Source organism: Diospyros lotus, chromosome 8, assembly GCF_014633365.1.
Source record: "Diospyros lotus cultivar Yz01 chromosome 8, ASM1463336v1, whole genome shotgun sequence".
Lineage (NCBI taxonomy): Eukaryota > Viridiplantae > Streptophyta > Magnoliopsida > Ericales > Ebenaceae > Diospyros > Diospyros lotus.
Window position 1 is genome coordinate 28,763,474 of NC_068345.1, and position 138,401 is coordinate 28,901,874.

At 38.0% G+C, this 138,401-nt stretch overlaps 4 protein-coding genes across 5 annotated transcripts; 1 reads left to right on the plus strand and 3 right to left on the minus strand.

Annotated features, from left to right (window-relative positions):
* Window positions 1-16,940: 16,940 nt before the first annotated feature.
* LOC127807704 (uncharacterized) lies at window positions 16,941-92,970 on the plus strand. Of its 2 annotated transcripts, XM_052345744.1 has the most exons (11): window positions 16,941-17,354; window positions 34,466-34,610; window positions 35,386-35,478; window positions 56,965-57,067; window positions 57,233-57,404; window positions 79,225-79,396; window positions 80,305-80,433; window positions 88,857-88,901; window positions 89,034-89,117; window positions 89,222-89,325; window positions 92,686-92,970. In XM_052345744.1, exons 1-11 carry the CDS (start codon window positions 17,152-17,154, stop codon window positions 92,687-92,689), a joined length of 1,254 nt encoding a protein of 417 aa, XP_052201704.1. In that variant the 5' UTR covers window positions 16,941-17,151; the 3' UTR covers window positions 92,690-92,970. The 2 variants fall into 2 exon arrangements, with proteins under 2 accessions (XP_052201704.1, XP_052201703.1); XM_052345743.1 differs by lacking the exons at window positions 88,857-88,901; window positions 89,034-89,117; window positions 89,222-89,325; window positions 92,686-92,970 and adding an exon at window positions 80,543-82,980.
* Window positions 92,971-97,392: 4,422 nt separating this feature from the next.
* Window positions 97,393-99,103, minus strand: LOC127808083 (EPIDERMAL PATTERNING FACTOR-like protein 5). Its single transcript, XM_052346442.1, has 4 exons — window positions 98,796-99,103; window positions 97,933-98,043; window positions 97,814-97,854; window positions 97,393-97,716 (listed from the first exon to the last, which is right to left on the minus strand). The coding sequence occupies exons 1-4, from the start codon at window positions 98,824-98,826 to the stop codon at window positions 97,522-97,524; spliced, it is 378 nt and encodes a 125-aa protein (XP_052202402.1). The 5' UTR covers window positions 98,827-99,103; the 3' UTR covers window positions 97,393-97,521.
* Window positions 99,104-99,250: 147 nt separating this feature from the next.
* LOC127808082 (putative lipase ROG1) lies at window positions 99,251-108,402 on the minus strand. The gene is made up of 10 exons (XM_052346441.1): window positions 107,943-108,402; window positions 106,172-106,239; window positions 104,159-104,229; window positions 103,668-103,937; window positions 102,125-102,285; window positions 101,978-102,033; window positions 101,712-101,764; window positions 101,513-101,642; window positions 99,846-99,943; window positions 99,251-99,581 (listed from the first exon to the last, which is right to left on the minus strand). Exons 1-10 carry the CDS (start codon window positions 108,242-108,244, stop codon window positions 99,510-99,512), a joined length of 1,281 nt encoding a protein of 426 aa, XP_052202401.1. The 5' UTR covers window positions 108,245-108,402; the 3' UTR covers window positions 99,251-99,509.
* A 17,684-nt stretch (window positions 108,403-126,086) lies between these two features.
* Window positions 126,087-133,024, minus strand: LOC127807229 (ergosterol biosynthetic protein 28). The gene is made up of 3 exons (XM_052344908.1): window positions 132,858-133,024; window positions 130,443-130,649; window positions 126,087-126,526 (listed from the first exon to the last, which is right to left on the minus strand). The coding sequence occupies exons 1-3, from the start codon at window positions 132,970-132,972 to the stop codon at window positions 126,459-126,461; spliced, it is 390 nt and encodes a 129-aa protein (XP_052200868.1). The 5' UTR covers window positions 132,973-133,024; the 3' UTR covers window positions 126,087-126,458.
* Between the last annotated feature and the right edge of the window lie 5,377 nt (window positions 133,025-138,401).

Here is a 138,401-nt window from a genome sequence, read left to right on the forward strand (position 1 = left end):
AAAACCACTAAGGCCACCTCCAAGGGCACCGTTGCAAATGTATGAGCATAAGCCACAAGTAGTGGAGTAGGAGCACTAACTGCAGAAGGAGGTTGTGGATGTGGATCTTTTACTTAGGGAGTAAGAGCATTAACAAAGACAGAAAAAGAACCTTGCACGCCTTCATTTCTACATGTTTGCTTTTTTTCAATCTTGGATGATGTTTTCATAATTAGTATGTGTATTGGAGATATGACCCTTCGATTTAGGGGTGTCTTCCAATTTATGTGCTTGTGATCCTTTTGTACATATGTTCTAATGCTCTTTTAATGGCACATTAGATGTTGGCAAGGTTATTGATTATGAATATGATGTTTGTACATATATTTGGTTTGTATACACTATTAGAATATCCCAAGAATCCTCCTATCTTAAACAATGTACAATTAGGAATATTTAGGTTCTAAATTTCCTTGATTAAGTTGATTGCAAACTCTATGGAGTTTCAAAGTTTAGTGATATGATTAGATCTCCTCAGTGTATATACATAATGCATGTACAATTAACATAATCAATATAGAGAAATTACCTTCGTCAGTTGGTATCAAAGCCCAATTCCTAAGGTGTCTGTTCAGCCTTCTTCATCACTTTGTTTTGCCTTTCCGGCTTTCATTGCTAACCATTCTACCCTCAGAGTAGGAGCCTCTTAGGGTTTATGTCTCTTATAAGTTGATTTATCAAGACTGAAGCGACAACGACAAAGTCATCACCCGCGTTGATCATCATACCCTCATATGCTGTAGAGTTTCTTGGCACTCATCGTGGGACTTTTTGTCGGCTCCAATCGTCACTACCACATTCTTAGGCTTGGTCCGCGTAAAGTGATAGAATTGAAAAACAATGAATGGCATTATAACCCAAGAGGGGGGTGAATTGTGTGATTGAGAAATTAAAATAAAATAAAATTAGGAGGCCTTTAAAAATGATTCATAAAAAGTGAAATGAAAACGTAAACAATAAAAATAAATGCAAGATATTCTAACAATATATAGTGATTTGGTTAGACCAAGCCTAATATACCACATTGTCTCCTCACTAAGGATTTGAAAATATCTACTAAAGCCTCCTACCTCACCTAATAGGGCCTCTAGCATAAACCGCAAGGAATTTACAACCTCCTACTATGAAACTAGGCCCTCTAATTTTAAAAGTTAGAAAGTACAAGAATGATACAATTGGAAAGAATTTAAGAGATAAATCTCTCAATTACAAATATCTCTCAACAAAAATATAAAGGCTTCAATAAATTGAAACAAATAAAGTTTAAAGCCTTTTTTGAGAGAAAAAATGAAAGCTCAAACACTATGAATACAAATGTAAGTTCAAATGAATTTATTCTTCTTCATTAGTTATCTCAAGTGCTTCCTTGAATGGTATTTATAAGTATACCAAGAGTTTCAAAAGAAACTAGTCGTTTATAGCCTTTGGACCTGCAAAACTAGCTGTTAGACACAAAAATTGTCCACAACTTTTAAGAACCGGTCAACAACAAACTCCCGAGAGCAAGCATTGAACCGGTTGATTGGCTTGAAAATTCGATCGATAGCAAGGCTAAAATCGGTCAATCGATCCGCATGGACGATCGATAGATTAGCCTCTACTATTGATAAAAATTATCTAAAAATACAAGGCTTTAAAACCATTTTTGATACAAAATTTTTACACAAATTCTTTTAACACATGAACTTTGATTTTTCAAATGCCATTAAGGAATTTGAGAACAAATTTTTTTACATTGAATTGCATGATGAAATTGATTTTCATTTTTGTGCTTATAAAACTTATAGAATGATTTCAGAGCACCTAGTTAAGAACCATTTGCAAAATATTTTCATCATCAAAACACATTTATTTTTTCTCATCAAAACCATATTAAAGGCAAAATATCAATTTCCTCTTTTTTAATGATGACAAAACTTATAATGAGATACTAAAAAATCTCTCACTTTTTGTCATAAATCAAAATGATATGTTTGAAATAATTTTACCACTAGACAAAGTGAGATTTGGGCAAAACAATATTGGGGTAAGAATACTTTGGGATAAGATAAAACTTTATAACCTCCCCCCTAATAACAAAAAAAAAAAAAAAAAACCAATTATGATTGAAATTTTGGATAGAAATGTTCAACAAAATCATAAGGCAAACTCAAAATTCTAAATCATCAAAACTCATAAACATAAAGAGTTTAGGGAATATACCACCAATGATGAAATTTGAAAGCTTTTTACTCGTGGTTGGTAAAATGAAGGGTGATCTTCTTCCCTCTTTTCTTAATGCTTGATTCATCTATAGAGATTTGGCTTTGAGTTTCATTTGGATGCCAAGCATACCTGCAAGAATACATCCACAAGATTTTGGTGCCTAAACCTTTTTTGGGTCACCATAGTTTGTATTGAAAGTTTCATTCGGAACCCATATTTGTTTATATCTTGTGGGATTGTTTCTTATAAAACATTTGTTTAAAGAATTCCACATTAACCACAATAATGATAAATGATTTTAAAATGTGAGGCAAATTTTTTTTTTTTTTTTTTCACAAAGCCACCTTGCCCTTTTCTTTTTTTATAAAAGTTTTATCCAAGTTACCGGTTGATGCCCGGTGTTATTGTTGTAACATCCAGAGTCAAATCCTACCGATCAACCTCCCTATGGCATTATGTCTGACCATTCATCCTCAGGCATCAGCAGTTCCACAAACCCAATCCTAACTAACGACACTATTACCATACACCTTCAAGAGAGTTACAAAATCTCCAATCCTCTTATAGATTGAAAGGGAAGAACTACCTGAAGTGGTCACAACTAGTTTGCACATTCCTTAAAGGGAAGGGAACTCAGCCATTTCCTTGATACGGGACTAAAATCCAATTACCCTAAGTTTGTAGCATGGTACGAACAAGACTCGATGGTTAATGCATGGTTTTAGAATGCAATGGAATTGGAAATCAATGATCCATGTATGTTTCTATCCAGGGTGAAGAAGATTTGGGAAACCATACAATAGACATACTTCAAGAAGAACGACTTGTTGGTCCCTTGACACACAATAGCCACTCAAGAGGGGGAGGTGAACTGAGTGATAAAAAACTTATTAAACCGAATTATTCCATTTTTTAAACTCTTGAGCTTTTCTTATACAAAAAAAAAAAAAAATACTTGTTATAATATATGTTGTTTAGGAGTGATAGCAATATAAATATACAAACAACTATAATATTAACACAAGATATATAGTGGTTCGGTGTCTCCAACACCTACGTCCACTCTCTCAAGGTCAACCCGACACTTGAGGTTCCATTATAACTACACCTAGGTTTTCCAACAAGTTCACCTAAGAAACATTTACACAACACCGAGGTTTTTCCCTTAACTCACTCCGGGAACTAATACAACAATACACCTAGATTACTTGGGCTCTAGGAGGCCACTCACAATCCACAATTAAAGTGGTTACAATGCCATCCTAAGTTCAACAATCTTGGACAAATATGGATATAAGTACAATGAAAAATATACAAGGCAAATGAACAAATGATACAAGAATTACTAACAAGAATAAAACTTCTTCTTCTTTGCCTTGGGCTCCAAATTGATTTATCTTTGTAGCTTGAGCCTTGGATTGCTTTGAAATGGATGCTTGAGAGCTTGGGTGTGCTTTAGAATGATAGATCTTGATAGTGCATTACCTTTCTCTAAAAAACTCTTCTTGATATATATATATATATATATTTGAATTTTCAATGGATCTGTAACAGCAAGAAAAATCCGAGCGTTGAACTCGAGGAGTCGATTTTCCTGAAACATGAGTCGGCTTCCATTTTAAGTGGGAGTCGAATCTAGTTATACAAGAGTCGACTTCTCCACTCCTAGAGTCGACTCTTTGAAATACATCAATGCTATTAGGTCGACTTTGCATAACTTGCTCTCGATTGGGTTGACTCTAAGTTTGCAAGAGTCGACTTTAGCTTAAGGGGAGTTGACTCCATTGAGCCAAGAGTTGACTTCTGAGGCGAATTTTACAGAAAATAAATTTTATACATATAACAATTGTTTGAAGATATAATCCATATCATGTTTATATTACAAGATATTTACAAGTAAATGTTCATATTTTCTTTAATTTATATTTTATTTTCTATTTACTTTAATACATAAATATAAATAAGAAAATACCCCTATTTGGATTCAATAAAATATCTAAAAAATCAAAATCCATAATAATAAGAAAATAGAATTTTAGTTTTAGTATAAATTTGGGATTTAGCAATTTTACCACCTCCAAAATACATACCTTATATTTCTTTAAAAATTCATTAAAAATCATTTTAACAATAGTGAATATTAGCTATCAAAATATCGGGATCTAGTTTTTCAAAATAAAAATATTTTCTTATATATCTCCTTATAATGCGTTAATCTTCCAGAATTAGAGAAATAGCATTTCTTGATTCATTTTGATACACAAAGTACTATAATACTTAAAATATGTTTTCCACCATATGACACATAAAAAATCCATTTGGGGATTTAAATATATCAAAAATAGTTTTACTAAAATTATATTTTGTTAAACATCAAAATACACAATAGGTTGATTAGAGCAATTTGGCTCAACACGACTCAACCCATATCTACGAAATTAAGGTCAAACTAATGCCTACCAAACAAGGCAACCTTTTTGTCACCAAGTATACAAATATGTTAAATAACCTATGGCAAGAGATGGATCATTATCAAACCCTTCCAATGAAAGACTAAGATGATGATGCTACTTTGCAACAGTTAATAGAAAAGGATCGCATCTATGATTTCTTAGCTGGGCTTCATCCTGAATATGATCAAGTTTGGGTTCAGATTTTTGGCAATAAAGAACTACCATCACTGAATAAGACTATTACCATTGTCTGATCAAAGGAGAGTCGAAAGCATGTGATGTTTAAAGACTAAGTGATAGAAGAATCAGTGTTAACCATACGAGACTACAAGGATAACTCTACAACCAAGCAAACTGATTCACTACCAGTGAGTAAAAAACTCGATTCCAAGCATAATAAGAGGCATAATATTGTGTGCAACTACTGTAAGAAGAACGAGCATGTTAAGGATTAGTGCTATAAGCTTCATGGCAGACCCTAAGAAGGTGATTGCGGATGTGGTAGGCAACAAAAGAGGTAGGTAAATATGTCCCAATCAATAGAGCTATCTTAATCAAAGGAGGAGTTAGGTTCTTTAGAATCCTCTAGCATAATAGGACTCGATAAACATGATAATAAAAAAGAGAAGGCATTTCTTGATACTATAGGTACATCCTCCGCCAACCACAGTGTCTGCTTGTTTTCACAATGAAGTATGTCTTTTGCCTTTCGTGGTTATAATGTTTCAAATTACAGTCAACCTTCTTCATGGATTATTGACTCCAGAGTGATCGATTATATGACCTTTTCCTCAAGTTCTTTCTCCACTTATACTCTATGTTCCAGCTCCCAAAACATTATTATAGCTGATAGATCTTCCATCAACATGGCAGGGATAGGTGACATTCATCTTAGTCCTTCATTCACCTTAAAAAATACATTGCATGTTCCAAAACTCACCACCAATCTCATCTTCGTTCACCACCTGTTTTATGACTCAAATTGCAGCCTAACCATTCTTCCCCATTATTGTGTTTTTCAAGACCGAAATTTGGGGAGGATGATTGGGTGTGCTAAAGAAAGCAACGGGCTCTACTATCTATAAAAGGTAAATACAATTGATATGTTTAATAAGTTTCCCTACTCTACTTCTTTGTTGTCCAATAGTTCCACTCTAAGTTAACTCTGGCTACAACATCATCGTTTAGGTCACCCTTCATTTAAGGTTCTTTAGGTATTGTTTTCTTCTTTGTTTAAAAATGTTGATGTCAGCACACTACATTATGATACTTTTGATCTTTCCAAGCACAAACATGTGCATTTTCCTCTTATTAATAAAGATCTTCCAAGCCTTTCTTTTTAATTCATACAAATATTTGGGTACCTCTCATGTGCACAATATTTCTGGAGCTATTTGGTTTATCACCTTTATTGACAATTGCACACATGTAACTTGGGTTTATCTTTTAAAGAAAAAATTTAACGTGAGTGTTATTTTTTCTATCTTTCACAATATGATTCAAAATCAGTGTTGGGTTAAAATAAAAAAGTTAAGGTCAAATAATGTGCGAGATTACTTTAATCAAACATTATCTTCCTATTTCTACATCGAATGCATCATCAATGAATCTTTGTACGTCGATACCACTTAACACAATGGCGTGATAAAATGAAAAAATGGCCATATGTTGTTTATTACACAAGCCCTAATGTTTCAAAACAAACTCCCAAACTATCTATGGGGGGAAACTGTTCTTATTTCTGCTCATTTGATCAACAACACACCCTCTCATAAGTTTTTACAGTCCTTGGCAAATGTTCTAGTAGTTCTATCCCCATTTCACTGCTTCTACTCTCTTGCCCACTCAAGTTTTTGGTTGCGTTGTGTTTGTCCATTTTCACTCCCATAATCGTGGCAAGCTTGACCCCCGAGCTCTCAAATGCATCTTTATTTGGTATTCTTTTACTCAAAAAGGTTATAAGTGCTACCGCCTCTCATCTTGGGATAACTTTGTCTCGATTGATGTTGCCTTTGTTGAACATTAGCAGTTTTTTGACAATCGTGGTCTTTAGGGGGAGCCTCCACCTTCGAATGACTATGATTGGATTAATTTCTTGTCCCTACCCAGTTTTGTTCCCCAACAACTTGAATCACCAGTCTCTCTCATTGAACCATGGACCGAGTTCGGGCTTGATTCGTCATCACCAACACTCTTAGGACCTGGACAAAGGCCACCATTGAGCCAATCTATTCAAGAACAAAAAGTATCATGGCTTCGCCAAGGCACACTCAACTGTCCGAACCAAATCTTGGCCTTGGGGTAAACACAGAGGTTAGTACTTCTCCTCATCCTATTATTGATTCTAACCATGGTATGCCACTCTCAGAGCCACTTAGTACTAAGGATGATCTAGATTTTCCCATTGCTTTTAGAAAAGACAGTTGGAAATGTACAAGCCTTAGTCTTGAAGCTTACACGGAAGCTGATTATGCAAACTCCATTGTTGATAAGAGATCAATATCCAATTACTGCACTTTTGTTGGGGGAAATTTGGTCACATGGAGGAGCAAGAAACAACTAGTAGTAGCTAGATTAAGCACGGAGGCTGAGTTCAAATCCACAACACTAGGCATTTGTGAACTTTTTTGGCTCAAGGTAATCCTAGAAGATCTTAGAATTAAGTGGTAAGGTCTTATGAAATTCTATTGTGATAAAAAGTTAGCCGTTAGCATTGCTCATCACCGTTGTTGTTAAACTCATGAATCAACTCATGTGAATTTATGAGTTTATGAGTCAGGAAACTTTAAACGAGTCAACTCACTTATAAACTCGAATTTTCATAAAATTGAAGTTGACTCGTGATTCAATACTATAAATTCCGTAAAATCGATCGTAAACTTGGTAAATAGAGTCGTAAACTCGAATTTTCATATAAAAAATGAACATCCGAATTGTGTTCCTTTGAGCTTACTTGAACTTCTAATATTGGAAGTTTTTAACTAGAAGATGATATTGATTTAAAAGATGCAACTGATGATGATGGTGGTGGTGGAGATGGTCATGAATATTTAAATATTTTCGTTAATTATTTATTTTAGTTTGTATTTTGTTCTTGTAATGTAGATTTTTAACGTGTGTTATTTTTATTTATATTAGGTTATGACTAACTTATGAGAATTTACATTATATATAAACTAATATTTGGAATTTTGATTATGGATGGATCATAGATGAATGATGACAAATGAACTTAATATTTAAAAATTTCATACTATTTAGTATTTTTAAAATTAATAGATAAAATTATTTTAAAAATATGTACATATTTGTATTTCATTCATAAGGAATAAGGTTGTAAATTATAATAATCATGTTATTAAGTAATATTAATTCATTTTTTATAAAACTATGTTATTCTGAACATATATTTATATACATTAAATAGTATTTTTAATTGTTTCTATATTCTTATGATTTTATAATCCAAGTTTACGATCCGATTTTATGGTCTCTTATTCGATCCCCTATAAAATCTTGAATTTATGAATCTTATTCACAACCCTATTCAACACGATCAGATTAAACATGTGGAAGTAGATCAACACTTTATAAAATAAAAGATTGATAGTAGATTAATTTGCACACCGTATGTCCTATTTAAAGATGAACTTGTTTATGTTCTCACTAAAGAGCTATCCGATCATACATTTCATAAGATTGTTTGCAAACTCAAAATGGTAAACCTATATTCCCCAACTTGAGGGGGAGTGTCAGAATATCCCAATAATCCTCCTATCTTAGGTAATGTACAATTAGGAATATTTAGCTTCTAAATTTCCTTGATTATGTGGATTGCAAATTCTTAGGAGTTTCCAAGTTTAGTGATATGACTAGATCTTCTTTGTGTATATATACAATGCATGTACAGTTAACCTAATCAATATAGAGAAATTACCTTCTTCATATACATAATTATTAGTCTAGGTGTATCTAGCAAACTTAGTCTATTTAATTAGTAGGCGGTGTATCTAGCAAACTTTAGTAGGCGGTGTATCTAGCAAACTTAGTCTATTTAGTAGGCTAGAGCAACCTTGATAATAGGACTAGTAAAGTTTTGTAGGAACTTGCTATTGGAGTTCTTTAACATACTCTATTTAGTAGTCCAACCTAACTTGCTATTGAGACTAACAAGTTTCTTCAAAACTCGATATTCTCGATAACAAGTCTTTCTTGCCCAACTCTAAATTGGCTCCCTTTCCCATTGTTAAAAAAAAATAAAAAATGACATGACATGTTTATAATGTTATGTTACAATGTTTAGCATAACTAGTTTTTTTTAAAATAATTTTAAAAATAATAATGTTTTTTAATAAATTTGTCAAGAGACAAGTCCCCTAAATAATACATATATACGTGTGTGTGTGTGTGTATGTTTATATTCTCATAATAAATTAATGGAATTAGAGTGGCTAAAAGACCAAAGTAACTTTGTATTAAGAATGGTATAAAAATGGGGTCAAGAACTCTATTATCTCTATTTGCAATGAGAGGAAAAGACTATACAATGAAGGAATACTGAAAAATCTTATGCTACTTCAAAACATATTGAAGCATCGACTTTTTCAAAACGTAAAGGTTTATTTGAATTTAAACTCTTGGCATGAAAATGCTACGTTCCTCTTTTTATGTTGAATTACATAAATGCATGAAAGTATTTTGAGAAATTTAAAAAATATTATATTTTTTAAAAAAATTAAGAAAATACTACAATTTCCAAATTGTTATTGTTGGGATACGACAATTAACATTTGCTTGTTTGAGGGAAACTTAGCAAATAGTTGGCAGAATCAGAGACGCCTGTAGTGTTGAACATGAACCCTCAAGACCAATTCTAGTGACATAAAATGATTTGATCTTGTAATTCTTTAAATATTAACAAAATGACAAGTTTATATTTTTATTTAAATTAAACATGCATCCATTAGTATAATAAGAAGTGGATGAAATCCTTAAGTGTTGATGATATAAGTAATGGTTAATCCATGGTTTGTTATGCTATAAGCAAGTTCATAGCCATAGAATTCCTAACTTGGATAATAACAACTCGCAAAGGCTAGCATATCGTCTTCCTTCTTGTTTAGTATGGATACTGAATGTGAAGATTTGTGAGTCTCATGCCATTCTATATAATATATGGAAGAAAGATGAGTAAGTGCTCATCACAGGAATGAGTTCAGTGAATGAGACTGTTAACCTTGAATCACATGGGTTTTTACTCATGGGTCAATGATTTAATATTAACTCTATATGTGCAACTAGTCTTAGACCTAAGATGATGTAGATACCTGTGCATTGGTGGATTAAAAAATCAATGATAGTATTTAGTTGTTCTAATCATTAACGATTATACGTTTCTATGTGTCTAATCCAATGGTGTATGAGGTATGTGTGAATCAAATATAGAATCTATCACCTTGAACTTTGAGAGGAGGATATCTTATGCGATCTGATAATCACTTTACAATAAATCATTGGTCGATGTATTATGACAATGGAATGTGTGTTCCATAAGTTGTGTTATATTAGTCAAGAATGATTTTGGATTGGGTCATATGACGAGATTAAGAGATTTAACCTGATATTCATAATCTCATATCTTATCCGGATATAGACGATGGAGAGATCGTATTGCATGGAATCGTAGTAAAAAGTTTACTATACCCGCTTCACATTTAATTGAATAATCATGATATATTGCTATATGTCAGTCATGATTTACGAGAATTAATAATAGATTATTTTCGTTGTCAATTTAATTGTGAATTCAAAAAGTCGCACCCAATAAGAAATCACTGTTAAGATAAGAATGATAAATTAGTAATTTTACAAATTACTAATATTGATGCATTTATTTTATAAGGATAAATAAGAATAATTAAATAATTTTATTGTGAATAAATTATTAATATTATTCATAATTGGATTGGGCTTAATGCTAGCACATTAAGGCTAACCCAAAAGTGCCATATGGTTTCATAATGAATTACTATAAATAAGACCATAAATCCTAAATCAAGAAATCATAAAGAAAATTTTCAAAAAAAAAAAATCTTTTTCTACTCTCGAGATGATCTTGGATTAAAAGGTGATTTCGGGTGGACTAATTCGGTATCTTACACGTGGAGGATTTTATGGCGCGTGACTTTGTAGTGAAACTAGATTTTTTCAAAAATGTATTCTTCCATTGCTTTCCTTATTTTTATAAATCGTGAAAATATTAAAAAAATGATATCTGAAAAATAATTTTATTCCGTTGTGCATGATCAAATCTATTTCTAACATGTATATCCTTCCATGTTGGATTCACCATCACTAGGAGGAGAGGAAGCCATCCAAGGTGGACTTGAATCGCTGGTTAGGAGAGTCGGGATGCCTTGGAGAGAGCTCAATCCGCTATTTGGGAGAGCTATCAAGGAATTGGAAGAATTAGGAATATTGTGATGATTTGGGAGATTTTCCATTCCGGAAATAGATCTACATGGCAGAAAACAGTTAAGAGACATGCAAGGATCTCTCTCGTGCAAGCCTTCTGATGCTTAAGTAAGATGAGGTCGAGTTCACAATATAGTGCATGATGCAACAATTAACAACATTTAACTATACAAATGTTGTGTGGGAGAAATGGAGAGAAAACGAGGTGTATAATGGTTTAGAGAGATGCTTGCTACCGTTTGTTTGCTTGTTGTTTCCTTCTTGTCCCCCAAAACTAAGGAGTCGATGGCTATTTATAGACATCAAATGTGACGGGGACACTTGACATGCACGTGTAAGGATGGGGTGCTCATTTGGATAGAAGCACGATGCTTCTTCCATCGCATGCAGTGTTATCCTATGATTAGGCTCAAATAAGGGCCTTTAAGAGAAACCCCCTCGTAAGAAAGGTCCCTATGAGAAATGAGGGCTTGGAATAGGCGGGTTGCATTGTTGTGGAACACCATAAGGTAGAGCTGGAGGGAGACGTCTCTTTAAATTCCTCCCAGGAGCTTGACTCGACTAGGGGGAAACCTAGACATATAGGTTCGGGAAGCTGGTCCTGAACAAATGACGACTCCTCAGGGGGATTCACTCTTCCCCTTGGGAAACCTTCCTGCAACAATGGCTCATTCAGAGATTGCCAACTAATTGGCTTCTTCGAGAGGACTCTCCCTTAAAGGCTATGCTACAACACAAACTAATTAACAAACAACTACATTTCTTCTACTATGGCAATCCATGGTATACAAGAAGTTAGTGCAACAATTGTGATAACAGAAACTCGCAATTGTGGAGAGTAAATATTAGTAGAGTGCATATGACCATCTAATGCAAGGCTACCTTGCAAAAAGTGCAAGGCTATGATGAATTTGTTAAGCTCAATCCTTATGGAAGTAGTTTCGCAAGTGAAATTTTACAAAAACAACCTTGTGTTGCTTTGTGGAACTTACCTTGTAGGAGCAAGTTTTGTCAATTTAAAATTGTTGCGTTGATCGCACTTTTAGTGCGGATTTCCATGATGGAAGAAGAGTAGTAGTTTGTTAATTAGTTTGAAAATTATAATATTTTGTCGAGCCTATTCAATTGTAGAAAATTTTCTAACTTCAATTTTCTATTGAATGATTGAATCTTCTACTAGAAAATATAAAACTTAATTTTCTAATATTTCAACTTTACATTATGAATTAAAAAGCATTGTTTTTGATATTTTCTATTTTTTTAAAAAAATGAATGCTATACCTTTTTGAAATAAAAAAAATGTTAAGATGTGTTAAGTTGTAAAATTATAGTTGAAAACTATAAAACAATTTCGAAAACTAAAAGGGACCATAATACTTTTAAAAATTTATCTTCTAGAATATTTGTTTCAATGAATGAAAGAATGGATTTTGCATTACATGAAACCATAGTTATGTGTCATTTTGGAGTCTTTGGGATTGTTGGTCAATTAGTTCAATATTGAACAAGAAGACTCATAGAGTGGTCCAAAGATTTTGAGATATGGTGAACATGGAGGGAGATTTGGTTTCACTCTTCCCTTAGACATGTTATTATTTCATTATCAAATATTCATTTATCATTAGAATCATGTTATAAATGTAATTACTTGAATATGAGCCCAAATTATTTTAGTATTTTGGGTATTAATGTCATATGAGTGAAATTTTGAGATAATAACTGAAATGGGATGCTTAAAGTATGGCAAATGTATATGTACATGTGATTTTTTTTTTCCAATTAATTAAGGAAAATAAAAGGAGAAGGGACTAGATGGGCATTTGCATATTTTCACGAGGGAAAAATGGGTGATATAAAAAGATGCCTTAGAGAGAAAGCTAAGCTCATTCTCTTATCTCTCTCGTTTCTCTCTTTTTCCTCATTCACTCCCAATCTCTTTTTCTTGTACTTGAAGCTTCAAGAAAGGAATCGGTGGCCAGATCTAAAGGGCTTTTGGTGGAAACTTGAAGGCTAAAGTTTGTGGTTATTTTTCTTCCCCAAACTCAATCGTGGGAATCAAGTCAAATTCCCCTATCTCTTCTTTAAATGGCAAGTTTCCTCTTAGGAATCTTGTTGCTGGAAACTTGGGTCTTTTCCTTTCATTGAAATCATTGAAAAGCCTACTTTTGGGTGAAAGTTAGAAAACCCTTCATTTTGGAAGGGGGTTTTTGAGAAATCTGGTCGTTTGCGTCTCGTGTCATTTTCTTTGAAATTCTGCGTAATCGTGTGTAACATCTAGATGGGGCTTTGTTTCACCCCATGTTTTGAAAATGAATGATGCATTTATTGATAGGGTGTAGAAGCATTCATAAGTTTGGTGTAAATGGCATGCATTTTGGGTTTGTTCCGCAGCTCTCGGCTGCAACCTGTCGACAGCCCTTGAGAGGTTGTCAACTATTTTCAAAAATCGATGAACAGGTCTCCCGCAATGGCTATCGACCGGTAGATACAAAGAGGGTGTCTTCTAGGCGTTCGACCGGTTGGCTGAGGCTATCAATCGGTCTTCCCCGTAACCTACTGACCTATTGACTGTTCCAATTTGCCTATTGACTGGTTGTCTCCCCTGTTGCTTGATTTCCTTATTGAGGTTCATGACTTTCCCCGAATTAATATGGGAACTCCTAGAGAAACCCTCTGATATGTCAAACCTTGAAATGTAATTTTAAGAGAGTGGGAAAATGAGAGGGTTCCCAAATAATTGTGCATTTATTTGGTATATTTTTGTATGCTATAGGGGCTATTTATTACATATAAGTATGTTAAGGAGAGATGTTTCATGAGATGACCGAGGAATAGGAAAATGGCATAAATCAAGGTAATGCATGTTCTACACCTGGGTATATGTGTGTGTTCACTTTAACTCTAAAAAGGGCAGTGTGTCCAAGGGATGGTAGAGCTTATCCCAACATGCCAGTGGGCTTATGCTCGACCATGATTATTATGCCGGTGGGTTTATAACCGATTGTGGTTATTATGCATGTGACTTATGCTGATCGTGGGAGCTTTGGCTCATAATGCTGCCTAGTAGGGACTAGGGCGTAAGTGGATAACAATCCATAGTCGCTAATGGTAAAAATTTATTAATGCATGGCATAAGGGCATGGTGTGTATGATCTAGTACATGGAGAGATTTCCTTACTTTTACATATGTTGATATCCGTTGTGTTCCTTTTTTGCGGAGGGGATATTCTCTTACTCTTGTCAATGATTTATCATGCCTCGTTATTGTATGCCTTCACTTGTTGTTTACACTTGCTAAGCTTTGTAACTCATGTTGTTTTCTTGTATCATTCTAGATGCAGCCAAGGGGAAAGCTAAGAAGGGTGGTGAGTTTAGTCGTGCTTGAAATGGGTTAGATGTGTGTATAGAGTCACTCCAAGCCTAAGATCCTTGGGAGTTGTTTTGAGAGTGAAAGGCTGAAAGTTATTTCTGTTGTGTTTTATTTTGCCATTCTCACTATTTTGTTATGTATGGGCTAACATGCCCAGGTAAAAGAATGATGTAATGTTGCATGGCGATGTATATTTCTTTTGAAATCTTGTAGATGATGTGGAGATTTTGTGGTTAATGTTTGGATTTTGTTTCTGTACCTTTTCCATGGCGACTCTCTCACGAACCTCCTATGCTAGTGGGAGTTCCGGGAGGCGAGCCGCTATAATAAAAATATTTTTAAACCCTTGATAAACTTCACAACTCAGTATTGTACATTAATTCGACAAATTGTTGATGAAATAGGTAGGTTATGTTATAGACAAGGTGAAAATGGAAGCTTGAATAAATCTGTTTTTTTAAATAGACAAGTAGGTTATTTTATAGACAATTAGGTTTTTTGTTATTTTAAGTTGAAAGAAGACAGTTTAAATATTCGTTTGATGTATTATATATTTGTTTATCATTGTAAATGATGGTGTGGAATGAAGTAGTTTAGCATATGTTGCATTTTTGGAAGATACATGGATTGACATTGATTGTGAAGTAATTGTATATTTGTTTATTATCAATGGGTTTTCTTATTTAATTTAGGTTAAAATAACTCGTTTGTGGTTTTATTTTTGATTCAGAATCCTTTTGACATCTGTTTGTTAGCAAAAAACTAGATTTATATGCCAAAAAATAAAATGACTCAATACCTCAATTGATCTTAAACAATTTACATGATTTTATTATCATAAATTAATTAAAAAAAATAAAACTTACTCTTTAAAGGAGGAAACTTGTGCTAATTAAAGGTTTGAGAGGGAAAACTAGAAAAAAAGGAAAAATTTGTTAGTATATCGGTGATGTTCAAACTTGAAAAAGTCATCTTAGGGTTTGGAAATAATAAATCGTAAGTAAAGCGAGGAAAAAAGCTTAAAAATGTAATATCCCTAAAATTTGGATTTTTAAAATTTTGAAAAAATTATTGAGAAAAGATAAAATTAAAGTAAATTATTAATTTGTCTTATATAAAATTGAGTCATGTAGTTATTTTAAGGAAAATTAAGTTTTTCAATTGGGCACTGTAACAAACAACCCATTAAATTTAAATTTGTTTTTTTGGTCCAAATCGTGAAGGCCCAATAGGCTCATGACTCAGCATATATAAGCTCATAGGAAGTCATTCTGTCTCTCATTTGAAGCCTTAGCAAATTATCTCTTTCTCAACTTTCTTTTCGTTCTCTCTTATATGCTTTTATTGTTTACACCGTCTTCAACTTATTTTCGGTGATCTCCTGTTAGATCTACCGGAGAATTTGGCCTTGGACTTTGGCAAAATTTTGGGTGTTCAATTCATTAATCTTAGTTGTGGATTTGGGCATTTATTTTCGAGGGTTTTCACCCTTGAACTAGGTACAATTTTCTCATTCTTAAATTTTTTTTAGTTGGTTTAATTTTTTCCTCCTTGTTAAATTGATTTCTTTTGATTGCTCTTCCCACCCTTTCGATTTCTTTTTTGCCCATGTCAATCCCTACTCTTGTTTGCCCCTTTCTTGAATATTTTGTTTGCATTTATTGAAACCCTAGTTTTCCTTAACGTCAATAGGGTTCACTCGTTTCATTTCTTAGTGATCTTCAAACTATTCCATTAATTTTCAAAATTTTGGGAATTGTAACAAAAAACATGATTTGATTTCCTTGTTTTGTGTTCAAAAAATTAACACATGTTCAAGAGTTGAAAAATACAAATGCTTGTGTTGAGTTATTTCCATCTACTTTGAACAAAGATGGAAAGCCTTATTTTTGTTTTGGACTTAAATATTGTGACTAACAATCACCTTATTACAAATTTCATGCTTTCATCTCTCTCTAAACACACTATCAAATATGGGTTTGACAACCCTAAATTTGGGATCAACAACTCTAAATTTAGAGTTTGATACTCTTTGTCCCAAATCTAGGACTTCGCATTCCAAATTTAGGGCTATCTCTCACTTTTTTGTGTATATATATGTGCATACAAATATTATTGACGGATAAAAGTTGTATTTTGTGATTTATATTTTGTGTTTTTTGAAATTTAATCTTATTGATTTTTGTTGGATTTATTCTTTTATGATTTTTGTAAATTTTTGTAGGTAAGAATAGTTTAAGAAAAATATTGAATTTAATTAGATTAGATTTTTACAAAAATATTTGAACATAAATATTGAATTTTTGTTTTATTTATTTAATTTTTTGACAATACACAACAAAATCAACATTTAAAATTCCGCGCGAGCCCGACCAGGACGAGTTCCCGGCGATGCCGAGCCCACTCTCTAATCTCTGATCTCTGATTTCCATATCGGGCTCTCTCTTTCTGTCACTGGTTTTCAAATCGGCCTGCAGGGTCGCTGATAACCCTCTCTGTCACTCTGTTCGAAATCCTAGAAAATGATCATATTTCCTCTGAATGATGCAGTCTCATACACACCAATTCACGCAAGCCGTGTAGATTATTGGGTGGTTTTGAGGCATTTCCATGGCCGGACGTTTGCGAGGCCGAGCACTGTATTTGCTTTCTCAAGTCAGCAACCATGGCGATTTGGCGGTGAAGCTCTCTTCGTTGAAGCAGGCCAAGGACATAATGGTCGCTGCCTGCCCTTCTCTCGCTCCCGAACTCTTCCCCTGTCTGGCCGAACTTCAGCATTCCCCTGAACCCCTAGTTCGGAAATCTCTCATCCAGTGAGTTCCCGTGGTTCCCAAATTTCTTACGTGCAATTCCCTTTCTGTTGTTTGCGCACTCATGTTTGTTTGTTTGCAAATTTGATCTCTTCATGCCTAAGATATTATGGTTTATTATTATTATTTTTTGATTCACCTGGGGTGTCCGAGCTGTAGAAAAGATGAATAGAATGGAGACCTGTAAACGATCAGAATTAAAACATCCGAGGCGTGATGACACTGTCCTTAAGGATATTTTCCTATAGTAGGGTATCCCCCAGGATTCAACGGGTTCGTCCTCTTGGGGAGGGATACAGAAACAACAAATAAATATTAAACCCAACAAAGAGAAGATAGAAATAACAGGGAGGAGAAGCTTAGTTTGTTCACTCCAGAATAGGGAATACAAGAAGGTATTTATAGGCAGATATCAGGTCTTCCAACAACTAGTTTTTGATTAAATGAGAGAATAATAAAGGCCTTTGTAACTGGTAGCTGTTGGAGGAAAATAAATATAGGAGTTGTTAGTGTTTAAAGATAAAAAAACTGATAGCTGTTAGGCCTTAATAAATATTCTAGCTATTGGAGAAATTTAATTTCAAGAGTTAAAACCTTTGAAATACTCTCATATATACAACAATCCCCCACATATTTCAAAAGATTGAAGTTAAGAAAGGTTTTTGCTGGGTTACAAATATACAAGTGTAAATGCCTCAAATCTGGTGTCTTTTGGACTATGAACCAGATTTTAGAAAGAATGAGATTTAACTTGTAAGACCAGTGGTGAAGTTTTATAACTTCTATGAACCAAGAATTCTTATTGAAAGTAAGGTGTCTCACCAATCACATTACACCCCCACAATTTCTTGTTGTTTACGTAGTTTTACGCTAATAGGCCATGCGTGCGCCTGGTTATTCATGAGTGCTCTAGAGATCTTGCAAATTATCTCATAGGAGCGGCCTCACTCCATACTCATATAGGTGATTCCATCAAATGTTCACTGCAATCTGAACACTATCCATAAGGAATATGAAATTCACTAAGAGCTTTTAGCTCATCCTCTCTATTATTGTAGATTAGCACTATTCTCACATCATAGGAAATGACTTATCTTGTAGTGCTACAGAATCACAAATGACTTCGTTATTACCCATATGAACCTAATTCATGGGATTGACAATCACATAGGTTGGGTTACCATCATTTTGATTTCTCAACCGGCATTAGTCCCATTCCCCTCGATGTTTCAGATACCATCTTTCTACCAAGTCGTTTAGTTAGAGGATCTACCAAATTCATCTCTGACTTCACATAATCAATTGATATAATTCCATCCTTTAGTAGCTACTTTATCACATCATGTCTTAGTCGAATGTGTCGATTTTTGTCATTGAAAGATTTGTTCTTTGCAATGGCTATTGTCGCTTGGCAATCACAATGCATGGGTATTGAGGGTGATGGTTTAATACCCAAAGGAATTTTTGTTAAAAAATTCCTCAGCCAATCAGCCTCATTTCCTGTTGATTCCAAAGCTATAAATTCTGACTCCATGGTGGATCTAGCTATTATATTTTGCTTGGCTGATTTCCAAGACACCACACCACCACCAAGAGTGAAGATATAGCCACTAGTGGATCTAGTCTCGTTTGAATCTAAAATCCAATTGGCATCACTGCATCCTTCCAATACAGCGGGATATCCACTATACATAATACCATAATTCATGGTACCTCTCAAATATTTCATTAGTTGGACTATTGCCGCCCAATGCTCATGATTGGGATTGTGAGTATATCTACTCAACCTACACACAACATATGCTATGTCAGGTCGAGAGAAGTTCATCAAATGCATCAGACTCCCAATAATCTAAGCATACTCAAGCTGAGCAATAGCTTCGCCTCGATTTTTCTTTAATTGAGTGTTAGCATCATAAGGAGTACTCACTGGTGTCACATCAAAATGACCAAACTTCTTGAGAAGTTTCTCAACATAATGTTCTTGAGTTAACATTATACCATTGTCTCTCCTTATGATTTTAACACCTAATATCACACTGGCTTCACCCATGTCTTTCATATCAAATTTAGAAGCTAAGAGATGTTTAGTACCATGCATCACATCCATGCTAGTACCAAAAACAAGCATATCATCCACATATAAACTAATGATCACATACTCATTGTCAAAAAATTTAGTATAAACACATTTATCAACACTAATTGAAGAGAAACCATTACTTAAAATAACTTGATCAAATTTCTCATGCCCTGTTTAGGTGCTTGCTTTAGACCATATAAGAACTTTTTCAGTTTACATACCTTATTTTCTTGTCTAGGAGCTATATAGCCTTCAAGTTGCACCATGTATATCTCTTCTTCTAGATCACCATTTAGAAAAGCGGTTTTAACATCCATTTGATGTATAAAAAGTTTATGTATAGAAGCCAAAGCGATTAAAACACGAATTGAAGAAATTCTAGCTACAGGTGCAAAAGTATCAAAATAATCAATATTTTGTTTTTGAGTAAATCCTTTTGCAACCAATCTTGCTTTATATTTATCTATAGAACCATCAGAGAAATATTTTCTTTTAAAAATCCATTTGCAACCAATAGGTTTTGCTCCCGGAGGCAAATCAGCAACCTCCTAGGTTTGATTTTGTAAAAGTGAATCAATTTCATTTTTAATGGCTTCTTTCTAAAGTAAAGAATCAGAAGAAGAGATAGCTTCGGAGTAAGTCAGAGGATCCTTATCTACAAGATAAGTATAGAAATCATCTCCAAAGGAAGATTCTTCCTTTGTCTTTTACTCCTTCTCAATTCCTCAACATGAGTTTTTTCCACTCTATTATCATCAGTTGTGATATTATCAACTGGGGCATGACTAATCTTTTCAGATAATGGATAAATGTGTTCGAAGAATTCTGCATTCTTTGTCTCAATAATAGTGTTGCAATCAAGCACATCACTCTTTAGAAGTGTTGGGAGCAGCAGGAACAATGGTTGTATCAATAGTATTGGCATTAGGAGTAGCAGCAACAACGGAAGTTGAGTCACCATCCATTGATATTATCCTTAAGATTGTAGAAAAGATGAATAGAATGGAGACTTGTAAGCGAACATAATTAAAACACCCGAGGCATGATGACACTGTCCTTAAGGATATTTCCCTATAGTAGGGTATCCCCCAGGATTCAACGGGTTCGTCCTCTTGGGGAGGGATACATAAACAACAAATAAGGTCTTGTAACAGCTTATTACAGTTATAGTAGTTTGTTGGCAACTACTGTAATTATAATAATTGTAGTTGAAATAACTTTAACTACTACTTTCTGATATCTCCTAATTTTTTTGATTGCGATAGGTTTCTCCTTGCATCATGCAATTCAGACAAATAGATGTGGTAGAATTCCTAGAGAGGTTTGAGTATCGTTTTGGCCTTGTTTATGTTTAGTGGGAGATACTGGAGAATAACTAGGGTTATTTTTTTTCACACTGATGATTCAAGTTCTTGGTTTTGGTGGTGTGAGAATAGAGAATTGGCTGAATGCTTGAGGGCAAGAGCCTCAGGTTAATCTATTTTTAATAATGTGGAACATATTTACAACTAAAAATTAGGCTTAAAATACAACCTATACATCAGCCTATAAATCAAATTATCAAATAAGTTAATTAGGTAGGTCAACTATACAATAATTACAATATTCAACACTTGCCTTCAAGCTGGAGCATGCATGTCATATGCACCCAACTTGTTACATATGTAAGTTATCTAAGGTCCATGGAGGGATTTAGCGAAGCTATCAGCTAGTTGGTCATTAGAGTTCACAAAGCCAATAGCAATATCTTTTGAAAGAACCTTTTCTCTGACAAAGTGACAATCTAGTTCTATATGTGTGGTCTTTTCATGAAAAATTGGATTAGAGGCAATGTGAAGAGCCTGATTATCACATATCAACTTCATTTGCCTTATGTCTCCAAATTTCAGTTCTGAGAGCAATTGCTTAAACAATATGAGTTCACAAGTTGCTACAACTATAGCTCGATATTCAGCCTCTGCACTAAACCTAGCAACCATATTTTGTTTTTTATTTTTTCATGATACTAAGTTGCCTTCAACAAGGATACAATACCAGAAGTGGAGCGCAATGTCTATCCAATTGTGATCTTGCCTAATCAGCATCTAAGTAACCAATAACCTGAGTGTGCTCTTTATCTTCATATAGTAAACCCTTACTTTGTGCACTTTTGATGTATCTCATGTGTGAGACAACATTCCAATGACTATCACAAGGGAATCCAAAAATTGACTAACAACACTCACAACAAAGGAAATGTCAAGTCGGGTTATTGTGAAATAATTTAATTTCCCAACAAGTCTACAATATCTACTCGGGTTTGCAAAAGGCTCCCCTGTCTTGGTAGGATTTTTTGATATTTGGGTCCATTGAAATTTTAGTAGACTTAGCATGCATCATGCCTGTCTCTTCTAGTATGCTTAAGGCATACTTTCTTTATGAAATGGCAATACCAACACCTTGATTGGGCCACCTCAATGCCCAAAAAATACTTCAGTTTACCCAAGTCTTTGGTTTGAAAGTGATGAACAAGGTGTTGTTTTAGCTTTGGGATGCCCTTTTGGTTACTACCCGTAATAACGATATCATTGTCACGTTCCCAAGGGCAATAGAGGGGGCAATGATGTAATTGAGCTACAATTGTTTGTTAGGAGATATTTTTAATTCTATTAATAGCACATTGGTGTTGTTTCTAGAATTTACTCCACTTAGACAGCCTATAAATAGGCTAGAAGTATGTAGAGAATGAATATAATGAATGATATATTGAATTCAGACTTCTCTCATTTCATTATTCTTTCTCGATCTCCCATGTTTTCCCTATTTTCTCTCTGTTTTTGCTCAGTCTCTCTCTCTCTCTCGAATTCTTCTCAATTCCCTTTCTAAACCCTAGCCCAACCCTAGGTTGTGACATTTGGTATTAGAGTCGATCGATTCTTGACTGTGAGCAAAGAAATTTTCTGTTAACATTTAGGCGATTTCCGACGTTGTTACTTTCTGACGTAGTGAATTTCGAGTTGACTCGAAACTGAGCAAGTAATTCTTAGGAAGTAGAGCCAAGTTACTTTTGGTGGTGATTCTAGCGACCAACAGAACCAATTGAAGAAGAATTCGGACCTGGTGATTGGTCTTGGTGGCGAAGCAGGTAATTATGAGTAGTTGCGTCAACCCAATTTTGAAGACATTAGAAACTTATCGTAAAGGTGAGGCAGAAGTAATTGCGAAGCGGAAGTGATTTCAGATGTTGCACAACAGGTTTTTGAAGAGAGAGGAATTGTGGATCAGAAGCGCTTGTTTCAAAAGTTGTGCAACAGGTTTTTAGGTGATCGGAGCTTAACACCACTATGATTGGATAGCTCCACTGATTGGACCTGGTAAACTGCTGTAGTTACTTGATCGAGGCGCAACTGGTGAATTGAGTGATGGTGGAAGGAACGAGGATGAAACAATTGGAAACTCGGTTGGATGCGTTGGAGGTTGTCTTTCGATAGCACCAGGAGCAATTGGAGGAGAGGTTGGAGATGATGGAACTTAGCCTCTGTCAGACTCAATAGGAGGTGAGTTAAGGCAGAGCTGAAATGATGGTAGTGAAGAGGAATCTGAGAGAAGACTTCTCTAATCTCCAAGAAGAATTCTTTGGTTTTGGGTAGTAGCTAAGCATCGTTAAGTCTGTTCTCCAGAATTCCTGACGCGAGCCTGTTGGCGGACTTCCCACCAAGGTCCACCTCGGCTATGATTTTGACGGGGTTAAGAATTCGACAGCATGTTCCCAATCCTCTGGAGACAGAGGAACAATCGAAATTTGTACCAAAAAATTCCATTAGGGGAGCACATGTGAATTAGTATCACACCTTAATGCCGAGGCTAGACATTCTGGTATTCCAAGGAGACAAACCAAGATGGTGGATATGGAGATGTGAACGATTCTTTTACCAATATAGAGTGGCGGAAGGGTAGAAGGTGCATTTTGCAGCCGTGACATAGCGGATGTTTGGTTCCAAGGGTGGAGTAGGAGGAGGATGGAATTGAGTTGGGTGAAGTTTGTGGAAGATTTCTGTATGCAATTCGGGGAAAGAACTAGGATGGACGTCATTAAAGAATTTAATAAGCTAAGGCATGAAGGTTCGATAGATGAATATCAAACTAAGTTTGAGGAGCTGAAATCATTATTAATCATATCTTATCTGACCCTGAATGAAGCATATTTTGTGTGTAGTTTTGTTAGTGGGTTGAATGACGAATTAAGACCGATTGTTAAGATGATGCAACCTGTAATAGTGTAGCAGGCAGCTAAGAAGGTGAGAATGTAGGAGCTTGCATTAGAAGCTATTTTCAAAAAGCACGGAACTCTAATAGAAAGTTATCCTCCGAGCAGTCAGGAGGTGGGAGAAAATGTCTGGACTACAGCCTCAAGTATAACTCAAGGAAAATATTATCCTAGGGTTTACACTAACCTTATTGTAGCCAAACCTCCTATTATGGAGCCAAGGAGAAGGCTTGGATTATGCTTTAAATGCTGGGATAAATTCTGCCCGGGCAACCAATGCAAAAGACAATTGTTGAATATGGAAGACTTAGAGGAAGACAGTCTCACAATGGACGAAGAGGTGGTCCACAGACTCCGGGGCAGAGCCACAAAAGACACAAAGCAGATCATCCCTTTGTAGAATCCATTTCCTACCCAAGTTGCCCTTTGTGTTAATTTCCCCCCAAATGACTAGCCACACAAACAACTCCACTTTTGGAGGAGCTAAACTGCCCCAAACATGAGCTGCCATAGAATTAATTGGGGGAACATTGGATCTAAACATTAATGAGCAAAGTCTCTCATTAAATGAGTGCGATGAAAAAGAACCAGCCCCTTCAAATGACCAAAATACCCAATCCCCCATTCCACTTACTAAATGAACTTGGAAAATAACCCCCAGTAGCTTAGCTTGGATAGACTCTTCTTTTCCAAGAAGCGGCCTTCTCTGGTTAAGGCACCAAAACCATTTGTTATTCACCCAAAACCCCAAATTTGCCGCCCTCTTCTCTTTATCCAGAGACACCATGTAAAGCTGTGGGAACAAGCTCGAAAGAGAAGAGATACCCACCCAAATGTCTTCCCAAAACTGAGTCAAGTCACCCTTACCCAGGAAGATTTTTACCCCTTCCATGGCCATTGACCGAGCCTCATTACTACTGGTAAAAGAGCTAACAATACCCCTCCACCAAGAACTAAAACTCCTCTTAACCTCCACATCATGGATTCTAGAAAAGGTGCCATTATACCTTGCCCCAATTACTTTACACCAAAGCTGACCCCCCCACTAATCATCCTCCATAGCCATTTAAAGAGCAAGGCTTTGTTTTTGGCTAACAAGGACCCCACCCCCAACCCACCCAGCTTCTTAGGAAACTCAACCAATTTCCATCTAGCAAGAGACATTTTTGCCACCCCCTCAATTTCGGACCATAAAACTTTCTCTGTAGTTTAGCAATCTGTTTAGCCACCCTGACAGGAATTTTGAAAAGTGACATGTAATATATTAGCAAATGGTTAATAACCGATTTTATCAGTGATAACTGGCCAGCCATGGATAGAATCCCTGCCTTCCAGGAAGCAAGTCGACTCTTAACCCTATCCACTACCACCTTCCAAGCGGCAACTCTCCTTGGATTAATTCCCAACTGGAAACCTAAATAGGGAATTGGGAAAGAAACAAATTTGCACCTCAACAGAGTAGCAACCTCCAACAACCATTCTTGATTAACATTAGCCGCAGAGAGGCTAGACTTTTTAAAACTAATATGCAAGACGGACATGAGCTCAAAACATCTCAGAATCTGCTTGAGAGTACATATACATCCTAACTCAGCTGGGTAGAAAATCAACGCATCATCAGCAAACTGGAGAAGAGGGATTCGCATAGGAGGGGACCCCACCAAGACACCCGTACACAAATCCAGATCCAAGGCCTGAGAGAATAACTATTACAACCCTTGGGTAGAACTCACCCTTAAAAGTGTTAAGGGGAGGGTGCCTAAGAGGTTATAAACCCCACACCAAGAATCTAAATTTCCAATGTGGGACAAGTCCCATACCTTATAGTGGACCATAACATACCACCACGCTCCGCAGCTCGACGCCCACAACGGCAAGTTGTGCACTAGCCACTGCTAGTCCCGGGTGAACATTGCAATGTCGGCGTCACCTCCGTTGCTGCTCGCTTACATTAGGAGCCATGGGGCCGACTCTAATACCATTGTTACAACCCTCGGGTAGAACTCACCCTTAAAAGCTAGCTGTTAAGGGGAGGGTGCCCAAGAGGTTATAAACCCCACCCCAGGAGCCTGAACTTCCAATGTGCGACAAGTCCTATACCCTGCAATGGACCATAACAGGACATTCCTCCCTTGTCTTTGCCCATCCTTGATACCAATCATCCCCAACATTGTTGAGGTAGGCAGCAGCCATGGCCACCTTTTGGTGCTTAGGAATTCCAAACCACTCAAAGGCCCTCACATCTTCTAATCCACCATCAAGGTGTACTTCCATCAAACATGGGGATATCCAATTTTGGCATTGGTATCCCCGGGTGGTCAAGGCCTCCATTCCCTCCTTGCCTTCGGCCAATCACATTCTCCCCCATTTCCCCCGGTTCCTCACCAACCTCAGAGGTTCCCAGTCTCCTATGACTCATCCCATGGTTGGGAAGAATCGGATCCATCCCCTCTCTAGGAGGAAAATCTGGGGAGAGGCTTACCGGTTGTTGCCACGCAAACATAACCATGAATCCTTGTAGTTGCTCTCGAATTTGCGCTCCTACTTCTTCTCGGATCTAATTGATCGCTGCATCCAGTTTGCGGTCAATGGAGATGATCACCTCGTGATTATGATTTGATCGTAATTCTAGCTCCAAGTCTGAGATCGTGGACTCAAATTGGTGCAATTGCACCTCCATATTCTTTATCCTCGTGCCGTCTGCCATCATCGGATCTTCTTGCAGCTTGATTGGCCTGGATCGCTCTAATACCAAATTGTCAGGGTGCAAGCCTGACAGAGAGGAACTCTTGGGTTTCTCCGAGAATTCAAATAGGGTGTGGAAATTGTTGGCAGGCTGAGCTGATGAGGTCGAGCTGATGGAAGGGCGAGTTGCCAAGTTGATGAGGCCGAGTTGCCTAGCTGAGAAGGCTGAGCTATCGAGCTAATGGCCGAGTTGCCGAGCTATTAAGCTCTTTATCATCTGATTTATTCTCTGTGATTTATCTTACTGTTATATCTTATCTTTCTCTTTTATTAGATTTGTTTGTATTTAAGGTTGTTGTAATCTAGTCCTAAAAAGTAGGAATCTAATCTCTAAAATTTAGGAGAATTCTTAGGATCCACTGTGTATATATTTGTGGCTTTCTCAAGGAAATAATATACGAATGATTATTCTTTCAAAAGGAGATTTCTTCATGGTATCAGAGCAGAAATTATTTACTCCTATTATCAAACCCTATGCAGCTAGTTGCTGCAGCAGCCAGCCACCTCTTAATCTTCTTTCTTCCTTCTACCCGATAGTACCAGAATTCTTCTACAATGGCTAGTAGCAGCAATAAGTCTACCCAGATTATTCCCGCACCAAGCAACAATGCTGTAACCATGGATAATAACAGCATGATCGCTATTACGGGACACAAGCTCAGCGGTTAGAATTATCTCCAATGGTCACAATCAGTGTTGATGTTCATATGCGGCAAGGGCAAAGACGACTACTTAACAGGAGTCATAGCCAAACCAGGAGAAGAGGAACCATGATACAGAGGTTGGAAGACAGAAAATAACATGGTGATGTCTTGGCTCATCAATTCTATGATGAGTGAAATAGGTGAGAATTTCCTTCTTTATGATACCGCACAAGAAATTTGGGAGGCTGCTAAGGAAACCTATTCCCATATCGAAAATACTTTGGAGTTATTCGACATAGAAAGCGTGCTTGATGACCTAAGTCAAGGTGATTCCCATGTCACACAATACTTTAATTCCTTAAACAAGTATTGGCTTCAATTGGATAAGTATGATACTATCCAATGGAAGTGTACAGAGGATTCAGCAAAATACAAGAGTATTGTGGAAAAGAAGAGGCTGTACAAATTTCTCATCGGTTTGAATAAAAATCTAGATGTTGTACGTGGGAGAATTCTTGGAACAAAGCCCTTGCCAAGTCTTAGAGAGGCCTTTGCTGAAGTCCGAAGGGAAGAGAGCTGGATGAAGATTATGCTCAAGTCTACAAGTCCAACCTTGGAGCAATCAACTCTAATCACCCGCAGAAGCCATCAAACTGCCTTCAAACAAAAGAAGGGCAGACCTTCGTGTGATCACTGCCACAAGACAGGACACACTAAGGATACTTGTTGGGAAATTCATGGTAAGCCACTTGATTGGAAGCTAGCCCATGAAAGGAAGAGTAGAGGTGCTTTAGCTTCCACGGAGGAAACCACAACAACCTCATCACCTAATCTGTTCAGCAAGGAACAGATGGAATGGCTTCAAACTATGTTAGAAAAGACCCAATTTTCTCAGCCCTCTAACTTGGCGTCCGGTTCCATAGCCCTTAAAGGTAAATCATCTCATGTTTTAACTGCCAAAAGTGAGTTTTCTGCTATATGGATTGTTGATTCGGGGGCTTCTGATCACATGACTGGAGAATCTAATATACTAACTAATTTTCAACCCTGCAAGCAAGATTGGGTGGTAAGGATTGCTGATGGTTCACTATCAAAGGTAGCTGGAATTGGAATGGTGGCAGTTTCAGATGATTTAACCCTAAAATCAGTTCTCTTGGTGCCAAATTTAGACTGCAACTTAATATCAGTGAGCAAGTTATCTACTGATGGTAATTGTGTAGTTAAATTCTCACAAAATTTGTGTGAATTTTAGGACCGGAGTTCGGGGAGGACGATTGGCAGTGCTGAAGCATGTTCGGGCCTCTACATCCTTAAAAAGACTTCTTCTAGCAGTAAAGTTGTTCAATCCAACAACTGTTCTTCTCTTAAACCCACTGTTTATTTATCTAATTTTCATTCCAATAATGGTGCTATCATGTTATGGCACTATAGATTAGGTCATCCTAATTTTGTTTATCTTCAGAAATTGTTTCCCTCATTGTTCAAGAATAAAGATTCCCATTTGTTACAATGTGAAATCTGTCAATTCTCTAAACATATACGAAACACTTATCCCAGCCAAGTTTATACTCCATCTTCGCCTTTCTCCTTAATTCATAGCGATGTGTGGGGGCCTTCTAGGGTTAGAAACATTACTGGGGCTCATTGGTTTATATCATTTATGGATGATCATACTCGCTTAACGTGAGTATTTCTATGAAAGAAAAATCTAAAGCTGGTTCTATCTTTCAAACTTTTCATTCAATGGTGCAAAGACAATTCAATGCCAAAATTCAGATCTTGAGAACAGATAATGGCAAAGAATACTTCAATTCTATCCTTGGTCATTATCTTTCCCAACAAGGCATAGTACACCAAAGCACTTGTGTTGATACCCCCCAACAAAATGGGGTTGCAGAACGAAAGAACCGACACTTATTGGAAGTTGCGAGATCCCTATTGTTCTCTACTAATGTTCCTTCTCATTTTTGGGGTGATGCTATTCTAACGGCCACCTATCTAATCAATAGAATGCCCTCACGCATCCTAAAGCATCAAACCCCTTGTCAACTTCTTCTTACTTCCTTTCCTCACACACGGATCCTTTCACATCTTCCCCTCAAAATTTTCGGTTGTTGTGCATTTGTTCATGTGCATAATCATATGAGAAGCATGCTTGAGCCTCGGTCTCTCAAATGCATATTTCTGGGCTACTCTCCTCATTAAAAAGGGTATAAATGCTACTCTCCTGAACTTCAAAAATTCTTCACCTCCATGGATGTCACATTTATTGAAAATCAGCCCTATTATCACAAAACTGATATTCGGGGGGAGAACACTCAAGATACTTCCTTAGAATATCAGTTTTGGGATTCTATTGACTGCCAAGAACCTGCGGAGACCGAAGAACCTTAATCTAACACCTCTACCAGCCATTCTCCTTCTGCTACCAAGGAATTTCCTGCCTCTACTGTCACTGAACTGCAGGTTTACTCTAGAAGATAGTCCAAATCTAAGGAGAATGAGGCTCCAACATGCCCCGGGACTGTTCAAGAGGCTGAGTCGAAATCACTGGTAGAAAGAGGTAGAAATACAGCTGGTAAGGATACTATTATTGTTTCTATTGATGATGAGGATTTACATTGGCCTATTGCCTTGAGGAAGGGTGTGAGAGCATGCACCAAACATCCTCTACAAAATTATCTCATACAAGGGTCTCTCACCAAAATTCAGTGTGTTTGTTTCAAATGTAGACAAAGTGCAAGTTCCTAACAATATCCAAGAGGCTCTTCAGCACCCTAGATGGAAGGAGGCTGTTCTTGAGGAAATCAAGGCCTTGGAAAAGAATGAAACGTGGGATATCACTGATTTGCCTCTTGGGAAAAACCCTGTGGGCTGCAAGTGGGTTTTCACGGTAAAATATAGGGAGGATGGAGAGATTGACAGATTCAAGGCTTGGTTAGTGGCAAAAGGCTTCACCCAAGCTTATGGTATTGACTACCAAGAAACATTTGCTCCTGTGGCAAAGTTGAATACCATCAGAGTTCTGTTGTCCCTAGCAACAAATTTGGATTGGCCTCTACATCAGTAAGATGTGAAGAATGCTTTCTTAAATAGAGATCTAGAAGAGGAAGTTTACATGGAGAGTCCCCATGGATTTGAGACTAAACTTACAAAGAACAAAGTTTGCAAGCTAAGGAGATCACTCTATGGACTTAAACAATCCCTAAGAGCCTGGTTTGAGAGGTTTACAAGGGCAGTCAAGAAGCATGGATTTAATCAGTGCCAAGCTGACCACACTTTATTCATCAAACAGTCCTTGGAAGGTAAATTGACTATTCTCATTGTATACGTGGATGATATTATTGTTATAGGGGATGACATTATTGAAATCAAAAGCCTTAAAGAAGTACTTGCAAGAGAATTTGAGATCAAAGACCTAGGGAATTTAAGATACTTCTTAGGCATGGAGGTTGCAAGGTCCAAAGAGGGAATTTCAGTCACACAAAGGAAGTATATCCTGGATCTCCTTAAGGAAACAAGAATGTTGGGTTGTAAACTAGCTAAAACTCCTATGGAATCTAAAGCAAAATTGGACATTGGCAAAGAAAATAATCCAGTTGACAAAGGAAGGTATCAAAGGTTAGTAGGAAAGCTTGTATATCTATCACATACCAGGCTGGATATTGGATTCTCTATTAGTGTTGTAAGTCAATTCATGAATGATCCCAAAGAGGAGCACTTGGAAGCAGTTTACCGCATCCTAAGGTACTTAAAATCAACTCCAGGCAAGGGGTTAATGTTAAGAAAAACAGCAAATTGAGGAATCACAGTCTATACAGATGTTGATTGGGCTGGTTCAATTCTTGATAGAAGGTCAACTTCAGGGTATTGTTCATTTGTATGGGGAAATCTAGTGACCTGGCCCAGCAAGAAGCAATCGGTTGTATCTAGAAGTAGTGTAGAGGCCGAGATTAGAGTAATGGCTCATGGATTTTGTGAAGGAATATGGCTGAAAAGACTACTCTAAGAGCTGAAAATAGATACAACAGAACCAGTACAGGTGTTGTGTGACAACCAATCTGCCATCAGCATTGCTAAAAAATCCGGTTCATCATGACTGGACTAAACATATGGAGATTAACAGACACTTTATCAAAGAAAAACTGGAAGAGGGAGAATTCAAGCTGATCTACACTCCTACTAGTAACCAAGTGGCTGACATTCTCACTAAAGCTCTATCTAGAATAATATTCGATGAATTGAGTTGCAAGCTTGGCTTGAATAACATATTTAGCCCAGTTTGAGGGAGAGTGTGGAAATTGTTGGAAGGCTGAGCTGCCGAGCTGATGAGGCCGAGCTGATGGAAGGCCGAGTTGTTGAGCTAATGAGGCCGAGCTGATGGAAGGCCAAGCTGATGGGGCCGAGCTGATGGAAGGCCGAGCTGTCGAGCTAATGGCCTAGTTGTCGAGCTACTAAGCTCTTTATCATCTGATTGATTTATCTTGCTGTTATATCTTATCTTTCTCTTTTATTAGATTTGTTTGTATTTAAGATTGTTGTAATCTAGTCCTAAAAAGTAGGAATCTAATATCCAAAATTTAGGAGAATTCTTAGGATCCACTGTGTATATATTTGTGGCTTTCTCAAAGGAATAATATACGAAGGATTATTCTTTCAAAAGGAGATTTCTTCATAGGGAAAAGGGAATTGACACACAGAGAGAGATATAATTTAGAGGAAAGGATAGAAGACTTAGAGAGAGAAAATTTTCGAATGGAATCAGTTCATTCATGCCTTCATCAAGTGAGATCAGCCTTTTTATACTGATCTCCCTACAATTCAAATGAAAAAAAAGAGCTTCCCGCTCATAGTGCCTCCTGCCACTATATCTACTGCTAACATGTGCGGTTAGTTACTCCTTATTCTATCAATTCTCGAATTACAAACAAGAAAAAATTAAAAGTATTAACAGTAGCTCGTGACAATTAAGGCTTAGGATTAGCCTATAAATATTCTTGTTCTAAGTTTAGAGTGCAGCTTTTAAATAATATCAGATTTCTTTTTCTAAATTTGGTTTTGCCCTCAGTTTCAACGTGAAACTGGTTAACATTGCTTCCTATGTTGCGTCACATAAGCATTGAAACACTTTACATGTTCGGATTACCTTGCATGTAATTTTACTTAGCTAAGGAGCTCACACATTTTAAAATATGTGCCAGATTGACAGGTGGGCAGATTGGTTGAAGGTTGAGTTTTGCAAGTAATCTGAAGCTTGCACCCTGATAAAATTATGTAGAATTTCAATATTAGCGTTATGGTATTTTGTGAACTTATTATAAAAATGGGTTCCATCTTGTATTAAATTTTGATGTGTAAACTAAAAATTTGAGGCTACCTTACATGCTTGTAGGTTTGTGTACCCTGTAAAGCTTTTGAGAATGGATATGACTAGTTGACTTGCGATTGCATGTTATGTGAATTTTGGTAAGATTATTTCATATAGCTATGTCAATGCTAGAAATGTCAAGCAATAGTGAATTATTGCTTCTGTAAGTAAGTTGCAGCCAAAAGCAGTAAACAGGCAGAAAAAAAAATCGGTTGTTAAGGACAAGACAATTAGTTGCAGGAACCAAGTTTTAAGTGTAATCTAGCCTGCTTTGGTCGACTGAGAGGAAATAATGCAAGTCGCTTGAATGCCCTGCAACATGGGAAAATAAATAATTCCAAGCCAAGTAAAGAACCAGTAATCGAATATGACATGCTAGGATGATGTATAAGGCTTGGAAATAAAATAGAAAAGAAATACCTAGCACGAGTTGGTCCCTTGTGAGAGGGTCACAGGATTGAATCCAGGAGATGGGCTTGACTAACCTTTTGTTTGGAAGCGTGATTTATGAAAGGAAAAGAAAAAGAAATGAAAGGGATTGATTTTATTGCGTTTACATACGTAGAAGTAATTTAATATATTTTCAGTTTTTCTTTCTGTTGAAAAATACTGAATCCAAAAATAGCCTAAATTCATGACGGTTTTTCGTACTGTTTTCATTTTCTTCATCGTCTTTATTATTATTATTATTTTTGGTGCAATCTTTAGATGCCATGTTATTGCATGGTTCAATTTACTTGGTTATTTGTTTGCATTACTAGGCACCTACGGTATATACATCAGTAATAGTACCTTCAAATCTAACTTGTCTTTCTTAGTAAAGTAGAAAAGAGGTGACAGATGTCAGAAGCTACAGCATTTTTCTCCTACACAGTTTATTATGGGTTCTAAATTCTAGTTATGTGGTCACATATTAACACGATCATTTTGTCCGTGTAAAGCCACCTCAAAATCATCACCACACCCATATTTTACACATATCTAATATGCAAAGCACGAATTGAAATACTTGTCTGAAAGGCCATATGGTGTGCCCAATAGTTTATGTTTCATAGGATGCCCACTCATTGTGCACATTAAAATGCATGCCATTGCCATACATGCTATATTGCATGTCCAATAGGCATGAGTTTATTGAAGTTAAGAATGCGCGTTTCTTTTAATGTTTTATTAAATGAGTCTTAGATGTTGATTGTTGTCTTTGATTGGTAATTTTGTATTGGACCATGATGTAATTTCATTTTGAACTTTTATATTTTTAATGTTTATGGTTATTTAAATTTGTGAATTGCACAGTTCCTTACAAGTTGAATTAGCATGGCATTTTGTTGTACTAATTTATGAATTGAACAGTGCCTTCCGCGTTGAAATTTAACGTTGTATTTTTTGTGCTTTGTTGTTATTGACTCTATATGCATCAATGTAGGCAATTAAAACATAAGAGAATATAATTTGTTACTAATCATTTTTTTAAGATCCACATATCTGTCTTTGTGTACATGCTCATGGTCCTATCTGTATGCCCACTTGTGCTTCTTAATTTAGCACCCTCTCTTCCCTCATTCTATTTTTTGATAATTCTTATTGTATAAAATTCCTCAAAAGGTGTTGATATAGCTGTATTTACTTAGTTCATATATTTATTTATTGGAGAAAAGATCAACTTGGCCCCCCTAAACTTTCTGTTTTGGCCAGTTTAGACCCTAAACTTTTTTTGGGGTCAAATTCAACCTTGATCACTTTAAATGGTTTAATTTAGGGGTGAATTTGAGCCAGAAAACTAGAGTTTCAAGGGTTGAGTGAAGTAAAAACTAGCATTTTAGGGGCATAATGAACCTTTTGAAAAGTTCAATGGTGAATTTGACCCAACAAAAGTTCAGGGGCTAAACTGACCAAAATCGAAAAGTTGAGGAGCCAATTGGCCTTTTTTCCTTATTTTATCTGCTTGAAGTCTCTTAGTCAATCTTCTCATTGTTTAGAATTAATATTTGATTGTGCCTCCCAAATGTTATTCTATTTGGTTGCTAGGGTCGTAGAAGAGATGAGACACTCTTTGATATTTGTGCGAGTCTTATTGGCATTGTTAAAAGATAAAGATTCTGCTGTTGCAAAACAATCCATTTTCAGTGGCACCAACTTCTTTTGCAGCATTGTTGAGGAGTTATCACTACAGGTTACTCTCTCTTCCTATCCCTTGCTTCCTCTGTATATATTTTTTTCCCAGTTTTTTGAATTAACATGTATTTATTCAGATTTCTATTTAATTCTTTGTGAATGGTCCTGAAAGTGTTTTTGTTTATTTGTTTTGGGAGTTGGGGTGAGTGTGAAGGGATGGTATTAGGACACCCTAAATGCAGGCCATGAGCAATCTTTTTCTGCTTTCTTTACTTTAGGTGTATGACAGTCCAAATTATAGGCCAATAGATACGTTTATTGTTGACAGGGAAAGCAGGCATGGGAAAACTAACAGAAAAGAGAAGAACCTGAATCAAGAAAAATTTCCCATCAATGGCTGTGTGTCATTCTCCTACCTTTTAGGCAAAAATAAAACACTTTAACAACTGCGACCCTATGTGAACATAAGTCATTTAGAGTGTTGAGTGCATGTTTTGCAATTTTATTCGGCAGTTGGAAAAAATTTTCCTACCCTATTCCTACCTTCTCCCATCACTCTGCATAAAGCAGTAGCTGTATTTCATCTAGTTCTTAGTTCCATTTTATTCTTCTGCCTCTTTTTGATTAGAACTGTGAGAAGAACTGGGCTTTTCTCTTGAACATTAATACGAGATTCCTTGTTGTGGTCGTGTAATGAGTCACTGGTTGAATCTCTATTAATCACTCTTGATTTGGTTTCCTTTGATTCTATCTTTCACTTGGTCAAAATCATGAGTTTGTAATTTCTTTGATAACATCCAAAATCTTTTCACTGTTACTACTGGAAATTGCAGTTCCATCAGCATGGTATTGTTGAGAGGTGGCTTGAAGAGCTGTGGACATGGATGATTAAGTTCAAGGATGCTGTCTATGGCATTCTGTGGGAGGTAACTATTGCTATGCTTGTTTATTTAAATGCTAGTAATAACATGTCTGAATGGTGATAGCTGCAATCAGTTGAGGAAGTTAACTTTCTATTGATTTTGGTGGTCAGTTCTCAATTTGTGTGTGATCTATTTTCTTAATAATATTTCTAAATGATGATAACTCTATCAATTTGGGAAGTTAACTTTCTATTTGATTTGGCAATCCATTTCTTAATACTTAGGAGTCTACTTTCAATCCCCATGATATAGGAGTTTTGAGCCCTTAGCGTTGGTTACTCACTGGTTATCTTGTTGAATAAGCTTCATATTTAAAGCAATTATAAAATTGATGTTTGCCATGTTTGAAGAAGAGGTATAGGAAAGGGTATTGAACTTTTGCTATGCAAGGTTTGGCATTAGTTATTCTTTTAGAAGCAAGGAGTGTGAATTAAAAGATGTAAAATAGGGTTAAAAAAAAAAGAGGCACCCCTGGGGCAAGAGGTTCACTGCTTTTTGAGGGTTTGAAGAGGTTTATCGCATGCAGCCTTGGTTGCAAAGAGGCGGTTGCCATGCTTAAAAGGAAGAAGCTGGCAAAAACCTTTTAAGTTCTACACCTTATGCCTTGGATTGCTTCGCATCAATGCATCACAAATTCTTCTATTACATGCACTTGTGAAAAAGAAAACCATACTTCTATTTCCATTGACCCATATAATCCATATGAAAGAGCTTAATGCAAATCAAATCATGCCTTTTGCCTCCTTTTTTCTTACTCTGGCTCTTGCTGCAATAGATCTATGGAATATTGAATCCTTCCCAACTTGATCCATGACCAAAGATAACTCTAACATAACCTAACAATTAGTGACATATCATATAATCCATATTCCTTTGCACACCCAACATTGGTTTAACTTGGCCATCTTTTAACCAAGTTATTAATTTCACACGACCTCAGATGGAGTCAATTAGGTAATTCTTGGAGAATTATTGAGAAAAGAATGGAATTTGGGAAAAGAATTGATAGATCGAGAAAGAAGGAGATGGGAGAGAGATATAACAGAGAGATGTAATAAAGAGTGAAAGAATTCAAGAGGGAAAACATAGAGTTCTGTTATTCCAAAAGCTGCCTACTACTATTACACCCGCCTTCTTAAAGGCACTCTTCTAACTGTTCTGTAACTCCCTAACAACATTCAGCTAACCCTTATAACTCCCTAACGGTATACAACAACTCACCCCCTGTTAGTTATAGTAGTTATAACCCAATTGTCCCTTATACCCCTAGGTTTGTGACAATTCTCCCCTCCTTGAGAGAGTTCTTATCCCCAAGAACTTGCAGTTGTTGTCCCTATTTTTCATCCAATTCCAACCTTCACAATCTGATTTCTTCTTTGCCTTTTCTTTTACTTGCTTTGGCCTCTTTTTTCGTCTTTTTCTTGGCTTTATTTGATTAATGAAAGAGGAAACAACATCTCTTTGTTCAGCAAGTATTTCAAGCTCTCTTGAAGTACCTCCCTTATTTTCCTCTGCTAAAATCAGCACCAACTCCTTTGAATCTTTAGCGGCTAAGGAATATCCAACAATATCATTTGCTATGATTTCCTTGGTAGTGCTTAAAAGATCAACAAAATCTTTTGCCCCATGTTGACATTTTTCAATTGCTTTTTCCTCCTTCTCTTTGGCTCTATTTTGTAGATCCTTGAAAATTAGCTTTGTATTGTCATTAGGTATTGGAGGAGTAACCCTTTTTTCAAGAGAAACAGACTTGAAGTCTTCAAAATCTAGAGTTGTTGTGATCATATCCTTTCTCGAGTTCAGAACATCTTTTGCTTCCTAATCTTCCTTAGAGATCTCATCAATTGTAGTATTTTTTACTTTATGAATTTCCTGATCTATTGCGAGAAATTCATCAACTTCTTGCTGCAAACTGGGTAGTCGCAGAAATACCTTCGTTCTGCTGGTTGCTCTTAAGATAACTTTTAGGTGGCAACCCATGCTTTTTGTAAATGGCTTCTAGCGCCCACTCTTGCATCCTAGCCCTCTCAGCTAGTTGTTGTAACGTGGCAAGACACATCATTTTCACCATAGGCCTCAACGCATCGTTAAGGCCATTAATGAATCTCAATACAAAATAGGACTTGATCAAGGTTGGATGGGAATTGGGTACAAGTGCTTTTATTTTCTCAAACCTGATTAGGTACTCCATAACCAAGCCCTCTTGTTTTACCTTGTTGAGCTCCCTTTTGTAGCTCTCATCTTCAACCTAACCATTCTTAGAAAACATCATCAAAGATTCATCAAATTTCCTTGATAGGCCTTCCAACTTCCCATTAATTCCATCCAACCTTTCGATGATTCTGTCTGCTGAGGTCTTACACTTACTAATCAATGCCAAAGTCGACTCATAATTCTGGCTAGCCTCCACTCGAATTTGCAGATCGAAAACTGTAGCAATCTTCTACTGCAGTTGTGCTTCGAATCGTTTCATGCCTATTCTGTCCTAGGTATTCACAATTCTTGTATCCATATTCTCAGTTCAAATCCTTGCAAATTCTCCTCTGTAACAGCTTCTTGATCAACTTCTGAGCATCCCCTTAGAAACTGGAATTGGTTCTTGTAATCCACAGCCTCAAGTTCTGTCTACGTCTTTTGATAATTGATTGCCTATATAGTAAATCTCACAATGTGACACCTTCTAAAACAGTAAAGAAGAGGTTTGTACAATTTGGGAAATAAAAGAAGAATTTGAAGAACAAGAACCGAAACTAGGGTCGGAATAGAAAGAAAGGGGAATAATTGGAAAATCAGCACAGAAAGGAAGGGATAAAATTAAGAAATCAGCGCTTTTTGTTGCAATCTTGGAATCCGTCGAGATCCAACTGAAATTAACAGCGATTAGGAGGAGTTGAAAGCCCAAAACTGCTTCATCAACCTGCTATGACCTAATTGATCCTGGGTTGATCTTGATTAGACGAATCGAGAGTTACGCTCCGCCTTGAAGTCCCTTAAGAATTGATTGAAGGCACTCACCTGGTCTGCTTCTTATGGCTCGGTCCTTCCAACATTGCTTGCTTTGTCTCGGATCAAACAATCGCTCCTCCAATATTGCTCGAGATCGAAGTCTTGATCACGATGATTCAATGATCACCCCCCAGCTGACGCCTTCTTCTCACCCAATCATTGTCCAATGGTTGGAGGCTCACTAACTCTGATGAAATTTTTTCGGAATCATCGAAATTCGCCGCTTCTTGAATTACCTTCTGTGACTTGTTCAATTTTGCCCCACCCGTCGATCAATGTCTTCCTCCTAATCAGATCTCAAGTTATAATCGTTAGGATCTGCACTCTCAGCTTCAATTAGGATCGCCTCTTGATCAACTTCTAAAGATAGCCTGACTTGTTTTGATGGGTCTACTGTTGGATTTTGTCGCCAAAATCATCGGGATCACCACTAGAATTAGTTGGATCCACAACCAAGAACCGTCGGCTCTGATATCAAATTGACACGACCTTAGATAGAGGGTCGGTCAATTAGGTAATTCTTGGGGAATTGCCTGCTAAGATATTTGATCATCTACACTCCCCCTCAAGCTAGGGTGAAGATATTGTTCATCCCAAGCTTGGAACTTGGGTTGTTGAAGCATTTTCGAGGTAATGCTTTAGTTAGGATGTCTGCAATCTGAGAATTTGTTGGGGTGTAGGCAAGTTTAATGACATTCCCTTCAATTTTCTCCTTAATGAAGTGACGATCAATTTTCACATGTTTAGTCCTGTTATGGTGTACAGGGTTCTTGGCAATACCGATGATAGATTGGTTGTCACAGAAGAGTTTCATAGGGCCTTCGATCTCGACTTTGAGTTCTTCCAGTAATCTTTTTATCCAAATCCCCTCGCAAATACCACGAGCTATTGCGCTGAATTATGCTTTTGCACTACTCCTGGAGACCATTAATTATTTCTTGCTCCTCTAAGTAACAAGGTTGCCCCACATGTAGGCGAAGTACCCAGATGTAGACCTTCGATCTGTGATTGAACCCACCCAATCTACGTCACTATAGATTTCTGCCCCTCGGTTGGAACCTTTCTTGAAGAAGAGACATTTTCCTGGTGTTAGCTTCAGGTATCTCAAGATTTTGTAAATTGTTAGATATGAGCCCTAAAGACCAATTGTAGTGACACAAAGGGACTCAATCTTGTAATTCTTTAAATAATATTTAAATGGAAAGTTTATTTTTTATTTAAATTGCAATATGATTTAAATTAAAACATATATCCTTGGTATAATAAGGAGTGAATACCATTCTTAAGTGTTAAGAATATGAGTTTCGGATAATCCACAATTCGTTATACTATAAACATGTTCTTGGCCGCAGAGTTCCTAACCTAGATAACAGTAACTCACAAAGGCCAGCACATCGTCTTCCTCCTTGTTTAGTATGAGATACTGAAAGATAAGGTTGGTGAGTCTCGTGTCATTTTGTATGAGATATAGAAGGAAGATGAGTGGGTGCTTGTTATATGAACGAGTTCATTGAACGGGACTGTTAATATTGAATCACATGGGTTATATGTCACGGGTAAATGATTCAATGTTAGCTGCGGATGTGCAACTAGTCCTTAGGCCTGAGATGACATGGATATCTATGTATTGGTGGATTATGATATCAACGATATTACATGGTTGTTCTAATTATGAATAATCGTACGTATCTATATGCCTAGTTCAGTGATACATGAGGTATGTGTGTATCAGACATGAAATTTATCACCTCGAGATTTATGAGGAGGATATTCTATGCGATCTGATAATCTCTTGATAATAAATCCTTGGCCGAGATAATATGATGATGGAATGCGTGTTCTATAAGGTTGTGTTATATTAGTTAAGATTGATTTTGAATTTGGTCATATGATGAGATTAAGAGATTTGACCTACTATCCATGATCTCGTACTTTGTTGGGATATAGGATGATAGAAAGACCGTATTGCATGGTATCGTAGTAAAAGGTTCACAATATCTGCTTCACATTAAATTGGGTAATCGTGACGTATTGCTAGATGTCATTCGTGATTTATGAGAATTAATAATTGATTATTCTCGTTGCCAATTTAATTGTGAACCTAAAAAGTCCCACCCAAAAGAAATTACTTTCAAAGAGAAGAAGGATAAATTAGTAATTTTGGAATTACTAATAATAGTGCATTTATTTATTGGATAAATAAAAATAATTAAATGATTATATTGTGAATATAATGATTTAATTATTAATTGGATTGAGCTTTTTGTTAGCACATTAAACTTGGCCCAATAGCCCTATTTGGATTGGGCTTGGCCCAATAGCATTAGTTGGATTGGGCTTGTGAAGCCTAGCCTGTTAAAACATTAGGGTTTTCAATGGTGCTTTATAAATAGCTCCATATACTCATGAAACATTACTTCTCACCTTCTTGGAACACTTGAGAGTTGAGAGAACTCTTGGAGAAGTGTGTGTGAATCCAAAGTGAGTTAGAAATTTTGAGAAATTTTTTTACTTCTTCTCTTGATTCTCTTGGATCTAAGTGATTTTGGGTGGACCGACTTAACATCCTACACTTGGAGAATTATACGGCGGGGAACCTAACGGTGAAATCGGATTTCGTTAGGAGGTATACTTCTGTTTAGTTTTCGTTTTTATAAGCCATAATTTCTGAAAACGTAATACCTACAAAATTAAATTTTATTCTGCTGCGCATATGATGAAATCTATATAAACCAACATAAACTACCTCCATATGTTCTTCCCTTGGATCACTCATTAATTGGCTCACAACATTGATTAGAAAATCGATATCTGGTCGGGTGTGAGATAGATATATAAGTCTTCCGACTAATCTTTGATACTGGCCCTTATCAACTAGAGCACCTTTCTCTTCCCTTCTAAGTTTGGTGGTAGCTTCCATTGGAGTATCAACAGGTTTACACCCAAGCATCCCGCATTCCTTTAATAGATCTAAGACATATTTTCTTTGAGACAGAGATATTCCATTGCTAGATCTAGCCACCTCTATTCCTGGGAAGTATCGGAGATTTCCTAAATCTTTGATCTCAAACTCTTTGGTAAGGGTTTTTTTTAGGTCACCCATTTCTTCTATGAAATCACCTGTAACAATAATATCATCAACTTATACAATCAAGATGGACATTTTACCTTCTGAATACCTTTTCACGAATAGAGTGTGGTCGGCTGAAGCGAGAGCTTCAATGTAGTAATGAAGAAAGAAAATAGAAGAAATTGAGAGAAGGAACACAAGAGGAAGTGAGAGAAGCGTTCCTGAAAAATAATGCCTTTCCTGATAATAGGAACAAGAATTAGTTGAGTATTTATATTCAGCTAATTCTTGTTAACAAACAACTTGCAAGTTACAACAATATGAGCAACTGGATTACAACAAACTAACTGAAAACAACAGTAACTAAATAGTAGCCTAACCGTAGCAAACAAGTAGTTACAACAACTGTAAAATAAACAAAAATTATTTCTCTTCTACATTCCCCCTCAAAGCAAACTCTGTGGAGGGAGAAATCTTGTGCTGTAACTTGTCTGGAGTAGAGCAAAACCTGAAGATATAGGAGACAACTTAAGACTAAGCTTATGACATAGGAAAATAAATCTGTCACTAGGTAAACCCTTAGTGAAGATATCAACAACTTGATAAAGTGTAGGAACATATCTGATTTCAACTTCACCATTCTCAACTTTCTCACGAAGAAAGTGAATATCAATTTCAATATGTTTAGTACAAGAATGAAAAACGGGATTCTCAGTTATACTCTTTGTTACCAGATTATCACTCCATATAATAGGAACTTTGGGACATGGATAGCGTAGTTAAAAAAACAAAGACTTCAGCCAAAAAATTTCAGTGACACCCTGTGCAAGAGCTCTATGCTCAGCTTCTCCAACAGTTCTAGGAACCATAGACTGCTTTCTTGAACTCCAAATTAACAAATTTTTAGCAAGAAAAACACATAAACCACTTGTAGACTTACTCGTAACCTTACAACCAGCATGATCTGCATTCGTATAGAAAGTAAGAGACAGATCATTAGGAGAAGGAGTGAACAATAAACCTAGTCCAACTGTACCCTTTAGATACTGAAGTAACCTCTTGTAAGCCAGCTAATGTTGCTGTTTTGGTGAGTGTGAAGCTTAGGAAGAAAACCCTAGCTTTTAATATGTATCTACCACTTAATTAATTCATAGACTATACACCTATATATATACAAAATACAATGGGCTATGGGCCATGGGCTCTAACATAAGATTAACCTTAGACTATATAAATATTACCATATAACTCAACACTCTCCCTCAAGTTGGAGCATATATATCATATGCACCAAGCTTGCTACAAATATACTCAATTCGACCTGAGAGATTTAGTGAAGACATCTGCTAACTGGTCATTGGAATTGACAAAATCTGTGGTAATACAACCAGATAAAATCTTCTCTCGGATGAAGTGACAATCTATCTCGATATGTTTGGTCCTCTCATAAAAGATTGGATTGGAAGCAATATGTAATGTAGCTTGATTGTCGCAAATTAATCTCATATGTGATATCTCCCCAAACTTGAGCTCCTGAAGCGATTGTTTTAACTAGATAAATTCACACGTTGCCAAGGCCATAGTGTAATACCCGGGAAATCCTTAAGGGTATAAATGGTATTTGGTGAAGGGTATAACTAGAATTTTCTAAAGAAAGAGGTTGTAGGGTACACTATCGCAGTATTAGGCGACTGAATCGACCGGAGGGAGTACCCCGGATCCTAGATGATTAAGGAAAATGTTATTGACGAGTGTCTTGAGACAGGATTTATGACACTTAAAGCAATCGGAACAGAGACAATTTCTCGCTACGATTAATGTTTGCCTGGAAAATTGAATGATCATAAGGGATGTAATACTCGAGATTTTTAGATTCAGATACTTGAGAAAATAGGATATTTCAAGGGATTGTGGATGTTGGGAGACAAAATATCAATTTCTGAGCCAGGGGCAAAATCATAACTTTTGAGGTTCGGGTAAAAGTGTAATTTACCTAAAAATTAGGAGTATTAGCATAATTAACCCTTTCTCTAGGGACTAAAATGCAATTAAAAATTGGTCCGGGGACCATGTTGAAAAGTTCATAAGTGCAATTACCTAAAAAGTTCGAGCCAAAGTGTAGTTCTTGAAACATTTTTCCTAGGGGCAGTTGGGAGATTCAGGAAAAGTCTCATAATGACTTTAGAGATAAAGATGAAGTCTCATGATAACGTTAGAGATAAGATGAAACCTCATGATGACGTTAGAGATAAGATAAAGGCTCATGATGACTTTGGAGATAAGATAAAGCCTCATAATGACTTTAGAGATAAGATATGATTTGATTTGGATAAAGATTTGATTTGAATAAGATTTAATTTGGATAAAGATTTGATTTGAATAAGATTTGATTCGGATAACAATGATTGCATAAAATCTTAGAAGATTTGGAATGATTATAGAATATCTTAGAAGATTTGGAATGATTGCAGAAAATCTTAAAAGATTTTGGAATGATTGGAAAAGATTTTGGAAGATTTGAAATGATTGTAGAATATGTATTTCTTGGTGGCTAAGTTTCCAAACCCTATAAATAGGGGGTTCATGGCTAAGGGTTTCTCATTCGAAATTGTGATAAACTCGTGCTAGACAAGAGTGCTTCGGGTTTAGTGGATAGAGGGCAGCGCGTGAGGCGTGTAAGGAGGTGGTTTGGTCAAAAGACTTGAGGAGTTGCACGAAAATTGAGGTTGAGCACAAGATTCAAGGTGTTCTAAGTTTCGTTCGAGGTGAGTGTTCTACCAAAAAACTTGGTTTTGACTTGTGAGTAGTTCTCCCCCAAACTTGTTTACTGTGAGTATTCTACCTGGAAACTTGGTTTTAAGTTGTGAGTTGTTCACTACCAAAACTTGATTTATTGTGGGTACTTCTACCCTAAAAACTTGGTATTGGTGTTACCTAAATGTGTTATGGTTTTATGTACAACGGTTTTGTTGCATGCAAACGGTAACTGGTGACGGTTGGTTTGTGAGGGAGGTTCGTCCCTAAATGTTTTGAACTTGTGCATTGCATTTTATAAAATGTTGTTTATATGATGCATTGAATTGTGAAATGTGGCATTGTCTTGCGTTTTGTGTGTTTGTATGTAATGTCAGCCTAAGATGTTGTCTGATAGTGTAACCATAATTCTCTAAGGGCGTGACGAAATAATAGGGGTATCTTGTGCTGATGTGCATGCCGGGAGAGCCGCCTTGGTTTCCGTACTGGGCCGTTTGGTTAGGGAAGTTGCATTAGGATGACTAGGTGGTCCATATTGTGTTGTTCATGTGGGATGTTAGCCTAGGATGTTGTCTGGATAGTGTAGCTATAATTCTCTAAGGGTGTGACGGAATAATAGGGATATCTTGTGCTGGTGAGTATGCTGGGATAGCTGCCTTGGTTTCCGTGCTAGGCCGTTTGGTCAGGGAAGTTACACTAGAATGACTAGGTGGTCCACGTGAAATTTTGGAGTTGGGATTGTGTGGTGGTTCCTGGATGCTTAGAGTGGGGGCGTAATCTCCGACGTAAATGTGATGAGCCGAGTTCCTGCGTTGATGTGACTAGGGGTGTTCATGGTGCAGTTTGGGCGGTTTAGGCTATTTTTAATACGCCAAATCGCACATGCGGTTTGGCATCAAACCAAACCGACGGTTTGGTTTGGTCAGCGAAAACTGCACCAGACCGCACCTCAATTTGTGGTGCGGTTTGGTGCGGTTTTCGCAGTTTGATGCACTATTGATCAAAAGCAAAGCAACACACATATATACCAGTTTCTACGATTTGAGAAATAGGAAACCATAATTACAGGAAACCCTAATATGCCAGCAACCAAACCCATAGAATAGTCCTATAAGCCTGAAACTCAAAACCCAATAGAGTAGTAAAGGAGAGAACTTACAGTGGTAGTGAGCGAGAGCGAGAGTGAGGCAAGGGTAGCCCGCACAATAGCGACCGCCGGCCATTGAGCTGCCCGAACCAAAGCCGAGAGCGAGAAAGAGGAAGAGGGAACGCTGCAATGACCCGACCACAAGCAGAGAGCGAGAGTGAGAGCAAGATGCAACGAGTCAACGACCACTGGCTACAGCGTTGTGGATGGCGACGGTGGGGGCAGTGGAGCTCGCGGCAGTGGGAGGCAATTACAGTGATCGAAGAGGCTGTGGGAGGCTGGGAGTAGAGAGCGAGAGAGAGAGAGAAATAAGAAATAGGGGTGTCATTTGTGGGTAGAGAGAGTGCGAGAGAGAATGGCGGGGACGGAGACGGAAAGGCTGTGGGAGCAAAGAATGTGAGAGAGAGAGAGACAGAGGGGCGTCCTTGTGCTGTAGGGCAGAGAGAGAGGGGTGGGGTTGCGTGAGAGTCTCTGAGTGGGGTGGGGTTATGTGAGAGCCTGAGTTTGAAAATTTTGTGTCTGACAATTCAAAAACAAAATGAGTGTTAATGGCATTGGCAACCGTGCGCGCGCAGTAAGCTTTAATGCAAAGGACAATGCATTGTTAATTTAATAATAATTAATATAATTATAATTTTTATTAAATCTCAACTGTCGGGCGGTTCGGTTTCAAACCAAACCGCCAAGGGCCCAAACCACATAAACCGCGGTTTGGGCATGCTACAAACCGTTTTAAACCATTTTGACAAAATAACCGACCGGTTTGGTGCGGTCTAGTCCGGTTCGGGCGGTTTCTGCGGTATGCCGGTTTTTTTGCACACCCTTAGATGTGACCCTCATGGGTCGGGAGTTGGTAACGATTGTTCCTGAGATGTTGGAGAGATGCGTTGACTTGCCCCTCTTAAGCTAGAATCGCGTTATGTCGATGTGTCGGTATGGTGGCATTGTTTTTAGAGAGATTACTCTTTTCCCATAGTAGGGTTAAACGCTTGGGATTCTCTTGAGCTAGGGTTTACCGGGTGTATTGGTTTATTTCATGTCTTGCATTCATTCATGAAAAATGTGTTTTTGAACTCTCATTTAGATGATTCATCATCTAATATGGACTTTGTCCCTGGAATATTCAAACGTTCCAGGTGAAAGCAACAGTGCGAAGGGAAAGGGAATTATTGAGGAGTGACGGCGATTAATGGATAGTTTACTTTATGTCATTTTCAATTATGTTGTTAATTTTGATGATGTCATGTAAGCGTTGGTTCGACTTTATATTATGAATAAAGTGGGTTCGATTATGATTTATTGAGGTTTTGATCTAGCTTCCGCATTTGAGATGATGTACCTGTCTTAGTTTATTGATGGTTCATAATAGATATAATGAGAAGGTGTAACGGGATATTCGGGGAATGGTTTTGTGTTGAGTTTCCGTTGATTGGAAAAAAATATCCCTGGAATCTTACGTTACTTAACACTCCGGAGAAATGGGGTGTTACACATAGCACGATATTCTACTTCTGCACTTGACATAGCAACAACCTCCTGCTTCTTACTTTTCCAAGATACTAGGTTTCCTCCAACCAGAACACGATATCCTGAAGTAGATCGTCTATCAAAGGGAGAACCTGCCCAATCAGCATTAGAATATTCGACTACTTGAGTATGACCTCTGTTCTCATACAATAATCCTCTACCTGGAGCTCCCTTAATATACCTGAGAATCCGGACTACCGCATCCCAGTGGCTATCGCAAGGAGACTGTAAAAATTGACTGATAACATTGACTGAGAAAGAAATGTCTGGGCGAGTGATGGTGAGATAATTAAGTTTTCCGACTAACCTGTGGTATCTCCCAAGATCAGCAAGAAGCTCCCCCTATCCTGGTAAGAGCTTTACATTAGGGTCTATAGGAGAATCTACAAGTTTACAATCAAGCATCCCAGTTTCTTCCAGAATGTTTAACACATACTTTCGTTGAGAGATAACAACACCAGAACTGGACTAAGCAACTTCTATGCCAAGAAAGTATTTAAGTAACCCCAAGTCCTTAGTTTGAAAATGATGAAAGAGATGTTTCTTCAATTGAACAATACCATCCCGATCATTATTTGTAATAACAATATCATCCACATAGACAATCAAGTATATACACCTCCCCTGTGATGTATGTTTATAAAAAATCTGAATGATTAGACTCACTACGAGTCATACCAAAGTCTTGAATGACAGCACTGAAGCGACCAAACCAATCTCAAGGAGACTGCTTCAACCCATATAGTGAGTGATGGAGTTTACAAACCAGCCCAGACTCCCCCTGAGCAACAAACCCAGGAGGTTGCTCCATAAAAATCTCCTCTTGAAGCTCACCATGTAAGGAGGCATTCTTAATGTCCAACTGATATAACGACCAGTGGCGCATAGCTACTATAGAGAGAAACAAACGCATAGAGGACATCTTAGCAACAAGGGAAAAAGTGTTACCATAGTCAAGACCATAAACCTGAGTATACCCCTTGGTAACCAAACGGGCATTAAGGCGATCAACCTACCCATCAGGACCCACCTTGACAGTATAGATCCACCGACAACCGACAAGAGATTTCCCTGGGGGTAAAGGAACCAAATCCCAAGTACCATTGGAATGCAAAGCAGTCATCTGATCCACCATTGCTTGTCGTCACCCCGGATTAGAAAGTGCCTCACTAACAATCTTAAGTACTGAAACAGAGGATAAGGAAGACACAAAAGCACACAAAGGAGACGAGAGACGGTGATAGCTAAGAAAATTATAAATGGGGTGAGGATTGCAAGAAGAATGGGTACCTTTCCGAAGGGCAATAGGAAGCAGATCCTCAGAAGGCAAGACCGTAGCAGATGGAGAGACTGGAACAGGATGTGAGATAGCAGGAGTCATTGAAGTAGTAGGAGACACGGGAGAAGGCGTAGGAACAACATCTCCACCGGGAGGAGACCGAGGCTGATGACGCCGATGATAAACCTACAATGGGGTAGAAGAAGGAACAGGGAGAATAGGAGCAGGAGGACTCATGGGAAAAGGGATTGCCTCAGAAATAGGTTGACACTCGGAATGAGGCGAAGAGTAGAAAGGAGATGACTCAAAGAAGGTAACATTCGCCAAAAGAAAATAGTAGCGAGTGTCAGGAGAATAACACTGATAACCCTTCTGAAGGCGAGAGTAACCAAGAAACATGCACTTGATGGACCAAGTAGACAATTTATCTGGACTGGGAGACAGGTTATGGACAAAGCAGGTGCAACCAAAGACATGGGGAAGAAGAATATATAATGGTTGATCAGGAAATAAGAGAGAGTGAGGAATTTGGTGTTGAAGAAATGAGGAGGGCATCTCGTTAATGAGATAGAAAGCAGCAAGGACAACTTCAACCCAAAAGCGAAAGGGGACATGATGATGTAGAAGAGTGCGAGCAGTTTCAATCAAATGTCTATTTTTACGCTCAGCAACTCCATTCTGTTATGGTGTATATGCACAAGACGACTGATGCAGGATCCCTTGAGAAGACATAAAGGTAGTAAAGGGAATAGAAAAATACTTAGGGGCATTGTCATTGCGCAATACTTGGACAGAGGTATGAAATTGCGTTTTGATTTCAGCACAAAAGGATTCAAAAATTGAGAATAACTCAGAACAATTTTTTATTAAATATAACCATGTGTAATGAGAATAATCGTCGATAAATGTTACAAAATATTGAAAACCCAAAACAGACACGACACGACTAAGACCCCAGACATCAGAATGAAGTAAAACAAATGGGGACACAACCCGATTATTGACACGCTTTGGAAAAGAAGTGCGAAACTGTTTTCCAAGTTGACAAGATTCACAATGAAAAGACGACAAATTAGACAAACTGGGGACCATCTTTTGAAACTTAGCCAAACTAGGATGTCCCAAACGATTGTGGAGAAGTGCAGGAGACTCAGTTACCGAGCAAGCAACAGGAGATGAAGGAAGGTTAAAATGATAAAGACCCTATGACTCACATCCGATGTTAATCATCTGTCTCATACCGCGATCCTGGATAGTAACAGAATGATTATCAAAGGTGATAAAACAATTTAAGGCACGCGTAAGTTTACTAACAGAGACAAGATTAAAGGGACAATGAAGAAGATAAAGGACATAATCTAAAGGCAGAGAAGGTAAGGGTTTGGCAGTGCCAACAACTTTAGCAACCACTTTCGACCCATTGGTTAATGTTACAGAAGGTAAAGAAATAGAATTAGTAAAATGAGAGAACAAATGGGGATTACCAGAGATATGGTTAGAAGCACCTGAGTCCAGGACCCATGGTCTTAAAGAGGATGACTGAGCGAGACAGGCAGTGGAATCACCAGAGTGGGTGACAGAAGCAGTTGTGGATGAGGATTGCTGGGACATCTTATACTTGAGATACTCATCATAGTCAGCCCCAGTGAGAAGGACAGATTGCGGTGGATGACCATCAAAGGGCTTAGATCGAGAACCCTTAGCATGAGTAACATTAACACGAGGAGGGCGGCCATGCAACTTATAACACTATTCCTTAGTATGCCCCCACTTGTGATAGTAGTTATACTTGGGGCGTTTGCCCCGATTACCACTATCTCCTCCCTATTTGCCAGTACTTTGAACTAGTGAAGCCATAACTGAATGATCACTTGCAGAAGAGAGAGGTACTGTAGGAACAAATGAAACCTGAAGAAGACGAGAATACACTTCATCCATAATAGGTACAGTAGGACTAGTAAGAATCTGATCACGAACAGGAGCAAGCTCTGGACCAATGGCAGCAAGAGTATACACCATGAAGAACTTTTCCCGTTGAGCTAGATCTTTTGCAACAGTCTTACTTGTAATATCCTAATATTTTGAGAATAATAATAATTAATTTTTTTGTATTTAAAATATTTTTTGACATCCATTAGAGATTATAATTGAAAAAAACTAATGGGCTTAGAAATAGTGGGCTAAGTTGAAAAATGAAAGGCTAGGTAAATGGGCTAAAAGTTAGTGGGCTAAGTTAAAAAAAGGAAAGGTTAAGTAAATGGGCTCAGAGTTAGTGAGCTAAGTAGAAAAAAAGGAAAGGCTAAGCAAATGGGCTTAAAGTTAGTAGGCTAAGAAAGTGGGCTTAAAATTAATGAACTAAATGAAAGAATAATCTATTCAAAAGAAGATTTAGTGGAAAATAATTAAGGTGACAAAATAATTAAAGATGATGGGTGAAATAATTGAGAAATATGGGAGATAAAGTAGGTGTGGACAAATAATTAAAGATAATAGGTGGAATAATTGAGAAATGTGGGAGACAAAGTAGGGTGTGGACAAATAATTAAAGATTATGAGTGAGATTTAGTAAAAAATAATTAAGAAATGTGACAAAATAATTAAAGATGATGGGTGAAATAATTGAGAAATGTGGGAGACAAAGTAAGGTGTGGACAAATAATCAAAGATAATGGGTGAAATAATTGAGAAATGTGGGAGACAAAATAGGGTGTGGATAAATAATTAAAGATTATGAGTGAGATTTAGTGGAAAATAATTAAGAAATGTGACAAAATAATTAAAGATAGTGGGTCATTACAATTATGCTAAACTTAACTCAACCTTCTATAAATAGAAAAAACTTGAAAAGTTTGAGGACTTAGATTAGAAAGAGAAAGGTTGTAAGAAAGAAAGATTTGAGAGTGAGAGAGAGATTTGAAAAAGAGAAAGAAAAAAATATATAGAGAAAAATATCAAAAAAATCCTAGAAAAATCCTATATTGGTATTTATTATGGATTTTTGAGGCAATAGATGCTTGAAAATCAAAGAGAGAATGAGAAATAAATAGAACATGGATTCTGAAAATTATGAGGAAATTTTTGGAATCTAGGAATATTGTTTTAGGAATTATTGTGAAGAGAAATTGAGAAAATTTTATGAGTAAGTATTTATTTCATAATCTTGAGGAAATAATAGGAGGAAATGGGAGAAATTAGGAAAATTAGAAATATGATTTTCTTAAGTAATTATGATGCCCAGGGTACGTCAAGGTTCATAATTGAGTACGATTGGAAGTCCGACGCAAATTTTGAGACAAAATTACGCTAGGGGCAAAATTATCTTTTTGCAAGGTAAGTGGTACTATTCAACCGGATTTAATTTATGAAAATGACTTGTAAGTGGTTCCACCAAAACCTGATTTTATGTAAATATTTTCATCATGTTGTCATGTCTTGATGTGAACATGTCATGTGGATTGCATTTACATGTATTGATGACAAAGTATGCATATGAGCATGATGGGATTCACGGTCATACGTTGCATGAGTTTGGGATTAGGTACTGGCACCGTTGCTTTTGCCAAGGGTGCACCCATACACCCCGGTCTGGCAGGGAGACTATAAAAATGACAGGTAATCTTAAAGTGCAGTCGACTCAAACATGAGAGTTATGATGTTATGTGCATTGCATTCATATATATGCATTATGATGTACTCTTACTTAGATGATTTATCATCTAATGTGGGCCTTTCCCCTGGAACATTCAAACGTTCCAAATGAGGTTTGCAGCGAAGACATAGAAGTGGATGAATTGTAAAGACGCAAGGCATTATGAAGTTAATTTCTGCATTTAGTCCCTGTATAAGGACCCGATCATGTATCAGTCGTACTATGTTATGCTTTAAGTCATGATATGTTATGTTTTCAAGTTATGTTGGAAAAAAAAACTTATGTTATGTTTTATGTTATGTTGAAGGATTTAAGTACTATTGTCAAATAATCTTGTGTTACTAATTTTGTTGAGACGATCATGTAATATTATTAATGTTTGATCTATGTTGAGGTTCGATTCTTGCTTTCGTTATTGATGATTACCTAGCCTAGCATATACAAAGTAAGTAAGCTAATAATAGGTAGGTAGTAGGGAAAATTTGAAATTATATCATAATGAGTTATTTAAAAAAAATATATATATATAGTCAAAATTTCCTAAGTTATAACATGCCCGTGGAAGTGGGGTGTTACATTACCAGCAAGTAACAAGGAGTTAAATTCAGCTTTAATAGAGGCTATCCAACCAAGAAAATCAGGAAGAGTTAGACCTTGTTGTCGTAAACTGAGCATATTAGACACCATTAAATACAAACGTTGAATGCCATTAGTGTAGCCTTGGCCTGAGCCCACAATTCACAGCACGTGGTGTAGTTAGTATAGATCGGATGAAGAAAAGGATCAATTGATTTCCACAGGAGACTGCACAACAGAGCATCAGCTCTCTGCCACTTAGTTTTATCTGTGGTCACATTCTCGTCCTTGGTAGTTAGATGATCCTGTAAACCTTGACCCATACACCATAGTTTAATTGCCTTGGACCAAGAGATATAATTGGAACTGCCCATCAACTTCTCAGTAGCAATGGCTGGAGAGGGAGATAGAATAGCAGAGAATGTGCCAGATTTACTGGCCATGTTGGACAAAAGGGAGCCCTACAAGATCAACAAATCTGAAACAAAAGGGGTTAAATAAGCCAAAAAGAAAGGCTGGATGATCCAACACAGAGAATGAAGCGTGGAGGTGTGTTGGAGCGACGACAGACGGCGGATGGTGACAAAACCACCGGGACTGGGATGGACTGAAGGAGGCGAGTCCAATGGTGAAGACGACGTTGCGATCGGAGCACTAGAGAGAGAGATCAGAGAAAAAACGTCTCCGTGAATAGTGACAAAGAGGCGGCATGTGGCGACGGCAACGGCGATGGGCCTCCAGGGGTCGACAGATTGGAGGCCAACGAACACAACGGTGGTGGCTGTGTGCGTGATGAAACAGGTAGGTTCTGTTATAGACAAGGTGAAAATGGAAGCTTGAATAAATCTATTTTTTTAAATAGACAGATAGGTTCTTTTATAGATAAGTAGGTTCTTTGTTATTTTAGGTTGAAAAAAGACAGTTTAAATATTTGTTTGATGTATTATATATTTGTTTATCATTGTAAATGATGGTGTGGAATGAAGTAGTGTATCATGCAAAAATGTTGTATTTTTGGAAGATACATGGATTGACATTGATTGTGAAGTAATTGTATATTTGTTTATTATCAATGGGTTTTCTTATTTAATTTAGGCTAAAATAACTCCTTTGTAGTTTTATTTTTGATTCAGAATCCTTTTGACATCTGTCTTTTAGAAAAAAAACTAGATTTATATGCCAAAAAATAAAATGATTCAATACCTCAATTGATCTTAAACAATTTACATTATTCTATTGTCATAAATTAATTAAAAATAAAAATAAAACTTACTCTTTAATGTGTATATACCACTTACTTGTCGGTGATGTGGGTGGCAGCGGCGGCGGCGGCTAGGGTTTGTATGGTGGTTGCTCGGGTTTGTATTTTGGCTCTGATACCATGTGAAGGTTAGGAAGAAAACCCTAGCTTTTAATATGTATATACCACTTAATTAATTCATAGACTATACACCTATATATATATACAAAATACAATGGGCCATGGGCTCTAACATAAGATTAACCCTTGACTATATAAATATTACCATATAACTCAATAGTGAGGATCAAAATTGGCTTAGTTTGTTCACCATAATGGCAATATCAGGTTTGGTATATGTGAGATATTGTAGAGAACTAATGATAGTTCTATAGAGAGAAGGATAAGAAAATAACTCCCCATCCTTTTTTAAGGAAACCTCCAAATTGATTGATGTAGAATAGGGCTTATAGTCTTGCATAGTAGCCTTTTTCAATAAATCTATTGTATTTTTGGACTGAGTAAGATAGAAACAAGTGCTGTCTCTATAGGCTTCAAAATCCAGAAAATAATTCACTGATTCTAGAGTTTTGAGAGCAAAATGGGTGTCCAAATTTCGAATAAATGATTGAAGAACTTTAGGATCAGAACCAGTGACAAGAATATCTACCACATAAACAAGGAGGAATTGAACATAATGAGTAGACTTCTTAATAAAGAGAGAAGCATTAGAAATTGCTCACACAAATCCCCAACCTTGTAATGCAGTTCTAAGTTTTGTATACCATGCCCTAGGAGCTTGCTTAAGACCATGCTAAGATTTCTTCAATTGACAAACATGAGAAGGAAAGTGAGAACTAACAAAACCTTCAAGTTGAGACATGAACATTGTTTCAGTTAAATCACCATTAAGGAAGTCACTATTCACATCAACTTGTTGAATATCCCAATCAAACGTGATAGCCAAAGAAAATAGAACCCGAATAGTAGGTGCCTTAACAATTGGACTGAAAGTGGAGTAAATTAGAGTGATCATTCACTAAAACCCATGACTAGGAGCCAACGACAAAGTGGAGCAAATTGGCTATAAAGTGGCATGAACTATGTCAAATCCACAAAGTTCTACCACAATCCAGCATCTCACTTAGTCTTATACCATGAAACTTTATACGCAAGCAGATCTAGGGGAGAAGCCTATGGATGTAAATGAGCCTATTGTGATTGAATAGGCTTGTAAATAGATATACTCTTTGTGCACTTTCTGCAATGATTTTAGCAGCCTTAGTCCTATTACAAGGAGATAATTAGGGGTTCCAAATGCTGTAAGTCATGTGCATAGTAGCACATCCCCCCTCCCCCTTTCTTGCCCCACGCACTAAGTTGCTTGACCTCCATTTTTGTCAAAGATCATAATAGCAAGTCTGTTGGAAAATCTGTCAAGTCTAGCCCCTATCCCATTTACCTTCTTTGTTTTCTTCCTCTTCAAAGTCACGGGGGCAAGCTGACTTGAATTTAACAATACATCTTATTTATAGGTGACAATGAATGGCTCATCCTTGCTATTCATATCTTTTAACTGTATTCATTGGTCTCTCTTTTATCTCTATCTTTATTTGAAGTTCACACACCAAGGGAGAAAGACTAGACAACCAACTAGCGCTACTTGTTTTTTTTATATACTATAATGGAATATCCCTAGACCACACGCATACAACTCGTGCATACAAGTCTATTGCTCCACCTTTCAGTTGTTATGTACATGTAATGTTACTAGCTTTTTACATGTAAACCTCATCTAGGTCCTTGAAGCTTTAGTGAACTAATTTACATGTTATCTTAACTTAATGAGTGGTTTCTACTGCATTTTGTAGATTCTATCTCAAATGAAGTTGTCGTCAACCTCAATTTGTTTAATAATCTCAAGCAAGATTGGGTTGCAATTCAGGAACAACTGATTATCACACATTAGCTCAATAGATTGTTGAACTCCAAGCTATATAGAAGTAATATGGTAATTAGGAATAAGTAAAAAGTGAATGTATAAATATAGAATTGAATTAGTAAAACATGCATGCGATTGTAACAAATCCAATAATGTAGAAAATTCACCTCTGTGCCAAAAAAAGTAAAGAAAACAACTGCAACAACAACAACAACAACAACAATAGAGTGTGGCCATAGTTTTTGAACCTGTTGCATAGGGAGGAAAATGAACTTGATGGATGGGGAAGAAAACTTTGTTGTTAATGGGACTCTATTTTGTAAATGCAGTGGAAGATGAGAGGCCAGAACAAGCAAGGTGACCATAGTATCTTTATTGAGTATATATGCGAATGTGGCTATGAACAAGTGATTGAGGGAATTCAATATGAAGGGGAAAAATATCTTTTGATTGTTACTAAAACATGGGATCTAAAACTGGGATTGTTTTTTCCCAGGGGTGGGTGACACTCTAGTAGTTGTGTCTCACATTGTCTAGTCTAGATTACTTACCCATTGTACAAAACTGGAATCCATGCCACTCTTAGTCCTGCTTGGCCTTGTTGAGGCAAGCAAATGTGGCCTTAGCTCCATAAGTAGTTTGATAAAGTTGAGGTGTGAACTTAATATCCAATTTTGATCTTTCAGGAGAGGTGGCAAGCTAGAATTCATGTAGCTAACCTCGCATATTGGAATTAAGGCTTAATGTGTTGTTGTTGTTGATGATGATGTTTCAGAAGAGGAGAGGACAAGATGGACATACTAAGTGGACTAAGGATTTACTATTTTATAGTTATGAAAAAGACTTGCCATTTATTTTCTTCAGTGTTGGAAATGTTTTTCAAGGACAACTCCATACAAATATTGTACATGATGAGGGGATGTTCATTTCTTGTGTTCTCAGGAACTGCTCTAGCATGTTATAGATTGCACTATGTTGTTTGTTCTTACATGCTTAATTCTTTGGATCATGTAAGTGCATGATAGTCCTATTTGGATCTGGTAATGTTTTGTTGTATGGTATTTGAAGTTAAATTGTTCAGCATCAAGTAATTTGTTGAGTCTTTCTGTATTCTCCCCCCCCACCCCCCACCCCCAACACACACACAAATTTAAATGCTACCCTACTTTCTGCATGTGTTTAAAGAAAGTGCTGACATTCTAGTTGAGGAGAAAAAGTTAAATACATATTGTAGACAAACTTGATGTTGAGATTTGAACTTTATGACCAAGGGAACTTTACTTTGACTTGATTTTGTAGGCTGCTTCTGCTACTACAAAGCTTTTGGCTTTGAAATTCTTGGAGACATGTGTTTTACTTTTTACACCTGACTGTAATGAATCTGAGAAACAAACTCCAAAAGGTAGGTATTTAACCAGTGAATGGCCTTGGTCTTTGTATGCAGATCTCATATTTCATATGTTATGTTCCATTTAGCTCGTTCATTTCAATTATTCTCTCCCCTTACATATTTATGATTGTTGCGCACATTTTTGTGTTTTTTCCTGACTATTATTTCTGAATGTAGCTATAACAAGAAGTGGCCGGGCTTTCAGAGTTTCATGTCTGTATGATGGCCACCCTGTGCTTAATCTAGTTGCACTTGCATCAGAAGCAAATAAATCCCTTGCCATCCTACTAGACTTGTTGCGATCAGTTGACAGTTTAACTGGGTTATTGACAATATCTATTATTAATTGGTGAGCTTTCACTGACTCGTCTGTCAATTTGTCTATTCACATTTCTCTGTGTCTGTACAAAGTGAACATGCACTTGTTCATTTTAGTTTTAGTAGCTTTATTTTGTAAACAACTTACGTGGTATACTATTTTTTTTTTTTTTATCTCCTTTCTTTTTAGTAAATACCATGAATCCGCTATGGGTGTGTGCTTGAAGAGGAGGAAGCTTTTGATTGGAACTAGAAGTTGTTTAATATTTGTAAAAAATATGTAGTTATTTAGTTTTGAATATTCTATTTGAGTGTATAGTTTGTTATAATTTTATTCCTAGGATATTTCTTTTTCCACTACCTTGTTCAACAGTTTCTAAGTCATAGTCGACTTCTATGGAGCGGTTACATCTATGCTTTGTAAATTTCGAAGGGAGGGATGTTGATTTTCTGTCAAAATCTACATGGTATCAAAGCAGTCCTAACATTGATCTGTTCATTCCAAATTTGTGATTGATAACTTCCATTTGTTCTTCTGAATTCTTTACCTTATTCCATTTCTATTCCACCAAACATTTGAATCCTGTTTCTCTCGTGTCTTCATTTGCAATGGCTTCCACAATCGAAGTCTCTTCTTCCTCTCAAATGCCCTCAGTTCCGACCCTAATAGGAGGATTTGATTCCTCTACTCTTCTTATTGTCGGACATAAACTGAATGGCCACAATTATCTGCAGTGGTCTCGTTCAGTCATGATGTTCATTTGTGGCCGAGGAAAGGATGATTATCTCACTGGTGCTGCCCCTAAACCGAAGACTGATGATCTAATGTACAAGGTGTGGAAGATAGAGAACAATATGGTCATGTCATGGCTTATCAACTCCATGAAGAATGAAGTCGGTGAAAACTTTATTCTCTACGAGACGACATAAGAAATTTGGACAACTGCCAAGGAGACATATTCCGACATGGAAGATGCAACAGAAGCCTTCAAAATTGAAGGAATTCTCCATGATTTCTATCAAGGGGAGCTCATTGTTACCTACTATTTTAGTCGACTGACAAGATATTGGCAACAACTTGATATGATATGTATGAGACAACAACATGGGAATGTCAAATTGATACTGGAAAATACAAGAAGATTGTTGAGAAGAAATGAATTTATAAGTTTTTGTTGGGTCTCAACAAGAATTTAGATGAAGTGCAGGGGCGGATTTTGGCCATCAAACCTCTACCAAATCTGCATGACGTTGCCTTAGAAGTGTGACATGAAAAAAGTAGAAAGAAGGTGATGATGGGCACTGCAAATCAACCACTAACTACTGAAGTTTTTGCCATGCTTTCTCAGGGAACAAATGCTCACTGCACCAAGAAAGGCTGACCCTGGTGCGATTATTGCAAAAAGACAGGGCACACCCAAGATACTTGCTGAAATATCCATGGCAAACCCGCTGATTGGAAATCAAGAACTAAGAAAGAAAGTCATGGACATCACACTACAACAAAGGAGAATTCTATTGCAGTCCCGAATGGGCAATTCAACAAAGAACAATTGGAAATTATTCAACAGTTAATTTCCTAGGCTTAACATACATCAATCACTCCAACCACTGCCCATTCAACAACAACTACAGTAGCCCGAAAAGGTAATTTTCTGATTGCACTTAAGGCTAAAAAGGTGGACAAAAATGGTATTTGGATAGTTGATTCTGGAGCTTCTGATCATATGGCTAGTGATATATCTCTAATCCGAGATTTCCAACCTTGTTCTAAAAATTACATTGTGTGTATTGCTGATGGTTCCATATCAAAAGTGTCTGGTACAGGTTTTATTATCCTTTCTAAGAACCTCACACTTGAATCAATTTTATTGGTTCCAAAGTTGGATTATAATCTACCATCAATTAGTCAGCTTGCTCGAGAAAAGAATTGTGTTGCTAAATTTTCCCATATCATTGTGTTTCTTAGGATTTGAATTCGGGACAAATGATTGGCAGTGCTGAGTTGCATTTAGTACTCTATAATATGTTCAACATGACCGAGTCTTCTAGAAGACAAACTTAGAAGACAGTTGATTGGGAATGTTCTTTTTCAACTCTTAGGTCTAGTAATGATGGTGAAATTATGTTATGGAACTATCGTTTGGGTCATCCTAGTCTTTTGTATCTCAAAGAACTCTTTTCATCCTTATTTAATAAAAATTCAATTGATGTTACCTGTGAAGTCTGTCAATTATCTAAGCTTGTTTGTAATTCTCATCCACGTCAAACTTATTAAGAATCTCATCCTTCTTTATTAATTCACAGTGATGTTTGGGGATCTTCTAAAATTAAAAGTATACACTCGTCTCTCATGGGTATTTCTCATGAAAGAAAAATCCAAGGTAAGTCAACTATTCAAAACCTTTCACATCATGGTTCAAACTCAATTCAATGCCAAAATTCAAATTCTCCATACTGATAATGCCAAATATTTTTTTAATTCTATTCTTGGGGCACATTTAGTTCAAGAAGGTATAGTCCATCAAAGTTCTTGCCCTAATACCCCTTAACAAAATGGGATTGCTGAAAGGAAAAACAGGCTTTTGTTAAATGTTACTCGAGCTCTTATGATATCCTCTCATGTTACTAAAATTTTTTTGGGGGATGCTATTCTTATTGTTATATATCTTATTAATCGAATGCCTTCTCAGGTTCTCAAATTTCAGACTCCATGTTAAGTCTTTCTCAAGGCATATCCTACCAGTCGTCTCATCTCATCTATACCTCTTAAAGTGTTTGGTTGTACTTCTTTTGTCCATATTGCTCATCAAAATCGAGATAAATTTGATCCTAGAGCCATTAAATGTATCTTCCTCGGTTATACTCCAAATCAGAAGAGAAATAGGTGTTATTCTCCTCTCACAAAGAAATTCTATCATTTTATGGATGCTACTTTCTTAGAAAAACAACCTTATTATTCCAAAACTAACATTTAGGGGGAGAGTGAGAATTTAAAATAATTTTGGTTTTGGGATTTTGTATCATCTCCTATGACTATCCTTCCTTCTACTCCTAGTCCAAAGTCTTGTGTCATTGAAAATCAGTCAAATTTCAGCCTAGTCCAAAGTCTCATGTCACTAAAAATCAGTCAAATTTTCCGTTACAGTAGTTAGAACCTTTGAGTATTCCTTCAACTGTTAACAACAAAGATTTAATTGTTTATGTCACAACCTGGATGTAGGCAGACATCCAGGTCATTAGTGTAGCAGATTATTACCTAATTTTAGTCTTATTTTCTATTACTAATTTCAGGTTTATTTGCTATAATTTATTTTTCTTTTTGTATTTATAATTTATCATGAATAGTAACTTACAGTTATATACAGTAACTGGAAATTACATCAACTTCCATTCCCACTACTTTATTCCTGTAAGAGTGGGCTATATTAGCCACTCGTGAGATGCATTGGAATTCATTGGAAAATTAGAAAGTTAAGTTTCTCTCTTCTCCCTTCATTTCTCTCCCTCCTTCATGTGGAAAAGAGAGAAAACTAATATTGAATAAGATAGAAAAGAGAGAAAACCCTTTTTTAGGAGTAGAACTCTCTATTAGGTCTAGCCTATTTCTATTGAAATTTATAGTAAGCTGTACATTAATCAAGGCTAAAATTGAGGCCTAAATGATAGCTAATTATATCTAATCACATGCTAATTGACTGCTAATTACATGTTAATTGACAGCTAATCCAACAGTGGCAAATCTTCCTTCCTTGATTTATGGCAAATCTTCCTCCCTTGATTTATGGTAAATCATCTTGATTTTTTTGCCTTGATTCACTGTCTTGATTCACAACACTCCCTCTCAAGTTGGTGAATAGACATCGTCTATTCTCAACTTGACTATAATCTTATGGAAGACAGGACTAGGGAGTCCCTTGGTTAGAACATTATCTAGTTGGGATTCACTTGGTATATAGGGAGTACAAATAAGCCCTCTATCCAGTTTTTCTTTAATAAAATGTCGGTCAACCTCAATATGTTTTGTTCGGTCATGCTATACAGGATTATGTGCAATGTTGATAAGAAACTTATTATTACAATAAAGTTTCATAGGGCTATTCCACTTGAGTCTCAAGTCTTCAACAATAATTTTCAACCATAGCAACTCACATATACCTTGTGCCATTGCGATTATGCACTTGGCCTAGCTACAACAATCTGCTTTTTACTCCTCCAAGTAACCAGATTTCCTCCCAAGAAAGTGCAATACCCTGTGGTAGACTTCCTATCAACCATTGAACTTGCATAGTCTGCATCAGTATATGCCTCTAGGGTAAGTTTATCCCATTTTTTGAACAAAATTCCCTTTCCTATGGTTCATTTGAGGTAGTGTAGAATTCTGCAGACTACTTATAGGTGAAGCTTCTTGGGTTTGTGCATAAACTGACTTACTATGTTCATTGCATAGGCTATGTTCGGCCTTGTGTGAAATATATAAATTAACTTGCCAACTAATCTTTGATAGGCTTCTTTGTCGATATTCTTGTCTCCCTCTGCTTCTCCCAGTTTGCGATTAGGGTCAATCGGGATGCTGGCTGGTTTGCAAGCTATTTTCCCTATGTCCCTTAAAAGGTCAGGAACATACTTGTGTTGAGATATGAATATCCCATGCTTGGATTGTGCCACTTCAATATATTTTAAATTCCCCAGTTCCTTGATCTCAAACTCCTTAGCCAAACATTTGCCCAAGTTTTGCCTCTCCTTTTCATCATTTCCTGTCACTATAATGTTATCAACATAAACAATAAGAACTATGACAAAACCTGAACCTGAGTGTTTTATGAATAGAGTGCGGTCCCCTTGGCTCGGTTTATAACCCATGGCCTGCATTACTTTGAAAAATCTCTCGAATCAAGCTCTATGTGACTATTTTAGGCCATATAATGCCTTCTTGAGTCTACAAACCTTAGTCTTAGGTTTGTTTTTGTTGAATCCTGAGGGTATGTCCATATAAATTTCCTCCTCAAGGTCTCTGTGCAGGAAAGCATTCTTCACATCAAATTGTAACAAAAGGCCAATCAAAGTTAATTGCTAGGGATAAGAGAATTCTCACCGTGTTCATTTTGGCTACCGAGGCAAAGGTTTCTTGGTAGTCTATTCCATATGTTTGGGTATAACCTTTAGCTACCTACCTACCCTTGTATCTTTCAAGTGTCCCATCTATTTTATACTTGATTGTGAAGACCCATTTGCACCCAACAAGTTTCTTCCCTTTTGGTAAATCCATAATCTCCCATATATTATTCCTCTTAAGAGCCTGCATTTCAACATTCATGGCATTCCTCCAATTTTCACAATTTAAAGCCTCTGATAATGTGGTAGGGATGGATGTTGTGTGTATGTTTGTAAGAAAGATTCTATGAGTTGGAGAACATCTTTTAAAGGATACAAAATGAGAGAGTGGATATAAGGGATGTTTTGTGCACTCTCAAATTCCTTTCCTTAGTGCTATTAGAAAGTCAATATTAGCCATTGAATCAGCATTAGAAGAGATGTTACCTCATTTCCAGACATTGGAACTGATGATAGGTGCAACCTTGGTTCAAGTTTTGAATTATTTCTTCTTGAGTAAATTTGGAGAAATCGTTTGTCAATGGTGGTCTCCTCCCCAGCAATTTGGAGAATAGGTTGGATGGAGGATTTAGGTTCATGAGCTTGTGAGGTAGAGTCAAATGTAGGTTCGGACAGTAGGTCAAGGGAAAGGGTTAAATGCAGGTTGTTCAAGTAGAGGTTTAGGAACTGGAGTTGGCTGCAGAAAGTTAGGAAGGAGCAGCTCATCCTTATCTTCCACACTTGAGGTCTCCCTTTAAAGAAAAGGGTGAGTAAAATAGGGTTCAATTTCAACAAAGGTAACGTCCGAAGAAACCAAAATTTTTTTAGTCGAAGGATGATATCATTTGTACCATTTTTGTGTAGAAGAGTAGCCCACAAAGACACACTTAAGAGTTCTAGGATCCAACTTCCCCCGATGAGGGCTGTGAACATGAACAAATGAAATACACCCGAATACCTTAGGACTAAGCTGATTTGTGGTAGGAAGAGCATGATAGAAGTGGGATAAGATTGCCATTGGAATTTGAAAATGTAACACTCGAGAGGGTAATCGGTTTATGACATGAGTGGCTGTGAGGACAGCTTCTCCCTAAAATTGTTTAGGCACATTTTTGTGAAACAACAATGCCATAGTAGTATCTAGGAGATGGCTGTTTTTTCATTCTACAATCCCATTCTATTGAGGGATAGAAACACACGAGAATTCATGAATAACTCCCCGTTAAAGGAGATAGTGGGAAAGGGTTTGGTTGAAATAATCCCTTGCATTGTCTAACCGAAACTGTTTGATTTGTGCCCCAAATTGATTGTGGATCATAGAAAAGAAATTGGGAAGAATATCACTCACATTAGATTTAGATTTAGGAAGAAAGATCCATGTAACCCTTGTGTAATCATTAATGAACGAAACAAACCAGCGTGCCCCTAAAACTTTTGGAATGGTTGATGGACCCCATATATCACTATGAATCAATTCAACAGGAGTAAGACATTTATAGTAAGCTATACAATAATCAAGACTAAAAATAAGGCCTAAATTAAGGCTGAAATTGAGGCCTAAATAGCTAATTACATCGAATCACATGCTAATTGACAACTAATCCAACAGTGGCAAATCTTCCTTCCTTAATTTATGGCAAATCTTATTATTGTCAATCTTCTTGATGTATCATTCCTTGATTTGTGGCAAATCTTCCTTCCTTGATTTATGGTAAATCTTCTTGATTTTTCTGCTTTTGTTCACTGCCTTGATTCACAACACTTTCTCTCTATTTTCTCCCTCTCTTTCAATTCTTTCATCAAAGAAATTGCAATCAGGCTGGGTTCTTGACAACTTGGTATCAAAGCCACCAGGTTCTCGGCTAGTTCGACAAGCCTTAGCAGTGACTTCGACCTAGTAATGACTGATTTCGGGAGTAGATCAAGGCAGTTACCGGCTTTAGGAAGAAGAATTGATGCAGTTATTGATTCACTAGAGGTAGTTATGTTGACCATCAGAGTTAACAAGAAGAAATTGATCGTGGAAATGGTAGAGGGAACTCGCTTGAAGCAGGTGGAAGTGAAGTTGGAGACCATGGAGTTAGGTTTGCGGCGGACCCAAGAAGAATTGAGCCATTGCCGAGAGGATAACATGGCCACCAACACTGCCACCAGGGAAGCAGTGCAAAATTGCTTAAGGAGGGGTTTCGGTGGAATCCTCAAGTAGAGGCAGCCTTTATTCAACTAAATCAGGTTATGAATTGTTGGCTCTACCTGATTTTAGAAACCTTTTGTGTTAGAGATAGATGCTTGTGATAGGGGAGTAGGTGTAGTCTTAATGCAGGAAGGTAAGCTACTAACTTTCATTAGCCAGGCTCTTGCACCAAAACATTTGGGCCTAAGTGTGGATGTTAAGGAACAGATTGTTGTCCTAGTGGCTGTGAAAAAATGGTAGCACTATCTAGAGGGCAGTCAATTCATCATTAAAACTGACCATGAGAGTTTAAAGTTCCTCATGCAACAAAAACTACGCACACAACTACAAAGAAAAGGTATGTCTAAACTCCTAGGCCTTGACTATGTGATTCAATACCGCTAAAGCAAAGAGAATGTGGCAGCCGATGCTTTGTCCAGGCAGGTGGAGAGTGGGGACTATAATGCTATTACTTCAGTAGTGCCAGATTGTGTGAGAGAAATTACTGACAGCTATGAAGTTGTAGGATGGACTCAAGACCTCCTGACCCAATTATCAGTCAGCCTGAGTAGTAAACCTGGGTACACCCTAGCTAATGGTATCATTAGGTTTAATGGAAAAATGGTTATTGGTGACGATGAGCAGCTTAAAAGAGAGATTTTGCGGACTCTAAACAGCTCACCGTTGGGGGAACATTCAAGTATAAGGGCTACCTACCATAAGGTTAGGCAACTATTCTATTGGACTAATCTTAAGAGAACTGTTATTGAATATGTGACGGCCTACGAAATATGTCAGCATTGCAAGCATGAACAGGCCTACTACAACCACTAGACATCCCCAATCAGGCTTGGACTGGAATTTCCATGGACTTCATTGAGGGGTTGCCTAAATCGGAGAGAAAAGATGTGATTTTAGTGGTAGTGGACATGCTATCAAAGTTTGCTCATTTTTTGAGCCTTTCTCACCCATTCACTGCACAAGAAGTGGCAAAGGTATCTCTAGATGCGGTTGTCTAGCTACATGGGGTGCCACAATCTATTGTTTCTGATAAAGACAAAGTGTTTACAAGTGAATTTTGGTAGGAACTTTTTAGGAGTTTGGGGACAGGGCTACACATGTCAACAGCTTATCATCCTGAAACAGATGGATAAACTGAAAGAGTCAACCAATGTGTAGAAGTCTATTTGAGATGTATTTGTTTCCTAAAGCCAAAGAGCTGGCATAAGTGGTTATCCCTTGTCCAATGGTGGTACAATTCTAGTAACCACACCTCAATTAAGATATCCCCCTTTAAGGCTCTTTTTGGTTTTAAACCCCCACTGTTACCGACCATTGTGGGACCTACTCCAACAATTTCAATGGTGAACCAATACTAGCAACAGAGGCAAGAAATGTTGGGATTGCTTAAAGAGGAATTGGCTAAGGCCCCAAATAGAATGAAACAATACGCAAATCTTAAAAGAAGTGATGAAGAATTCCTGGTGGGGGATTTGGTCTATCTTAAGGTCAATAGCACCTAGCAGAAGTCTTCTTATTCTTCTCCTATCTCCAAATTTAGTCCTAAATATTATGGACCTATTCCATCATAGTGAAGGTGGGTCTTGTTGCTTACAAACTACAGCTACCCGACCACATTACCATACACTTGGTATTTCATGTTTCCTTACTCAAGAAAACAATTGGCTTTTGGGATGTTCCTAACACATAATTCCCACCTATACTTGATGACTACTCGACAGAGGTGGAGCCCTTGGCCATCTTGGGCACAAATGGGTGATTTATAAGGATGCTATACCCCTTACCCAAGTGCTGGTTTGTTGGTCACATCTGCATCCAGATCATACTACTTGGGAGTACTTACCAGACTTGCTAACCTAGTTCCCTTGAGCTACTCACTTGCTTTAATTCTTGAGGACAAGAAAGGTTTTAAGGCGGTGAGAATGTCATGACCTGGATGTAGGTAGACATCCAGGCCATTGGTGCAGCAGATTATTACCTAATTTTAGTCTTATTTTCTATTATTAATTTTAGTCTTATTTTCTGTAATTTATTTTTCTTTCTGTATTTATAATTTAGCATGAACAGTAACATACAATTATGTACAATAACTAGCAGTTACCATCCATTTCCTTTCCCACTACTTTATTCTTGTAAGAGTGGGCTATATTAGCCACTCGTGAGATGCATTGGGATTCTTTGGAAAATCAGAGAGTTTAGTTTCTTTCTTCTCCCCTCATTTCCTCCCTATTTTCTCTCTATTTTCTCCTTCTCTTTCAATTCTTTCATCAAAGAAGTTACAGTCAGGCTAGATTCCTAACAATCTATTCTAGAAGGAAGAAAAATCAAGGACATGTAGAATAACAAGTGCAACTCACTACTAAGCATGAAGCTAAACCAAATTCAATTCCAAAAGAGACACAAAAAGGTAACACTATTTCTAATTCAAAAGAGGTGAATTTAGATGATCTTGATCTACCAATTGCCCAAATAAAAGGTGTACGGTCTTACACGAAATATCCCATATGAAATTTCCTATCTTACAAGAGGTTGTCCCCAAAATACCATGTTTTTACTACTAAAACTCACAGATATTCAAGTTCCTAATAATATACAAGAAGCTCTCTAGATACCTAAATGGAAACAAGTTGTAAATGATGAAATTAGAGAACTTGAAGAGAATGGAACTTGGGATGTAGTTTTACCTCCTGAAAAGAATCTAGTTGGATGCAAATGGATTTTTACCATTAAGCACAAAGCAGATGGAAGTGTTGGAAGGTTCAAAGCTCGATTTGTTGCTAAAGGTTTTACACAAGCTTATGGTATTGACTATCAAGAGACTTCTGCTCCTGTTGCTAAATTAAATACAATTTGAGTACTTTTATCTCTTGCAGTAAATTATGACTGGAAATTATATCAATTTGATATCAAGAATACTTTTCTCAATGGAGATTTAGAAGATGAGGTATACATGGAGATACTGGCAGGTCTTAAGGATTAAACAAATTCAAACAAAGTCTATAAGTTAAAGAAATCTCTTTATGGTCTCAAACAGTCTCGTAGATCTTGGTTTGGCAGATTTACTAAGCAGTAAAGAAGTTTGATTATTCACAATGTCAATATGATCATGCTTTGTTTTTAAACAATTCTCCTAGTGGAAGAATATTCATTATTGTTGTGTATGTGGATGATATAATCCTAACAAGAGATCATGAAGAGGAGATTAGCGAAGTCAAGAGGTTTCTAGCAAATGAATTTGAAGTCAGAGACTTGGGAAATCTGAAATATTTTCTTGGGATGGAAATTGCAAGATTCAAGACAAGTATTGTAGTTTCTCAATGTAAGTATGTTCTTGATCTACTTAAGGAAAATGGAATGCTTGGATGCAAACCTTCAAATACTCTAATGGAGATTACAACTAAAGATAGAGAGGAAAGGAAAAATGCTCCTATTAACAAAGGAAGATGTCAAAGACTAGTTGGTAACTTATTTATCTATCACATACAAGGCTTGATATTGGTTTGGCAGTAAGTGTAGCCAGTCAATTTATGAACAATCCCATTGAAGAGCATATGAACTGATTATATCACATTTTGAGATACCTAAAGAAAACTTTTAGGGGAGGTCTATACTTTAAGAAGAGGAATATTGAGGTATTCACTGATGTAGATTGGGTTGGTTCTATTACTGATCGCAAGTTAACTTCTGGATATTGTACTTATGTATGGGGAAACTTAGTAACTTGACGCAACAATAAGCAAACAGTTGTGGCTCGAAGAAGTGCAGAAGCTGAATTTAGAGCAATGGCTCATGGAATATGCAGAGGAATGTGGTTAAAGCAATTGCTCCTTGAACTTAAAATTGTATCAAGTGATCAAATTAACATATTGTGTGATAATCAAGCTGCTATGAGCATAGCTAAAAATCCAGTTCATCATGATCGAACTAAACATGTGGAGATAGATAGACACTTCATAAAAGAAAAAGTTGAAGATGGTACTATCAATATTTCCTACATACCTATTTCTCTTTAAATTGCAGACATTCTAACCAAGGTTTTACCGAAGATCAAGTTTGAGGATATGAGATCCAAGCTGGGTTTACTTCACATTTACAACCCATCTTGAGGGGGAGTGTAGAAAATATGTAGTTATTCAGTTTTGAATATTCTATTTGAGTGTATAGTTTGTTATAATTTTATTCTTAGGATATCTCTTTTCCCACTGCCTTGTTTGGTAGTTTCTAAGTCATAACCAACCTCTATAGAGCGGTTACATCTGTACCATATATATTGATTTGTAAATTTTGAATGGAGGGATGTTGATTTTTTGTCTAAATCTACAATATTAATTTTCTTAGAGTACTAGATGATGGTGGAATTGTGGATCTTTATGCAAATTGAAGTAATGTGTTAGAATTATTAGTATAATTAGATATATTGCATATTATTGTTAGTGTTTTTATTTATTTATTTGTTATAACTATGAGTAATTAGGCTAAGTCCATAGGTTAAGCCTGTAGGTTAATATACCCGTTGTGCCTATTATAAATAACACACTAAGAGACTAATCTCTTAGGTTTTTCTCTCATAATTGTTTTCTCACATAATGTTTCAAGAATGGAGTAAGAAACCAATTGGAAATGTAATTCAAGCCAGTTGCCAAAATGACAATGCACGAATATCTTAAGCATGCCTAGGCATGAGGGGCACAGTGGCCCATCTCTTCTTGCCTCTACACATCTGAGGTGAGTCGCCATCCATGAGGTGCCTGCCTAGGCATTGAAGCATGCACGTCTTGTGCCTCATAATATTAAAACTTACTAACTAGAGAAAAAAATAAAACAAATTTCAAAACTTGAAAGGAATAAATCCAAGAAAAAAACCTCAAAAGACTAAAACAAAGTTATACCAAACCCTAAATTTTAAAGCAACTATTGTATCAAACTCTAATAACATTTAATCCCCATCCTGGAAAGATTAAAATAGATTATTTCAAACTGTAATAACATTGAAGCAAATACATGTCTAACCTTAAAAAATTGAAACAAAACCCCCATTCTGAAAAGATAAAGAGCAAATTCGCTATGTTTTGCAAATTGCATTTCATTTTACTTGCTCATCATTTCATGTTTTTGTCTAATTGTGTTGAAACTTGAATTTGAAATAATGTTTCATTTTGATGTTTTAGTCTTATAGTAGTTTGTGGAAATAATATTAGTTGTTATAGTAGTTGAAATAATATTGTTGTTATTTGTTATTTGTGATTTTATGAGTTTGCATTACCTCTTTATAGGTATATATTAAAAGCAATGGTGGGTAAGTATTTTATACACATTTTGGATAAATGGGAGCCTTGTTCACTAGGTGTGAGCTTGTGGCTGTTCTTGTGCTTGGACTCCAAGCACACTTTATATGTATGACTAGCCTACCTTTTATTTAATTTTTCACAATTACTTGTAAGGTTATTCTGTTTTTAGGAAATGGTATTGGTTTGTGATAGAGGTAGCCAAAAAATTCAGTATCTTACTCATTGTAGGTTTCCAAGAATATATACAAACTGATCTTCCATAATTGGAAGTTTCCTAAATTGGATCGGCCGATTGCCACCACCATCAGGTTCGTCGCCCCTAGATCGGCCAACCGCCGAAGACTCGTCGCTGCTGAACCACCCACGCGCCCCTGCACGCTGCCGTTGATTGCTGCCTCCGTCTCCACGCTCCGGTGAGTGACAACGCGTTCTCCGACCACTTTTTTCCGGCTTCTCTAGATCTTATCGCTGGCGATTCCTCAAGCCACTTCTAGTGTCGAAACCCTTGCCATGTCTGATTTCAATGACGCTGTTTCTGCCGGTGCTATTCTCGCTTCGGCACTTGTTGCCCCTACCGCCTCTCAATCCTTTACTGTCTCCAATCTTGGGACAACCAATATTACTAATGTCAAGTTGGTAGGGTCAGCCAATTATCTCTCATGGGCAACCTCTGTCAAAATGTGGTTCAAAGGGCAAGGCCAAGCATATCATCTTACCACAAAGGTTAAAAGTGTGCTAGAAGCGAATTGGGCTAGATGGGAACAAGTTGATGCCTAGTTATGTAGCCTCCTATGGCAGTCTATTGATTCTTCCATCATGCAGCTCTTTCGCCCCTTTGAAACTTGTGTTGATGTGTGGAAGGAAGCTGAAGAGTGTTATACAAACGACATCCAACGTTTGTACACTGTGGTTTCTAATATCAAGAATCTCAAGCAGGAGTCGTCCATAGAACCTTATCTGGGGCAGGTTCAAGCTCTCATGCGAGAATTTGATGCTCTTCTTCCTCTCACTACGACCCGCACCGAACAGATTGCTTAACGAGAGAAGTTTTTTATGGTTATTGCTCTCTCCGGTCTGAAACCAGAGTTTAACGCCATCAGGCATCAAATCTTGACCAGCTCCGCTAGCCCTACCATAAGGACTTTTTCAAAAGGTTGTTGAATATGACAGGTGCACATGGTATGTCTTCTTCTTCTCATGTTGTTCCTCTAGCCGAATCTTCAGCTCTTGTGTCTCAGGCTTCAACCATAGGAGGAAATAGAGGACGCAATAATAATCGCTCACGTCCATAATGTACCTTTTGTAAGAAACTGGGTCATCTTGAGGACAAATGCTGGGAGAAACATGATCGGCCAGCTGCTCCACCTATATCATCTACCAGTACAGCTCATGTATTTCCGAGCGATCCTAGTCTTGCTCAATCTCCATCAGGTTCGCAATTGGTACCTATGTCTGTAGTTGAGTATGATACCTTTTTGAAGTTTCAGGCTACCCAGCCGTCTCATCCTGGTAATCCTGTTGCTTATGTTGCTCAAGGCTCATCCATTAATCCTTGGATTATAGATTCTAGCGCCACTAACTATATGTGTGGTAATGAACTTCTTTTCTCCTCACTTACCTATTCTGATACCTTACCTACTGTTACCCTGGCTGATGGCACCAAAACTGCAGTTAAAGGAATCGGTCAAATCACACCCACCTCGTCTTTCTCATTAAATTATGTTTTATATGTTCCTGATAGTCCTTTTAATTTGATTTCAGTTAGCCAATTTACCAAAACCCTTAACTGTTTTGTTATCTTTACTCCTACCTCTGTTTGTGTTCAGGACCAGGGTACGGGGCGGATGATTGGCGTAGGGCGTGAGTCACAGGGTTATTATCATCTTGCTGTGCCTAGTTTATTGGTAGCTTGCACCAGCCGCTTCCCCAGATCTTCTCCATTATCGTCTCGGTCATCCCAATCTCTCCAAATTGAAGAAATTAGTTCCTAGTTTGTCGTCATTATCCATGTTTAATTGTGAGTTGTGTCAACGTAGTAAACATGCTCGTCATTCTTTTTCTCGTCGGGTCAATAATAGAGCTGAGGCTCCCTTTTCCCTTGTGCACTCTGATGTATGGGGGCCCAGTCTCATCAATTCTACTCTTGGTTTTTCATATTTCATTACTTTCATTGATGACTTTTCCCGTTGCACTCGGTTGATTCTTATAAAGAGTCGGTCCAAGTTATTTTCTATTTTTCAGACATTTACGATTGAAATAAAAACACAGTTTGGAGTTTCTATATGTGCCTTCCGTAGTGATAATGCCCCCTGAGTATTTTTCTTCTCCATTTACTACCTTGATAATTGTTAATGGCATCCTGCATCAATCTTCTTGTCCTTACACACCTCAACAAAATGGGGTTGCTGAGCGTAAGAATTGCCATCTTATTGAGATTGCATGGACGCTCCTTATACATGCCAATCTTCCTACCAATTTTTGGGGCGATGCTGTTCTAACTGCATGTTATGTAATCAATCACATGCCATCTTTAGCGTTACAGGAGCAAATTCCTCATTCCCTTTTGTTCCCTACACAACCACTTTATTTTGTTCCTCTTCGTGTTTTTGGATGTATTTGTTTTGTGCATTCTTTTTCACCTGGACAGGATAAGCTTGCTGCAAAGTGTTACTCTCCTGAACTGCATCGCTATTTTTTGTTTGCTGATGTCACATTCTTTGAACATCAGTCTTTTTTTTCGGTTGCTTAGCCTGATTCACAGAGTCTTCACCAGGTTTTGTCTGTTCCTTTTTCTTTTCTTCCGCTATCCTTCTCGGGTCTGTCTATCTTCTCTGTGGCGCCTACCCTATCGTTTTCTGGTCCACCTACCATGACTCCTCCACTTCTTACATATCACCGTCATCCTCATCCTGCTACCGGCCCCAACATTCCTCCAGCCAAGACTCTCCTGACTCACTCTCTCCGTTTATGGTCCCTCCTGCCCCAGATCCTGAGCTTGACAATCTCCCTATTGCTCTTTGCAAAGGTACACAATATACTTGTAATCCCCATCCTATTTATAACTTTTTATACTATGAACGTTTGTCTCCTTCTTATAGTGCCTTTGTTTCGAGCCTTTCCTATGTTTTTATCCCTAAAACCACAGGTGAAGCTCTGTCCCATCCTGGTTGGCGCCAGGCTATGTTAGATGAGATTGATGCCTTACATTCAAATGGTACCTGGGATTTGGTGTCTTTACCACCAGGAAAGACTCCCGTTGGTTGCCGTTGGGTATTCACTCCCAAAGTGGGTCCTGATGGCCAGGTGGAACATCTTAAGGCCCGCTTGGTTGCCAAAAACTTAACACAGATCTATGGGCTGGATTACAGCGATACTTTCTCTCCTATTGCGAAAATGGCCTCTGTTCGCCTCTTTCTCTCTCTGGCTGCTACGCGTCATTGGCCACTTTATCAGCTTGATATTAAAAATGCCTTTCTTCATGGTGATTTGCAAGAAGAGGTATATATGGAGCAACCACTTGATTTTGTTGCTCAGGGGGAGTCCAATGTAGTCTGCAAACTCAAGAAGTCTCTCTATTGTCTGAAACAATCTCCACGGGCGTGGTTTGACAGGTTTATCACTGTGGTTCAAGCCTTTGGTCTCACTCGAAGTGAGGCTAATCATTCGTTTTTCTATCGCCATTCTTCTTCCTTATGTATCTACCTTGTTGTTTATGTAGATGACATTGTTATCACAATGAGTGATCAGGTTGAAATACAGAAGCTGAAGGGACATCTACATCAACACTTTCAGACCAAAGACCTAGGCCGACTTCGGTATTTCTTGGGTATTGAAGTTGCTCAATTAGGATATGGTATCTCAATTTCTCGGAGGACGTATGCACTTGACATCTTAGAAGAAACTGGTATGGTGAATTGAAAACCAGTTGACACCCCAATGGACCTGAACGTCCGACTCTTGCCAGGACAAGGAGAACTTTATTCAGACCCTGGAAGGTATAAGAGACTAGTAGATAAGTTAAACTATCTCACAGTCACTCGTCTTGACATTGCTTTTGCTGTGAGTGTAGTTAGCCAGTTCCTTAGTTCTCCATGTGATTCTCACTGGGATGTTGTTATCCGGATTCTGAGATATATCAAAAGAGCACCAGGTAAAGGGTTACTTTATGAGGGTAAGGGACACATAGATATTTGTTGTTATGCAGATGCAGATTGAGCATGATCTCCTTCTGATTGTCGGTCAACTTCTGGGTATTGTGTTCTTGTGGGAGGAAATCTGGTTTCTTGGAAAAGTAAGAAACATAATGTAGTAGCTAGATCTAGTGCAGAGGCAAAGTATATGGCTAATGCAACTTGTTAGCTCATTTGGCTTAAACAACTTCTGCAGGAACTCAAGTTTTGTGAAGTGTCTCCTATGAAGATTATTTGTGATAATCATGCTACCTTACACATTGTTTCTAATCCAGTGTTCCATGAGCAGATTAAGTATATTGAAATCGACTGTCACTTTGTTAGAGAAAAGTTGGTTGAAGGTGTTATTGTTACAAAGTTTATTAACTCTAATGATCAACTTGCAGATGTCTTCACCAAATTTTTAAAGGGTCCTCGAGTGGAATATATTTGTAACAAGTTTGGTGCTTATGATATCTATGCTCCAACTTGAGGGGGAGTGTTAGAATTATTAGTATATATTATAGTTATTATATGTGTGTTTTATTTTTGTAATTAGATTAAGCCCATAGATTTAAGGCCCATTATACTTATTATAAATAACAAGCTAAGAGAGGCTAGTCTCTTAAGTTTTTTCTCATAATTATTTTCTCACAGGGAATATTCACACATATACAGTTAGGATAGAAAGGGAACACCAACACTTGGTGGTTCATGCAAAGGTTTTAGTCAGTTTTCAACACCTTTTCAAAAACAACATAAAATTGGCAACGGAAGAAAACAAGATCACCTTGTAAGACCCGGTATCTAACAACCACATACAATAAAAACGAAACCATCCTTAGGGTGTTTAAAGATTATACCTCACTAGAAGATTTCATTGTGGATGTAGATGCTGAAATGCATTTGAGGCAGCTCCTATCCTCACCAAGGGCTATTGAAGGCAGCTCCCGAACAGTCACGTACTGCTCCAAATGCAATAATTGGATGACCAGTTTGCCCCTCGCTTGCACAAGGGCCCTAATAAGTCCACGCTCTAAACAATAGAAGAATCTTGCAAGAAACTTATGTGATAGCCGAGATGTGGTTGTAATTTGGGTTTAGAGGAAACAAGAGTCCAAATCCAAACAGTCTCACTATTGGAATGGATTGCTGCAATAGCAAATACAAGAAGAAGCAATGGGGAGCAAGAGGAGAGGAGGGTATTTGTTTCTAGAATATGAAGGATGCTAATAGCCGAGAGAGTAATAGCAAAAAGGGCAACCAAAAATCTTAAACCCTCTTCTTCACTTCCACTTAAATACTCAAACCCTAAACCCTCACACATCAGCGCAAATCAGACAAAACCAATTAGGAGAGAAAGAGAGGGGAAAAGGGGGAGAAAGGGAGAGGCATGCCATCTGCATGCCGTCCTTCCCTTTGTTCTCTCCAAGCATGCTGCTGGCCACATGCACTTGTCCCTGCCCTTTTGGTTGTCCTCCCTTTGGTGGCTTACCATGGAGCTTCCAACACTTATCTATGGTATGCCTGGGCTTCTTACAATAGTTACACCAAGGGAGTCTTTGTTGATTGTTTTTGAGAAATCTGATGCCTTCCTTTCTTCTGTAGGCTGTTTGTCCAAATTAGATCCCTTTACAGTGACCATTGCTGAACTATCTGTAGGAGAGATGTCAAGCATCACTCCCCTCTGTCCTCCTTCTGCACAAACAATTGAGATTGCCTCAATGAGAGAAGGCAAATCCTCCTTCCCAAGGATCTGAACTCTCACTGCATCAAATTTTAAATTGAGATCAACAAGAAAATCATAAATTCTTTCTTTTTCAACAAACTATTTGTGTATGGCTGCATCTTCACTGCATTTCATCTGAATGCACTAATAATGATCCAACTCTTGCCACAAAGTTTGCAAGAGATTGGCATACTTGGTAATTGACCGAGATCCTTGTTTAGTGGCTGCCACTTTGGTCCTAATCCCATAGATTTGAGCAGCATCATGGACCTTCGAATATGTGAGATTCACAACATCCCAAATCTCCTTAGCAGTGCTTAGGAACATAGCGGTGTCACTAATCTCGGGCAACATAGAATTCCAAAGCCAAGACATGACTAATGAATCCTCTTCATCCCAGGCAGCATACACGGGATCCTCTTTCTTAGGTCTGGTTCCAAGTAAGCGACTCAACTTCCCTTTTCCCTTCATGAACGTCTGGATCAACTAGGACCACTTTAGGTAGTTCTTCCCATTCAGTCTGTAGGCTATCTAAATGTTCTGCATCTCGCCACTTGAGGCTGTGCTATTGCTTCCAGCAAAAACTACTTCTGTTGTACCACTGGTTTCTTGGAGTCTGTTTTGGGAGCTATGTAAGTCGATTGGATAACAATGTAGGCTGCCATCAACGAAAGCCACAAAAAACAGTGGTTGACCCCACCCCAGAAATATGAACCTAGGGCTCTGATACCATGTCAAAGGTAGCCAAAAAATCCAACATCTTACTCATTGTAGGTTTACAAGAATATATACAAACTAATCTTCCATAATTGGAATTTTCCTAAATTGGATTTAGGGAATATTCACAAATATACAGTCAAGATAGGATCTCATAGAAGAAAGATTTAGGATGAAAAGTATAGAAACATGGATCATGTATGTCAATCTCCAAATATGTATAGGAATCTCGGTATCTTCTAACAGTTTGCTATTGCAATCTGTAACCAAAATTGATTTTTGGAATATTATGGGAAGATCTGCTTTTATATCCTTTTTGTTCCAATAATTTGCAGTTGGTAAATGATTATAGACATGTTACCTTCTTAAGATTAAAGGGGCTTGCTTTCTGTGATCTGCTCCATATTCAACGGGATTGGGTTGCTTCTTTCTTACATATTATTGGAAGCAGTAATATCCCATTTGTATAAAAGTTTCTCTACACATGCTAATTTTGAAATCTAAAGCAGCTGTATTGCATGGGAGGTTTTCTCAACTGAGAGATGTCATAGTGCGAAGAAGGGCAATGGACTTTGTATTGCTAATTTGATGTGCTTTTCATGTAATATTTACTTGCATAATGAATTTACGTCACTGATGATAAAGATCGTAACTAGAATTTCGGAATGGTTAAGGTCTTTTTTTATAGTAGATGCTCTTTCATGTTTGTGCATTTTAGAGACAAGTGTTATTACTTCTAAGAGATTTTCTGATATAATTGGCCATTTATTGGCAATGCTTTTTGAAAGTTGGGTAAGATATACATGGAGCAGTTGAAAGAGGTACTATTTTAATGCCATATTGTTGGGGGAGACACTATAGGAGGATGCCTACTGAGCGGTGATTCAGCAGTGAAACAACCCTGCCACAAGATACTGTTGAGTTGTAATTGCAGAGTTGCAGAGCCTTGTTTGTATCCTTGTTGCTTGAGTTATGTGTCATTTCTTTCAAGGTGGTGTTTCATGTGTCTTTAATATTGCTCATAATGCACATGAGGTTGTAGCTTTGGTTAAATGGCATATGAAGCAGCTGTAAAAGTCTTCAATGTGGATAGATTTTGCTTTTATGCTATTGACTTCATATTGTTTGCTTCACTAAGGCTATGTTTGGGAGTTTTTGAAGGGAAGGGAAGGAAGGGTTTATAAAAGAAAGGACAGGGAAGGGGGGGAAAGAGGGGGAGTTACCTTTCCCTTGTTTGGATGTTTATTGAGGAAAAGGAAGGGAACTCCATTCCCTGTGTTTGGGAGTTAAAAAAAATGAAATCAAAGGGAAAGGTTTTAGTGACAAAATGCAAGCATTCCTCACTTACCTCTGATTTGAGGGGTACGAGATTTTGGAGAAAGGAGGGGGATTGGGTCCCCTTCGATCCCCTTACCTGCTGATTTTTTTTTTTCTTTTATGTTTCTTCCAAACAAAGGAATTCTTTCCCCTTCCCTTCAATTCAAACATAGCCTCTTGATACCCTCCCTTTCCTCTCCATCCCTTCAATTTGAACATAGCCTAAGTTTTACATTCTTGTGCATCCTCCTTGAATGAAATACAAAAATTGTCGTCAAGGATCCATCACTTGTTACAATGTTTTTTGACTGAAAAAGCCTTGCCCAGCAGTGTATTTCTTGCAATGTTGGATATTGATCCTTCACTGTTACAACTTTAATTCCAAAGCATTATCCGTGCAGTATCTTTCTGCATTTTTTTTTTTTTTGATGCACCAAAATTCCAATCTTGAATGAAATTCAAAGATGCTGGGTATTCATTTATCACTTGTTAGAACTAAAATTCAAAAGTGTTAACCCAACAGTATATTTTCCTTTTTCTTTTTTTCATACAAAAAACAAAAGATTCTTTTGGTTGATGCACTGAAAGTTTACTCAAATTTATTTTCCAAACAGTATCCATATTAAGAAGTCTACTATCTAGTGACAGACTAAGTACTTTACTTTGATTTAATGCATTTTCATAATTTATACACTATTATTTTTTTTTTTCTTTAGCTCAAGAAAACCACATATAGGATCATAAATAAGAGGGAGGGAGGGATGGTTGTGTGGTAAAACTGTGACTTGAGTAGCTGAAGTCTATTGTTCCTTTACTAGAGTTCACCAACAAAATTTGTTACTCATTATTTTTTCATAAATGTTGCAGCTGTTTATATTATTTAATGCAGTTCAGATTTTATTCTTTTTATATTTCAGGATAGGTCATTACTTTGGTGTGAGGTCTGATGTGGATATCTAGTTGACTGGGTCTCTTTGACGTCCCAATCTCTAAATCTGTTAGTTAGAATTGTTGAAATTAAACTTTCTGCGCTGTAGTTATTATAAGAGTTCATTGCCAATTCATTGCCAAAATTTCCCAGCTGTTTGAAAGCCATTCAGTTTATAGCCTGTGCTTTTTGCAGTTTGTGGACAGTGGGTTGCTTTGTCATGGTCTTGTTTGAAAGCCATTCAGTTTATAGCCTGTGCTTTTTGTCAGTTTGTGGACAGTGGGTTGCTTTACATGTATATGATGGAGTTTTGCTGCCATGGTGCTCCTATATTTATGCCATCTTGCTTGTACTGTCTCACTTTTCCCTATATTTTGTACATCATCTAACAAGCTTGTACATATTTATTTTACAGTCTAGCAACCATTGCAAGGAAGAGACCCCTCCACTATAATTCCATTCTTTCTGCATTGCTTAACTTTGAACCAAACTTGGAGACAGCGAAATGTCATATGGCCAGTGTTCTTTATTCTCTAAGAACTGCTTTTCTGGGGTTCCTTAGGTGCACTTATCCTGCCGTATTGGAGGTAAATTTTTTGCTTTCATCGCATTCCCCAAATTAGAGTAGTCCTCTGCTCTAGTTATTTTTGGCTGGTTGTCTTTCAACATTTATCTTGATTCCGTTTACTTCTAAATGAAGTGAACTGGTGTTCAGTGTCCATTTGTGGGATTTTCTATTGCTTTATTCATGACGGTTAGCGAATAGACTTCTACTTAGTAGGTCAGTGAGATCCAGATTGAAGGAGGATCTTTTCTTTCATGCTTGGACTTAATCACCATTCCTCAATTCTTCCTGGGCTGCTGCCAAATTTGAATTGACTGGTGAATCTCCATGTTGTTCAATTTTATCAAATTTTCTAGCTTCTCATAATTAGACAAACTATTCTTGAGCATTCATTTGGAAAGTTCCTATGATGTTTTTCTCTTCAACATACCTATTTCATTCGACCCTCTTGCTCTCTTGCATGCTGAAAGTGGACTGTTTATTGGAAAAGCAATTCTATTATTTTTATTGTTAGTCTGAAGTTTACTTCTAGTTATCCTTTTAGTTTTGGTATTTATTTTTAAATAATACTATTTGTTTTACAACAACAATCACAAGCTTTATTCTCACTAGGTAGGTTGGCTACATAAATTCTAGCATTCCAACCATTTAAGGGTCTGCTACCAAGGTGTTTAATACAATCTTGTTTCATTCCAACCACTTGCCTCACATGTGGTCTTTTTGGTCTTCTTCTTACATGTTCGGTAGGGCAATACACACATTTGACAATATGTGATGGGCTCCCAACCTATCTAGATTGAAGAAAGGAATTTAAGATACTCCCATCATTAGTAGGACTCTGCCTACCTGGGCCTCTCATCTTTATGGACTTTAGTGTCTTGTTATGCCTGGAACTCTTGGCTGACAAAGTAATTTATTTTTCATGAATAGTCAAGAGGCAGATTACTTGGGGCATTACAAGGAATGAATGCTGGAGATGTAGCTGATCAAGTTATCCGTCAAGTTGATAAAATGAAGAAAAAGAGTGATCGGGCTTCACGTGATGCCCAGTTGATTAGGGTAATATCTTGCCTTATTTTTCATTCTTTTGCTGTATTGTCATTGCTTTGGCCCAATGAATTGCTGGTTTCACTTGCTAATTTTAATGTCTGCATGTCTGGATAATCAGGCATCAAGTCAGCTACCTGTTGCAGGTGATGCCATAAGAAAAAGGGCCTTGCCTCTGGAAAATGAAGAGCCAAACAGAGGTCTTGATATGGATGCCAAAAGAATTTGTCACGGTTCTAAGGTTTCTCTTCTGAATAGTGGTTTAACTCCCGCAGAACAAATGCTTGCCGTGATTGCTGCTTTAATCGCAGTAGGTAACAGAGGGGCTAAATCAATTGAAATATTAATCTCTGAAATCCAACCTGATCTGTTGGCTGAGATGGTCATAACTACTACTCAACACCTGCCTAAAGACTCTCCACCATTAGGGAGACTTTATGACCAGCCGGTAACTTGTCAAAGTGCAACAGGGTCGAACAAACGAAGGGAATCGAGACTGGCCGATCGGTCTCGCTGATGATCAAGACTTTGGGTTGGATTCTTGCGACATCTACTAAGTTGCAACGGCCAAACGAAGAAGAACCAAGACATGACGATTAGTCTCAGTGGTGATTAAGGGCAGCTTTCGACAGAAATTCAAGCAACTTTGGTCCGTCGTTGGAAGGCAAAGCAGAGAATCAGACACTGTTGGAAGTGCAAGACGAAGTAGCATCGACCACTAGATGGTGATTAGGTGAGAAGTAGGCGCGGGCTGGGGGCGATCGTGGGGTCACGGTGATCGCGAATTCAGAGGCAAGTTGTCCTTGGCTATTGACTTGGATCTGGATGATTTAGGAAGGTGGTTACTGAAGCAGAATTCTTGGCGATTCTTGGGTGATTCTCCTAGGCGGCTGTTGTGGGGTGATTTTTGGACAGAATTCCAGTGAATTTAGAAGCTGATAGTAGGTGAACTTGAAGGTCGAACTAACTTGATCGGGATTAGGAGGTATCAGTGTTGCCCAACGGATTAGGCTTACGGAACTTGAAAAGCAGTTGGGGGTGGATTTTTGAAGGCGAATCCTGGTGGGTGATTCTTGGATGTGAATTCTAGCGATCCCTTGCGGTAATTCCGATCCGGCTTCATCAAGGTTGATCATAACGGAGTAGAGATTTTAGGCGATTTTGGCGCATGCAAGAGTTCGATGATTTCAATTGGTCTCGGCTGTACGGTTCTTGGAAATTGCTCAAGGCGATAGACAAATTTCCAGGCGATAGACAGATTGCTGTTTCAGAGGTGAATTTGCAAGGATTTGAACTGAGAAGATGGATACAGGAATTGCAAATACTTGGGATAGTATTGACAGCAAATTGAATGGTTTATCGAGTATGTTTGATGAATTTTTTATTAAGTCTACCGAGAAGAATCAAGTTGGAGACAAGAGTTACAACGAAGAGTTCAACAAGTTGAAACATGAGGACTCGGTTATGGAGTATTTGGTCAAGTTTGAGAAATTGAAAGCACAGATGCTCCATTCCGATCCAATCTTGAATGAGTCTTATTTCGTATCAAGATTCACTAATGGTCTTAATAATATGTTGAGGCTTATGGTGATTATGTTCCGTCCTACTACGGTGGAACAAACGGCAGAGAAGGTGAGGCTGCAAGAATTGGCACTGGAAACCATTTGTAGAAAGCATGAGCTACCACTTAAAAGTTTTCTTAAGAGCAACCAGTAGAACAAAGGTATTTCTATAGCTACCCCTAGTTTACAGCAAGAAGTTGATGAATTTCCTACAATGGATCAGGAAATTCAGAAGTACAAGATAATCCTATTGAGGAGATCTCTTGAGATCTCTATGGAAGATGAGGAAGTAGAAGATGCTGTGAATTTGAGAAAGGATATGATCATAACAACTCTGGATTTAGAAGACTTTAAGTTTGTTTCTCTTGAAAAAAAAGGCACCCTTCCAATACCTAATGGCAATACAAAGTTAAATTTTGAGAATCTACTGAATAGAGACAAAGAGGAGGAGGAAAAAGGATAAAAATGTCAACGGGTGGAAAAAGATTTTGTTGACCTTTTAGGCACTACCAAGGAAATCAGAACAAATGATAGGGTTGGAGATTTCTTAGCCACTGAAAAGGTAGAGGAGTTGGTGCTGATTTTATTAGAGGAAAACGAAAGCAATACTTCAAAAGAGCTTGAAATTCCTGCTGAACAACGAAATGTTGTTTCCTCTCTCATTCATTAGATAAAACCAAGAAGGAGAAAGAAAAAGAGGCCAAGGCTGGTAAGAGAAAATAACAAGAAAAGGTGAAGAAGAATTCAGATTGTGAAGGCGAGAATTGGATGAAGAATTGGGTCAGCAGCTTCAAGGAGGCGGGAAATGTCATGACCCCAAGGGCATTAGTTGTAATTGTTCTTGTTTGTATTTTCCTTAGTGTGTAGTTACTTGAGTTGTTAGTTGGTTAGTTTGTTGATAACTGAATTGGGTGTAAACAACCTATAAAGAGGTTGTAGGTTAGAGAATAAAGGCTATCAATTGATTGAATAAAACATTCTGTCTCCCTCTGTACATCTAAAACCTTTCCTTCCCTTCTCCATTTCTCCTTCTTTCTGTTCTGTTTTCTCCCTCCAATTCTGTTCTTTCTTCTTCAATTTCCTATTCAATCCCTAGGAAACCCCATGGTCATGACAGTTCCCTCAGATGGTGCCTGAATTTCTTCATATTCCAGACCTACACAACATCTTCTTCATTAAGGTACTTGTTCTACTTGAAATCCTTATCCCATTTACACTTGTTTGAGCAATCATCGTTTATCTTCTATTCAGTCTGTTTTTGCTCCTGCACTTTATTCTATTTCCATCCCTAAAACACATGTCGAGGCTCTTTCTCGTCTTGCTTGGTCCCTCCCTGGATTTTTACTCTTAAAGTTGGTCCTAATGTCTTAAAAGCTTAATTAGTTTCCAAGGGTTATACACAGATCTTTGGTCTAGATTATAATGATACATTCTCTCCGGTCACTAAGATTGCTTCAGTTCTCTTGTTTCTTACTATGGTTGCTATTAAACATTGACCACTCTATTAACTTGATATTAAGAATGCCTTTCTTCATGGTGACTTTCATGAAGAAGTTTATATGTAGCAACCTCTAGGGTTTGTTGCTCATGGGGAGTCTCACTTTGTTTGTCGGCTCAAGAAGTCTTTGTATGGCTGAAACAATCTCCTCGGTGCTAGTTTGGTCACTTTAGCTCCGTAGTTCCTTCCTTTAGATTAAGTAGGAGTGAAGCTGATCATTCTGTTTTCCATCACCATGTTCTTAGTGGTGTCATCTATTTGGTGGTCTATGTGAATGATTTTTTTTTTTTTTTTGATCAAATATAAATATGTATAAAGATCAAAATGTACAGTATACACCGGGCATACCCGGGACAACAAAGGTAATAAAACTAAAGCCCCTAAAGAAGAGTTTCATACTAAATCAAAACATGGGGATACAAAGAAAACATAGCTTTGTATATAAAGGTTTTAATCCTATATGAAATACTCTCACTACAAGGCTTTACATTCTCAAAAACACTTCAATTTCTAGCACCCCAAATGTGGTAGACCGTGGTTGCCAAAGCCATCCTTTAACACGGCTCTGCCAAGAAGACCCTCTGGCTTGCCTCTGAATACACTTTAACGCCCTTGACAGTGTTGACATTGTGTGGGAAAGGCCTAGCCAAGCCCTGATCGAGCTCCAAATGTCTGAACTAACATGGCATTGAAAGAAAAGATGTCTCAAAGACTCTTCAGCTGTGCCTCACATAGGGCGTGACCGATCGATATTAAGAAACAAAAGCCTGTCCTTCGTGAGAATTTTTGACTTGGCACACAACCACAAAATGAAAGCCTGCTTGGGGATCAGGTTGGACTTCCACACCACTGAGAACCATTTGACTCTCTGCCCTTTAAGCCTAAAATAATCATACGCTGTCTTAAACCTGAAGGCCCCATTCTCAATCCAACCTGATATAATGGCCACAACGCCATCGGGGGATCCTCCATCCTGTAATAAAGAGTCCCTGATACACAACATTTTTTTGAATAAGGATGAATCATCCTCTCTACGCTCCCTTTCCCAAATGGATGTTGTCCCTAAGTACTGGTGGCCAATCCATTTAACCCATAGAGAATCCTTCTTGGAGTGAATGTTCCATAAGATCTTGGATAGCAACCCAGTGTTCCAGCTTCTGAGATCTCTAAGGCCAAGGCCTCCTTCAGACTTCGGCATACACACGGACCTCCAAGAAACTAATGGAAAATTAGAGTTCCATAAGAAAAGCCTACATAAACGAACAATGCTATCAATCACTGCACCAGGGACATTGACAATCACACCAGGGACATTGAGAATTGAAAGCCAATAACATTCAGTCTCTTGTAGAACAGCTTAGATGAGCTCAAATCTCCCAACATACGATAAAGAAGAAGCTGTCCATGAACTGATACAATCCGATATTTTATCAATAAGAGGCGCATAAAAGCTCACTCTAAGCTTCTGAGCCGCAACAGGAAGCCCCAAATACTGGAAGGGCATGCTGCCTCTCTGGAAACTCGTAATGTTGAGGATATCCTACAGAGCCTCCCCCTATAACCCTGCAGTAAAAACGTTAGACTTCCCCATATTTGCTGACAGACCCGAGACAACAACAAAATCTTTAAGGCAATCCATGAGCATTGAAACAGAGATGGGATCCCCCCTTGACAAGAGCATAATATCATCAGCAAAAATAAGGTGAGAAATACAAAGTTTGTTGCACTTGGGATGGAAATTAAAATCAGGCTGCCTGACAACATAATTCAAAGTTCTTGATAAGTATTCCATGCATAACACAAAAATAAAGGGAGATATTGGGTCTCCTTGCCTGATACCCCTTGCCCCCTTGAAAAAGTTGACCACAATTGAATATGAGGGGGATGAAATGTACTCCATGACCCAACCAACGAACCGAGAATGAAATCCAAGGCCCAATAAAATCTTCCTAATAAAACTCCAATTTACCGAACCATATGCCTTGCTTAAATCCACTTTAAGTAAGCATCTAGGAGAGAAGCATCTATGTGGATGATATTGCCATTATTGGCAATGATGATAGGGGATTTCTCAATTAAAGGTTCATCTCCATTCCCATTTTCAGACTGAAGGTCTGGGATGGCTGCTATATTTCTTGTATCTTAACATCCTCATATCTCTTATGTTTATATTTTGCACATGTCGGCCCAACTTTTAGATGTTGGGATAATCTATATCTTATATGCTGCCTGAAAAGAAAACATTCACATAAATGTTTGTCTGTTGTAGTGTGATGTTGATGATGTGGTTGTTATGTATGCCTTTTGGCTAAACAAAAAAGGTTGTCGTTTGTTTCCAATAACCATTTGTCAGAGTGTGCTTTTGATCTTGTTCGTTGTGATACTTGGGGACCATATCATATACCAACTTATGCTAGCCATAGATACTTCCTTACCTTGGTTGATGACTGCACAAGATTTACTTGGGTTTTTCTTATGAGGCATAACTCTAAGGCTAGAACTATTGTTCTTTGGGTTTTTCTCTTTAGTTGAGACTCAATTCAACACAGTGATTAAGAAGTTTAGGTCAGACAATGATCCTGAATTGTAGTTTACTGAATATTTTGCCTTTAAGGGTGTTATACACCAATTTTCGTGTGTTGAGAGGTCTAAACAAAACTCAATAGTTGAAAGAAAGCACCAGCACCTTCTAAATGTGGTTAGGGCACTGTTTTTTTAGTTAAGGGTTCCTATTAAGTTTTGGGGGGACTGCATCCTTACTGCTGCCTTCTTGATAAATAGAACTCATGCTCCTATTATACATTCCAAAACACCCTATCAATTGCTATATCAATCTCTTGTAGACTATTCTTCTTTCAGGGTCTTTGGTAGCCTTTGTTTTGCTTCTACATTGCCTTCCCACATAACCAAGTTTCATCCTAGAGCTACAGCTTGTATTTTCATTGGCTATCCTCCAAATGTCAAAGTCTACAAGCTGTATGATCTTAACACCAAGTCTATTTTCATATCTCGCGATGTGCAGTTTCATGAGCGCATATTTCCTTGTCATTCTATCACTACTTCCGATGAAGTAGTTGATCTATTTCCTAACTTGGTACTGCCTACACCCCTGAATGACTTGCCTACCACTTCTCACACCTTGGCTGAGGACAATTCTATTCTATCCCATCCTTGCCCGACTGCACCTGGTCCTATTTCCCCCATTCCTATTCGTCGGTCTTCTAGGGCCATTAAACCACCTACCTATCTTCAAGACTTTCACTGCAACCTGCTAGCTCACAAACCACTTCCTTCAACTAAATCCTCATATCCTTTACATCACTATGTTTCCTATTCCAATCTTTCCCCTACCCACAACTCTTTTCTTCTTAACGTCTCTGCCAATTTTGAACCACAGTATTATCATCAAGCAGTCCAATATGCCCACTGGAGGGATGCCCTGAATGCTGAATTGGATGCTGTGCATCTTAACAAAACTTGGTTTGTTACCACTCTGCCTTTTAACAAGCATGCCATTGTGCACCAATAGGTCGGGCCGCGATAAGCTGGGATTCGTATCAATAGGTCGTGGGTTCAACTCATTGCCTTTGCGCAATGAGACAAATTCTCCACCTGCAATTTACCTCCTCTGTCGAAATCGAGGGCACGAGCAGCAGGGGACTGCGGGCGGTAAATCCCAAGATCTTGCTTGCTCTTCTTGCGATGAATAAATGGGTTCTTATTCAGTTAGATGTTAATAATGCCTTCCTCAACGGAGATCTTTTTGAGGAAGTGTATATGGACTTACCTCTTGGTTATAAGCCTCTAGTTCTGGCTGCTTCTCAGGGGGAGAAATTGGTCTGTCGGTTGCATAAGTCTATATATGGTCTAAAGCAGGCCTCAAGGCAATGGTTCTCCAAGTTTTCTCATGCTCTTATTCAGTTTGGTTTCCAGCAATTCAAATCTGATTATTCCTTGTTCACCAAGGGTAATGGATCCTCATTTGTGGCTCTTTAGGTTTATGTGGATGATATAATCCTCACAGGTCCTAATATTACAGCTATAAATGCTCTCAAGTCTTTTCTACACAGTTAGTTCAAACTCAAGGACCTTGGCCGTTTGAGGTATTTTCTTGTCTTAGAGATTGCTCAATTAGAAAAGGGTATTTTTTTCTCTCAACGGTATTATACTTAACAGCTAGCAAGCCTGCCTCTTTGCCTATGGTTCCTAATCTCAAGTTCTTCTGAAGGAGATTTACTTTAGGATTCTTCTCTTTATCGAAAGCTAATTGGCCGGTTACTTTATTTCACAATCTCTCGACCAAACATTACTTTTGTAGTTCACAAACTCAGGCAGTTTGTATCTCATCCTAGGAAGCCTCACCTTGATGTTGTTTATCATCTCTTACAATATCTCAAGGCTACTACAGGTCAGGGGTTATTCTTTTCTGCCTCATCTTCTTTGCAGCTTCGTGCTTTCTTTGATGCTGATTGGGGTTCATGCTTAGACAATCGTCATTCTGTTACTGGGTATTGTGTTTTCCTTGGTGAGTCACTAGTATCCTGGCGATCTAAAAAGCAACATACAGTCTCTCATTCATCAACTCAAGCTGAGTATTGAGTTTTGGCTTCCACTGCCGGCATGATTACATGGATTAATCAACTTCTGCTGGACTTTCAGGTTCCCTCCTCCACTCCTGCTCTGCTTTTCTATGATAACCAAGTTGCTGTCCATATTGCCACCAATCTGGTGTTTCATGAACGTACCAAGTATATAGAAATTGATTGTCATTTTATTCGGGACAAGGTAGTTGTTGGTCATATCAAACTTCTTCCTATTCGGACACAACATCAATTGGCGGATGTGTTTACTAACGCTATACTGGCAGCCCAGTTGTTTCCTCTATTGTCCAAGATGGCCATTCTCAATCTTCTTGGTTCATCTTGAGGGGTTGTAACAGATTTATTGTGTTTTTCTTGTACAGTTACTTGCAATGTCAGATTGTTGATAGTGGCAGTTATGTAATTAAGTGTTTTAGTTGGACAGTTAGTTAGGAGCAGAGGCTTGTATTATTTAAGTTGGGAACAGCACTTTTGCAATAAGATTCTCTCGAAGTTTTTTTTCTCTCTCTGTTTCAATGAAGGCTTACTGCATAGCCAATTTCAGCCAGAATTTTCAAAATAAAATGTCCTTTCAAATTTAATTTGTTCAAAAATTGTTAAAAGAAAAAAATGTTAATCTTGATACTAGTGATTTTGGGGGTTTGTAGGAATCCTGTATTCAACATGCATTGCAATGTAAAAGTACAGGTCAAGGATTGCAATGTCTTGAGGATCTTGTTTTGCGATAGTCTGTTTATTATCATTTTGTGACAGTTATATTTGTTGCTTAAGCAGGTTGATTTTGTGATGGAAATACTTTCCAAGCTTGTGAATAAACAGGTATATTCACTGAAGCTGACAGTTCTTTTTTCCGATAGAAAAACTTTGACCTTAGGCTTTCTCAAATAGCTATTGTTTGGTTCTAGTTGACTGAGAAATTCAATTGACTCTTATAATATTTTTTGGAAGAAGATTTGGATGATGCCAAAGTTATGGGCTGGGTTCCTGAAATGTGTGTCTCAAACTCAGCCACACTCTTTTCGTGTATTATTACAGGTAATAATGCTCTGTTCTTGCTCTTGCATGCTTCACGTTTCTTGGTATTTTCAAATGTTGAAGATTCTCCTCCCCCCCCCCCCCCCCCCCCCCCAATCTTGTAGCTACCACCGCTACAGCTTGAAAGCGTTCTTCACAAGCATGAGAGCCTCAGAGGTCCACTTGCCGCCTATGCCAGCCAGCGACTTATAAGAACTTCACTACCTAGGTACACAGTTTTAATGTGCTTGGCCAATCATTCATTCTGTGTCAAAAGGAATTTGGCATTCTATGTTGTTCATCTTATTAGTGATTGTAAATCTATATTGAGATGCTTGCTTATGGCCATGGGAAGGCCATATCCATATCAGGCCTTCCTGATTATTTTGAGAAATGGGGAAGGGTAGCTGGGCATTGTATGCAGACTCATATGAATTTTAGAAAGTTTCGGAAATGAGTTTCTTTTCCTTTTTTTTTTTTTTTTGGGTTTTTGTGACAAATGAAACCTAGGCAATTGGATTTCATGTCCTGATTTGAGTCACTACAATCTATATATATATATATCATTCTTGTCCTGTTCCATGAAATGAAATCACAGGATTCACATGAGAATGTTACTTGTCCATTCATCCAGTAACCGGGCATTGAATCATTATCCTTGTTGTCTTTTTTATTGTAACGCCCCAAAAATATTCTGATATTTAGTGTAAGAGTATATGGTGAATTATGTAATATGTGAGATTGTTAAAGCTAAAATTATGTTATTAGGTTAATAATGTGGTATAAATGTTATTTTATATAAGTTATGTGGGTTTAATTGTGGAGGCAGAGACTAGTGAGCGTGAGTGGCGGCCAAGTTTCTTCTCCCATCTTCTGAAAGCTTCCAAGCACGTGAGATTTTAGCTTTTGGAATCATTCTATATGAATTATTTGCACCAAAGAGCCCATATATAGGTATTTATCTAAGAAAGAGATGAGAAAGGGGTGACATTCTCAGCCATCACCAAATGAAGGAAACAGAGAGGTTTTTTTTTGTTTTTGATTCTTTGTCTCTTTAAGAGTTAGCAAGCAAGGGGGGGCTGGAAAAGCAAGATTAGGTGTTTATCAACAAGCTAGAAGCAACAAAAGGCAAGCATCCTCATCCATATAGCCATATTTGTTCCAATTATTCATATGTTTATATAGGTATATCATTTTGTTTCAAAAGTTTTGTTTGATCTCATTTTCTGGTTAAACTTTGTTGTAATTGGTCCAAGGGGTCTTGTTTAGCTCTATTCCATTGGAGATGATGTTATTTTTGATATGATTTCAGAGTTGGCGATGTTTTAAACTCGGTTTCGCCGAAGAAGATGATGAACAGTAAAATTACAACACTCTGTTTTCGATTTGCAGCTTGATTTTGACCCTGTTAAAGTCCGAATCTCTCAAAACTTAAAACATGAAAGTTGTAGATATTCCTCTTGTCTTTTTATAGCAACTTGAATCAGCTAAATTGGAGTTCATATGAGTAAGTTATGCCCAAAATACAGAGAGATGTCAAAACTATATAACTTCTGTTTTTTGTAAATAATGTCCCATGGCCGAATTTGCTTCATGAAAATCTCCATGTTCAACTATGCATTACACATATGATTTATATAAATGCAAGAGAATTATATGGGGTATTTTATGGAGCATTTTACATGATTAGAGCTTGCTATCTTATTTAAGTATGATTAAATGCATGGTTAAAGTCTAATATTGACTATACATTCATGGGTTCATGATGAGGTGTGCAAGCATGGGTTTATTCATGAATTATTATTATCAAGATTAGCGTGTCTATATTTTTGCGCTGAGTGAGTAAAGCATGCTGTGGATTATTCCGTTGGGGCATATACACAGGCTATTAGGGGCTAGGCTTATGTGGTATGTGAATCCCACAGTTCAAATCAGTGCGGGGCTTATTGGCTTTGGAGATTATTTATGTATTACATGCATCTTGATTATGTATTCATTATATAAACATGAGTTATGTTTCAGTTGTATATGCATGCATATATTTGCTGGCTATCATCATCATCATCGTCACTGGAACTACTGGAAATAGGAATCACCAGGGAGTTAAAATGTGGAGTGAAACTGAAGGAAGTTGCGATCGTGCCCAATACCAAATGCCCAATAAATACCTACCTACCTACCTATTGAATGATATCGTACCGATGGTTGGACACACAGTCTGGTACAGTATTGGCAAGTATGTAACCGAGAGAGAGAGAGAGTGAGGATTTAGGGTTATGTTATATGTAGCATTGGGTGAAGAAGCAAGTTTTGTGGTTTGGAATTGAAGGGAAGATAGCTCATGATTTAGGACCTGACGACCGACCGACCAACCCATGAATTGCAGGTAAACGAAGATTCTCTCTCCTTGGCCTTAATTTTTGTTTTTTTTTTTTATTCTTATTATCCCATTTCAAAGTCATTCCGGGTGCCCGCCGCCGATGCGGAAATGAGGGCGGCCGTGCGGGCTGCTGACCCGACCCGAATAAATGGACCGGTGCCCCATTCTCGTTTGCTTTTATTGGACTGGGTCCATTCTAGTTTCAGAAATTTCAGAAAGATCCTTATAGTTTTGGAAAATACTGAAAGACCCTCAGGTTTTGGATAATAACCGAACGGCCGTAAAACTTTTTGAAATTACACAAAAGCACATAAATTTTAGAAAATCACAGTAAATCCCTGATTTTAAAATTACAGAAATGCCCCCCTCCCTCAGTTTTAGGAAATGACAAAAATACCCTCTAGTAAGAAATTCAGGGAAGCCCCATTTGGTTACGTATGAGTTAGAAATTTAAGACAAATTACAAGTTATTATGATTCTCAAGTTAGGGTTTTCTTGGAGAATATACTTTTGGGCAGTTATGCGCAATCCAGGTGAATGGTTATTATGTAATGCATATGCCTGAAAAGACAATTCCCATGCATGTTTATGAAATGTTTTATATTCTGAAATTCTATTTGAAGTATATTACCATGATGATTATGCAAATAAATTGAGAATATTGGACTGGAAAGTAGTGACAGACATGAAAGAATTAATATATGGTGCTAGCATATATGCTTGGGTGATATTTATGGGACCATTGCTCGAAGACTATGGGATACTCTGGCAACTAGAATTCAATCACGTATGTGGGTGGAGAAAATTCTAGTTTCTCAACAGGAAGCGAATAGATGGGGTACACTCCGGTTGCTCCACTGAGTGCTTGGGAGTGAGATAAAAACCCAAGCATTATCCATTGTCCCCTTCTACATGGTTGGATTCACAGAAAACGCCCATTAAGATGATTTTATTATTGTTAATTGAATGATTATTGTGATTAACGGGTACCCTTGGATACTCGTGTTCTATACACTGAAATGTTTATATGCCACTTCACATCTGTTACACCATATGGGATGGTTTCTGTACTGTTGAATGATTATTGTTGTTGCATTGGGAATACTTGAAATTGAAACTGATTTTACTGTCTTGTGTAGAAAACGTTGTATTTTGGTTAGTATATCTGCACGGTAACATTGACGCACCCCTCTTCCTATCATTTTCCAGGTGATCTGATCTGATGAGGAGGAAGATATTAGAGTGCTGGAATCGAACAGTAGGACAAGATGATCGATGTAATAGGTTTTTTTGGGTTTTTGGTTTCATTTCTTATCGTTCTGTTTAGTTGCTTGTGAATTTGTAGACTTGGGTGGTTTTAAGTTTTATATAATGATATCAGATCTTGGTTTCTCCAATGAATTTGAGGATAATTGAACTTGGAGGCTTGGTGTACGTTGGGCTTCAGCTTGGTGTTTACACAGCCTGTTGTACTGTGCCCCCAAAGGAGGGGGCCATGACACATCACTCAAATCTTCAAACGCCAACTGATCACTCATCACAAGGAGGTGGATAAGTTAGTTAAGCTGGGTCCTTAGAGCTCCCATAAATCATCCTTCAAGGGTTAATTAATTAGCATCATCATTTCAAACCCATATGGTCATGAAACCTTAACTATCATCATCCTTAACATCACATCATCAAATTATACAATCTCCCCGCTTCATCATCAAGTCTGTTTATACGCTTGAGTTTATCACATATCCACTTCTCATGCTATATGGGTTCATTACCTGCACTTTACACACATGAGCAAATATAGCATTTTCCCACAATAATGTTTCTATCTTGTTCATATTACGACAAATCAAAAACACAGTGTGCTGTTCATATTAAGAAGATCTTCATTAAATTTTAATAGTTTTGTGAAGAAAAATGAATAGTATAGTCTATGATATAGCTCATGAAGTACTTATAGCATGGTCCCGGTGATTGTTGTATACGTTCCCTCCAAACCTAATTTGCCAACGTTCTTTGTTGTCATCTACTATCTCACTCACTTTATTTTTCGTCCTTTCTGGTCTGACACCACCACCATTTTCTCACTGACCACTTTGATTCATTCTTGCCATGTCTCTCTCGTTGTCGTCCATGGTCTTTGTATTGTCGTCCTTCTTCCCCCACCTTTTTAATCCATTCGTCATCTCAGTTTCCATAACAAACCTTGGCTTCAAAACCTTCATCCGCTCTATCCTTCGTTCACCCCCAGTCTTAATCAAAATCAACAGTTGCCACTTATCGCTTAGTTTTCCTTCCCAACAATTACCCCATCTTCACAATTTTGAAACCCAAATCTAATCTATGTGTCTTGCCCATTCCCTTTTTTCGGTCCCTGTTCTTGCAACCATCCGTGACCAACGCTGTCTGATTTCCACAGATCGAAAAGAGCCTAATCTCAATGGATTCAGCGTGCATGCCTGATTGAACCCAGATCCCCATTTGCCCATATCTCTAGTGCCTCAAGTAGCCGAAATCTTCACCCTGGCTTTGCTCTTTTTCTACTCCTTTGTTTGGTTGACTACAGTAGTAGTGGCTATCGAATAATATGGTCCTTGTATGTAAGCACAAGATTCATGAAGATGTGAAGAGGGAGGTTGACTGTCGCATTCTAACCGACTTTAATCTACCTTGTGATTTGGGATAAATCTTAAATCATAGTGTTCCTCTCGTCAAAGATAAACTAGCAACTACTACACTATATCCAAAGTTTTAATTGGGATTTCAGGCTTCTCTAGTGGGTTTTCTACACTAGCAGATAACATCTCGTCCTTCCTTCACTACCCCTCTCATTTGGCTCCAAGAACTTTTTGTCATTACCTCCATGGCATTGGTCCTGTGATATGTTAGTCCAGTAGTAAAAAAGAGGATAAATGGTCGAATTAAGAACGAAATTGGCAATAACCGGTTAAGATATATATATATAATGGCCTTACGGTGCGTGCGTGCGGCGATGAGTTTGTTTGTGTGGAGTGAGGTGCGAGGTGGCGATGGCATTGGTGGCATGGGCACGCGCTGTGAAAGAAAAAAGGAGTAATGTGAAGAGCTGCTCTAGCTCAGCTCCAATGGTTGTGGGCTTTTTAAATGGTTGGCTTGAAACTCGGCTTTATGACTTCATGCATATATCAATTTCCATGGATATATTATTTCAAATTATAAATGTAAAACGCGATGCTTTGAAATATTATATGGGTATTCATTCAAACGCATCCTTATATATATGAAGCTGCATGCAGTGTGTTGCTGCTGTTGCAGCCAGCGCAGCGCCCCTCTCTTTTGGAATTTCAGAGGCTTGTGGGTGGGGGTGTGGGGCTAACTAAAGTCCTCTGTGACCTAGGCAGGCTTATTCATTAATAATAATAATAATAATAATAATAATAATAATAATAATGTCATTGTTACATTATGAAATTTATTTTAAATTTTACTTAAATTCATTAATTGCATGACACCATCATTCGTAATTGTCTCTGGTATTTCTTAAAAACAAGTTGTTCGAGTGTGACTGATGGGTGAGGCAAAGTTGGCAAATAGCTGGGATGGTGAATGGTTGTTGAAAGTAACTTCAGATCAATCAATGATCAGTCACTATCACATCATTCATTCTTATTTTAAAAAAATATTATATTCATAAATAAATTTAATAAAAAAAATTATAACAATTTTTTTTTAAATACTACACTCATCATCACCATCCATTAGATTAAATGAATTTTTTTTAATAATCTAATCGGTATGAGTTCTCATCTACCAAGAATCCATACATAGAAAGAGAAGATAACGATTATTAAAATTTTACTAGAAACTATATTTTGATCGAATGGGTTTTTATTGAAATCTTATCAATCGAGAAATTGTGAACAAATGAGATAGAAAAAGAGATAAAAGAGAAGGAAATAAAAGTTTACCAACTGAAGTACCATTGATGGTAATAAGGGGGGTGGGTTTCTTTGTTATTGATGCAATGCAAAGTGTTATGAAAAGAAAGAAAAGCAAAGGAGAAAGGAATAAGAAGGCAAGCTATATAAAAGTGACAATGGGTGGTGAGTTAGTGACAGACATAGAAAAAGGAGAAAGAGACTGTAGACGAGAGATTCCTGAATGAAAGAGAGAAATGGAGACAGATTTTAAATTAAGGGTAAAATGGTCAATTTGCATCATTGGTACAATTTTATTAAAATTTTAAGGATAGTGTGTGAAATTTACCCTTAATTTTATTAATACTAAGCATCCAACTTCAATTATATATGTTTCAATTTTAAACCCCAACATTATGTTCAATAAAAACCATTTTAAAGGTATTGCTAAGAGCAATGATTAAGATGTATCAGAGTACAATAATACTTTATTTTTAATATTTTAATTAATTAATAATAATAAAATATTATATTTTAAAACAATTAACCAAGCGATGCACTGGGTGAAAAGTGAAAACCTAAAGTCTCGTGGGGGAGAGTGGTTTTTTCACTTCATTTGATTGAGAAATAATTGATGTGCAGAAGATAAAGACAACAAATCTTGGGGTGAGATATGAGAGAGAGCAGAAGATCTTGGTGTGAGATATGAGAGAGAGAGAGAGAGAGAGCAGAAGTGGCACCCTCCCTATCTGCCTCCCTCCCTCCCTCCCTCCCTCATTTCTTTATCATGCACTGCTTGCTGGGGTGGTCCTATTAATTCTGAATTACACACTTTCCCCTTTCTTTTCATCTGTTCCACTGTGGTTGCTGTCAGTCTCTGGAGCCACTCCTTCCTTCCTTCCTTCCTTCCTTCCTATACAGGACAGGACAAACCGCAAAACAACATGCATACAATAAATGAAGGCTACAACAATTATGCCCAATTCCAATTACAAGTCCCTCCAGCCTTGCAGAGTTCCAACAAGCAAGCAGTAATTACTAGTCCCTCCTTGTATATGCTTCATTTCAGGAATTATATACATGCAATTTACTTCTTTTTACTAAAATTAAGAACATAAGTGATGAAAATCGCACAAAAACGATCATTCCAAGAATAAATGACAAAACGTAGGCATTTACCCGATAATAGTTAAGGAAATGAATTGACCAAATTAAAAATATACATGATTTGTAATAGGGTGTCACCTGACGTGGCAAAGTAACTATGTACTAAGCAAGTGGGTCTCATTTAAATGGTTTGACATTGAGATATTAAGGGTCTATTTGATAACATAAAAATTTCATAAAAATTGTTATATTCAAAAAATTAAATTTTATCTTTACTATTTAACACATTATAATTTTTATAAAATTAAATTCCATAATACAACTATTAAAATATATTTTGTCTTATTTTTTATAAAAAAAGTTATCTAAGAGGGTAATTTTTATTTTTCATATAAATTAAAAAAATATTTTTTTTAATTAAATACGATCAAACATACTCTAATATGATTTTACCTTGTGTGTGTGGGTGTATCCTTGCGGAGATGCCAGAGCTTGAATTCCGAGATTTGGCGCAGAGTCCTACCTAATGGATTATCTTTTATTATTATTATTATTATTCAACAGTTAATAATCGTGTGGAGGCTCATCTCAATGATTTAGCTTACTATGATGGTATGTTGGAAAAATGTTATTGATATATTTTTGTGTATTTTTTGGACTACATAAAAATATACCAATTACAAAAAGATTCCTCATTAGGTGCATAGAGGCGCGTGAGGCGCATGTGAGGTACAGGTATTTTGATCATAATATCTTCTTACGTAATCTAAAATGTACAAAATAATTGTAAATCTAGCACGATTCTTTATTTATTTGCAGCAGCCTCTGACGTACACCGCCAATAAATGGATGGCGTCGTCATCTTCCACGGCGATTCATCAATCAAAACTCCATCGCTCTAGAATTTTACAACAAATGAATCAAAACCCCAATTTTCTATATAATATGATGCCCGAATTAACGAAACCCGAATCATCATCTTATCATATCATAGACGAAATGAACAGAGTAGACTTTTAGTTATATTACACCGGGTCGGGTCGGGTCAGGGACTGAAAATGAAGTCCCCACATTTACACTTCCAGCAAACGGGCACGTAGTCGGAGGCCCCGCCTCTCCAAAACGCAACGGCTCTGATCCGGGGGCCAACCGGCACTTGAATCGCCTCGCACCGCCGGCCGCATCTCGGCGGCCTCGACCCTATCATCCTCATCCTCATGCCTGCCGCCCCAATCCCCTTCTGCATGAATTCATCATCTTCTCTTGTTACTTTTTTTTTTTTTTTTTTATTTCAAACCCCAAAACTTATAATTAGTATTATTATATATACAGGTTACCATGGAAGGAGAGCCAACCAGCAGCTTGGACACTGTTCTTCCTGCAGCATGTGATGAATTCTGTATATTAATTCTGAGATAATTAAATGCGTAGAAGAAGAAGAAGAAGAAGAGCTAACCTTCAATGGCGGCGGTGGTCGGACTTGAAATCAAGAGGAAGATGACGGCAATTACATATATGACGTTAGGAAAGCATCCCATGTATGAATTTCCCGATGGATAGAAACCAACTGGCAAGAAAATAATTAACGTGTGTGTGTGTGCGTGTGTGTGCGTGTGTGAGTGAGTGAGAGAGAGAGAGAGAGAGAGAGAAGGCTACAGATTAAGCTTAGACATAGGCTGAGATATGCGAGAAAGTTGACGAGATCCAGAAGGGGAAACAGAAAACAACGTGCCTGATGTCTGATGATGAAGGCCCCAACTATACTTTTTTTTATAGTGCAGCAGAAACCCTAAATTAAAGAGAGAAGAGAAGAGAAGAGTATAGGGGATGGGATGGAATTCGGAAATAGCAAGTAGAAGGGAATTGAAGATTCACACAAACAAACAGCAGCAGGTGGCGATGATGATGCTGACTTGTGATTTTGTTGCGTTTTGGTTTTGGGTATTTCTCTTCATTCATTTTCACTCACTTTGTCCCCTCTGCCCACTGCTTTCTTTTCTTTCTTTGCTCTTGGTGTTTGTGTCGTCTATTCATCTTAATAATCAAACATATAAAGGTTCATTGCTATTTCAAAATATATCAATGTTTCTCTGAATTGTAAACTCTTCTAATACTTCAATAAAAAAAAAAAGAAAATTCAAATCATAAATCTTATTAAGATAATGGCTTATATTAAGTGATGCTGCAGCAGACCACAAAGTGATAAATTTACCTAATTGCATCACTTTCACTTATTAATGATTATAAAAGAAAAAATATACCCTAAAAACACAACATTATTACATGATTAGCATTATTATTATTATAGATAGTATTTACCCATTTGGCAGAAGGCTGCATTTATTGCCATAGCAGAAAAGCTGCCAACTGTGTCATGGAATTCTCCCTCTCAAACACCCAGACACAGAGAGACAGTCATGTGAGTGTGTTTCCAAAGGAAAGATAACATCCGGCTGTATCTATGGCGAAAAATGTTGGTACACCTATTTTGTACATCTTGGGCTATAAAATGGGATATTATGACAAAAAACCCCTCATGAGGCGCATAGAGGCGCGTGAGGCTCATGGAGAGGCGCAGGGTATTTTGGTCATAATATCCCCTGTGTAGCCCAAGATGTACAAAAATGGTGTACATGTAGCATGATCCATCTATGGCTCACTGTACATAAAGTGCAACTTCACTGTGCCGAGAAATTGTATTTTCCCAAACGTACCTCAATAGAAAGAAAAATTTATCATTTGCCAGGTTGTAATGCATCATGCTTGATGGAAACTAATACAATAAAGCTATGATTCTTCTTATTTATTCTAAAGAGAGTCAGATGGGCACAATATCTGCTTGCTTCTCAGTCTCCTCTCTATATCTGAGGCTAAGGGGAAGCCACACCACATGACACACCCTCCACTATTTTCTTAAGCCTATACGCACCTATGCTTAAAAATGAATGAAATTGTTGAAGGTTACATACTTCTATTTCCACAACAGATGACAAAAAATAGATCGCTGCTTGAGCAGATGCCAGCGGGACAACTTCACAACAAAAAATTATCAACCATGTGCTGAATAACATCAGTTCCATCAGAATTCAACCAGTAGGTTTTAACCTGCATGGACAGAATAAACGAACGTCGTTTACAAAATGAGAGTTGAGATTTGGAGGCATGCTCACTGCTGAACATCAACAGAAGACAGTTAAGTAAAAAAAAAAAAAAAAGGAACCATAGAGGGACTGGTTTGTAAATGGTTAAAAAAGCTATAACTAGGGAGTTCCAGCTCAAAAGCTTGACTTTTGATCCTCATCTCCCTTTGGGGTTATGGAAAACAATTTGTTTCGGTATAGTAAAATTCAGAAGCAAGAAGAAATTTACCTGAATGGTACTGTGTGCCAAAAATCGTTGTGCGGTCCCTCTGAAGTCTACATCAACCCTTTCCCAGCTGACTTTTGTGAGACCCCTGAGCATTGCCTCTACAATTGTACACAATGGGGAAGGATTGAATAATGTTTGAAAATATAGAATGGTCAGGGTAAATAACGTTTGAAGATAATTTATACCCCCAGAACAATTACTCAGAAAAAATCGAATGAAACGGAATATCATAGGGTTCTTCAAATCCTCTAGCAGTAAGGGTTCTGAAGTTTGATATCCTTACAGATCAATTACTCAGAAAAAATCGAATGAAACGGAATATCATATGGTTCTTCAAATCCTCTAGCAGTAAGGGTTCTGAAGTTTGATATCCTTGGTCATCATCGCAATTGAAAGAAAGGGCATCATAATAGTTTTCTTTACTTGTATTTCTTTTTCATTGAATACCAATTCTGGCATAGGTTTTCAATTTCCTTTTCCATTCCTTCCCAAGTGCTACAACAAACAAGTGCATTTATATCTGTTTCCAGTTCAATTGAAACAAGACATGCTAGTTCCGAGCTCTGCCTAGTCTCAGAAAATGTGGGCCCATACACTATATTCCCAACCGCAAGGTCATCCAAAAATGAACTCACCAAAAGCATTGCATAATTATATATTCCTTTAATAAACAAAGGAATATATATATCCATTAAGAGATCTCTGCTTTTGAAAATTCTTTCAACCTTAATTACTCGTATCTTCCATACCTCATCTGATAATGTACCCTAACATCATTTCTAGTGTATCATTAAGCACAGTGAAGAACAGCACAAAGATGCATAAAGTTAAATTCTTCCTTGCTTTTTGTGTTCCTCTCCATGACATGGGATGAAGAAACAGTCGAGAAGTATGTTGTACATGTTCGAAGCACTTTTTCCCAAATGCAATACATGCTGACTAGGAACACTTCACTTATGCTACTAACATATGCACTCATTTTATGCCAGTACCACACAGCTTGGACAACTTTTCCAAGAAAAAAATATCATGAAGAAATTCATCACATGTCAGACACTTGCCATCTAACTCAAAAGCTTAAACTGTTTGGTTGTGCTGCCTGTCCCTCTTATATTGCTCAAGATCTCCCGTTTCTTACCAAATGCGGGCCCTAACAAAATTTAATTTTAGAATTGTTTTAACTTTGTAATTTGGATTTGATAGCTTTTTGTGATAGGATGTTAGTCTATGAAGAGGCAATCTTGATGTGAACAAAAATGACACTGGAGTTTGAATAAAATGGATTGCTCTCTCTCTCTCTCATATCATCTTCTACAACTTCTCCTTCCCAGCTTCTTCTTCTCCCTTTCCTCAATTTCTTCGGCATCAGCATATGATCTCCTTTTTCTTACCGAATGAGGGATCCGTGGCAACTTAGTTACATAAGTAATATTTTTACTCTCTTTTACACTTCCAGAAAAAATAACAAATAGAAGGATCTCTCTTCAGCGTATACACTTTATTTAATTCTAAGAATTTTTCAAGTGGAGGTGTCGGATTTCTTTGACTTTATACCAGCTTGGCAACTCTTACCATTTCTCTTTATGAAACTCATGTTAACAGCTTTAGAACATCATGAATAACTTGGATACCATCTTTAGAGCTTCAGATAAAAATAAGCAACTAACCTTCCATATCAGCGGTCTTACTTCTGTTGCCTTTGGTCTCTACTGAGGTTCCATCTTGAGCGTGTGCAGATTTTGCTGGCTCCACATTAATTATATGTGGATATTTCTCACTTCTTGTAAGATTTTGGCGCTGAAGAAAGAAAAATATATGAGGACATTTGAAAGATAACTAAAAAGCTCCGTGGAGCTTTAGAATTACCTTTGGGAGCTCACTTCGATGCCGCAATGATGATGTACTCCATCCAACAAGATCTATAACAAAGTGTCAAGTTCTTCACATTAAACCCAGGTTTTCAAAAACATTGCAATTGTCAACAGCCATTCTTCACAACAAATTCCCATGTACAGTGACTATCTTCCAATTGTATGTTCAAATTCAGACACCTTACTTCTAAATATTTCTTAGGAGCACAAAGGCATTTACATAAGAAGAAGAGCAAAAATTCATATAGAATGGCAGGATACGGTCAAAACGTGCATTAGCATAGGCAACACGACGCCTAAAGGACCCTAAAGCAGATCTGCAAGACAAGTTTACTTAGGTTATATATCATTTGCAGTAACCAAATATGGATTCAAATAAAAAATCTAACAAATTCAGTTGGGGCTCACATAAATGGAAGGTTGTCACTATCGTTGACCATCTGAAGTAGAAGAGGAGGTTTTTCTTTAGCACCATCCCTTAAAAATAAATGTTTCCCAGTTCTTCCAAGCATCCATGATGCACTGGACGCTGCCTTCTCCAGGTTGTAAAAGCCACAAAGTACGGGGGCCTGCAAACCATAAAAGTCATGAAGATATAAGGACAATATTAACAATTATGTATATCCATGATATTCTTTGTAGTATAGAGCACATTTCTGCTAATACCCCTACCGAATGGCTTTAGCTTCTTTATCATTCTCAAGTACTTTAAATAAGTGAATCATTAAGAACAAGATGCTAAGGGCCTAAAAGCCAATAGTATTGCTGTGGTTTTTAAGCAAACTAGCTTTTTATCAACCTATTTTTAAAAAAATCAGCTTTGGTTGTTTCAGTTCTTCCAACAAAGCAGGATAAGCTGCTCTTTAAGGAAAGCAAGGGACCCCTATTTTTTTTTATAAAAAGCACAGTAGCTTTTACTGGGACCCACAATCATTAATAAGCTATTTACTTTTATAAATATTCTCTCTTCATAATTATGCCAGTTTCCAAAATAGTTATTTAATCCTAGAGTCTTTTCTAATCATTTTAAAAATTTACAATACAACAAAAAAATACTAACCAAACACTTATTTCTTTTAATATTAATAAGCACAGCACCGCACTCAGTTACCAAACACTAGTTTATCAGTATTACTTTCACAGCACAGCACAGCAATACCAAACAGGCCCTAAGACTATAAAAATCAATTAGAGAGCTCAAAAACTGGTTTAGCAAAATATGATCACCACAAAAGAAGAACGATGACACCATTAAGATAAACTACTAAACCTTAACGAATGGTTTTGATTGAGTATAAGTGCAGGACCAGAAGGCTTTCGCAATGAAAGATCTCAGAACTCTGCATATCTAGCCCCAAATTACTCTAGGTAAACAGTCTTTACAGAGCTCTGATATTTGCAGATTGCAGTGAAGCGTATAGTCAGTTGTTTGGACTAACTACATGATGAGGTATCGCTTTATTATGTGCCCTAAAGAATTCATCATGTCTCAGCAAACTCAACCACACTACTTCTTGGAAAAAGAAAAGAAATATCATACTCAAATTGCTTTAACTCATTTTCTTGTTTCCTAAACTAATTATTGACTGTTTTACTAATACTGAAAGATCTATGGAATTGAATCATGTTGGGCACAGAGAAGAAAAAAGTGGAAATATAAAATTCACAGATTCTGCTAAAAGTCTTATTAGATTTACTAAGTTTAAAGCATTCCTCAGAAAATGTACAAATGATTGATGAAGGAAAACATATTTGCTGGCCCATTTAGTCATGGAGTTGTTTGACAGATGAGTTATCACTTCTGCAAAAAAAAATTCCCATTAAAAGAAAAGGAAAAACTCCCATTGCCACTTACAAACAGCTCTGTCTAACTCTTTCATTATATATAAGAGGTCACATGTCATATGAAAATAAGGAGGAGTGATATGCATGCAGAGGCTATATCCATTACCTGTTTATGCCCCCTTGAACCGAGATGTGGTGTTGCGGAAGTTATAAAATTCACAGGCTCCAAACCAGCAATTTGGCCTTTAAATTTCTCTTCTGGAGCTGGATCTTTGGGACCATTACTTCTACTTTCTCCATTTTCTTGGGAAGGTTTCTGAGTGATAACTTTTCCATACAGCTTAGCAATGGCATATCTTGCTACTAGGCCACCCAGTGAGTGGCCTATAAAAGATATCTTTACAAGATCTGGATAACGCCTTACAACAGATATTACCTGAAAGAAGGAATACTTGTTTTACCATCCTTGGATGACAACTTCAAATGGAAGAGAGCAGTTTCAATCATAATTTGCATCTATAAACTAAAAAACAACTGGAAACACACAATTCAAGAAGAGGAGCAAAAGGTGAGCATTTGATGATGCATTTATTACATAGCTTGATGCTAACACAAATTATGGAGTGTAAGAAGGTGATACTTGAAGATATTACATACCTCATCTGCTAATCTGTTTCCCATTACATCAACACCATGAAATGTCAAATGCCCATAATTACATTCGCTACCTAGAGATAAAAATTTTGTCAAATATCAATTCAGTGTTTAAAAAAGCACGCTTTAAGCACAAAGCACGGCATGCTTAGAGCTTTTTGTGTGTGAAGCTCAGCCACTTTGGATGAGCATAAATAAAGCACAATTAAGTTTTGCTTTTACTTGAGCTTCAAAGCTTTAAAAAGCACACTTCAGAAACACATTTTTTGTATCAAATATGAATGGTTGGATTTGTTTAAATTTTTGCAATGATGTGGCTGCTTGTATAGAATCTTTTACCCAAAAAGAAGCTGTTATTAGAGCTTAATAAAATCATATATACATTTGAAAAAAAAAAAAAGACTAAGCTATATTTACCGAGCAATAAATATTGAAGGAACATGTAACTAGATGTAAATTAGAGATTGCCAATTTATTCTTGATTGCTGTAAATTAAGGATTGTTGATTGATTGGGGATTGTTGTAAATTAGGGATGATCCTTTTTCTTTATGAATTTTTTTGCTATGATTATACGAACTTGCAACTGGGTATAAAATATAAATGAAAAATGAATCTCATCTTTTATTAAATTTGCAGCCCTATTTCTTATTTAGTTTGTTTAATGATTTTTTAACAGTTTATATTTTTTAACCTTCTAAAAGTTTATACTCCTTATTTCATTTAGCTTTGTACTTAAGCTCCATAGGCCTTCTGTCTTAAGTGCACTTAGCACTTCTGAAAACACTATATCATCCCACATACTAGAAGGTACTCATACATATTAGGATCAAAGTTTGGAATCAAGAAATTCAGGAGCGTTAATGTCCAAGGTTTCCAAGGTTAGTTAATTGAAAGAACTAACAACTTGTCCCCTGCCTGGGATTATCGTTTTACTTTACAACTAGCGGTTGATTATTACTTAACTGTGTAAGAGAGAAATATCACAAACCAGATATTTTTAGCATAGACACAAGAAACATACTCCTCAAGCACCCAAGTGGAAGGCAGAGTTAATAGTACAGTTTATTCTTTCTTGCATGATGATAACAATAATAAGCAAAGAAATAAAATACACTTGTACTGAGATTATGCTCCTCTAGTTTATCTAATTATGCATGGTTATAAAATTAGAGATCCAAGCAAACAAGATGACAGTGTTGGTCTGGCTCATTGATAGGAGTCATTTGATTGGTGACGATGAAAAATGTGGGGTAACCCTACAACTACAGTAAGTGTAAAAGTTGAACAACATTTAGGTTCTCTACATTGTTATTACTTATTAGATCAACTTCAATAAATATGACAGGTTGACCACATAAATCTGCTGTTCTTTTACTCTCTTTTTCCTTTTTTTTGAAATATAAATCCTCACATTACCACTGATTGTATTAATATCCCATTCCTTAATGTCATTGAACACATTTGTGGGCATCTCTCAATGTTAATAGGATTACAAAATGATATATTAGCCTTCTAAAGGATATGGTTGTGGATAGAGATGGTTAGAGGTCTAGAACTCATATAGCTGACCTGACCTGTGGGATTAAGGCTTGTGATTGTTGATGTCGTAATAGAGTTAAAAAGTATTTTTTTTGGTCATACGTGAAAAAATTAGCTTCGAGTGTTTATTTGCACGAAACTTGTTGCTTGCATTTAAGCAACACTATTTGGTCACCAAACATCATAGCATAACCCTCTGGAAATATCCTCCAATGCTCTTTGCAAAAATGCTGGAAAAGTATACATAAGAAGAAATAAAAGTAAAACCAAGCCCCCAACAGAGTAATCAACTGCTAATACTTCAAGAAAGGTGAAATGCAGTGAAGTAGAAATAATTTTACTGAATACCATAAGATTAAAGCATGAAACAAGTTAATGTGTACTCTTTTGAAAATAAAATAAGATAAATTAAGAGAAAAATATTTTCAAACAATAGGAACAGGAAGGAAAAGGACCATTGATTGTATAAAACTCACAGTGAACAACAACATCTCGAGGATACTGCTTCAGAAACTGTTTTGCAGCAAATCTCCAATTTTGAGCACTGAACACAGAGAAGAAAATATCAATTGAAAAGAACAATAAAAAATTAAGCATAAACACCCAAGCATCTGGTAGCAAAAGTATTCCGATTAAAGTATGCCAATTGGAACATGAGAACTATAGAACATCACCAGATCTTTCACAAATCTAAATGTCTTGATGACTTGTCCAAAAGAACTACGAAAAATAGCAATTTGATAGCCTTGAGCAACCAAGAAAAAATCATTGAAAATATATAGATATTTACTTGCTCATATAGTAATCTCAGGCATAGTTGTAAGTACCTACCGTACGAATCAATATGTAGAAGAAAAATGATAAAAAAAAAAAAAAAAACTAAGCATGTTCAATATAGGCTTGCATATTGGTATGTACCAGCTTGTAATCAACCAATAATAAGATTTTACGTACCATACCAGCTTTTTTTCATGGAATGTACCGGCTTGAGCTGTATGTTTATGTTTTTTATTTTTATTAAAATTATATGTATAACATATCAATTAAAACTTCGCTCTTTCAAGTCATAAAAATTATTCTAAATTATTATCTCACCTCATATATTATCCTTTATTTTTTGACATAAAATTAACCTTCTAAATTTATTTTTTAATTTTTAAAAAATATAAAAACTTCTCTATCATTGTCAAAAGAAAAAGGGATCAAAATTTGTGCACGGCACACACGCCCAAACATGCTTGCGGAAAGAAAAAAAAAAATCTTAAACCATGAGTCAACTAAGTAGCGGTGGCACTTCAAGCTGCAAAAGTATGTTGCTTTCATAAACAAATACGAATGAACAGCTGCTATCAAGGCTGGCAAAGAAATGCAGTGGTTGATGGGTGTTTTCCAAGAATTGGCTTGAAGGAAGGACATATAATCAATTGACATGCACTTAAGCTACGTAAGAAAACAGCCTATATTGCTAAGACCAAGGCCATAGATTGTTTGCCACCACCAGATTCAAGAAATTTTGAGACAAATAATGATGCTTATGAATATTGCAACTAAAGGCGATCCATTGAATTGTGAAGACCAAGACCAAGAACCTTTCATCGGAGTCGGAGAAGCAAAATTTGTTGGACCAAGGCATGGATAATTTGGTTAGCATTGGCACTCGGGTCATCAAGCTCATCAGTCTCTGCCAATTCTCCTCATGATTCTGAGGGGGATTGTTTATTGGGCTTTCTTGTTAACAAGGCGAACACACGTGTGTGCGTGGGTTTGATGATACATATATATATATATATATAGCGAGAGAGAGAGAGAGGTCTTAGAAGCTTTTACAGAATCACGATAGTTTTCAACACACAAACTTTTCGATTTACCATACGCAAAGGTCGCTTCTCCATTTTCCATCTCTAAAGGGTGCTTTTAGTTTCGACAAGGTTGAATTTCTCTTTCTGAGATCGAATTTCACAAACTTGTAAGTCGGGAGCTTCCTCTGTGTACAGGTTACGAAGGATTAATAGCGTTCTTGCTCTTAATCTTGCAGTACCAAACCTCCGATAACCTCATTGATCAGTAATTTCTATTGATTCAAGTGATTCTAGTTTATTTACCACTAAGATCTCCCTAGTTCTATTTCACTGTTCACTTAGTTGTTGGGAGTTGAATGTCACTGTTGGTTGCTGCCGCCCTTACAAGCTAGTCGTTCCCAGACATAATTAGAAATTCGTTAAATTCACTAGAGTCAGAGAGCCTAACCTGCCAATGATTCCATTGACCGTAACAACAAGGTGAGTCGGCGATCGAACCGTTCCGGCGGAAGCGGACTCCATATCGAACCTCCCATCGCCGTCCGATCTGAGACATCCAAATTTCGGCAAGAAGGAACTCCTCCTCTTCTTCTTATTCTTCTTCTTCTTGGTCTGGTCCAGAACGGTGACGGTCTTCTCACTACCGTTCTCCTCAATCTTCTCCGAATCCATGATGTCCTCCAGTCTTCCTCCGCCTCCAACTTCTCCTCGGGCAGTTCCCGAACTCTTCAACGACTCCGCCGAGGCCATTGTCGATCCACGTAAGCTCTCCGTGTATGGGAAACAGAGGCAGATTTATAAATGGTGGGATGCAGGCGACCGGAGTCGCCGGTCAACGGAGGGGGGCCGGCTCTGAAAAGATCTCTCCAACGAACAATGAATGTGAAATGCCCCAAATGGGCTTGAGATCCAGCGGCAAGCAGCAAATAATATAATAGAATAGAATATAATAGAATAAATAAATTGATGTATGTGTGTATTTTATTTTATTTTTAATTTTTAAAATATATTTATTATCCCTTAATTAGTAATATATAAAATGAAAAGGGAAATCGTGAAAGAGGATTTTTACGGGCCGAATTGTTTTGTTTGAAATGCCGACAAGACAACGATGGATTGGCAGCCGCCTTCCTAATTAAACTAACCGTACCCTCCCTCCCTCCCTCCCTCCCTCTCTAGAAGCTAATTGAATTGAAAATATCACCTTATCTTATAACACGTGTGTTGTCAAAGTTCAACCTATTATTATTATATATATATATATTGAGGTTGGTAGCTCCTAATTAATTAATTATACGACCGCGGCCGTCTTCCGTAACGCTTTTCAAGGACCCATGTTTCATAATAATTATAAAATATAAAAGTAAAACTAGATTAATTACATCAAAAATAACTCAACTTTACATTCTATTATTATTTGATCAGAACTTAAAAGTATTACCTGTTAGTCACTGATATTTCAAAACGATTATTGCTTAGTTACTGAACTTTAAAATATTACCTATTAGTCACTAATATTTTAAAATTGTTCCTCATTCGTCACTCGTGAACTTAAAGCTCAGTGACTATCGAGTAAAGGGTGAAAAACGATTTTGAAATATCAATGACTAGAAGGTAATATTTTAAAGTTCAATGACTAAGCAATAACAGTTTTGAAATATTAATGACTAATAAGTAACATTTTAAAATTTTGTGATTAAATAGTAACAATTTTGAAATACCAGTGACTAACATGTAACATTTCAAAGTTCAGTGACTAAGCAATAACCGTTTTGAAATATCAGTGACTAACAGGTAACATTTCAAAGTTCAATGACCAAACAGTAACAGAATACAAAGTTGAGTTATTATTGATGCAATTAAGCCAAGTAAAACCATATAATGTTACACAAAAAAATATTATGTAATTTTTAAAAATATTAACGAAAAATCTTTTTTTTGCCCGATATGAAGAAATTGAGAGGAGGCGTGAGTCTTATGTGGGTGAGAGTAGCGCCCACACACCCACCCTCTACGAGCTCATGTCAGGCAACATATCATGTTTTAAATACTAACTCTCTTAAATAATAAATAATTTTGAATTTGACAATTGAAGTCAAAAGGATAAAGTCAATGAATATATATTGTTCAGTCGTTTTGCTTGAAACAAATTTAAGAGTTGAAGATAAAGCGTAAGAATCAAAATAGAAAAAGAGTCACAAATAGTCTAAGAGAATTTTTTGACAGATTCCTAATAAAAAAGAACGATTAAGAGACTACCAGACATCTCTCTCAAACTAAGAAAAGCACAAATAAATAACTTCAAAAATTTATCTAAAAATTATGTAATGGATAAAAATGAATCAAATTCAAATCAATCTCAAAATATCAATGATATTTATCACAACTCTCTTAATCTCTTTTATAAATAAATAAGTGAACACTCACTTCTCAAAAATAAATTAAAATGTATATAAGAGCTTTGCTAACTTTTTTAATAAAGAGAATTTAATTTAAGTATCAAAGTATTTATATAAAAAAATATTTTATAAATTTATTATTATATTAAATGCAGATGAAATGATGGTTTATGTATTGTCCACCAAAATGTTGTTGCGTCCAGTGGACATGAATAAGTTTTATTTTAATTTTTTAATTTATTAAAAATGATAAGTTGTAATGTATTATTGAGAATAGATGATAATATATTATTAGCTTTTGACATGAAGTGGAGACCTGCGTTAAATGTCTCGTCACCTTCTAGATATGGGGCTTTGGCTTTTATTATTATTATTATTTTTTCTTTTCTAGAAAGTTACATATGTTATTATTTATGATTTTAAAAATTAGTTTGACCAGTTTTATTATTAAAAAAATTAAATTGATCATCATGTTAAATTCAAAAGGCAGGGAATGTGACCAAAGGTGAAGGACCATCCCACAAAAAAGTACACCTTTTATTCTTAATAAATAATTTCTTTAATAGTTAAAAATATTATATTTTTTATTTTAAATAATATAATATTAACTCGACACAAATAAAATTCTAGCGGCATGAGCCCCACCCCTCCCCCTCCCCAAAATTCTTCTTTTGTACGCTGAACCAACTAGATTCGAATAAAATAAATAAATATATTAGCCATATAATAAAATTCAATTTGAATGTCTGTTTTAAAGAGGAAAAATTCACCTTTAATGTCAAAATTTGTGATCCAACTCAAATCCCAGAGTTTTAAGGTTATCATGACTTTTGACATAAAATTATAAGAGTTATTTTATATATATATATAATACATATTTATCCTATGATTGATAAAGATATTAGTAGGCCTTTAACTTTAAGGGATTGCATATATAATCTGCAATTTGGGGATATATGGCCTGTTTTCGGGTGGTTTTTAATCCCTAACTGAAAATTTTGGGATGATTTATTGGTTAATTGTTCTTGAGACTGGGGCTAAATTGTAGGTTAATGCGTAAATAAATTATTGGACCATGGGGTCAAAGGGTACATCACTCAACTAATTAGATCTTCTCACCTGATTAGGTACTTAACATATTATATTTGTCAACGTTTAATTTCAGTCGATCGTGATTCGTTTTGAATCGCGATGAGTAAATCTAAAGCGCCAAAAAAAGAATATAAAAGGTTTTCTTTTTTTAGACGTGAGTCAACATCAGGATTTTTTACGTGGTTTGATTAGAATGATACTTACTCCATGATCGTACTCTGATTATTTTCTCAGAATGACGGTATCTGATTATTCTTTCTGTTCCTGCCCCTCATGATACCTCTGACTCTTATTTATATTGAGGAGCCTTTACAATTTAGATAACATATAAAAATACAATGGTTACATAATGGGGAACAAACAGCCCTTATCGTCTGCACGAAATCGGAAGTGAGATCCTCATTACTAGGGGTATGGGTTATTGCAGATAAAGTGAATAGTCCCTACCTTTGTCTTCTGAGTAGTTCTGTCACTTATGTGAGTTGGCGGTTTTAGGCCAGCGACCTGGGCGGTACAACGAACTGAGGGTTTTGCTATGAGTTAGTCAGTCGATCGTTGAGAGCTCGCTAGGGGCTTTACCGGGAGCTTGCGGAATGCTTACTTTATGAGCTTTGGCTTTCAATGGTTTATGGGCTTTCTTTGACGAGATCACCGAGATTTTCTGAGCTCTGGGTGATTGGGCCGACCCATTGGATTGAGCTTGGCCCATAAGGAGTGATGCGGGAATAACGTATAACACAAGCCCCCCAGCTCGCAGTGCGATCTTCGCACTGGGGGCTGACGCGTGCTAGCTGTTAACCCACCCCTCCGGCTTTTGCCCAATTGTTTCAAATCTCTTCGTTCCACGCAGCACGTCCTGTCAGCAGCGCATTTAGTGCGCACATTCCCCCATCATTACGCATGATTATGCCCGTGGGACCCACAAACTGTCGTGCGATCGCTGGATATGGAGCATGCAGTAAGTCATTTTTTGATCCAACGACCGGGATCGATTGGGCCATCAGTATAAATACTAGGGGGTGCCCCTCTTTCCCTATTTCATGCTATTTTGAACTTTTCTCCAGCTTTTGCCCTCTTGCTTTCACCTTCTTCTCTCGAGGCTTCCATTGCTGTCATGCCTTCAGACGCCGACCGTTCTTAACCGACTTCGGCATTTGGTAAGTTTGCTGTGACTTCCCTCACTTTTCTTCATTTTCTTTTTGCGAGGTCTGTCCACCGTTGTTTAGCCGTTGGTGGTTTCTTCTGGTCTTTGCCGATTCCGTTGATGTCGCTTTCATTTTCTAGGGAAACGATACGATTCAGTTGGTTCGACGTTCACTGAGCTTTCGAGCACAATGACCTTAGGATTAGTTTCCTATGGAATACTGGGCTCGCGGTTGCAGCCCATCCGCCTTAGGCGGCACCCTGTTGCAGAGCGCTCGGCCTGAAAGATTAGGGGGTATTTTTAGGGTTTTTCTAGTTTCTTGAGGTCTCTTTTGCGACTTGCAACCTGACTGTTCTTTTTTTTTTTTTTTTGTAGATGTCCGACCATATCCGTGAGAATTCAGGTCAAAAACGCTGCAACTATATCATAGGAGAAAACGATACTTTGAACTCCGAAGATTGCTTCGTGATGGAGGGACAAAACTTTGAGGGCACGAGCTCGCGATCCTAGGAGGTTGTTGACGTGACTTCTTCTGAAGCTGACTTGGAGGTTCAAAATCAGGTTACTAAGGGGAGTTCGGGATGCGAGGTCTTCAAAAGATTTCCATCTAAGGCCAAGCATCATGAGGTGGCGTCTTGCATTCGGGAGTTTCGCCTCTCCAGGAGCTACCTCGTATATGTCCCTGCTCCGAGCTCCTACGCGGCCTACCCACCATCCAACTTTGTAGCTATTAGCCCCCAGCATCTTGATTCTGGCCTTAGGTTCCCCGTAGCTCCATATCTTATTGCCCTTTTGAACAATGTTAAACTCGCTCCTTTCTAATTGACACCGAATTTATATGCCCAACTAACCTCGCTAACCATTTTGTTTCTTGGGAACGGCCTTCCCCCACCGTCGCCGAAATTAGTTAGATTTCATTTCTCCTTCAAGAATGCCAAGGACGGGCTGTATTACGTAGCAGCTCGCCCTTTGCAGTATAAAGCCGTCCTTCCCCAAGGTAGGGCAAAGGAAAAATCCAACGTGGGCGACTACAAGTCCAGTTGGTTCTTCGTTTCCTACCCTTCGCTTTCGTTGCTCAATAATTTCAGCTTCGTGCTTACTCCGGGTAAGGGCATGCTAGTTGGCTTAGGTTGCTTTATTTCGCCTAATGTTTCTAACATTTAGCTTTGTCATGCAGACCTTGGAGGCGGAAAACCGCTCCTATCGGCGGAAGAGAGCGAAGTTCTAGACAAGCTCGTTGCTGCAGGCTTGGATTCAGAGAGCTTCGAGATAACCGACGAGCTACTCAGGAATCACGAGCTCGCCCATTCCCTCGACATTGAGGTCATAAAAGGAGACTGCGTTGGGGTCCTCGGTGCATAAGTCCTCATGTCCGCCTTTCAAGAGTCCAGCAGCCAAGCCGGAGGTATGGTGGATCTCGAGCTCATCCAGCCAATGAGGTTTAAGGCTAAACCTGGTGCTACTTCCTTCGCGACCCCAAGCTCAAGCTCGCATGGAGAGAGGTCGGAGCAGTCGCGGCCACTGTCGCAGCCTCAATAACAACACCCACAACAAGCCCAACCTCATCAACAAAGCCAAAGACAGCCAAAGCAACGCCTCTTCCCTCTGCCGACGCAACAACAGTGCCCCCCCACAACAATTGGGGCAGCGAGCCTCCGCCTTTTAGGATCGCAACCCAAGCGGAGGTCGCGGGAAGAAGGTTGCGAGCGAGGTACAAAGGATCCCTGCTACGGGCTCAAAAAGAAGACCCGACCAACCTTCGCAGCAAGAGGACGACAGGAGGAAAAAGGCTAGGGTTCCTAAAGGAAAGCCAGCCTTGGAAGACCTACCGGGAGGGACCTTCGTCGACCCCCTCTTAGACTCCATCCCTACCCTCCTGACCTTGGTTGTGAAGCCCCTGGATGATTCGTGGCTACAAGGAGCCGCTCTTTACGAGTACATTGCTCGTCATAGTTTGGTGGTAAGTTACTCTTTTTTGTATCTCAATTTCTTGGCTCGCCCTTTTTCTTGAGCTAATCCTCATTTTCCTTCAGCTTTCTCTTGCCTCCATAAAGCTTAAGCAGAAGCACCTGGACTTCGATGCACAACTAAAGGCAGTGAATACAACTTTCCAGACTAACTTTGCGAAGCTCGAGGGGGAGAAGAAGGCTTTAGAGACCGAGCTCCTTTCAGCCCGGAAGTAGGCCGAGGGCTCTGAGGCGCGTTTAAGGGAGGTGACACAAAAGAATAAAGACCTTGACGAGGAGCTCCACCGATCGAAGAATAAGTGGGAGGCCGCTAACTCAAAGCTTACTGGCAAGCTGAATAAAACCAAAGAATGTTTGCGAGAGGCTCAAGACAAGCTGAATGAGGCCGAAGTGGAGCGAAAGCTGGCCGACGAACGGGCCGTCCGGTGCGAGGAGATCGCCAAGAGGACCATCGATGATATTAAGGCAAATGTGGGGGCTCGGATGGACCTAGTATGCAAAGAGGTCAAGTCTGACACCTGTTCGGCGTTCCTGTACACTCTTTAGCTGAACCATCCCGAGATGGATTTTGCCTTCTTGGTGCGTAGGCCATCGAAAAGGTGAAACGGTACGCGACCGAGGCTGCTGAGGACGCCGATGCTGCCACCCCACTTGATTCATCGGAGGTCGCGACGCCGGCTGCTGAGGTCAAACAATCTGGGGATATTGAGGCTCAGCTTGGTAAGGCGACTAAGGCACAGCCTTCCGAGGTCGCCGAGGCTCATCCTACTAGAGCTGGCGACCTTCAGCTGACCCAGTCTGTCGACATCCCTCAACTCGCTGAGGCCCGGCCTACTAATGCAACCGCTTCTCTTAGCTAGGCCCCCCGTACAGTCCTTTTTTTTTTTTGTAATACGAACATTTATTCAATGAAAGTGGAATTTCTTCTATACTTGTGTATCTCACCTTAAATTTCTTCATGAACTCAAGCTAATCAGACTTAAATTGGCATAGCAATTCTTGAACCAATCTTCATGATATAACTTGAAAATAACTTCAGCAAACTTCCGTATACTTGAAATATTGACTCAGAAGAAACCTCCAAGAATATAATTTGAGAACGAATCGTCCGAACATAGGTCTAGATAGATTCGGAGTTTTCCCAACTCGCAGACTAACATGCTCGAAATAGCTCGTCAATGATAGTTGTAATAATCAATGCGAATAGTTATACTTAGGCGAATTAAGAAGACCCTTAGTCAGCATGTATTGACAAAATGATGAGAACCTTACCGAGAATATATAAAAGCAGGTCGCTTTGCAATCTCGGGTAGCATATCGTGGCCGAGTAGCCCACGATAGATGATCAGGACGTGTGTCTGGTAGGTCGCGAATAGTCTCATTAAGACGGACCTCGGCTGATACGTTTTAATATAAAAGATTTGTCAGGATATGAGGTTGTGTCGCGACCTCGGCTAACATATCGTGGCTTTTGACAAGTTTTAACAAATCGGGAGTGAACACTCAGGTAGGTCCCAGACCATGGCTTTAAGCCAATATAAAAGGACCCCAGCTAGTGAGACTCCAACTTGTACTGCCAAGTTATATGTTCGAGCGGATCGTAGGGTGACCCGAGCTAACATACCACGGCTAGTTATTTTGTTGACTTACATGGCTGAGCTATGTGTCCAGGTAGGCCGTATCACGATCCCTGCTAACACACAACGGCTTTTATATGTTTAAATTGAACTGAGAGGGAACACCCAGGTGGGTCACGGACCATGATTTGAGTCAAGATGAAAGGACCCCGGCTAGCGAACCCTGGCTCGGAGTCGTTTACGGAAGTGATTGCTCAGTGGTTTCCAAACCATGACATTAGGTCGGGATGAATGGTTCACAGCTCGCAATCCACGACCTGAGAGGGGGGACCAAGATGAATGCTTAGTTAGGCCGCAAACCATGGTTTCTTGACCCCCCTTACTTCATGGACATTCAATCGAATATCGATAAGAATAAAGTGCAATGAAGATTCATAAATTCCAATCAGAACTATGGAAATTACTCGCAATAAAAAGATGAAGCATAGGTAAGAATAGTTACATTCATTTGCAGTAAGGATGAAGGTGTTCTGCGTTCCAAGCCTGCAGGAGACACATTCCGTCCATGTTTGCCAAATGATATGCTCTGTTACCCAGGTTTTCTTTGATGATAAATGGACCCTCCCAGTTAGGGCTTAGGGTGCCATCGCTCGTCATCCGAGCTCCTGGGAGTACTAGACGTAATATCGGGTCTCCAACGTTGTAGTGTCGGATTCGAACCTTCCTGTTGTAATATCGTGTCACCCTTTGTTGATAGATGGTGACCCTTATACGAGCTACATCCCTTGATTCCTCGAGCAGGTCCAGATTTGTCGCTAGCAGCTTGTCGTTGCTATCTGAGTTGAAGGTGGCCCTTCGGTGGCTGGCCACTTCATTCTCAACAGGGATCATGGCCTCCGACCCATACGCCATTAAGAAAGGGGTTTCTCCAGTGCTGCTTCGAGTTGTTGTTCGATAGGCCCAGAACACTGTTTGTAGTTCATCCACCCAAGTCCTTTTTCTAGCTTCAAGCTTTGTTTTCAGGGTCTGCTTGATTATTTTGTTGACAGCTTCGACCTGTCCATTGGCTTGGGGATGGTCCACGACGGTGAAACTTTTTCGGATTCCCAATGACTCGCAGAATTGGATGAATTGTTCGTTGGTGAATTGGGTCCCGTTGTCCGTTATTACTTGCTGTGGCACTCTGAACCTGTAAATTATGTTATCCCATGTAAACGCTTGTACCTTCGCACTGGTAATTTGCGCGAGCTCTTTGGTTTCTACCCATTTGGTGAAGTAGTCAATTGCCATTATGGCATGCTTGCATCCTCCGCGAGCCGTTGGGAGGGGCCCGATCAGATCCATGCCCCAAATGGCAAAGGGTCACGGGCTGCTCATTTGCTGCAGATAAGCTGGCGGAGCTCGCGGAACCTTAGCGAATCTTTGGCACTTTTCGCATTTCTTGACTGCCTCTATGGAATCTTGCTTTATGGTGGGCCAATAGAACCCTTGCCGGAGGGCCTTCTGTGCGAGTGAGAGGGCCCCCACATGATTACCGCAGTAACCTGCGTGAATTTCTTCCAGCACGGTCTGGCAGTCGGTGCCGTCAATGCACCTCAGGAGTGGGGCCGAGAACCCCCTCTTGTACAGTCTATCATCATAGATGTAGTATCGAGCTGCTTGAGCTCGTAGCCGACGTGCTTCCAATTTGTCCTCCAGCAGTTTTTCGTCTTACAGATACTCTAGAATGGGTGTCATCCATGAGTTTTAGGGCACCGTGATCACCAGCGTTTCAGCTCATTATTCTGTGCTCAGGGCAGCCAAAAAATCGATAGGTATTTTTCCCAAGAATTCCGCATCCCGGGCGGTTGTTAAGCGAGCTAATGCGTCCGCATGAGAGTTCTGGGAACAGGAGATTTGGTGCATTTTATATTTTTTTAAAGTGGCTAAGAGTTCGTGTACCTTCTGTAAGTATGCCACCATCTTTGTATCTCTAGCCTGGTATTCTCCCCATACTTGGTTGATAATTAGATGAGAGTCATTGAAGATCTCAAAGGATTCAGCTCGTACTTCCTTTGCCAAGTGAAGCCTGGCCAATAGGGCCTCATATTCGGATTCATTATTGGTGGCTAGAAACCCGAACCTCAAGGCACAAATGATTTTGTGGCCTTCGAGACTTATTAACATAACTCCGGCTCCCGATCCTTGTTCACTTGATGACCCATCGATGTATAATTCCTAGGATAGTCTTTTCAAGTTCTTTGCTTCTTCGTCAATTGGTCCAATGAAGTCTGCCAACGCCTGACCCTTTATCGTTATCCTTGGTTTGTACTTTATGTCGAACTGGGCGAGCTCGATAGACTATTTTAGTAAGCGACCCGAGGTATCTAGCTTTTGCAAGATTTGCTTCAACGGGTACTTGGTCAGGACTTCGATCTCATGAGCTTGAAAATAAGGTCGCAACTTCCTTGATGCCATTATTAGACAGTAAGCCAATTTTTCAATAGGTGCATATCTTGTCTCTGCATCAATCAAGCTTTTGGAGACGTAATAAATGGGGTGCTGCACCCCCTCTTCCCCCCGGACGAGGGTTACACTGAGAGTCTGTTGGGATACTCCCAAGTACAAGCTCAACTTCTCTCCCTCCTTGGGTTTGGCAAGTAGTGGGGCTCGTCCCATGTATTCATTCAGTTGTTGGAATGCGGACTCGCATTCTTTTGTCAATCTAAAGTCTTGCGCCTTTTTTAGAAGCTCGAAGAATGGGGCACACTTATCGGTCGCCTTTGAAATGAAACGGCTCAAACCCGCGACCTGCCCATTGAGGCTTTGTACCTTCTTCTTCCTTATGGGCGACCTCATGTCGAGTAAAGTCTTTATTTTGTCCAGGTTGGCTTCGATGCCTTGGTTATTTACCATGAACCCAAGAAATTTTTCGGAGGCTACCCCAAAGGCGCACTTGAGTGGATTGAGCTTCATCTGATAGTTCCTGAGGACTCCAAATATTTCTCTCAGATCGAAAACGTGGTCCGTTACTTGTTCAGATTTTACCAGCATGTCGTCAACGTATACTTCCATGGTTCTTCCGATCAGTGCCTCAAACATCGTGTTGACCAACCTTTGGTAGGTCGCGCCAGCGTTCTTCAATTCAAAAGGCAAGACCTTATAACAATAAAGCCCTCGATCGGTAATGAACGAGGTGTGCTCTTGGTCGGTGGGGTTCATGGGGATCTGGTTGTAGCCTGAATAGGCATCCATGAAACTAAGGAGCTGGTGACCAACTGTTGCATCCACGAGCTGATCGATTCTGGGGAGAGGAAAGCTGTCCTTAGGATAAGCCTTGTTCAGTTCGGTGAAGTCGATGCAGGTCCTCCACTTCCCATTTTTCTTTTTTACCAGGACCGGGTTGGCCACCCAGACCAGATAGTGGGCCTCTTTGATAAAATTGTTTACCAAGAGCTTGTCCACTTCTTCTTTGAGAGCGGTGTAACGCTCTGGAGTCATTGGCCTCCTCTTCTGGCGTACTGGCTTGTAGCTTGGATCTACGTTAAGCCTGTGCGACATGACTTCTGGGGCGATTCCCACCATATCCTCGTGATTCCATGCGAATACATCGAGATTAGCTTTAAGAAAATTGGTAAGTTGGGATTTTACCTCGGGGGCTAGATTTTTTCCTAGCTTGAGGTACTTTTTTTCGTCTGCCTCGCTGACTGAGATATCTTCGAGCTCTTCCATGGGACCGATGGATCTGTCGCAGTCAACCTCGCAGGGATCCAGGTCGTGATTAGCCTCCCATTGGCTGGTCGATCGCGGGCCATCTTTTGCGATGATATTCACTTTCTTTCCTTTGGCTCCCATTTTCAGGGCGTCTTCATAACAACTTCTTGCGAGGTGCTGTTCGCTCAGTATACATCCTACTCAATTGGGGGTCGGGAATTTCACTATAAGCGACCTGGTTGAAGTGACTAGATCCAGGTCGTTCATTGCCGACCTTCCGAGTACGACGTTGTATGCTGAGGGGCAGTCTATAATTAGGAATTCCGCCAAAGTGGTGGCCTGGCGATTCGCATCCCCGATGGTGAAGGGAAGGCTAATCCGACCGATAGGGATCATTGCATCTCCCGTGAATCCATAGAGCGGCTCTGGGGACGAGTTCAACTGTTCCGGTCCCAAATCCATCTGATCGAAGCATGCTCTGTACATTACATTTATCGAGCTGCCCGTATCCGCCATTATCCTTCGTACTTCGGAGTTGCCAATCTGGGCCCGTATAACGAGTGCATTATTGTGTGGCCAATGTACGTCTTTGGCCTCTTCTTCCGATAAAACCATCTTCTCCAGAATTGTGTTACCCTTAGATCGCTTCTCGGGAACCAACTGTTCGTCCGACCTCGCTAGCAAGACATGGTTAGCTTCATGCACGTACTTGTCATGGGATTTGTGGGAGGATCCCGCGAGGTGAGGTCTACCATGAATCGTGTAGATGGTTCGCACAATCGGTGAGTGCTCATCACCCGAGGAGGGCGGCTGTTGTGCGGATGGATGGCTTGGTTGATCGGTCGATTGTACCGCGTAATCTTTCAAGCGACCTCTTCTTATCGGTTCTTCAATGGGGTCCCTTAGGGCCCAACATTTGGAGGTGTTGTGACACGCCTCGTTGTGGTATGCGCAAAATTTTTCCTTATTTCGGAATTTGTTGGGAGTTCTCAACGGGTTAGGCTTCCCAAACTCTTCTTTGTTCCTTTCCATGGCGAAGATCCTTTCTTAGGGGTCAGACATGGCACAGTAGTTGTCGAAGCGCTGTGTAACACCCGGTGTTACTGGTGTTAAAAGAATGAGAAAGAAAGTGAGAAATTTCTAAAAATGCCCATGAGAAGGTGTTGGATCCTTGAGATTGAGGGTGCCCTATGAGAGGGGTATTTTGGTAATTTGGATAGTGAAATCCAATAAAAATGGTATTTTGGTAAATTGGAAATAATTCCTATGTGGAATTAGGTGAATAGGTGAATTAAATCTCAATTTTGTAATTATGTGGAGATAAGGGATTAATAAATTCACAAAGGGTATTTTGGAATTTGGAATTTAAATTCCATAAAGGAAATTTAATTTTGGAAATAGGGAAAATGGTGGATATTAAATTATTTGAAGAGAATAATTATATTTTCCCTAAGTTGTGAATTAATGTGGTAATGCCACTTGGAGAGATGAGATTAAACTTGGAAGCCAAGGTTAGTGTCTTGTTGTGACACTTGGCATTTTGTGGTTCAAGTATAAATGGGAGATTTAATTAAATGCAAAAAGAAAGGATAATTGGTCTTTCAAGCATTTAATGAGAGACATTATGGTGTTGGATTAAAGAAAATCCAAATGAAATGGGAAAATAGTCACCATTAATGTTTGAAATTATGGTGAATTAAATAAATGGAATGGAAAATGGGAAATGGGAAAATGGTCACCCATTAATGCTTGAAAAATGGTGGGATTTATTTAAATAGAAAATGAGGGATTTATGTCTTTCAAGTGGTCTCTCATGTGATGGTGGAAATTAGTCCCATTAAATTTAAATGGGAAAGAAAGGATATTTCAAATGATGAGATTAATTCTTGAAATGGGAAAGTGATCCAAGGGTTGCTATTAAATCTTGGAAGTTGGCATGGATTGCCAAATGGGTGGAGAGATTTTAAAGAGAAATGATTAGAAGGTGGAAATTTAATCTCCAAATTAAATCAAAGGCTAGGATTAAAACCTAGCAAAGCACATGGATTGTGCTTCCTTTGGATGGCTAAGATGTTGTCTTGTAAAGTGAGAAAAGATCCAATGGTGGATTTTAAGCAAGACTTAATGCCATGGATTGTGTTAGTTTGGAGGGTGAGGATTTATTCTCACCAAATAAATCTAATGGCTAGGATGCATTCTTGAAATACGAGGGAACTAGTATAAAATGGCAAGAAGGGAAGTCTTGGTTTCCTTTGGCCATTTGGAGAAAGAAATGAAGAAGGAAAATGAAGGAAGAAGGAAGAAGTCTTCCATTGTTTAGAGAAAAAGAAAGAGAAGGAAATAGAGAAGAAGAGAAAGAAATCAAGTAAGTGCATTCTTCTTTCTTTATTTAGTGATCTTTTATGCAAAGAGAGTGAATTTCCTTGTTTGAATGCCATCTTAGATGGGAAGAAATGAAGATGGGAGCTCTCTTGAGAAGAGGAATTAAAGCTTCAAAGAGAAGAATGTTAAGGTAAGGGATGGCCCCACGGGATGGTGGCCTTGCATGGTTGTAAGTATGTTTATAAACTTTTCATGTTGCATTAATCATGCTCTTCATGTACATAATAGCTATGGCCATAGGGATTGTTAAGATACATGGTGGAAAGGGGTAGGTTAAGGCTTCAAACCTTGAAAGGTTGTGAGAGCATGGAAGACCTAACTACATTTGCATGCACATGCCATTACATGATTTATGTTTATGTTCATACTTATTGCATAAGCACCCTTATTGAGCTTAATAGCTCATGAGGTTTTTACCCTCACATGTAGGTTGTTAAGGCATGAGAAAGAGCAAGGCAAAAGGGGAAAGCTTATGGATGAATGAGAAGTTTCAAGGATGTGTTGTAATGGCTCGATAAAGCCTTAAGCTATATGTATTTTCATTTGTGTTGTATGTTGTATTAAACATCAAGAGAGTGTATAAGCTTAATTTATGGAAAAAAAAATTTTTGAAGTTGGGGTGTATATTTATTGATTTTTAAATTCTGAAATGTTTGAATAAATTTGGCCTAACATAGAACTCAAAGTGTGAGACTTGAAGGAAAGATGTATTTTTACCTAGTGTGAAAGGCATCTAGTTGGATAAAATTTTGAGGGTTTTTGGAGGCCAAATTTTGGAATTATGAACCATATATTTTAGAAATGAGAATCTGGAGAGTTTGGAAAAAAAAAAAAAGGGAAAGCTGAAGAGCAGCAGGAGCAGCAACCCTGCGCGCGCAGGTAGGGCCGCGCGCGCGGTCGGCCATGGCCGCGCGTGGGGGCGGGTGGCAACGGCCGCGCGCGGCCAGCGCCCAGCGGGCCCCCACGCAGGCCTCGGGCGCGCTAGCGGGCCCCGCTGGCCAAATTTTTTAAAAATTTGGAATTTTTGGGAAATTAAGGGGCATTTCTAAATTGATTTTGGGCCCCAGAGGAATTTTCAAAATAAAGGGATTTTTGAGAAATTTTGAAAAATTGAAAATTTGAGTTTTTCCTCCAAAATTGGTGATCCATCAATGGATTGATTTAAATGGTGATTTTTGGAGCCCGGTAAAATTCTTGGTCGGAAAGAATTAAATTCAAATTAGAAAATAATGATTGAGCGTCTTCGCGAGATTTCTTTTTAACCAAACGCGGTGTGGTTTAAAGCCCAATTCTGCTAGTAAATCCTAGGGTTTAAGGGAAGGGAAGGACGAGCCTAGTTCCCACCTAGGGCGTTTCTTCTTGAAACATAGTCCGCCCTTCATCAAAAACCGAGCAGGTGGACAATTCAGGTAATTGTTCACGAGTAACACCCGTAAGTGGGAGCGGGGCGTTACACGTTGCGACCTACGAGGTCGCTCATCTCCTTCCGCCTTGTGAGCTCGCTTGGAGACTTTATTGTTTGAGCACTCCCCCCGAGCTTCCCTCCTGGCGTCTCCGTCATGCCTTCTCTTATTCTGGTTGGAGCCCCCAGTTTCTTCTCTCGACCCGATGGGTTTCTTTGACCCGAAGGCGTCTTCCCATCGGATCTCCTTGGAAGCTCGTTCATAGAATTCCCCCAAGTCTTTAACTGAGGTCCTGTAGATGCTCTCATAGAGCTTCTCGTCTTTTCGGAGGCCGGCGAAAATCGCCATCAGGATACTTTCATCGAAGGGATCCTCGACATTACTTACCTCGCGTCTAAACCTAGCAATGTAATCCTTCAGGGGCTCGTTTGCTTTCTGGAATACTGTGGCGAGGTGACAAGGTGGTGCGAGCTGCCTTCTCAGAGCCCTGTATTGGTTGAGGAACCTCTGTTGGCACTCATCCCAACTGTTGATGCTACGAGGCGGAAGACTCCTGAACCAAGCTCGGGAAATGTTGCCCAAGATTGTCGAGAAGGCGCGACATTTAGCCAGCGAGCTGGTTGTTTGCAAATCCATTTGCACGTTGTATGCATCCAGGTAATCATAGGGGTCGCTATCCCCATTGTACTGTGGCATGCTTGGGACTTTGAATCTCCGAGGGAGGGGTTCGAGCTCAATCTCTCTAGTGAACGACGTCCTATCCCCAAGGCCATTATTCTGGCTGCGGACTCCTTGTCGTTCTTCCAGCTGCCGTACTCTTTGATATAGCTCATCCACGGTTGAGTCCGGGCCTGTGATCGCCTACTTCTTTCTTGGACCGGGGAGTGGTGATTCTGGCATGGATAGTTATCCCCGATATCGTCTTCTGCTGGTGGAGGTCTCTCTTCCCGTGGTTGGTGGACCCTATAGGGCAACGCCGGTGGATTGCGGGCAGCCCGCACTTGAGCTTGGGCCAAAATTCTGACCGCATCAGCGAGCTGCATCACTGTATTCTCTAACGCCTCCTGGCATTGTTACTAGTCCCGAATTGTCCCTGTCCCCAGCGATTGGGTTCGTGGGTTGAACAGGAAATCGCGGTGGTATGCCGGTGGCGTCTCTGGTTGGCGGTGGTAAAGGGATATCTGCTGTCGAAGCAACGGGTCCTCCATTTGGTGGAAAGTCTCGCGGTCGATCGCGATGGTTTTCCGATTGGTCGATCGCTGCCTCGGAACTTCGAGTATTCCTTCTTCTTACCATGGCTATTGATCAGAGCAGCCCCTTCCTTTAGTGCCAAAATGTCGACGTTCAATTTTAGCCAATCGTGATTCGTTTTGCACCGCAGTGAGTAAGTTCAAAGTGCCAAGAAAAAGAATACCAAAGGTTTTCTTTTTTTAGACGTGAGTTGACACCAGGATTTTTTACATGGTTTGGCCAGAATGATACCTACTGTAGCCGCACTCTGATTATTTTCTCAGAATGACAGTATCTGATTATTCTTTATGTCCCTGCCCCTCATGATACCTCTGACTCTTATTTATACTGAAGAGCCTTTACAATTTAGATAACATATAGAAATATAATGGTTACATAATGGGGGACAAACAGCCCTTATCATCTGTACGAAACCGAAAGTGGGATCCTCATTACAAGGGGTATGGGTTGTTGCAGATAAAGTGAATAGTCTCTACCTCTGTTTTTTGAGCAGCTTTGCCACTTATGTGAGCTGACGATTTTAGACCAGCGACCTGGGCGGTACAGAGAACTGAGAGTTTTGCTGTGAGCTCGTCAGTTGATCGTTAAGAGCTCGCTAGGGGCTTTACCGGGAGCTCGCGAAATACTTGCTTTATGAGTTTCGGCTTTTGGTGATTTATGAGCTTTATTTGACGAGATCGCCAGGATTTTCTGAGCTCTAGGTGAGTGGGTTGGCCTATTGAACTGAGCCTGACCCATAAGAGGTGATACAGAAATAATGTATAACAATATTGTATTAAGAGAATGGAAGAAGAGAACTGGGGACATCATTTGAGCTTCATTTGGGACATATTTAGTGGATGCCCAATTCAAGAATAAAACACATGAAGGACCATTTGAGGTAAAGAGGAACCTAGACTTAATAATGAGCTTACAAATTAAGTCCATCTGAAGATGATATGAATGTTAATTCCGGCCCTTTTGCTACTTATAGCATATGGTGAGTATTATAGTTTGACAAATTTTTATTATATTTGAAAAATTAATAAAGAATGGATAATTTTATTTAGAAATTAGCTAAAACTGAATTATGAGGCACTTGTGGTTAGACCGATTAACTAGCTCGATCAAGTGAGTTTATGAATCAAATAAATTGAACACGAGTTGAAAAAAATATAATTCTTTTAATAAATAAATCAAATTTGATTTGTGATGTATTCGACTCATTTGATTTATGAGTTAATGCATTTAAATTAATGAACTAAGTTCATGAGCTACTTGACTCGAGTTGGTTCATTAAGATTATTTGAACCTAATGAGTCGGGTCGAACACTTTGTAAGTTTGATTCAAGTTAAGCTCGACTCAAAAAATTTAGCTCATTTTGAATTCAAACCAAGCCACAAGCTAAGGAAGGTTGAACCACAACCCTACTCCTTTCCCGTCCTAGGAATAGCTTAAATCTAAGATAATTTTATTCCACCAAATTCTATCCCACCTGCTCCTTGATATTATTTAACTTCACTTTGGTGAGATTATGTCCTTTTTACCTTGAGTTAAATATAATTTTGCCCCTTAAGTGTAAAAGCGTTATGAACCCCCTCTCTCTCCCTTATACACACCTACTCCTCCGGTCACATGCGACACCTTGGAGTAGCTGTGACACCCATTAAACTCTTGATTGTATCTAACCGTGTGGCTGGTTTGAATTCAGAATACCCTTGTTTTGGGCTATTGTCGCAAGTTGTGACAACATTCTCTTTGTGGAAAAAAAAAAAAAATGGCGATGATGACAACCACAAGCTACGATTTCACTAGACTGAGAGAAAATGAGTTTCTGGTCTACTTCACCAGTAACTAGATTTGCAAAATCAATACAGTTCCTATCACAACTCATCCACCAAAGCTTGATGATCTACCCATAACTGCGACCATCTTGAGCAAATGCAAGAAATGAGAAAACCCGAAAGTGATACATTCAACTGTCAGGCAAGGAAACATTGCACAGCTGAGCCAATGCTGTTTTTCACTTTCAGGAAGGATTGGTGGCACCGGCAATGCTTCATATTCCATATACTTTCAAGACCGTTTGATGTTGATCCGCTGGTGAGCATTCCACTGCAACAACATCCATAATATGGACGTCCCTGAGTGACAATGAAACAATGTCTGTCAAGTTCTTGTAATCTTAGTAGTTCCCTATAAATTTGTTAACTGATAACAAGAAATATAAAAAATAACCATCATACGCAGCATACCGATAACAAAGTGTGCTAGGGCCGTGGAAATTCTTGAAACATAATATGACATTGGTAGTAACTGTTAGAACTGAAAGTGACCAGTATTGCACCTAGTCTGTGGACTATTATGTGGTGAGTTTACCCAGTGTACACCCAAAAGGTAGTGGCCCTCGGTTCTGTCCTTTCAAAGTTGCTAGCTTAGGCCAGTCTGTTGCCAACATGAAATAGGTTGTGCTAAGGGAGAGGTTAGAGTGAGCAGTATCTCTAAACGGAAGAACTTTGGAGCAGTATTTTCTCCGGGACCTGGGCCCTTCCAGTCAGTTTGTTCCCAAGAGGTTTGTTGGGTCTGATGTGTTACTAAATTAGGTGGGAAGTTCTCCAGGCAGAGATTCAAAGACTAATGAAGTATCCCTTTGTCTACCCCTGGTTGTTGTAGAGCCCGAACAGTATGGGCAGGTGGTTGCAAGGTAGTTGATGTCTTAAGTCGATTTCTACTAAGGATGACAAACAAGACACTTCTGAGTGGGTATCAAAGAGGATTACAATTTTTGCCTTGTTATGGAACTTTAGGTAAAGTGTAAAATGGAGGCTTACAAATTTTGAGAAAATTGAACATAAGACGTTAAATCTGTGTACACTTTTGAAGAAAAAAGTTAGAAGATTAAGGGAATTGAAAAGGTTATCTGCAGTGTCAGAAGACTTGCAAGGATAAATCATTAGGAAAAATGCCAAGGACTCTAATAGGAAGGGAATAGCCTCCTAACTTTCAAGGGAAGCAAGAAATGGGGAAGGACTGGTAGTTCTGTGTCTTTGGAGTGCTTGATGGATAGATTGGGTAGCCCAAAGGGCTTGAGGTACTGCATGAAGTATTCTAGTGATGGGCAGAAATGGGTTTTTGATTTAGTTAACAACCATTTGGTTTTTTATTTCCTGTTTTATAAAGTTACTGAAGAAGGCTTTGACACAGCCTTTTTAGGGGTTTATAGGCCGCGAGGAAGTAGCAATACAAGAAAGATTTTTGGACACATCCAAGAAAATAAAAAAGGATATTTTGAGTGAGTTGGCTATGGTTGATGCTAGGTGGAGGTGCCCCTAGTTAATAGACTATAAGGGGTTTTCCAGATTTTATTCTTCACGAAGCTTGGAAGGATTTGGCCTTGGAGGTGGGTTTATTAAGTTGGGCTAGGTTGTTGTTGTATTCCTCAAACCATATTTGGCCATCTCCCTATTTTGCTATAGTGTGAGAGTCTTAATACTATTTAGTCCTGGAATATGCCTTTAAGATTGAGAATATGGGCAGAGAGAGGAAAGCTTCATTGATTTAGTTAGCAATTGTTGGTCCTCTTTATGGGTAGAGGGTTCAAACCGAGTTTTTGCCTTGCAAAAAAGCTTAAGCTTTTTAAAGAGGACCTAAAAAAGTGGAATGGAAAGATCTTTGGGAATGTTACTTCAAGATTGGTAAATTGTCAGACGAAAATGCCAAACGAGAGCTGTAAACAGAAAACTCCAAGCATACCAAATGGGCCCTAGAAGCCTGTTTTTGTGGGGATGCGTGTTATGGGTACATTTTGTACTTCCTCTGAAATTTGATTTCAGAGAAAAGTTTGAAAGCTTCTATTATTGCCCTTATCGTTGAAAAAGGGAGGCTACAGGTAAAGATTTTAGACCTACTAGTCTCCCCTGTTTTATGCAGTTCATAGACGATAATTTGGTTCCTGATTTTGGATAGTTTCAGCAAAGCTTCCTGTTGTTTCTTTCTAATAGGGCCCTCTAAGGCACTTCTTTTTCTGCATACAGGCTTATTCAAACCAAAAAAAGAAACGAAAGAAAATAAAGGAAGAAACACAATTGACCAATTATAAAAAAAAACGAGCTGCAGTTAGCAAAAAGAGAAAAATATCAGCAGTTCGTCAAATGACAGTTTTAAATGACGTGAACCGAAAAACAGGATCCCTTTTGCAAGTCTTGATTTATTTCACAGGGCAATGGCAATGGTGATCACAACTCCTATTTAAACATTAGCTGGAAAGTTGATTAATGTCCATAAATTGCTTTAGACAGGAAAAGCATGAATTTCTAAAGGGATTGATCACATAGATTTACAGAATACAGATACATGCCAAGAGGTCATTCCTGCATCTTATGAAAAATTTAAGGGCTAATAGCAATAAAAATCCAAACCTTTTCGTGTTTTTACAATCTAATCCAAACATTTCAATTTTGGCAATAGTGTTCCAATTTGATCGATTGGGTGCAATTTTATCCAAGACTCAAATCCAATTGGAGAGGCGTGTGCCTTTGCTGACGTGACACGTCACCTAGCATTTTAAAATATTTGAGTGGACCCCACATGTACATGTGTGAAAAAATAAAAAATAAAATATTATGTTAAATATATATTGTCACAAGCCTAATGGCATAAGTGTAATAAGCCTATAGATGCATAGCTATAACTATAATAAACGGATAGTAGCATGTGACTGGCAGTTTTGCCTAGGCCACTTGTATTCAATCGGTTACAATAACAACCGAGGGTGTTAGCCTATAAAAGGCATTGTACAAGAGGATGGGATCTATCAATGAATACATTCGGATCTTTCCCTCTTTTCTCTTTCCCTTTAATTCAAACTCTCCATCCTTCTCTTTCTCTTAAAAACTCTCAGTTCTCCCAGAATTGCCCAAGTCTCAGACTCGAGACTTGACATATATATATATATATATACACAGAGAGAAGGAAGGGTAGGAGACGGACGGTGACGAGGCGAAGGTGCCGGCGCTGGGCTTGAGGCGGCGGCGGCCAATCTGGAAGTTGGAGGCGGTGGCCAATCTGGAAGCTAGAGGCAACAATAAAGGTTGATCTGGAAAGAGGCCAATCTAGAATTTGGAAGCTTGATTGCCGATTGTTGACACAATGCAAAGACGACAATCGCTACGCTTCCTCCTCCTCCTCCTCCTTCTAGATCGATCTCCATTGCCGCCTTCAGCTTTCAAATCAACCATCGCCTCTAGCCCAACGTCGTCACCGTCACCTTATCACCATCGCCGTTTGTCCCTTGCCCTTCCTTCTCTCTGTGTATATATATTTAACATAACATTTTATTTTTTATTTTTTTTACACGAGTACATGTAGGGCCCACTCAAATGTTTTAAAATGCCAAGTGGCATGCCACGTCAGCAAAAACACATGCCTCTTCAATTGGATTCAGGTCTTGGATAAAATTGCACCCAATCGATCAAATTGGGATATTATTGCCAAAATTAGAACATTTGGATTAGATTGCAAAAACCCGAAAAGCTTTGGATTTTTATTACTATTAGCCCTAAATTTAACCATAGTGAGAGGAAAAGTGCCATTCAGATAAATAGTTGTAATGTTTTATCATGAACTCTAAGCTAAACAAAATAACTGAAAAAAACCTTAGAAAGGATTGAAATCAGTAATAAATAGATTAACAAAAAAATCAAGACAACTGATATGTTGAGAGGAATGATAATGTAAAATCATGTACATGTTGACAGATTTTAATAATAAAGAACACCTGTAGATGGAGACTGGACACATCTTTATGAAAATTTCACATAAAAAGAGAAGTAAAAATAGGTCTTTAACTATATTTAAAGAAAAATGCCATTCAGATTTAACAGTGTAGACTCCAGTTTTTTATTGAGTGCACATCTGACACCACTTAACAGTTCAGCATGACTCCAAAACTAAAAAAGTATACAGACCAATATGAAATAGAAGAGTATACAGATCAATATGAATGAACTTCAGAAGATAAATGATGTACATAGATTGACAGGTGTTATTGGTAAAGAATACCTGCAAAGATGCCAACAGTTGTCAGATTTGAGATGGCCATTGTCTGATATATTAGGTATTCTGTCAGGAAATGACCAAATGCATAGACAAATGACAAAAAGGTCACCAGATAAAGTGGCTTGTTATCAAGGTTAAATGCACAAAGAAAACAAAGTGTGCAAGTCAAGAGCGTCCAGACTCCAAATGTCCTTCCATGAATTTCAGTCACTGCAAAAACATTGTTTGGAGGAAAAAGATAATGAAATAGTAATAGAAAGTCAACCACGTGATCATATTACATGGTGCAAAGAAGACAGGAATAAGTGCAACAGTAGGACTGAGGATAATATGAATGTTATGCTTCAAGAAACCTACAAACTCATTTGGCATTGGCTAACAACAGGAAATCAACATGGTACTTCATAGAAAAAGATCGCAGCTGCAAGATGCCATCAGTAAGTATCCATTGTAAACAACTGCAAGATGCTAGCTAACCATAGAACCTAATCGCCTCTAAGAATCACTCATGCTATGTATGTATATTTTGCAACCGAAAGGCCATCATGATTGGGTATGTTTTATAGATGCAATAAGTCCACATATTTATACAACCTTGACAACTAGCTACAGCTAGGTTACCAAAGGAATGTGATCACTTTCAAGCATCTCTCTCATGCTCTATGGATAAACTGTCTCTGCTTTTGGTTTTATTAGAACCCAACATATGAACTGTCTCGTGTTCTATAGCTGCTTATAAGTTCATGTATGTCACAGAAACCATGATAATCATTACAGTAGGAGGGAAATTACAAATAATCACTAGCCAATCCACTAGTGGAGGGTCCCAAAGGGAAATTTCGTTCCCCATCCCCACCCTAACCCAACTTCACCTCAGTTATCCCTGAGGATGGGAAAACCCAATATAAACAAAAAAAAAAAAAAATATTATCAACAGCAAAAAATATTTGTGGAGATACAGCATATAGGATGATGCACAAAACTAAACATTCCACATCAGCGACAAAAAGCACAACAAAATGAGAATGATTCCTTTCAGAAAAAAAAAAAACTTTCAAACCTTTAAAAAGTTCTCTTATTTTTCTTGTTTGATATGTTCCTATAGCATAATCAGAGGTTGCCATGCTCAACTTTCATGGTACTTGGACATCACCCCTCGAAAGCACAAGATATCCAACAATAAGACTGGCATCATCCATTATACAGAAAAAATAGAAGAACTTTAAATCTCTGAAGACACATGGCAGTGAAGACAAAGGTGTTCGACTAATTCCTCACTGCCCTTGCACATTAGCAACATTCCAAGACATTAATTTGTAGATGAGAAAGAAGAAAAATTGCTTCCACCACTCCCATACATTGGAATTCTTCCTCTCGTGCATTTTGTCAATTTTAAAACTAATTTCCTATCATCACATCTCCTATTGGATAGCGGACAAGAATATATTTATACTAGTTTCTTGTGAATATACAATAGAATTACAGAGCTTAAGGTGCACTCTGCTTCAAATTGGTCATACTTGAGAAGGAGAAAATAAAAAGAATAAACGCATAGGTGTGAGTTACAGTCTGACATCACATACGAAATATTAATTTCCTTGAGTTGTACTTACTTTTTTCCTATAGTTTTAGCTGCTTGTTCAAACAAACATCTCAAGTTTTATCGTATTTAGGTTTCTTTTGGACTGATACTGGCTTATCACTTTGCCATTTTTAACCATACAAAAATCAAAAAAACTTTGATTGCCAGATGTTACTCAATGTGAAGCAATTAGTTTCTAAAAGAAACAGATAGGATTATTAAACAGTGCCATCATTTATCTCCATATCAACTGACTAATATTATACAATAAGGACGTCCTTAGTACACAAGACTCCCCGCTTCCGCTCCGTAAGGGTGGGTGGTCTTTGACTAATATTGTACAATATCACCTTCGCCCTTCCAACTTCATCTTAAGAGTTTTATCTAGAAGTTGATTACTAACCCTGGATTATCCCGCACAAGTAAAATCCTAGTTCCAACACTGACTCATGCTCTACAGGTTAGTTATTTCTATTTCCATCATAACTGGGTGGCAAACTAAAATGCGATTGTTCACCACTCATGGGTTAACAACAACAACATATGATGGAATATTTTGAAGTTAATTTACCATCGGATCGGTCTGCCCAACCTCGGCCAAGTTAAGAAAATATTTGTTTTGTCTACCCAGTTATGAATCCATCTTGTTGGTGTAGATGAAGGATTCTCATAGATTTGGGGATCTCTCTCTCTCCCATTTCTGTGCATACAATCAAAATAGAATCCATCGAAGCAAATCCATACCCACACTACCGAATCATGGATTACAAATGTGCGTGTGTTTGTGTGTGTGTGTATAGTGAGAGAAAGAGAGAGAGTAGGGAGAGCTCACTTACTGGTGGTTTTGGAGAAAACAGCTCGTTGAAGGGCCCATATATCGAAGAATCCGAACCAAACCGAGGCCAATCTAAGCGAACCCACCAACATCAACCACCATCCTAGCATCTCCATCTCTCTGTTCTCTCTCTCTCTCCCTCCCTCCCTGCCTCCCTCTCTCCTAGTAGTAGTTTAAAAGGAGAAATAGTAATAATAGAACCATGAACAACATCTTGAAAACCGGAAAGAAAAGTTACCCTTCAACCAAGGTCAATAATGTCATTTTATTTTCACCTCCATATAAGGAAAATTCACTTCCAACCATGATTTTTGTTCATCGCAATCAATGTATGTAAAATTTTAATTTTTACTATTTACAATCAAAATGATTACTTTTTGCAATTATTTATAGGAAAATTCTATTGCCAGCCCATATTTTTACTCTTCACAACTTGTAATGCATCAAATTCCACACCAATTTTAAAATTTCTATTTTATTCCTCCCACATCCCACAGTCACTTTCTTCTTCGACCGCCAGCCTCCACCTCGCCTCTCTTTCTCTCCCCCACACGCACAAACACATACATATATAATTTTATATACACACACATGCTGCTAGGTATACAAACAAACACACACACACATATATATATATACACACACACATGCTTCTGGGTCGGCCATGCCCTCACACACGCACACACACTCTCTCTCAGACATACACACACAAACACATACATATATATACACACACACACACATGCGGCCACCATGGCCGACCCCTCCTCCCTCCATACACACACACATTCTCTCTCTCTCTCTCTCTCTTTCCCCTTCCCCCCATACACACGAAAACCATGGTAGCAGTCGGGGAACCCAGCGTTCCCCGATTGGTCCGAGCTGGGGAACGACGGGTTCCCTGATTGCTGATAATAATGGAGAACTAATCTCCCTGATTAATACCAATCAAATCTACATAACGTTCAAATTTGATAATAAGTAGTGACTTGATTAATATATTTACAGGATTGTTATGAATGTTGATTTTTTTCACAATAACATCATCAGTCACCACAAAACAATAATATCTTGAATAAAGTGATATCTCGCATTAATGTGTTTTGTCTTCTTGTAAAATATATGATCTTTAATAAAAAAAAATGACACTTTGACTATCACAATAAACTGAATTATTCTAAAGATTTTCACTGATTTCACCCGTCAATCATTTCAACCAAATAACTTATTTGATAGTCTTAGTAATTGTCACATATTTAGTTTCAGTAATACATAACAAAACAATAGATTGTAAAGTAGCTTTCAAACTAATAACACAATCACTAATAATGAAAACATGCCTAGTAAACGATCTTTTTCTGTCAAGATCTCCTGTAAAATCAGAATCAACAAAACTTATGACTATCTTTAGTCTTTCCAAACTATAAACAAACATCAATAGTACCATGTAAATATAGCAAAATCTATTGAATTGTCTTCCAATGTTATTTACTAAGGTTAGCCATGTGTTGATTAACCATACTCATTGCATGAGTTAAGATCTAAACATGTACAAACCATAGTATACATGAGACACCCCACTGCACTCAAGTATGGAGTCCGAGACATTGTCAATTTTAACATCTGATTGTGGAGACAAGCTAGATGAAAATTAAAATGTGTAGTCAATAGTAAAAGATATAGTTACGTGAGTAAATGATATTATCACTCGAGTAAAACAAAAATTTACGCAATTAAAATTCAAACTAGTGTTAAGTTCAAAAAATCCATTCAGGCTTTAGTCAACTAACAGTAAAATATAATTGAGTAACAAAATAATTACTCGACTAACTATTTAAATTAGTCAAATAATATCCAAGACCAAAAATCAACTAATTATTCGACTAAAATTAGTCGAGTAATGAACTAATGTAGTCGACTAATTTATAAACATTATGCAAGTAATCTATAACCATTACTCAGGTATCAAGCTAAAGGAATTGACTAATTCATAAAATCATTTATTTATTAATCGAGTAATAGAGTTATTACTCAACAACTTTAAAAACTTACTTGAGAAATCAGGAAAAATAATTCGACTAACTAGAGATTGTTTATAAATGCCTAGCCTGACATTTTGAAAAACTTACTTTAAATCAACTAAATTAAGGATTCTGCTAGTGTTTGCAAATTAAAACTCAATCTCCTTTAGGTATTCCTTTCGATTTTATATTCTAGTTTATGAACTCATATTCTTTTTCTTTTTCTAATTTTTTCTCAAAAAAGAAAGAACTTGAGTTTGGTACTCTGCATCTTCTTTCTAATAGATTCAGAATAGTTCCTACACATAAGGATCTTGCCTCACCTTCAAAGTCTTTTCCTTTGAACCACCTAAGTTAAAACCTAAAACAAAAAAAACTAAAAATCAATATACACCTTCCTCCTCCTCCGACATCTAGGCTTAAAAAATTTAGGGATGAAAGACAAAAAATGTAACACCCGAGAAATTTTAAAGGACTCGAGTGTAATTTATCTTGGGTCGTAGGTAAAATTTTCAGAAGATTTGGGGACTATAGTGTAATTTTTACAATTTGGAGTGACCGAATCAACTGCATGGAGTGTTCTGAAACTTAGATATCAACAGGAAAATGATATAGTATTAACGATCATCTCGAGACGTGATTATGACATCAAAAGAAATCAGATCAGAAACAGTTTTTGGTACAGTTGTGATGCAGGTTGAAAAATTGAATCATAGTAGGAGACTTTTAAAAAGTCAACAAAAAGTTGAGAATTTTATTTTGAAAGTAGAACAACTCTTAAGTAATTTTGGGGTAAAACAAAAGGGTTTACGGTCAAAACATACATTCAAGCTTAAATATAATTTCTTAATTTTGCCTTAGGGAGGTCAAAAGAATGTTATTCTAGAATTTTTGGGGTAGAAATGAAGATTTTAGGACTTTAGGGTCTCAATGGAATTTTTAGAAAGCCCAGGGGCAAATTGGAAAGGGCTGAAATGAAATTTCAAAAGTTGAGGGGGCAAAAATATAATTTTGAAAAGACTGGTAGTGTGAACACTGCTGTAATACCCAAAAAATTCTAAAGGACTCGAGGGTAAATTATCTTAGGAGCAAAAATGAAATTTAAGGATAAATGAAGGGTATAATGATAATTTATTACCGTATGAATGACCGAATCGACTAAAAGGAGTGTCCTGGAGTCGAGATGCCAAAGAAAAATGATGTGACATTAACAAGCACCCCGAGATAGGATTTATGGTGCCAAAAGAAATCGGATCGGGAATAGTTTTTGGTACAGCAAAATGACAATTGCTAATTAGGTTGTAATACGAAATTGTTATAGACGACTTCCGAGAAGTCAACGGAAGCTTGAAGAGGCTTCGATTTTTCATAAGGAACAACCTTTCAGTGGTTTCAAGAAGAAACGAAGAGGTTTAGGGCCAAAACGAAGATTCGGGCCTAAGTGTAATTTCTTAATTTTGCCGAAGGGAGGTCAAAATGATATTTTTTCGGAATCTTCGGGAATGCAATGAAAAGTATAGAACTTATAGGTCGCAGTGGCAGTATTGGGAAGTTTAGGGGCTTCAAGGAAAGGACCAAAAGTTCAAAATGAGAAAAGATAGGGGTCAAAGTGCAATTTTCAAAAGTTAGAGATGGAGTAAATCTGTCATGGCCGACCAAGCTTCCTCTACCACCTCCCATCACTGAATTCGGTGGTGAGAGACTCGAGGAAAGTGGTTTAGGATGCTCTTGGGTCGAGCTTAGGCTGACATTGGCCAAGATGATGACCAATTTTGCATGATTTTTGGTTGTTTTGTGGTCGAAATTCCAATACGTTGAATCCGTGTTTGGTGGCGTTTTTGGACTAATCTGGGGCAGGTAGAAGCCTCAGGGAGGTTGGATTGACCAACAATGGGCATTTGGAGGCTCGGGGTTACCTATAAATAGAGGTTTTTGAATTGGCCGAATGAAGTGAAAAAATTAAACTCTCAGATCCGAGAATTTGGAAAAAAATTGAGAGCAGCGGATAAGGGGCTTTTGTTGCCCATATCCTAAGCTTCATTTCTGTGCAATTTGAACCATTTTGGTTGAAAGATGAGTGAGATCCGAAGGCTCATCGAAAAACGTGCTTGAGCAGTCTGAAAATGACTCTATTTGTGGATTTTTTGGTGTCATCTTGTAGATGGAAAAAAGACGAAGCCATAGGTTCAAACGGGGGGTCAATCGGAGGTCGGATGAAGGAGATATGGCCATTAAACTAGAATGCTTCGGAGCTGGCCGAAATCTGGAGGTTGAAGACGACCGGCGTGTGCAGCACACTCTCCAGCTAGGTCCCACGAGTGGGCGCGTGTGAGCTAACTTGTTTGGGAAAGTGAGGGCGCGTCCAGACTCCAAAAAATTCTGAAAAAAATTGATAAATTCCTCTAAAATTGAGATCTAGGTCCTGTAAAAAAAGATTTGGATTTAGAGTTCTCGGTGTCTCGATTCTAGCATCAAAGAGCCTCGTTTTGCGTGAAAACGAACCATCCGGGTAAGTTCAGTATTTTTCCTTTGAAATTCATAGTATATTATGAATTTTTGTGGAGTTGGGTTTGAGAAAATAGTTTCGATGGTATTTATTGAGATTTTTAGAAGGAAAAATGGAAGAAAATGAAGGAAAAATGAAATAAATGGAGTTTTGAGATATTTAGTGATAAAATATCATTTTTATGATTGAGGTGATCGAGATGATATGATTGGTGCAACTTTTGAGAGTGGGCACAAGAATCGAGGTCGGGCACGCATATCGAGGCGATGCACGCTTTTCGAGAAAATGCAAGTTTATCTCAAAAAGGTAAGTTTTCCTATCCTAACTATGGTTTTGTGAGTGATTTTATCCAAAACATGGTTTTGTGAGTTGTCCTATCCCATATGGTATGATTGTTTTATTATGCATGATATTTATGAAAGATATGATTGTTTATTATGCACGATATTTATGAAAGATATGATTCATTTTGTCGTATTACATGAAAAGTCGTAATAATTGCATGACATGATATTATTGTCTTATTAATATTTGTGCATGAGAATGGGATGTTGCCTCAGAGTGTAGCCGTAATTCCCCCAGGACAATGATGGAATAACGTTAGGCTTACCCTGCAGAGGTTCGGGATTTACCTAGGATTCCGCGCCAGACTAGTGGGTCTGGAAAGTTATATTAAGGGAAAATATTTGTTCATGTATTTGCATTATGCATTCACGTATCATGTTCTTAAACTCTCACTAGAAGTTTCATCTTTTAATGGGTTATGCCCTTGGAACATTCTATGTTCCAGTTGAGACTTGCAATTTAGGTAAGGAATAGGTTGAGATTTGATGGCATGTGATGGCGTAGCTGATGGATTCAGCAGGAGGTTCTAGAAATTTGTCTATTCGGATACGTTTTAGCTTATGCTTTAATGAGTTGAGATATAGCAATGTATTTATGTATTTCTGTATTGAGGATATGATGTTAATATATGGTACGGATTCTTATACTGTTATAAAGTGAAATTGATTATGTA

What these genes read in the sequence shown, in the direction of transcription:
- LOC127807704 (XM_052345743.1), top strand. Translation starts at nt 17,152, where the DNA reads ATGGCCGGACGTTTGCGAGGCCGAGCACTGTATTTGCTTTCTCAAGTC. An exon ending in GTTCGGAAATCTCTCATCCA is followed by an intron (nt 17,355 to 34,465) that starts GTGAGTTCCCGT and finishes TTTGGTTGCTAG; the next exon opens with GGTCGTAGAAGAGATGAGAC. An exon ending in ACAATATCTATTATTAATTG is followed by an intron (nt 57,405 to 79,224) that starts GTGAGCTTTCAC and finishes TTTATTTTACAG; the next exon opens with TCTAGCAACCATTGCAAGGA.
- LOC127808083 (XM_052346442.1), bottom strand. Translation starts at nt 98,826, where the DNA reads ATGGCAATAAATGCAGCCTTCTGCCAAATGG. An exon ending in TGCAGCCTTCTGCCAAATGG is followed by an intron (nt 98,044 to 98,795) that starts GTAAATACTATC and finishes TTTTCTTGCCAG; the next exon opens with TTGGTTTCTATCCATCGGGA. An exon ending in TGGTTGGCTCTCCTTCCATG is followed by an intron (nt 97,717 to 97,813) that starts GTAACCTGTATA and finishes GAATTCATGCAG; the next exon opens with AAGGGGATTGGGGCGGCAGG.
- LOC127807229 (XM_052344908.1), bottom strand. Translation starts at nt 132,972, where the DNA reads ATGGAGATGCTAGGATGGTGGTTGATGTTGGTGGGTTCGCTTAGATTG. An exon ending in TGTTTTCTCCAAAACCACCA is followed by an intron (nt 130,650 to 132,857) that starts GTAAGTGAGCTC and finishes ATGTTTTTGCAG; the next exon opens with TGACTGAAATTCATGGAAGG. An exon ending in AACTGTTGGCATCTTTGCAG is followed by an intron (nt 126,527 to 130,442) that starts GTATTCTTTACC and finishes ATTGTCACTCAG; the next exon opens with GGACGTCCATATTATGGATG.
- LOC127808082 (XM_052346441.1), bottom strand. Translation starts at nt 108,244, where the DNA reads ATGGCCTCGGCGGAGTCGTTGAAGAGTTCGGGAACTGCCCGAGGAGAA. An exon ending in TCGAGATGTTGTTGTTCACT is followed by an intron (nt 104,230 to 106,171) that starts GTGAGTTTTATA and finishes TTTTATCTCTAG; the next exon opens with GTAGCGAATGTAATTATGGG. An exon ending in GTTCAAGGGGGCATAAACAG is followed by an intron (nt 102,286 to 103,667) that starts GTAATGGATATA and finishes TATGGTTTGCAG; the next exon opens with GCCCCCGTACTTTGTGGCTT.